The sequence below is a fragment of the Balaenoptera physalus genome, assembly GCF_965194825.1.
Source record: "Balaenoptera physalus genome assembly, chromosome: 5".
Classification (NCBI taxonomy): Eukaryota; Metazoa; Chordata; class Mammalia; order Artiodactyla; family Balaenopteridae; genus Balaenoptera; species Balaenoptera physalus.
The window spans coordinates 109,525,124-109,669,302 of NC_138884.1; the positions used below are offsets into that span (position 1 = coordinate 109,525,124).

General features: G+C 36.5%; 1 protein-coding gene across 8 annotated transcripts; it reads left to right on the plus strand.

Annotated features, from left to right (window-relative positions):
* The first annotated feature begins 25,376 nt into the window (after positions 1-25,376).
* Positions 25,377-116,667, plus strand: RAB28 (RAB28, member RAS oncogene family). Of its 8 annotated transcripts, none has more exons than XM_082462007.1 (8): positions 25,377-25,684; positions 30,513-30,609; positions 35,742-35,830; positions 46,991-47,120; positions 99,673-99,776; positions 104,516-104,593; positions 114,366-114,460; positions 115,720-116,667. In XM_082462007.1, exons 1-7 carry the CDS (start codon positions 25,610-25,612, stop codon positions 114,453-114,455), a joined length of 663 nt encoding a protein of 220 aa, XP_082318133.1. In that variant the 5' UTR covers positions 25,377-25,609; the 3' UTR covers positions 114,456-114,460; positions 115,720-116,667. The 8 variants fall into 8 exon arrangements, with proteins under 8 accessions (XP_082318133.1, XP_082318136.1, XP_082318132.1 ...); XM_082462010.1 differs by lacking the exon at positions 99,673-99,776 and adding an exon at positions 99,835-99,899; XM_082462006.1 differs by lacking the exon at positions 114,366-114,460.
* Positions 116,668-144,179: the final 27,512 nt, after the last annotated feature.

A 144,179-nucleotide genomic window follows, 5' to 3' on the forward strand; every position in this document is an offset into this window, starting at 1 on the left:
AGTTTTACTGGATTAAAGGCTCATGACAATGACCTCACCTTAACTCTATCACATCTGCAAAGACCCTATTTCTAAGTAAGATCACATCCACAGGTGCTGGGGGTTAGGACCTCAACATATCTTTCTGGAGGGGGATAATTCAACACAAAACAGACTGTGTATATATATATATTTACTTATTCAGTAGACAAATGTTTTTCAATCTGGGGTTATTGTAGATCATATCTTCAAAAAGAGGGTTGCAACAATGTCTCCCATCCTAGGTATCCTTCTGTAGTGTTCTTTACCACTCTCCCATTGGTAATTCCCCTCCCCTGGATTCCAGCTGGCCTTGGTGACTTGCTGTAACCAGGAGAATGCAGCAGAAGTGTCATCATACATCTTGTGAGGCTCCGTCAGAAAAAAATTTGCAACTTCTACGTAGGTCTTGAGAATGCATGCTTTCTGTCACACCTTCTTAGGATGCTCCCTCTGGGAACACAGCCACTATCCTGTGGGAAGCCCAAGACACATTGAGAAGCCACATGTAGATACTCCCGTTGACAGTCTGAGCTGAGCCAAGTCTTCAAGCCATCCTAGCACAGGATCCAGACATTGAGCAAAGAGTGCTCCAGATTACTCCAGACCCAAGGCATTTGTGCCATTCCCAGTCATCTTGAGTCTTCCCAGCTGTAGCCCCAGACAATGCAAAACACAGACAAGCCACCGCTGCTGTGCTCTGCCCAAATTCCTGATAAACAGAATCCCTGAACATAATAAAACAGTGGTTGTTTTACACCCCTAGTTTGTGGTGATTTGTTATGCTGCGACAATAATTGGAATAGTGGGTCATAACTCATTAATGGTTTGTAAGATGAATTTAGTGGGGCACTAAAATTAAACTAAAAATTAAAATTTTTGTATTCTATATCTTGACATTTTTATTTAAAAATATAAACAACATAAATTTGCTATTAAAAGTGATCATTTTGTCGCTGTGATTTGGAAGGCTCTGTTTGAAAGACATAGTTATTCAAATGCAATAGCCAGCAGAAAGATGTGCAGAGAAATCCACAAACTCAAGGATAAATGTGTGAAAGAGAACTTTTGACAGTGGAAAAAAGGGAAAGAAAGTAAGTGTTTGTTATGGGAACAAACCCATAACTCCAGTTTGCATGACCAGCTAGAGGATAAGAGGAATGATTTCTTTTTTCTTGTCAAAATTTTTATTGAAGTATAGTTGATTTACAGTATTGTATAAGTTTAGGTGTACAGCACAGTGATTCAGTTATACACACACACACACACACACACACACACACACACACATACACATTTCAGATTCTTTTCCTTTATAGGTTATTACATGATACTGAGTATAGTTCCCTGTGCTATAGAGTAGGTCCTTGTTGGTTATCTATTTTTTACATAGTAGTGTGTATACATAATCCCAGCCTCCTAATTTATCCCTTCCCCCACCCCCTTTCCCCTTTGGTAACCATAAATATGTTTTCTGTGTCTGTGAGTAAGAGGAATGCTTTCTTGATAGACTACAAATATGAATACTGGCACAAAGCGACAGTTTAGCACAGGTGTTAAAAAGGACTCTGACAGTAGACTGGGCTTTGTTTTAATCTCTCCTCCACTATCTACATCTGGGTAACTCTAGAAAAATTATATCATGAATCTAAAATTCAGTATTTTCGTCTGTAAAATGGCAATTATGATAGTACCTACTTCACAGAGTTGTTAAGAAATTACATAAGTTACTGTGCATTGCCTAGCAGAGGGTCTAGTCCATATAATGAGCTCAAGTAGATAAATAAGAAGTAGAAAACTCAATACATTAGCTTGGTTCTAAATAACTGAGGAAAGTTAGTTGGTATGGTGGGCAGAATTCTAAATGGTCCTCAAGAACCCTACCCCTGATGGATACAGCCTGTATGTGACTACGATGGGAAAGTCACGCCCATGACTAGGTTAGGTTATGTGGCACAGATGATTTAAAGAATAGGAGATTATCGTGGGTAGGTCTGACCTAATCAGGTGAACCCTGAAAAGGGCTCTTCCTAAAGCAAGAAATTTGAAGCAAGACGGATTTGATGCAGGGAAGGTTCTTGGTTGCTGGCTTTGGAGTGGAGGGAACCAAACAAGAAGGAATGCAGATGGGCTCTGGGAACTAACAACTTATCTGTGATTATATCAATGCCAGATAATGACAGTGTTGTTTCTTCATTTCTGATCGTTATAATTACTTCTTTTTCTTGAGTTATGGTGCTAGCTAGGTTTGCCAGTACATCAATAAATAATATCAATGATAGTAGGAATCTTCTTCCCAAGCTCATATGGAAACTTTGAATTATTTAACACAAAGTGTAATATTTGCTATAGGCTTTCTGTAAATTTCTTTATCAAAATAAGGGAGTTCTTTTCTGTTTCCAGTTTGTTAAAATGATTTTTTTAAATCAGGAAAGAATGTTGGATTCTATTGAATTATAAGCTCTTCCTTTATCTACTGAGATGGTCATAATTTTTATCCTTTAATCCTTAAATGTAGTGTGTTACATTATTTAATTTTATAGTGTCAAACCAGCCTTGAATTCCTCGAATAAGCCCTACTTCATCATGACTTTAGACCATTTTACTCCATTTATGCCTTCCTCTTCCAGACCTATTTGCTATTATTGTCGTGTTTTTTTAGTTCTACCCTTTTAAACACTATAGGATATTATTATTATTGTTATTAGTTTATAAACTCAGTGTTCCTTTGTTTACCCACATATTGATCACTTTCTTTGTTCTTCTTACATATTAGTCCATATGGAATCATTTTCCTGCCTAAAGTGAATCCTTTAAAATTTTCTTTAGAGTGGCTCTAATGGTGGTAAATCATTTTTGTTAGCTTAATTTATCTCCTTCTTTGTACAATATTATTTCTGTGTATAGAAATCTAGTCTGACAGTTATTTTCTTGTAGGACATTGAAGAACCCAATTGCTAGTCTTTTGACTTCCACTATGGCTGTTGAGAAGTCAAGGGTCAATATGCCACTCTTTTAATGATAACCTAATTTTAAGACACTCTCTTTGCCTTCAAACTTCTGCATTTCCACAGGGTGTATCTGGATGTGGATTTATTTTTATTTAACTTGTTTGAGATTCGTTACAATTCTTGAAGCAGTGGATGAGTGTCTTTCAAAAGTTTTTTGGAAAACTCTCACCCCTTATCAGTAAAAACATTGCACCTGCCCTGTTTTCTCTTTCATTGTGTTCTGGAGCTCAGATTAGATATTTGATAAACCATTTCACTTTATCCTATGTTTTTCAATGTTTATTTTATATTTTTCATCTTTTTTCTTTCTGTGCTGCATTCTGGATGCTGTCATCTGGACTATCTTATTCACAAATTCTTTTTTCAATTGTGTGAAATATGTTTGTTGTGTTTTTAATGTCAATTATTTTAATTTTCATGTTAAGCAATATTACTTGATTTCTTAGTGTCTGCTGTGTTATTTTTAATAAATTCCTCTTCCCTGCAAAAATATTCAAGTTTTCAGACTTGCCTTTTATTTCTTTAAACATAGTAAGCATAATTTTTCATAATTTGTGTTAATAATTTCATTATATTAATTATTTTAGGTCTGTTTATGCTGTTATTTCAGCTGATTGTCATTTACAGTACCTTATTTCCTTGTGTTCTGAGTTACCTTTGTGAACTGCTCATTTTTTCATGGAAAATTAGTTGTGGGGATGCTTTGTAGCATAGGATAAGGGTGCCTTCCTCCAGGGATGATTTGTTTTTGTTTCTTCCATGTGTCTAGGAGCACTAAGATTGCAAACTCATTTTAAGCTAAATTCATAGTTTGAATTTTATCAATTATATAAGTTGTGTATGTTTTCCCTCATAGCTTGCCCTTTAACTTTGTTTACAGTTTTTTTTATTGAACTATAGTTTGGGTTTTTTTTTTAATCTTAAGGGGAGCATTACATTTTTTTGGTAATTTTGTTTTTATTCCTTAAGAGCCTCTTTCCTACTCCAAGTCATATGTTCTACATTTTCATCTAAAATATTAAAAAGTTTTGATTTTCATAACTGTAAATTATTTTTATTTATAGTATAATATAGAAAATTTATTTTTTTAAAATGAATATCCAGTAGTCCAAGCACGATTTACTAAATAGTTCATCCTCTCCTCTCTGATTTGAAATACTATGTTTCCATGTATGTCTGAGTCTGTTTCTGGGCTCTCCATTCTATTGCAGTAGTGCCTTTACCTCTACAATGTCTGCATGCCTCATTCTTCTTTTTCAAAATTACTTGGAAATTTAGTATTATCTTGTCAAGTCCCACATTAAAACCTGTTTGAAAATTAATTGAAATTGGGTAGTATTTATGTAGACTTGGAGCTATTTTACAGTAATAACTTTAAAAAATATTGTCTTTCATCTATGAACATAGCATATATATCTTCATATATTTCTTTGAGATGTGTTATAATTTTCTCAACAAAATTTTTGAACATCTTCTATGTCTCATTACCTTATCATTTTTTGTGATTGTGAATGGTGTCTTTTTTTTTTTCTTTATAATTTCTAGTTGATTTAGCTGGTTTAGAAATATCATTATTTTTTGTGTGTCAATTTTGTAACCAGCAATCTTAATGAACTCTTTTTAGTACTATGAGTTTATTAGAAGATTTACTTGGCTTTTCTATGCAGTAGATCATGTCATCTACAAAGATAGTTTTGTATTTACTTTTTGATATTTATTAAGATAGAAAGTGATAAAAACTCTCATCAAAGTGGGTACCGAGGGAACATATCTCAACATAATAAAGGCTTTGTGACAAACCCATAACTAACATCATACTCAATGGTGAAAAGCTGAAAGCCTTTTCTCTAAATTCAGGAAAAATATGAGGATGCCCACTCTCACCACTTCTATTTAACATCATATTGGAAGTCCTAGCCACAGCAATCAGAAAAGAAAAAGAAATAAAAGGCATCCAAATTGGAAGAGAAGAAGTAAAACTGTCACTATCTGCAGATGACATGATACTTTAAATCAAAAACCCTAAAGTCTCTACCCAAAAACTATTAGAACTAATAAATGAATTCAGCAAAGTTGCAGGATACAGGATTAATATACAGAAATCTGGTGCTTTTCTATACATATCAGAAAGAGAAAGTAAAAAAAAAAAAATCCATTTAAAATTACATCTAGGTCTTCCCTGGTGGCACAGTGGTTGAGAATCTGCCTGCTAATGCAGGGGACACGGGTTCGAGCCCTGGTCTGGGAAGATCCCACATGCCGCAGAGCAACTAGGCCCGTGAGCCACAACTACTGAGCCTGCACGTCTGGAGCCTGTGCTCTGCAACAAGAGAGGCTGCGATAGTGAGAGGCCCGTGCACTGCGATGAAGAGTGGCCCCCACTTGCCACAACTAGAGAAAGCTCTCACACAGAAACGAAGACTCAACACAGCCAAAAATAAATAAATAAATTAATTAATTTAAAAAAATCTGTAAGGTTCCATAAAAAAAAAAATTACATCTAAAAGAATGAAATACCTAGGAATAAACTTAACCAAGGATGTGAAAGACCTATACTCTGAAAACTATAAAACATTGATGAAGGAAATTGAAGATGATACAAAGAAATGGAAAGATACCTTGTGCTCTTGGATTGGAAGAATTAATATTGTTAAAATGGCCATACTGCCCAAAGCAATCTATAGATTTAATGCAACCCCTATCAAAGTACTCATAACATTTTTCACAGAACTAGAACAAATAATCCTAAAGTTCATATGGAACCACAAAATACCTCGAACTGCCAAAACAATCTTGAGAAAAAAGAACAAAGCTGGAAGTATCATGCTCCCAAACTTCAGACTATACTACAAAGTTACAGTTATCAAAACAGCATTGTACTGGCATAAAAACAGACATATAGACCAGTGGAACAGAACAGAGAGCCCAGAAATAAACCCACACACTTATAGTCATTTAATCTAAGACAAATGTGGCAAGAATATACAGTGGAGAAAAGACAGTCTCTTCAACAAATGGTACTGGGAAAACCGGACTGCTACATGTAAAACAATGAGATTAGAACATTTCCTCACACCATACACAAAATAAACTCACAGTGGATTAAAGACTTAAATGTAAGACCTGAAACCACAAAACTCCTATAAGGGAACATAGGCAAAACATTCTTTGACATAAATCATAGCAATATTTTTCTGGATCTGTCTCCTAAGGCAAAAGAAATAAAAGCAAAAATAACAGATGAGACCTAATTAAAAGCTCTTGCACAGCAAAGGAAACCAATGACAAAGTGAAAAGACAGCCTTTAGAATGGGAGAAAATATTTGCAAAGGATATAACCTATTGGGGTTAATATTCCAAAATATATAAAGAGCTCATACAACTCAATATCCAAAAAAAACCCAACCAATCAAAAATGGGTAGAAGACCTGTATAGACATTTTTCCAAAGAAGACATATGGATGGCTAACAAGCACATGAAAAGATGCTCAACAATGCAATTATCAGAGAAATACAAATCAAAACAACAGTAAAGTATCACCGCACATCTGTCAGAATGGCTATCATCAAAAAGTCTACAAATAAATGTTGGAGAGGATGTGGAGAAAAGGGAACCCTTGTGCACTGTTGGTGGGAATGTAAATTGGTGCAGCCACCATGGAAAACAGTATGGAGCTTCCTCAAAAAACTAAAAATAGAACTACCATATGATCCAGTAATACCACTCTTGAGTATATATCCAGAAAAAAACGAAAACACTAATTTGAAAAAGATCTATAATACACAAGATATGGAAGCAACCCAAGTGCCCATCAACAGACAAATGGATAAAGAAGTTGTGGTATATGTATACAATGTAATATTACTCAGCCCTACAAAGAATAAAGTCCTGCCATTGGTGGTAGCATGGATGGACCTAGAGAATGCTTAGTGAAATAAGTCAGACAGAGAAAGACAAATACTATATGATATCATTATATATGGAATTTGAAAAATAATACAAATGAAATATATGCAAAACAGAAACAGACTCATAGATATAGGAAACAAACTAGTGGTTACCAGAGGGGAGAGAGAAAGGGGCAGGAACAAATAGGGGTTATGGGATTAAGAGATACAAACCACTATGTATAAAATAGATTAGCAGCAAGAATATATTGTACAGCACAGGGAATTATAGCCATTATCTTGTAATAACTTTTAATGGAGTACATTCTGTTAAAATACTGAATCACAATGCTGTATACCTGAAACTAATATAATATTATAAATCAACTATACTTCAATAAAAATGCTTTAATGTTTAGTGTAATGTTTATTGAAAGGTTTGAGAGTAATTTTGTATCAGATTAAGGAAGTTCCCTTCTACTCCTCATTTTCTAAGAGGGATTGTTTTCTTTTTTCTAAATCATAAATGAATATGGACTCGTTGAATGTGCTTTTGTTCTCTGTAATTTTGAAAAAGTTAAATTATTTTGTCTTTTCAAGACCTGAAGTCATTTATGCCCATAGTTTCATTTCTATCTACTGCTTTAACTTTCTGATTCGCCATGATTTGTATCTTGAATTCTATTTTATACTTTATTCAATCTTATATGTACATAGTAGAGGAAATTACCTCAAATCAAAAGTTTTAATTAATTTATTTTTAATTTTTTGGCTGCGTTGGGTCTTCGTTGCTGTGTGCGGGCTTTCTCTAGTTGGGCGAGCGGGGGCTACTCTGCATTGTGGTGCGCGGGCTTCTCATTGCAGTGGCTTCTCTTGTTGGGGAGCATGGGCTCTAGGCGTGTGGGCTTCAGTAGTTGCAGCACACGGGCTCAGTAGTTGTGGCGCACAAGCTTATTTGCTCCGTGGCATGTGGGATCTTCCCGGACCAGGGCTCGAACCTGCGTCCCCTGCACTGGCAGGCAGATTCTCAACCACTGCACCACCAGGGAAGTCCCCAAAAGCTTTTAGAAGTATTTTAACTAGGAGTCTGATTGCTAGGTGTAATGAGTTGAATGGTGGCCTCTAAAAAGATATGTCCACGTCCTAACCTCTGAAACCTGCGAATGTAACCTTATTTGAAAAGGTGTCTTTACAGATGTAATTACGTTAAGGATCTCAAGACAAGATCATCCTAGATTATCTAGGTGAGCTCTCAATCCAATGACAATAGTCCTTCTAAGAGACATACAGAGGTTTTCTCCTTCTTCTCCTCCAAGAAATGCATAGAGCTACCAGAAGCTAGAAGAAGCAGGGAAGAATTCTTCACTAGCATCTTCAGAAAGAGTGTGGCTCTATGGACAACTTGATTTTGGACTTCTGACCTCCAGAACGGTGAGACAATACATTTCTGTTGGGGCAATTTTTTTATGATACCCCTAGAAAACGAATACCGTTCTGGTTATTAACTCTTTTTCTATTTTATATGTTGCAAACGTCTTCTACGAGCCTGTCTCTTGTCTTTTAGTGGAATATGGGTGATCATCATCTTTTTTCACACACTGAGTCTCATTGTCTTCCAAAATGTCTCTGAGTTTTTTCCAGAAAGATTTGAAGAGTTTTTTCTGAAATTAAGGTAAAGGTGGAGTCATAGTAGTGGTGTGGAAAGGTATGTTTCTTATTAAAGGCACTGACAGCAGGGAAATTAACATTGTCTCTTGGCAAAAACACAAATCAGCTTCGTAGTTGAGTGATATAACATTATTGATAAGTGTTAAAAGTGATGAAAGACTGTACTTTCACATGGCACACGTGGACAACTTTTTTTTTTTAATAAATTTATTTTATTTCTTTTTGGCTGCGTTGGGTCTTCGTTGCTGTGCATGGGCTTTCTCTAGTTGTGGCGAGCGGGGGTTATTCTTCGTTGCGGTGCGCAGGCTTCTCATAGCGGTGGCTTCTCTTGTTGCAGAGCACGGGCTCTAGGCGTGCGGGCTTCAGTAGTTGTGGCACTTGGGCTCAGTAGTTGTGGCAACTAAGCATGGGCTTAGTTGCTCTGCGGCATGTGGGATCTTCCCAGACCAGGGCTTGAACCCGTGTTCCCTACATTGGCAGGTGGATTCTTAACCACCATGCCACCAAGGAAGCCCATGGACAACGTTTTTATTATCCTAGAAGAATCAGAGAGGGAAAATAAATCTGTAAGAGTTAAAAGTAGCTGAAGTCTACAAATTTAGCATGTGCTCAGGTGAAAAATTCTGTGTGCATTCATGTGTGTGTGTTGTAAAGTGCCATTATTTACAGTATTCAAGAGGTAGCCTTTTGTAATTTCCTGTTTATTTTTCTTAGTCTGAGATATAACTTTTTTTCAATAAATATTTCCCTTTAGAATGACTTAAATATATCAGACAGATAATATGGTGCCACTATTAATACATGACTATTCAGTAGCTCAGAAATTAAGTGCATTATATATAAATAGAAAATTATTTTCAAGATTTCTAGGATGGTCCTACATTGTCATTACTCTCTGAAAGCATGGATCTTCCCCCACCTTGGGTCACCAGTAGAAGACCTTCATGTGGATTTTCCATCAATAAGTATTTTTGTCATTGACTAAAAAAAAATTGATATTTTGGGTGGGAGCTTTGGAGAGGAGAAGCTGGAGTCTCTTAGCTTAGCGTATCAGAGACAGGTATGGTCCCCTCAAGTACTTCAGCTTGACCTGAACTACTGGAGTTCAGCTTCAACATAATTACAGCACAGCAAGGAGTCCCTTCTGGAAACCAGCTGCTTGATCAGGGATTCATTTATCAGGAGGATTATGACTCCAAACATTTTTCTAAACTGTTGTGGCCATTTAAAAAGGAAAAAAAAAGAGGAGTCTGGGGAACTAATTAGGAAGGAGTGGCTCCCCTCCGAGTCTTGACCTTAACCCCACTGAGAAAGTATGGAATTTACTTTACCTAAGTAAGGAAAGAACATAAATAGTTGGCAAAAATGCTCTGTGGTATGAGTTCCAGCAAGTCATGAATTGGCCTGTTACAGACAGGGAGAGAAAGAGGAAACAAAACACAAGAGAAACTCCAAAAACTTTAAAAGTAACAATTAAATGTATCATTGTAACACATTATTATTTTGTACTTTCCTGATTACAAGAAAATAAACCAATGTGAGTCTGTGATTAGTATATAAAATGTAACATGAAAAAAATGTTTTTGGTCTTTGTCAGGTTATGAAGTGTTACCACAATGAGGCTGGGTATCACTTTCTATTATTCCATTTAGTAGATTGTGTTTTCTCTATCTGCATTTTAATGTCTTTCATTAGTTTTGGAAAATCCTCAGGCTTAACCTTGTAGAATATTGTTTCTTCCACATTACTTGCTCCTCTTTCTCCAACTCTAGTTGTGTTACACCTTCTTATCTTATTTTCCATGTTTCTTAAACCCTCTTTCATTTAAAAAAAATCTCCTGATATATTTTTTGTTACATTCTGGGTAATGTCATTATTTCTATCTTCCAGTTACTGAGCTGTTTCAAACGTACTACTTAATCCATTCACTAAGATTTTCATTTCAGTGATTGTAACTTTCACTTCTTAAAGTTCCATTAAAAAAAAAAAAGTGTAATTTCTTGAAAGTCTTAGTTTTATGTTGGGAGGACTTCAAATAGTTTGCAAAACTGCTAGAAGCAGAAATTTAGCCTCTTTTCAAGTCTGTCTCTGCTGTATTAAGTAAACTGTAGGATAAATGAAGATATAATAGCTAGGAAGTTCAAATGAACAAAAACAAGTACTTGTACCTCCTTGTATAGTCTACAGAGTTCTTTAAAATACTGGCATTTAATTTGATCTTCATAGTACTCTTGTGAGGTGCTTACTCTTATTTACATTGCTGAAGCTAAGAGACTTAACCGAGGCCTCCAAGCTAGTAATAAGTAGCGCTGAAATTAAACTCATGTTTTATGACTCATTTTATTCCATACTTTTCCAGTATATATTCTTAAACAATTTTTATGTTTATGCCATGGAGTAATAGAGTGTTGGGTAATTAGGGAAAGGTGTACTTTGTTCCATTATATCATAATTAAACTTTCTTTGAAAAAAGCTACTTAGGTTCAGCCCAAGATAACTCAAAATGTTTCCTGAGTAGGAGACAGTGGATTTTCAGAATAACTTTTTTCCTGCCTTATTTTTTTCATTTCCATGTTTCCTTACTTTTTCTTTCTATATTTCTACCCCCGTTTTTAGGGTCTTACGTTCTGTAAAGCAATTAATAAATTGCAGTTTATAATAATTTAAGATCTACTACTTTTTAGTTTGTTGGATCACTATGACGATGAAATTAGATCATGTATATTCACGTTCCTCATAAAGTGTCTGGTTCCCAATGGGCACTCAAAAAAAGAGGAATTCTTTTAAATGCAAAGATAGCATAAATACTAATCCAATGAAGTCATAATTCCACTTTGTATCCCTCACAACCTGTATCAGTCAGGGTTCTGCAGAGAAACAGAACCATTAGCGTGTGTGTGTGTATGTGTGTGTGTGTGTGTGTGTGCACGTGTGCACGTGCACGTGTGTGTGGAGAGAGAGACAGAGAGAGATTGACTTTATAGAATTGGTCCACGTGATTGTGGAAGACTGGCATGTCTGAAATTTTTAAGGTAGGCCAGAAGGCTGGAAACTCGGGCAGGATTTCTCTGTTGCAGTCTTGCGGTAGAGTCTCTGCACCAGGAAACCTCAGTGTTTCAAAATTAACCATCATACAGCGTGTAGTATTAATCCATGGCTTTTCACATTCAGGGACTATATCAAATGTTTTTATTGAATTCAGTTATATTTTTAGAAAAATATTTCTCACATATCACACCAAAGTTTAATTTATCCATATTTAGTCAGAAAGCTTACTCTCTGTTTACTCACCTTCCAAAAAAGATATTTTTAAAATATTAGCATCACTGGTTTAACTGTATAGCTTGCCATGGTGACTTTGTTTTATAGGCAAAACTCATTTGAATATTTATATTCTAATGTGCTTATTTGATATCAAAATGAGACACTTTAATAATAGGCTCTAACATAGATTTGTTGCTGTACTAAGCATTGTATGCATACATATATTATTGGTAAGCTTTATAACAACCTTATGAAGAAAGTATATTACTATAATCTCTATTTTATAGATGAGGAAACTGAAACTCAGAATTTAAATTACTTTTTCAAGGTCATAAACATGACTACAAATAAAAATCAGATCTCTTTGAATCTAGGCCAGTGCTTTAACCACTCTGCTTTCATAGCTCTTAATGTTCTTATGATACTAATTTATTTTAGTTATAATGACAAAAGCACTGAGAAAACTTTAAATACATTCTGAATCAAAATATTTGTGTACCAATAGATTGGATTCTCCATATACGTAAGGAGAAATTTAAGTCTTTTTCATATGAACTTTGTATAATGAAGATTTAAGTGTTGAAAGTCAGCTTCTTAACTGCTTTTCAGATTTCGTTCTCTCCTGGAATTTTTTAAAGTACAGTTTCTGAAATAATGTTTTATACAACATTAGTTCTATATGATATCAGTAAAATATTACTTTGGTCAAATAAGTTTGGGAAATTTTGAGTTAAAAAAGTCCAAAGAGAGTGCTTATTGCAATATTTCTCAGAGTATGTTATGCTCAAGTGCATTGTCACTTTCCAAAACTGGGGTAGCTATAGCTGTTTCCAAACTTTATTTGAACAGCAATTCATGGGACTAGTGTCCCAAAGAACTTGCTTTTGGGAAATGCTATCCCAAAGTTAAGATAATATTTTATAATATCATCTTACTTGTCTGAATGTCTGAAACCTAATTTTCAAAACATAGATAAACCGGAAACCCAGATGATACAGCTAAGGGGCCATCACAGGTAAAGCAGTTATGCTATAGAGGAGAGCTGTGTAAAACAAGGTTTCTGAAGGGGTCAAAGTAAAGCATAGTATGTCTTGGAGAACATTTGTACCACCGCCAGTCCATGGAATCTGGAAATGCAGAGTTTCCTTAAAACTCACTGAGTTCTGTATGCTATTTCTTGATGGTCAGGGAAATTCACATCCCCAAAGCTTCCACAATCAAGTTTCAAATAATATTTTGCATTTATACCATAACTTCTAATTTTTCAAAACATTTCCACATGTATTACCTTATTTAACCATGCCAGACTCACTGGTAAGTTGTGATAGGTCTGGTTTTCACAGCTGTGGAGGTGATTTGAGAACTCTCCTGCTTTACAAATTTTGGGTTTTGTCTGGAGCTATGCTTTAGGAATCAATGAAGCACGTCCCCAAGCAATGAGGCAGAACTGTGGACAGCTGGGAAATTGAAGCTCACACACCAGCCTGGGGTTCTTTTACAAACAAGAATTTTTTTTTTCTTTTCAAACAAAGGCTCTTAGATGATTATGAAACTAACAGGTTTTCTAAATTAGTGGAATCTTCCTATTACACAATAAAGTTCTCATCTGCTCACTGTGAAAAGGACTGTAGGTAACTATCTAGTCTTTTGCTGTTATTCATGTATTTTTTCATGGTTTTTTTTTTTCTCTGATTACAACACACATTCATGTGCACTGTAAAAAATTCTTAAAATACAGGGACTGGGCTTCCCTGGTGGCGCAGTGGTTGAGAATCTGCCTGCTGATGCAGAGGACACAGGTTCGAGCCCTGGTCTGGGAAGATCCCACATGCTGCGGAGCAACTAGGCCTGTGAGCCACAACTACTGAGCCTGCACGTCTGGAGCTTGTGCTTCGCAACAAGAGAGGCCGCGACAGTGAGAGGCCCGTGCACCACGATGAAGAGTGGCCCCCGCTCGCCGCAACTAGAGAAAGCCCTTGCACGGAAACGAAGACCCAACACAGCCATAAATAAATAAATAAATAAATAAATAAAAATACTACCTATGCAATGCCTAAACTTATTGTTAAAAAAAAAAAAAAAATACAGGGACTTCCCTGGTGGTGCAGTGGTTAAGAATCTGCCTGCCAATGCAGGGCACAGGTTCAAGCCCTGGTCCGGGAAGATCCCACATGCCGCAGAGCAACTAAGCCCGTGTGCCACAACTACTGAGCTTGCGCTTTAGAGCCTGCAAGCCATAACTACTGAGCCTGCCTGTCACAACTACTGAAGCCCACGTGCCTAGAGCCCGTGCACCGCAACAAAGAGTAGCCCCCGCTCACCGCAACTAGAGAAAGACTGCATGCAGCAATGAAGACCCAATGCAGCCAAAAATAAATGAATGAATAAATAAATTCATTTTAAAAATTCATAAAATACAGAAATATATAACATGCAAAGTGATAGTTCTCTATAATCTTGCTACTATTAATGGCTATAAATAACTTGGCTTATATTCTTCTAGATTTAATTTTACTATGCATTTACTATCAACCACATATGTGTATATTTATAATTTTAATTTAAGAATAACATATAGAAAATTGCACTAATTTTAAGGTTATATCTTAGTGCAGTATAAGAAAGTGGACAAACTCATATCTCCACCAGATAAGAAACTGGACAAAGTCATATTTCCACCAGCCAAGTAAAAAAAAAAAACAGAGTGATTCCAGTACTCTGAAAGCTTCCCTTGTGCCCTGGTCTTCATCATTACCCACTTCTTCCTCCCCAGAGGTAAACATTGTTTTGACTTCTAATACCATAGGTTTTTTTTTTTTTTTCAACTTTATATAAATGGAATCATGGAGGATGTACTCATTCATGTCTGGATTCTTTCATTCTACATTGTATTGATTAGACTTCTTCCATATTGTAACATGTAGCAATTTATTCATTTTCATTGTTGCATGATACCCCATTGTGGGAATATACCACAGTTCAATGGTTGATGAATATTTGGATATGTTCCAGTTTTAGAGTATTATAAATAATGATGCTATGAACATTCTTGTGCATGTCTTTGTATGCCTCTTGCTTGGATAGACACTAAGAAATGAAATTATTGGACTATAGGACATATATATATCCAACTTTAGTAGATGATACCAAACAGGTTGCTGAAGGGGTTACAGAAATTTATACTCCGACCCGCAGTGCATGGAATGTTAATGACTCCACATCTTCAACACCTGGGCAATGTCAGTCTTTGTAATTTTATAGCCATTCTGGTGAGGGTGTAGTGGTAGTTCATTGTGGTTTTCCTTGGCATTTACCTGATTATTATTTCTTTCCCACTGTCTTTGTGCCCTTCCGTCCAGATATTATCTTCTGATTCATTTTCTACCTTATTATTTCTCTCTTCAACTGTGTCTAACCTGCTATTAAACTTACTCATTGGGATAATTTCCGTTATTATGTTGCTAATTTCCACTTGGTTCTCTTTTATATTTTCAACTTCTTGACCAAATTCTCAGTCTTGTCGTATAAACCCTTACATATACCAGCTATTTAACGACCATGTTTTATATCTCCATTATCTGGATCTCTGTGGGTTACTTCTATTGTTCACAATTTCTCTTGATTTTCAGTCACCAAGTCTTGCTGCTCATATACCAAGTTTCTGATTGAGTGCTAGATATTGATGATGAAAAACTGTAGAGATAATTTGATACTCCTGCAGAGAGAATAGAGATTTGTTTCCAGTAGTTCACCCAGGAGCACTAGCAACCCAGATCATCTTAGTTCAATGAGGAACTGAGGTAGCACAAAAATTGGCTTCAATTTCTGTGGAGGTGATGTATTTCCAGTTCACCCGCCCTAAGTCCTAAGATGTAGCTTTTCAGGAACTTCTTAACCCAAAGAATGGGGGTTGGTTTATAAAGGTTGCTCCTTTGTAATGTGCCTTGACCTTCATTGTTTGCCCTTTCTTCTCCCAGCTGTATGAGACTGTGAAAAGTGCTACTTATCCTGTCTCTCAACTCTGCTCTTGAACCAGCAGATACCTCCTGGGGAGAGTGGTCCTCAATGCTGGCTTCTGATCTTTGGGCTTCCTTCCTCTTAGCCCTATAATTACTCATGTCATAATGTGGTAATTCTCTGACAATTTCAAATAGATTAAAAAAATACTATGTGTAGCTTTTCTAGTTTTCCTCATCTAATCTATCTTTTGTGGAAGCTTATATGATCCTAATGGTGCTTTTTGCCACATGAATGTTTAAAATTTTATGTACACATATTATAAGTATTTAATTTTTTGACTGAGCTTCATGCCGTGCTTACATGAGTCATTTCCACTCCAGGCTATAAATATTTACCTATTTTTTTTCTAGTTTGTTATGGCTTCAAAAATGTTTTAATTTCATGTGGAATTCACTTTGGAGTAAGGGATGAGGTAGACTTTAGTTTTAAAAATTAACACCATGAGCATCACCGTGTTTTCCCCACTGATTAGAAATAAACTTCCCCCCTTACTATCTGCTTAATTTCTTGATATATTGGAGTATTTCTAAACTTTTCTGTTGAAGGAACCCAGCTATTTATTCCAGTACCTATTCTACATAATTTTAATTATGATAGTTTAATAATATTTTAAAAATCTGGAAGTTCTAACCTCTTTCCAATACTTAAAAATTAGGCAGTTACCACTTATTTTTCTTCTAGATTTAGCTTTGGACTGAATTGTGTACAAAATCTGTTTTAGTCAGCTTGCACTGCCATAACAAAATACTGTGGACTGGGCAGCTTAAACAACAGAAATTTATTTTCTCACCATTTTGGAGGCTAGAAGTCCTAGATCAAGATTTAGCAGGGTCAGTTTCTGGTGAGGGCTCTTTTTCTGCCTTGCAGATGACTGTCTTCTTGCTATGTTCTCACATGGCCTTTTCACAGTATGTGTGGGTGTAAAGAGAGATCGCTTTCTCTCTCTCTCTTCTTGTAAGGCCACCAGTTCTGTAGGATTAGGACTCACCCTTATGATCTCATTTAACCTTAATTATCTCCTGAAAGCCCTGTCTCCAGATACAGTCACATTGGGGGTAAAGGCTTCAACATATGAATTTGGGGGAAGGAGATACAATTCATATGTTGAAGACTTAATCCCCAACGTGACGTTCTTCTCCTATTCCATCCACATTCTTATTCCCATCTTGAGGTTACCATTAACTAGAATTTTAGGTTTACTATTATCTTTTTGGATAATTTTTGCCATATATGTTCATACATGGATGTATATACATTTAGTTTTGAGCTCTTGTTTTAGAGCTTTATAAATATGGTATCATGCTCTATGTAATCTTTCACGATTAGCCTTTTTTACTCCATATTATATTTCTAAGGTTAATCCAGGTAGCTGTAATTCATTTTTCCCTGCTGCATAATATCTCCATATGTGAATATTCCAAAATCTATTCATTTTGCTGTTGAAGGACCTTTGGATGATTTCTCAAATGAAATGAGCTTATGAAAATTCTTGTACATTTCTTCTGGTGCATTTATGTATGGGATTTTTCAGGGAATATATCTAGGAGTAGAATTGCTAGACCCCAGGTTAGGGAGATCTTTAACTTTACAAAATAATGACAAATTGTTTTCTAAAGTGGTTCCATGCATTCTCCACAAGAAATGTATGAGTTCCTGTTGGTCCACATCCTCCTCAACAATTGGTGTTGTGTTGGTTGTAAAGGTTTTGTCTTTAAGCTCCAAACCCACCTTCTGTACTGACTTAACTAGTACTCTGAAAACGACATTGCTTTTTTTCTAGCTTGCTTCCTTTTAGTTTTTGCTAATGGCAAGGGGCACTAGAGGGAGTTTGGAAAGTAGGAAGAGACAGAAGGGGCTTTCTTTTCTGTTTGTGTGATATTTTCCAATCGATGTTCTTCCAACAATGGCATTTCACCTCAGTAGCAGAAGCTGGTTATAAGGGTGGTTATTTCCAGTTTCCAGCTTTTTTCTACACTCCTAGAATCAGCCTCATTGTACTCACTTAGAGGCACCAAAAGCAGTGGGACAGTTTTCTCTTCTCAGAAGTGAGTCCCAGCTCTGTGTAGCCCCTCTACTGATCTTCAGAAGCACAGCCAGTAGCAGCTAGTGGAGCTCCTTCCTCAGAATTTTGACTCTTAGTTCCTTGAGTCCTTCCTCTACATTCCTGAAGGACAACAGCAGTGAGGCAAAAGTCTGAATCCCACCTCCTCAGGCCTTCTCCTTCAAGTTTTAATGTTAGGGTAGCCCCTAACTTCTTCCCTTGGTTCTTCAGTGTTAGGGGTAGTAACTGCTTCCTATAGTAACTAACTTTGTGTTACTGCAGTGTTCCCTTTCTGTTTTTTATTTTTATTTTTATTTTTTTTCAGTCTTTTAATACCACAGAACCAATTCCCTATGTTAAATTCTCTCTGATGACATAACTATGTGGTTTCTATTTTCTTGGCTGATAAAGATATTGTTGGACTTCTTAATTTTTGCTAATGTACTGGATATAAAATGGTATCTCATTAAGCTCTTTTTTTGTGTGTGTTTCTCCAGTTATATTAAGAAGATTGAACGTTTTTTGGATAAGTTTATTGAACATACATGTTTCCTTTTCTGTGAAATGCCTTTCATGTTGTTTGTTCATTTTTCTATTGGATTTTTTCTTATTGATTTGTACTTCTCTGTATATTCAGAATATCAATTGGTTGTACATTTTATGTATTGAAAAAATCTCCTAGTTTGTGACTTACACTTTCACTTTCTTTATGGTATCTTTTGATGGGGGAGTTTTTTATTTTAATGTGAATTCCTTTATATTATTCTTTATTGTTAATTATTTGGGTCTTGTTCAAGAAATCCTCTATCCCAAGATAAGAAAGATAGTCACCTCAAATTATTTAACTTCTGTTTTTCACATTTAGATTCTTAATTCCACTGGAATTGTGTGTGTGTGTGTGTGTGATGAAATGTAGGAATTCCAATTTCAATTCTTTTCATATATGCTTTCCAACTATCTCCCCTTTTTATCTACTGTCATATATAATCTGTCATAGATCAAAGTTCCAAGTATGTGAGAGCCTATTTCATGGCTCTCCATTTTGTTATAATGGTCAGTTTGTCTATTCCTGAAAGAATAAATACACTATATCTTAATTATTATAACTTTATGTGATGTCTTAATATCTGGTAAAGCAAGTTTTTTTGTTCTTTTTCTAGAATATCTTTGCAATCTTGGATCTTTGCCTTCCAGATGCATCATTTCAAATTCCATGAAAAATTTTATTGGAATTGCATTGTCTCTGTAGATCATTTGGTAGAACTGATATAATTACAATATTGTATTTCTATGCATAGACATGCGATAGCTCTTCATGTATTTAGTATTTATTTAATTTCTTTCAATGTTTTGTAATTTCTTTCCATACAATATTTTAAGATGAATTCCTAGGTACTGCATGATACAGTTGCAATTGTAATTAGTATCTTTTAGAAAAATTATATTGTTTGTTGATGAGCTTTTCATTTCTTGCCCCTTCCCTTAATTTTCCTCACGTGTTTATTCTTTCAGATAAAATTTAACATTGTCTGTCAATGAAAAAAAGTTAGGGAGGTTTTGATTGAAAATGAGTTTAATCTGTTTGTGTGGAACTGACATCTTTATAATGCTGAACAGAACACTACGTGAAAACTGAAGTTTCAGTAGAGACCACTAGATACAATAGGTGAAACACTCCATGAGCAAATCAACAAATGTAGATGTTAAAAAGGTATATCCAATAGTCAGCTTCATGATTATTAAATGCTCCAATCATCTCAAGATTATAAAATGTAGACAGAAGAATTTGTGTGTGTGAGGAGAGTGCTATTTGTGAACTGTGATTTCCTTTGGAGGAGGGGTGCTAAAGGGCATTATTCATAACATCCCCAAACCTGAAACAATCTCAATGTCCATCAGCAGCAGAGTAAATAACTAAGTTGTGGTTAATTCATATGATGGAATAGTGTACAGCAATGAAAAAGTACAAACTACTGCTATATATAATAACATGGATGACTCTCACAGACATAATATTTAGTGAAAAGAGCCACATACCAAAGAGTACATATTGTATGGAGTCTATTTCTATAAAGTTCAAAAACAGGTAAAACTAATTTATAGTGCTAGAGGTCACAATTATAGTTACCTTTGAGGAGGTAATGACTTGAGAGGTGGCACAAGGGAGCTTGCTGGATTCTGAATTGTTCTATATCTTGATCTAGGTCATGGTTACATGCACACACACACGTATATATGTGTGTGTGTGTATATATATATATATATATATATATATATATAATCAAGGGAGAAGAGAATTTCAGGAAGCGAGGCTTATTTTTGCCCTCCAGGAGTTTAATAAATCAATAAATTTTGGGGCTCATTTCTATATTCTTCTTAGGTTTTCAGCAGAAATACAGCAATATCAAGTGTACAAGCTGGGAACATGACCATTATTTTCCCTTACTCAATATTTTTTTTCTTTTTTGTTTTTTTCTTTTTCATTGAGGTGACATTGGTTTATAACATTATACAAGTTACATGTGTACATTATATTTTGACTTCTATGTATACTACAGAATGTTCACCACTAAAAATTTAGTTTCCATCCCTTACCATACACTTGATCCCCTTTAACCATTTCACCCTCCCCCTCCCCACCACCCCCCTCGCCCTGCCCCTTCCCATCTGGTAATCACCACTCTGTTCTCTGTATTTACGTGTTTGCTTTTGTTTGGTTTGTTCATTTATTTTGTTTTGTTTGTTTCTCATATTCCACATATGAGTGAAATCATATGGTATTTGTCTTTTTCCATCTGACTTATTTCACTTAGTGTAATACCCTTAAGGTCCATTCATGTTGTCAGAAATGGAGCGATTTCATCTTTTTTTAATGACTGAGTAATATTCCACTTGTGACATTTATCTCACATCTTCTTTATCGGTTCATCCATTGATGTGATGAACACAGGAGTGCATATATCTTTTCTTAGTGTTTTTGTTTTTTTTGGATAATAGCCAGAATTGCTGCATGGGGGGTGGTGGTGGTGGTGGGATGAATTGGGAGATTGGGATTGGCATATATACACTTATATGTATAAAATAGATAACTAATAAGAACCTGCTGTATAAAAAAATTAAATTAAATTTTAAAAAAAAGATTAAAAAAAAATACCCAGAACTGGGTACTTCTAGTCTTAATTTTTTGAGGAATCTCCAAACTGTTTTTCATAGTGGCCGCACCAATTTACATTTCCATCAAAAATGTATGAGGGGGACTTCCCTGGTGGCGCAGTGGTTGAGAGTCTGCCTGCAAATGCAGGGGACACGGGTTCGAGCCCTGGTCTGGGAGGATCCCGTGTGCCGCGGAGCAACTAGGCCCGTGAGCCACAACTACTGAGCCTGCGCTCTAGAGCCCATGTGCCACAACTGCTGAAGCCCGTGCACCTAGAGCCCCGGCTCTGCAGCAGGAGAAGCCACCGCAGTGAGAGGCCCACGCACTGCAACGAAGAGTAGCCCCCACTCACTGCAACTAGAGAAAGCCCATGCACAGCAACGAACACCCAACAACGAAGACCCAATGCAGCCAAAAAAACCAAAAAGTTAACAACAAAACTGTTACCAAAAAAAGTATGAGGGTTTTCTTTTCTCCACATCCTTAACAACACTTGTTATTTCTTGCCTTTTTTGATAACAGCCATTCTAACAGGTGTGAGGTGATATCTCATTGTGGTTTTGATTTGCATTTCCCTAATAATTAGTGATCTTAATCATATTTTATCTTTATTTCCAAATCCATATTTACTTAGAATTTTAGTCCTAAGCTCTGAATCTTCAAAATTATGAAATATTGGAAAAAAGTGAGAGAAAACTGACGGATGACTATTGGATTTGTTGAGATGATAGCAGAGATCCATGGTTTTTTAAATCAGTTTACTTGCTGATCCACTTAGTATTTTCTCATATTCATTAGTGATGAATAAAAATGTTTGGATATTTTTACTCTTTATCCCAACCATTGGCTGTTTTAGTACCTTTTTTACCTCAATCTGACATTTTCCTGTTGATTTATTAAATTTTTATGTTCCTCCTTGTGTTACTTTCCTGTGGTCATTGTAATAAATGACCATAACCTTGGTGCTTAAGACAACATAAATTTATTCTCTCACAGTTTTGGAGGCTGGAAGCCCTAAATCAGTGTTCACTGGACTGAAGTCAAGGTGTTGTCAGGCCTGCACTCTCTCTGGAAGCTCCAGGGAGAGAATTAATTCCCAGCCTCTTCCAGCTGCTGGTGGTTGCCAGCATTCCTTGGCATGTGGCTCCATCACTCAAGTCTCTGCTTCTGTGGTCACACTGCCTTCTCTTTTCCTGTCTGGGTCAAACAGAAAACAGGGACTGGGACCTGATATCTTTAGTCTACTATACCTCCCCACCAAATTGCAAGTTCCATGGGAGCAGAGCCCTTGTATGTGTGTGCTCATTGCTCAGAAGAGTTGGGAGCAAGAATGCCTGGCACACAGTAGGCATTCACTTAGTATTTGTCAAATCAATCATTAATTATAGGGAATCAATTTGAAGACCTTCCTTTAGAGTCGGGAATTTCTGTTTTATTCCAGAAGTCACATCCAATACCATTAGTTGGAATTTTTAGTGAAAGACTTCAGCTCATTTCAGAAAGAATATTCTAATAATGAGGCCTATCCGTCCATAGTCCAAGTTACTTCATGAGGGAATAAACTCCTTGAATCAGGATATATTCCAACAAAGTTTGTTTTGTCACCTGTTAGGGATACTAGAAAAGATATTTTAAAGTTAGGTGGGAAGGCGGTTTTACAGATAGCAGACAGGTTTATCAGACAGGTGTAACTAATCTTACTTCTTTCTATCTAAAGAACCCCAATTTTGGGGGAAATTTCCAGAATTCTTATCTAAGGTTTTTTTTTCCCCTGCATCTCGCAGCTTGTGGGATCTTAATTCCCCGACCAGGGATTGAACCCGGACTCTCGGCAGTGAGAATGCGAAGTCCTAACCACTGGACTGCCAGAGAATTCCTTCTAAGCACTTTGTTAAGGTATTAGTTTTAAGACCACTGAAAAAGTTTCCCATTTCTCTTTAATTTATATATATATATACACATACATATATATATGGCTCCTAGTCTTCAAATCTAATTTTCAACCTGGAATCTTGTGCAAAAGAATGCAATTGGCTTTTTGTTTCTTGTAGCAATACTGTCTCAGGGATGAATCCATATCCAAATAAATGATGTCTCTCCATCAAAGCCGTTGTCCAGGAAATTGGTGATTACAAAATGCAAAGTTTGAAACCACACATGAAAGTCACTTAAATGACCTTAACTAAACCTAGTTTTTAGCCAAATATTTGTGCCAGTTGGGATGTTTTTGTCTGCAAGTAATGGAATACATCACCAAAGTACCTTAGATTTATTCCCCATAACAAGAAGCCTGGAGGTAGGGTGTTGAAGGCTGTAGCTGCTCCAAGAATTATGTCCTCACCCAAATAATCACAGCAAAGGAAGGAAGGGGGAGAGCCTTCCTTCTGAGTCTCTTTTTTTCTTTCTTTTCTTCTTTTTTTAAATCAGAGAGGAAAATCTTTCCCAGATGTCTCCCAAAGGACATCCTCCTCTGTCTCATTGGTCAAACTGGGTCACATAACCATTTCCATTAAGAGTGGAAAAGCCAATTGCTGCCACATTAACTGACCTCGTGGACAAGAAGGGGTTAAATCTGTCCTCATTAGAAACAGATTCCTCAACCTAACATTTACAATGGACTTTGCAAAGCTCTTTCACTTAACTTTTTCTTCTAATTCTCATTAACACATCCAGTGATGTAGAAAGTTGTTGTTGATGGTGGTGGTGGTGGGGAGTAGGGAAAGAACTGGGAACTGGAAGAACTGGAAACAACTGGGTGTCAACTATTGTGGATAACCTTGTCTACAGATGAAGGGACTGAAGCTCTGCATAGGAACCCTGTTTAAGATAACCTGGGTAGAAAGCAGTGATGCTCCAATATGGACCATGTCTAATGGTGACGATGAGGGTGCTTATTATATGCCAGGCATTGTGCTGTGTTACTTTACAGTGATTACTTCATTTAATTCTCAACGCTATGAAGGAGGTAGTGCCTCTATTTGATAGATAAGGAAATTGTGGCTCAAGGTCGCACATCTAATAAGCGCAGGTCTGTGATTAGAACTTCAGTGCTGCTGCCAGGGATGGGTACTTCTTTAAACTGTACTGCTTTCCCATTTGAATTCCCATATTCTGCTTTCCCATTTGAATCCCCATATTCTTTCTAGGACTACTGCCTCTGAGCTAAGCTTTTTGTGACTTAAGCTTCCTCATCTGTAAAATGAGATAGTTCTGCCTACTTTATAGGGTTCCCATGAGGAGTGAACGTGAATCCACGAAAAGTAATTAACAAGGAGACAAATATAGTAGGCCGGCATTAATATTGTGGAATTTATCTCATTATATTGAAATTTCCAATTATGTCTTTTACCTATGCTACTAGACTGCGATCATCCATCCAGGACAGTATTTCCCAAACTTTTGGGGCTCAAGGCCCCCTCTACACTCTTAAGAATTATTGTGTACCCCAAATAGTTTTTGTTTATGTAAGTTGTAGCTCTCATCACTGCATTGAAATGAATACTGAGAAATGTTTGCTCCCTTAGCTGTCAGAGTGATATACACATCATGCATCCTCTGGAAAACTTCTACATATACTTGTGAGCGCATGAACGTGAGAAAGGAAAAAATAAATGAATTATTAGGAAAATACTTTTGACTTTATCGGGACCCTCAGGGTTCCCTGGATCACACTTTGAGAACTGCTGCTCTAGCTTAACTGCTTCGTGAATGATCAGATTCCGCTGTTTGGACGAGGAAACCCAAGGTCTGAGGAGGAAACAAGGCAGCACCAGAGCTACGTTCCACGCCTCGCGCCGCCCGGCAGCCTCGCTGCACAGCAGCTACGTCCTTAGCAACCGCCCCCTCCTCCACCACGCCGCCGCTCTTCCCGGGGCGCGAACCCCGGCGCCCACACTGCTCCACAGGCCCCTCCCCTGCGCGCTCCGCCTGGCAACCGGCGTCCCCAGCGCCCTGAGGCAGGCCCTGCCCCGCCGCCTCTCCTCTGTGTCCTCGCTTCCATGGCAACCGCGGCGCGCGGCCATGGCGTCACCCCACCCCTCCACCTCCTCGTCGGGCTAAACCATTCGCTTCAGGAACCTTCACAGGGGGAGATGGAAACAAGGGAATTTAATAGAACGTCTGCGCCCTACTCTGTCCCCGTTTTTCTACCTAGCTTAAGTTATACACATACTTTTTTTCTCTTGCCAGCTGTCCCTGCGAGTGTGGCGCCGTGTCTCGCCTGCTCGGTTCGAACGCCTCCTCTTCCCAGGCCTGCGGATGGGTCGGCCCGCCAGGAAGGCTAGCGGTCGGCGCGGGTTGGCACAGATGCGGGGAAGCGCGCCCGACGTCGCGCTCAGGGGGTGGGGCCGCGCGCAGGGGGAGGGGAGGTGGGCAAGATGGCTCCCGCTGAGTGATTCTGACCGGATACCTCCGGCGGCCGCTGAGACACCGGGACGGGGGGTGCTGCCCCCACTGCCGCCCTTCTTCTTCTCCCCCGCCCCCAGAGACCCCCTCCTTCTACCTCGGTGGGGAGGGAGGGGAGGTGGGCCTGGTTCCTGGGACAGCATGTCGGACTCTGAGGAGGAGAGCCAGGACCGGCAACTGAAAATCGTCGTGCTGGGGGACGGCACCTCCGGGAAGGTCAGTCCTCGAGCGGGCCCGCCGTGCCAGGCCTGCAGGAACCCCGGCGCGGCCCTGGCGCCCCCCAGCCTCCTCCCCGCCCCTCGGCGTCGCCTTATGTCCCCGAGCCCCGGGGCGTCTGGGCTTGGGCCCGCGAGGTCGTGGCCTGGGGTTCGACACTAATAGGCGCTTGGTGAAGTCCGTCGAGAGCTGTCCAGCTCCTCTTAAATTAAAAAAAAAAAAAAAAAAAAAGTCATTGCCTAACCTCTGCCTGGATCGCGAACTCCTACTTCTTCAAGACACGAGCCAGTATCGCCTCCCTGGGAAGCTTTCCAGCTTCTCGCCTCTGAGGACTGGCAAGGATCTGCCAAGGCATCTTACCTCTTTATACTTTAGTCCAGGTCGCACTTTGCTCCTTTCCCCCCGTTTACCGTTTCTGATGGCTCCACTGTACTGGGAGCTCCCAAGAACTTGACGCTGGAATCAGATTCCCTGGGTGAGAGAATTGGGGCTCCATCACTTACTGGTCGGATCATTGGAGGGCAAATTGCTATCCTGTTTGTACTTCATCTGTAAGATGGGTATATTGATAGGGATCTCCTCGAAGGGTGAAGTGTGCAAATCCACATTAAATATGAAAATCTACATAAAGCTTTCATAACATGGTGTGCACTCAGTAAACGTTAGTTGCTGTTTTAGCGCATCATATCTGTTCATCTCTGTTCCCAGCACAGCACCTGTCAACACAAACATTCATTCAACAAATATCTATTGAACTCCTATTCTGGGCTGGATGCTGAGGGCAGAGCTGCTAGCATGACAGAGTGGATCATTGCCTTAAAGTCTGTCTTTCAGTGACAGTTGGTTGAATGAATGAGAGTGAGTGCGTGAGAATATCTGGCAGCCAGTCCCCTTACCTCGTAGGCAGAGGTCTTTAACCCAGGGTTGTGGAGCTCCTGAGATGGAATAAACATTGCCCGGTGCTTGCTCTTTGGAGATGGTCCGTAAGATCTTAAAGGGTTCTTGATCCACGCCCCAAATAAGGTGAAGAGCCTCTGCCCGGCCAACCTTCACACCTGTCGCTCCTATCAATGGCGCCAACACTGTTTCTGGGAATATTGTTAGAGTTTGTCTCCTTTCTTCCATCCGCTTTCCCAACTAGAGGCTTCAGAAACGCTGGTTATTATTGTTACCAGTTTACCGTTTTCGGCTTCACGTTTTCGTGTTCCTGGTGTAGTTTGGACCCTGGTTCCAATGGTGACGACTGCTCGATACATCTTCCCTGGCAGTTGGCACTGCACAGCTGCTCCTGTCTTTCGTTCTGAGATTTGAGTTACTAGGGCCCTAGGGAAAGGTGTCATTCATATGCAGGATTTGGAGGATTCTTGTTAATTTCTTTCTTGCCATCCCTGATATTTTGTTATTGATTTTTATTATTGGGGAAAAACAACAATATGCTTTGATTACTTTTAAACATTTTGAGGAAGAAAAGAACTTGGGATCACTTTTCTTTATAAAGTATTAATTATATGACTTTTTGTACACTTGTAACAACTTTTTGAATGGATGAGTTGTTTTAAATGAATCAACATTGTTTCTAACACCCTTATTCAGTAAAAATTTTAAGTTCATTTTTATAGTTTTTTCATCATTCGTATTTTCTTTTGAATGTCTTCTAATTTTTCATTTCCTAAATCTTTTTATGGTCAACTCATAACTGAATTTATGTCCTGTTTAAAACTATAATGACTGTCTATAACACTAATACACTTATAAAAAGACACAAAAATTGTCCATTATCCTACATTCTATCGTAATTCTTTAAATTTTTGTTAATTTTTTTTCCCAGTATTCATCCATTATCATACATGTATTTCTCTGTTGAAATTTGTTCATAATTCCTATCTAGGTTTTTCATCTAGCCTGTCATACATTTTCCTCTTGTTACTAATTTAGTGTGAATAATTATGATTTTTCATCTCTGTCAAAAATTTTATCTAGTGTACAACAAAGCATATGTTTTTCCTTCTATATTATTGAATTAGGATTATCATTCTGCTTCAAAGGATAACAGTGATACTGTTTATGGCGTTCTGATTTAGTCTTTGTCATCTTGACTAATCTATTTTAAAATTGTAAAGATTTTTTTCTGCCAGAAATTTCTGGATACCAGCATCAGAAATCTAACCTTTTTTCATTATTCATATATCAGCTTTTGTTTTTTTCCATACCCTATTCAGTTTTCAGATTATAGCCATATTATTGGCAGCTACCAACATTCCCATTCTATTTCTTTTATTGTCCTTTTCTATTATGAATTCAGCCTCTCTTTCATTCTTGCTTGTAGCCTGATTTAACTCCTGGCCATTTTTTCTAGTATCAGTTTTTCTTGCTAGTTCTAACTCAGGGCATGTTTATACACCCTTACAAAAGCAAGAGAATATTGAGATGACCACTAACAGTTTATTCAAGAGAAATTTAGCTCCTCCTGCTATTAACACGTGTTTCTATTTCTTTCCTGTTTTGAGTCATACTTAGGATTTTATTATATACTTAAGATTTTTTTTGAGGCAAAATATTCTTTTATGGTGTCTTTTCAGTATTAGTAAATGTAGTATGGTTAAAAATTGTTAGCAAAAGTTCACCAAACAAAAAAACTATAAAGAATCAGAAAAAAAAAGTTACAGATATGAAAGATGGTTGTTCTCTTCATAATTGTTTAAAAAGGGTATTTATACAATGACTTCTGAGAAATTATTGAATGAGAAAGATAGCGTAATATCTAGATAATTGAAGAGGATGTGCCTCCTTCCCACTGATTCAGTTGATTCTCTGTTTAATTTTTATAGTGAGATGTCTGGAGATGGTATAAGAACCCATTTTAATATTCTTTGTTCGCAATGACCTATACTTTTGACAGATTGTACTCTATTCCAATTGAAAATTCTAGCTTTATGTTTGCCTCAAAAGTGTGAGGCTTTCAAATTCTAGAAGTCCGATTTTTAGGAAAAGAAACACTAAGCTGAAGTTACATGTGCCTTGAGTTTCTCTTAGACTTATAAAAGTGTTTCAGCCATCCATATATTAAACATTTTGAAATATCTGTAATAGTATAAGTAGTGTTAATTATTTTTCTCTAGAACTCTGAGCCTTTTCACAGATGATTTTGTGCTCTAAGTTAAATAAGCTCAGTGGCATAAACAAGGCTAAATGAAAAAAGATTTAAAAAGGAATGCTTACTTTTTTTTTTCTAATGTCTTAGTTTTTATATTATCAAGGAAGCCAAATGAATTTTCATTTTGGTGTAGTGAGTTTATTTCTCGGAGTCTAGCAGGACATCTTTCTTATGGTGCTCAATAAATATTTGACCAAATATTTTAGTGGTTTCTTACAAATGCTGAGTATTTAAATATTAAAAGAATTGGAGTTAGTGTGTGCAAATTGCCATTTATATGAAAAATATGGTTCTTATGTCAAAGGAATTTTAGGTCTTTTTGTTTAAAGGAATTGAAGTTTGGCCAAGTTTTCTTTTGCACTACTGTACTTATGTTGTAATTAATTATAGTAAGCTATCTTGGAAATTTTATCTTAGTTTTCATTATTTAGGAGTTGACATCTAATTTTAACTTTCAAAATAAGAAAGAGCTATTTTTCCTTAACTTTAGGAATCTGTCTTGAAGAGCATAAAAGCTTCATGAAACTCCCTTTCTCTTCTTTTTGGGGAAGTTTACAAATAAATAAATAATGCATTTAAAATGTTTAAGAAGCTTTTGAGTTATTGAGTTATTTCAGTTGTTACTAGATTATTCTTTTGCTTTGGTAAGAAATGGTACCCTAAAGAAACTCTAGAGTTTTGAATGTAACTTAGAGTTGTTATTTAAAAAATGTAGATATATATTTGTTCTGGTTATAGTATTCTTTTGACTTTTAAGCTTTATGGTTCTTGGATGGAATATATTTATTTTTGTCTGCTTAATATTAATCTTAAAAATATCAACTTCTTAATTTAAAAGATAAATATTATCAGTCATTTTATAGAATCATTTTCATTTAACATTTAAAAAAAATAAATTTATTTATATTTTATTTTTGGCTGTGTTGGGTCTTTGTTGTGGTGCGGTGGCTTCTCTTGTTGCGGAGCACGGACTCTAGGCGTGTGGGCTCAGTAGTTGTGGCACGCAGGCTCTAGAGCGCAGGCTCAGTAGTTGTGGCGTACGGGCTTAGTTGCTCCATGGCATGTGGGATCTTCCCGGACCAGGGCTCGAACCCGTGTCCCCTGCACTGGCAGGCGGATTCCCAACCACTGCGCCACCAGGGAAGTACAACATTTTTAATGTAGAGAAAAATTAGACATGTTTCTTGGGGGGGAGAAAGAAAGGAAATTCTATAAACAGGCTTTCCTCTCCTTAATTAGTTCTACTTCTTATTGGCTGAGGGCACAAACTACTCAGATGTTTAACCTCAGAAATGAAACATCTCTGAAAGTTGAACTGATATATAGGGACATATAAGATTCAGATCTTTGATCATGTTGTTTTAGTTTTCTCTGTTGATAATTCTCAAATTCTAATTTCCAGCAAGGAGTAGGGAGCTTGACAATCAGGGGATTTAAAGAGATTTAGCCGATTAGTCTGTTGTTGCCACTGATAGCTGGTTGGCAAGTGAAATTTACCTGGTGGAATGTTAAGTTCCTCTTCCCCTTGTAACTGATTAGTACTGCTTAAAGTTGCTTGATGGATTAATGGGAGTATAAACATTAAGATTACTTAATAAGATTTAGTAGTGATTTTATGTTTACATTTCTAAAACAAAGACATTAATTTTGATATTCTGTGCATCAATTTTTTAGACCTCCTTAGCTACGTGTTTTGCTCAAGAAACTTTTGGGAAACAGTACAAACAAACTATAGGACTGGATTTCTTTTTGAGAAGAATAATGTTGCCAGGTAAGAGACTAAAACATCTTAACATAGAAAATTGTCCATATCTGACAATAAGAGAGATAAGCAGAAATGTGTAAAATAAATTTTGGGGCTGTTTGTATGTGAAAATATATGTAATCAGTAAATCTATCTTAGGGAGGTTAACTTTCATCAGCATCTACCATGAAGACATACTGTCCATGTGTGTAAGGAAAAAGTTCATATCCTCCCCACTCTCCCACTGTTTTTGACCACTGCACATTTTTTGAGGATAAACAATAGTTGCTTATAAAATTCTAAAGTTAAAAACAAAATCAAATGCCATATAATTATCAACAGGTATTGTATGAACTAAATGTGAGAAGACTGGAAAGGATTATTTTTTTAAATATTATTTTGATTAACCTCTGCTTCAGTTTTTTGTTTGAGAGAAAGTTGGAACAGAAGTATAATGTAGCTATGGAACTTCTGTGCTCTAATATGTGAATGCTGTTTTATGCAAGGCAGCATGAAATTGCTGGCATTTAATAGACCACTAAAATTTAGGGTCCCTAGGCACTCATAAAAATACAGTTTGAGCATTCAAGATGTTTCAGTTCACCATGCAAAGAAACTATTTAGATGCCAGTTGCAGCACATTTTGTGGGAAATACAGGGAAATAATAACAAAAAAAGAGTGGTTTCTGTTTTAAGTTAGTTTCTGAACAATTGGGGCTTTAAAATGCTCTGTCTATTCACTTGTGCTTAAATTATATGTTTAAAGTATTTTATTAAAAGCAGTTTATCTTGATTGACTTCATAAACTAGTCCATCTTTCTCCTCTCTGAGGAAACACATTTGAATAAAAACAGTTGCAAGTGTAGTGTCAGATTCATATACTGGAACGTGAGTGATACAGTGGGAAGCGGTTTAATAAATTATAATATTTTTGAAATACATTAACCTCTCAAATACTACATCTATCAGACAACTCTCTATGAATGTTTTAGAACAGCTAATAAAAACTCTTGGTAATTGAAGGTATTCTGTATACCTCACTAGTAATATACTCTCTTATATTTTGTGATGGTTGGTATTCGGCTACCAATGAAAAATAAATTAGAAGATATAGCTTAAGAGAAGAATTCCATTTTGCCATTACTAAGTTATTATTCAGAAAGAGATTTAATGAGAAACGTGTATTTTGTTTCATTTGTATTTTCTTTTAATGTATTCAAAACTGAAAATCTCATTTTTATTATTCTCACTCTTATGGATAGGTTAATACTGCTTTCAGAATATTTACAACAGTCACTAGTAGAATACATGTACAAATCACATAATATACATCCTGAAAACTTATTTTGCAACAGTTTTTTCAGAGATGCCAGTTGTACACAGAGAGCCTCAAAGTGTATTTAATTACTGACTGTTTTGTTTTCGATGCTAATTAGCAAAAGCACTAACTTTCTATATTATTAATATTATTTAATTTTTCTGATTTTTCAGTTCAAAGACTTAAGTAAAGGAGCAAGCACCTACTCAAACATTAAAAACATTTTAAGACTGGTTTTAGACATTTTATATATGTAATATATATGATGATTTCTGATTTTTTGCACAATACTACCGATTTTTAAATTTTGATGACTTTGTAAAAAATATTTGGTATTTTTGAAATCCAAATTTATAATATGATATTTTAGAGTTAGAAAGTACTTAGGTTAAAAATGACATTAGGAAATATATACTCTTAATGAATATATATTTTAATTTTCCTGATTAAGGTTTTATTTTGATGGGCAGAGTTCCAGAAAAAAATCTTTTTTTATAAAGCGGCAGTTGGTTTTATTCTATTTAATGGACTCAAAATTGTGGTAGAAGTTTCAGTAAGAAAAAATTGTTTTAATGTAACTTGATTTTATATTAATAGGTACATTAAGAAATGAGGTTAATAAATTAAAAGGTTTATAGTATACCCTTTATATACTTTAACTTTAATTTTAATTCACTGTGTCCAAGGATTAATATTTGTATCATTTGCTAAAACATTACAGAGAGCATTAATTGAATTTATGGTACAGCAGCATAGGAGGCAAATCTAATATTTGTTAGTATTCTAGTAAGTCTTCTGTCCATTCAGATTGTTAGAGGTGTAATACCTCCTGTTCATCTATTGACATTCTCTTCATGCAAGTTTTCAAGGTCATTACTCTGCAAATACTCATCCATGTTAGTATATTTCATGATCTGGTATGCTGTATAGTCTGGATGCAACCACTGTGCAGATTTTACTGCTTAAAATAGTGTATCTGTTAGTCAGAGATTCTGCTGATAGAGCTTCTTAAGAGCCTTAGTCAAAATACTTTCAGGAAGCTTGTGGGTACAGTCAGTAAACAGCGTTCTACTGTGAAAAGGATTTCTAAGTCTTTAGTACAAGAAGTGGGCAGACTTGTGTTTTTAGTTCCATCTTGACTATGCAGCACTTTAAGTAAGGTTAACCAAGGCACCAAGTGTACTTTTACAAGGTCACTGTTGAATCCTCTTGGTGGCTTTGATTCATACCAAAAGCAACTTACCTGTATTTTGTCACCTCATTTATTTATTTTTTTTCCCTAGTTAAATGTCATTGCTTACAGAAGAGCAGGAATTTTCTAGTATTTTGCATTTGGGATTAGATTGCTGACAGTTTCCTCCTTAACATTCTTTATTAGTTAGCAATTTATATTAGATGGATTCTTGGTTTTAAAAAAATTTTCAATGTTGATTATTTGAAAATTCTTATATAGCTTTATAGGCATGTCATTTTGAAAATATACTGGAAGCCTTCATATGTTTTTGCTTGCAAAAACTAAAAGGAATATTAATTTGAATTCTGTATTATTTTGTTTCCCAAATAGGGAACTCCCATTTATTTTTATTTTTATGTGTTAATAAGCCTAAAATTCAAATGTGGAAGTTAAAAATACTTTTCTAGGTACATGAAATAACTATGAAGTTAATATCATTTGTTGAAGCTATAACGATAGCAAAAGTTTGTTTATTTTTTGGCTAGCATTGTGTATTAGTGGGTTATTAGTATTGCATAGCTATTTTTATCTGAGGCACTAGAATATGTGTATTAAAGAAAAACAAGCCAAGAACAACAAACAGTGTTTATTTGGAAAAGTATGGATTTAAAAAATATCCTCAACACACAAATATAAACCTCTCAGGTGGGAGATAGTTATAAACGATTTAGAGTCAGTCTTGAAATGATGTAGTCAGAATTTGAAAACATGTAATGAAGATCATGTTTCTAAAGTTACAGATAGTATAGGATCTAAATATCATAACTAAATATCAGAACTTAAAGGAAAAAAGCTTCATATTTCTTGATATGAAGTTAAGTGATAGGATTTATTGAACTTGAAGAAAATGGGATTAAATGCCCTTTATTAAGAGTTGCCTAAAATCTTACTTAAAAAAGTTAATATTGTTGAGTACTGTTTTTTGAAGTAAACAAATAACTAAAGAATTTTGAGAGTAAAATGAACAGAGTACTGCCTGTTTATCTAGGGGCTTCTGAAACTTTTTGATATACTTACAGTGTCGACTAGCCCTTTCTCACCTGCTTAATTTGAGACAGCATTGTAGGAGAATGAATTTTGAGTATCGAAAAATTTAGATTTTTAAGATATTGGGTTTACACAAGTTGTTGGGTAAGTCTTAGTGTGTGACATTTTGGTTTTTTTATTCATAGACCTTTAAGAACATTTCTGTCATTACTCTGTGAGCGTTGAAAGTGTGTATATTTGGGAATGATGATGGGTGATGAACTTTAGTAGCTCTCATTAATGCTAATGAAAGTTGCTCATGTAAATCCTCTGCCGGTTGGCAGATGGAACAGACCTACATCCAAATAATAGAAAGATTGTAATACAGACCCAACAAGACTTAGAGTTAAGGGTAAAACTTGGCTGGTTAATCCAGTGTCGTACTTTCTTTTCAGTTGCAACATTGAATGGTGTGACTAACATTCTCCAGTTTTAGTGTTTTGCATTGGCATAAAAATTCATATCTATATAATCCTTTTCTGGTTTGTATTTGAAGTGAGACTAGTTTCTTAGTGTCTAAGTTTTTGAGTTTTCCTGATTTGCAAATCATTCAGAAAGATACATTTTTGGTGTGGGAGCTCATTTTGAAGGTACTAGTTGAGATTTTGTCTACCTTTGGAGAAAGCTGCATAATTTTATTAGGAGAAATAGTTTGAAATGTTAAACTGTAAAGCATATTGAACTTGATCTTTAAATTTTGTAATCGCATTGATAATAGAGAATAACTTATAATTTTTTTAACAAGTAAATATTTGGCAAAATGGACAAAAGAATTTTAAAGATTGCCCTTTAGTATTTTAGAATGCTTTTATAATGTTTGTATGGGGAAGAGATTTGTTAGACTATTTTATGAGGGCTTTGAAGCACGTATTATAATTTGTTTCAGTGGAACGCTTTGAACAGATATAAATGCATCATAATATTTAGTGATATACTGGGTATGTAACCTACATCAGTTCTGAAGAGGGCTGTCAAAATGTTTATATTTTATGGGTTAAATTTCAAAACATATAATTTTAAAATTATGTTCACTATTGTATATAGTAGCTGACATTCAAATTTAAAAATTCATTGAAGTTGAAACTGTGGGACCATTTTTGTAGTCTGTTAGTAATCCATGAGTTTTAGAACCTATGGAGTTTAGAACTTACAGGAAAATTCATTATGTGCAATAAGGTACATTAGTATATAAAGTTCACTTTTAATTTTTAAATTATATATCTTACTCCACATATAAGTGCTTTATTGTTTTATGCTCTGTTTAAGAAAAAAAATTCTTTAAGGTTAAAGAAGTTTGTGAATTAAAGCTTTCTTTATTTTCTTTTGTTTTGAAGGTGATTATAAATGTGGTTTCATGGAAATGGGGTAAAGTGTAAATCTAAATTTCCCACTGTTATCTCTTTTGACAACATTATTTCACAATTCCAAATATGTGACCATGTGAACATGCAGAATAAAAGACAAATTAGGTTCAGAGTTTATCACTGTGACTTAATGTTCTGTGAAACTGTATTCAATTGTTATATTGTCCCTTAACTTTTTTTGTATTCTTATTTTTATATTCATTGTTTTATATTCTAGGAAACTTGAATGTTACTCTTCAAGTTTGGGACATAGGAGGGCAGACAATAGGAGGCAAGATGTTGGATAAATATATCTATGGAGCACAGGTATGAAACGAATTGTATGATTATTCCAGTACTGAAGATACTCTCCTTACAAACACACAAGCAGGTACACACACACATACATGCTCTTTCTACCTTGATTTTTATCTGGTATGTAGGGAGACTGATTTTACATTTGTGCTAATCCTTTGATTTCATCCTCCCCCAAAATCATGTTTGGAATGATTTGGGTCAGGGAACTGGATGACTTTAATAGCTTTCATATGCTACTTATATTACTAATACTATTGTCAGCAGTTGAATACATGCAGTGATAAATGATATTTTGATATTTAGTAACTGATTTGGTTCTGTGGACTACTTACAGAATACATAAATTGAATGATAAATATTAGAGAGGAAAATTTAATTTCATTTTAAGTTGCAAGGACAAAAAGCATACATATATGCCTATATATTTTCGTGCCGTGAATTAGTCTAGTAAATATTTATAGTTCTTCAGATTTAACAAATATATCAATATATTGTATCAGAAAACTAAATATGACTAATTATATATATGAAGCACATACAGCATTTTAACATGATAGTCATGTGTGGTGTCTTTTCAGAAGAAAATCTGTGTAGAGTAAGAAAAACCACTTGAATGATTATATAACAAAAATTCTTTGGTACATTAGCTTATATAGACATAATTTATAAGTTTTAAAATTAAATTATACAAATAGAAAATTTGCATAGTAGTAATTAATATACTTAACAAATTAATTATTGACATGCTGTTTATTTTTGCTTTTTCTTCTACTTTGAGTTAGTGTGTATCTTTCATATGATCATGAGGTATTGGGGGGGATAATATTCATAATCCTCATTTAGTTTTTTATTGGAGTTCGATATTTTAAGTCGAGAATCATAACTTGGTTATGTGGAGCTGGGTTGCTCATAAGAAATGAATCTAGATGACGACAGAATATTAAGCACTCTGCTGTATGAAGTTTGATACTTAACAAATACCATTGCCTTAATTTTGGATGGAAAATAGATTCTGAATTATAAAATATTCAGAGAAGGATGAGGCTCATATGGTTCTTAATCACGTATAAAGGCCCTAGGGTTTTGTTTTTTGCGTTATCGATATATAGATTTGGCTCTGAGACCCTTCTTTGCCTCTTCTTCTACGTTGTTCTTTGTCTCCTGGAAAATATTTCTGCTCACTTAACATTTTCACTTGTGACCATATGACTTAATATTTTATGACTGTTCGTTTTTCTCTTAAAAAATATGTCTCAGATTTTTGTGTCTGGCTTTTTCATTGTTGTGTGTTTCTGTTTTAAACTGATTATGTTTAAAGTAGATATTAAGCTAAAGAGAAATTGCTGGAGAGAGATTAGTGGGAAGCCACAGTCCTTGTTTCATTCACCTAGTTGGTAAAATGGGATTTGAAAATAACAATCTCTTTCCTCTTTGCTCCATTGAAATCTATCTTCATGGACACATATTGGATTTAAAAAAAATGAAAACTAGATTAGTCAAGCTTCTAATGATATTTGACTCTGAATGTCAAATAGAATAGCTTTTTATGGTTTATAGATATACCTAAAGTTAGTGGAGAATGGGAAGTTTTTATGCATTTCAGAGTAAATAATAATATAACATTCAATTAATACATTTTTTTCACTTAAAAATTAGGGGAATGTAATGTTTATGGGTTAGACTCTTAATTTTACCTTACTTCAAATCATTAAAAAATTTTATTATTTGATTTATAGAAAATTTAAATTTATTAATATTATAAAATTATTATATAAAAATTAATGTTGATATGACATTCACATAATATAAAATTAACAATTTTTAAAGTATATAACCAGTCGTATATAGTACATTCACAATGTTGTGTGACCATCCCCTCAAATCAGTTCTTTATATGTTTTAGCTATTACATAGCTGCTTAAAGTCAGCAGACATTAATGGGCAAATTTTAAAAATTTCCATCATTTTTGAGGATACTTGAGTTTAGTGAAATGTCTGTGTTCTTTTCTAATGTACTTCACATCTTGGGAGAAAGAGAATGTCACATGAGATTTCTATTTCGAAGGTACATGTTGATTTTTTTCTCTTTTGACAGTGTCTTACATTGTTTATACTTTACAATCTCTGTAAATCATATACCCTGTTTTATTAAAAAGCAATGTAATAAAGTGTTTGTAGGAATTTCATGAACATTTTCATGAAATCGTCCCAGGAAAGTAGGAATTTTTAGATGATAAAATGAGTTGTCATAAATTTTCTCTGCTTTCCAGAGATTCTAAATTAAATGCTATGTAGAATATAATTAAGTAAATTTGCCAGTAGTTTCTTTTGTTAAAATACATGTAAATTTTTTACCCAGGCCAGAGAAGCTCAGACTACAGTTCACTACCATAAATTGGGAGAAATGTTACTTTTAAAAAAACAGTGCTTTCATAAACATTTTAATAGCATTTAATAGTTTTATATAATTACATAACTTTTCTTCAAAGTAGATCTATACTGCTTCTAGAGTTGTTGTAGATGCTGTACATTGCCCATCTCACGAATACTTTGGACTTTTGTGCACGTGCTACATGATAGAAGTCTTTCAGAAATGCTTTGACAAGCTGTTTTGAGGACATCAGTGTAATGTCTTATTTAGGATTTTGTTTTAGGTTCTCTAACTTATGTAATGTGTATGGAAAGAATTATCTTACACGTATCTGGGCTGTTAAGCTCTGTGAATCCATTTTTCTAAAGCATTTCTTATCCAGGAAGAAGCTTATTTGTAGGCTGGAATTAACTTAGATTCAGATAAAACTGATGATTTTACCCTCGTCAATTTTTCCCCACCAGTAGCATTAAATTTTAGTGATAGTGTATTGAATAGTGTTGGTTGAAACAAAATTGAATAGACACCAAAGAAAGAATTAGTGAGGTATTTTGTCAAAAACTAGTTCTAAGAATTGAAGTATGTCCCAGTTAAATTCCCAGATTTTAAATTAACTTAAAATTTTCTAGGAGTCTTCAGAAAGATGTTATAGGCTATTTTTCATAGTGGTTACAAGCAAACACACAGTACATAGTGTTTAGTGCCCTGTAACCTGTGGCTAACAGAGGCTAATAACAAACCTCAGAGAAGGACTGGATGTTTCATTTTTGTAGCTCTTTCCGTCCTGGAATCTAAGTGGTTTGCAAACACTGCTCTACTGAGTATAAACTCAATGAAGTGTACTCATTTGTGAGGTAGAACATAACTACTATTGTGTACCAGTGCCCCACACAGATGAGCCACCCTGTTAACCACCAACAAAAGGATATGGTGCCAGTATGACAACTGGGGAGAGAGCATATCTCAAAGTTGGACTCCCTGAGACCCTCTGCTGTCTTTTACCATGAATTTTTTAGTTGGATATTTGTCAACTTATAACTTACTATATTTACAGACGTCTCTTGCATTAGTGTTCCTTCTTACAGGTAGTACTTATACAGCAAAGTACAGTATATGTGGTTACGACTATTGTATAATCTATATGATTTAATTCATTTCTATATTTAATTAAAAACTAAAGTAGATTATTTGTTGTACAAATCAGGGAGAAAAAAATACCTGTATTTTGGAAATGGGTAACTTTCACTAAATTGTATGTACTGTATCTGTTAAATTTTAGAACTAAATTTTGAAATTCCTTATAATACTGTTAAGTGTTGCCACAGTGTTTGTTCCTTCAAGACTGCTGTCAGTTATTCCTTTGAAAATGGTATCCATTTGGTTTACGGACTCATCATGCTTACTAGATATGGTGATAAGTGAAATAGATGAAAACAAAGTACTATATAATATTATTTACTAAAAGTCTTAAGGTTTATAAAGAGAAGGGGTGGTAATATCTTTTGGCAATTGCGGGGGGGGTGAGGAAAGTGAAGTTAAGGCATAGAAGATGGAGGAGATTTTTGTGAGGAATTTGAAGATGTAGAAGGATTTATTAAACTTGAAGTCTCATTTCCAAAAGTCATGGCAGAAAAATTTAGAAAGAGGAGCAGGTGGAGGGTAAATTAGGAAGAGGAAGCACAGGAAAGTATGGGGATGAAGACATAGCAGAAGGATAAATGGTGGATAGGTGATAAAAGAGGGTATCAGGGACATGAGATATGGTGGTGGGTTTAGATGGCCACAAGATTGCCAAGAAACAGTTATTTCCAGCAGTTCCCCGTAGATTCTTCTTAGACTTGAGTTGTTGCCAAGATGTGTTGCATTTCCAAGGGAGTTGTACTTTCTGATAGTTTTTTGAAAGGAATCAAGAGAACTAGATTGATTGATGGGGTGAGAGACTCAGGGCTTTGAGGGTACTTATATTATAGGCTCCCAAAGAGATGAGTACTTAGAGGTCTGGCTTTGGTGTGCTGAAGCTGGTGGGTAGAGGCCCTGGGAGTCTGTGGCAGCTTGTATGAGTTTTGGTAGTTTGTGTGTTTCAAGGAAGTGGTTCATTTCACCTGTGTTTTCAAATTTTGGGCTATGGAGTTGTTCATATTATTCCTTCATTATTTTTTTAATGTCTGTGGAAACCAGTAGTCATGACCCCTCGTTAATTTGTGCCTTCTCTTTCTTTACCTTTCTGTCTCTCTGACTCTGTCTCTGTCTTTCTTTTTGGTTAGTCTGGCTAGAGGTTACCAACTTTTGGTTTTTATTAATTTTCTCTGTTGTTTTCCTCTTTCCAGTTTCATTGATCTCTGCTCTAATTTTTATTATTACTATTTTTTCTGCTTGCACTAAGTTTAAATGGCTCTTCTTCAGTTTTCTAAAGTGGAAGCTTAGATTTTTGATGTTTCTTCTCTTCTGATATATACATTCAGTGCTCTACATTTTCCTCGAAGTACTGTTTTTGCTGTATCTCCAAGTTTTGATAGGTTGTATTTTATTTAAGATATTTTAAACTTCTCTTGAGGCTTCTTTTTCGACCCAGGTGTTATTTAGAAGTATGTTGTTTAATTTCAACATATTTTGAGTTTTTCCAGCTCTTTCTATTATTCTAATGATTCCATTGTAATCTAAGAACATGCTTGGTATGATTTCTATTCTTATAAATTTGTCAAGGTGTGTTTTATGGTCCAGAATGTAGTCTATCTGGTGAATGTTTCATATGAGATTGAGAAGAGGGTACATTTTAATGTTGTTGAATGGACTGTTTTATAAATGTCAATTAGATGAAGCTGATTGTTACTGCTGTTCAGGTCAACTTACTGATTTTCTGCTTGCTTGATATATCAATTAATGGAAAAGGGGTGTTGAAATCTCCAACTATATTAGTGGATCTGTGGATTTTGAATTCCTTACAGTTCTATCAGTTTTGGGCTCCATATTTTGATACTCTGTTATTAAGTGTATATACACAAAGGATTGTTATGTTTTCTTGGAGAATTAACCCCTTTACCATTATGCCAATCTTTATACCTCATGATTTCCCTTATTCTGAAGTCTGCTTTGTCTGAAATTAATATAGCTGCTCCAGCTTTCTTTTCACTTCTTTTAGCATGGTATTTCTTTATCCCTTAACTTTTAACCTGTGTCTTTATATTTAAAGCGTGTTTCCTGTAGGCAACATATAGTTGAGTCTTGGTTTTTCATCTACTCTGACAATGTTTTTTAATTGGTGTATTTGGACCATTCACATTTAAAGTGATTATTGATATAGTTGGATTCATATCTTTCATGTTTGTTTTCTGATCCTTGTGCTTGCTTCCCTCCCTCCCCCTCCTTTTCTCTTTCTTTCTTTTCTGGTTTTATTTGAGCATTTTATCTCTTAGTCTGTCAATTATACTAAAACTTTGTTTTTTAAGCAATTGCCCTAGAGTTTGCATCTTATACTAATCAAAGTCCACCGTCATATGATACTACATTGCTTCCTGTGTAGTTCATAAAATATTGCAAAAAAGAATATTCTCAGTTCATCCCTCCTGTCCCTGATGGCATCACTGTCATTCATTTCTCTTTTCCATATGCTATAATCACTCAATACCTTGTTACTGTTATTAAATATTTATATTTTAGTTTAATTAAGAATAAGAAAAATTAATGATTTTCTTTTACCTTTTCTTGTTCCTTCTCTGATATGCTTCCTTTCTTTATGTAGAACTGAGTTTCTGACCTGTATCATTTCCTTCTTCTTGAAGAACTTCTTTTAACGTTTCTTCCAGAGAAGGTCTTCTGGCTATGAATTCCCTCAGTTTTTGTTTATCTGAGAAAGTCTTTATTCCTCCTTACTTAGAAAAGGATTTTTTATGTCTAGAATTTTAGATTGGTCCTTTTCTTCAACACCTTAAAAATTTCACTCCATTCTTTTCTTAATTGCTTGGTTTCTGAAGAGAAATTCTCTATAATTCTTCTCCTTGTTGGTCTATAGATAGAGTATTCCCTCCCTCCCCTTGGCTTCCACCCCCTACCTTTTCTCAAGATTTTCTCTTTGTGTTTTGTTTTATGGAGTTTAAGTATATGATGCCTAGGTGTAGATGTTTTGGTATTTATCCTACTTGATGTTCTCTGAGATTCCTGGATCTGTGGATGGTGTCTTTAATTAATTTTGGCAATTTCTTGGCCATTATTACTTCAAATATTTCTTAAGTTCCATTTTCTCTTTTCCTTCTGGTATTCCAGTTCCATGTGTCATATACATTCAGAATTGTCCCATAGTTCTTTGATATTCTATTTTATTCATTCTTTTTTCTCTTTACATTTCAGTTTTGAAAGTTTCTATTATCTTATCCTAAAGCTGGCTGTTTCTTTCTTAGGTTGTGTCCAGTCTACTGATGAGCTCATCAATGGCCTTATTTCTGTTATAGTATTTTTGATATCTAGCATTTCCTTTTTATTATTCATTAATGTTTCCATCTCTTTGTGTATATTACCCACCGTTCTTTCATGTTTTCTACCTTTTCCATTAGAATCTTTAAAATGTTAATTACATTTATTTTAAATTCCTGTTCTGATCATTCCAAAATCTGTCTCAATTTTGAATCTGATTCTAATGTTTGCTTTTTCTCTTCAAACTTCCTTCTAGTGTGCCTTTTAATTTTGTGTTGAAAACTAGACATGATGTATTGAGTAATAAGAACTCAAATAAATAGGCTTTTAATGTGAGGTTTTATGTTAATTTGGCCAGGAGTTGGTCTGTGTTTAATGTTTGCTGAATCTTTAGATGGCAGAGCCATCAAATTCCTCTAATGTCCTTGTGTTTTTCCTCCCCTGTCTTTTTGGGCATCTCAAAAGAACTCTTCCTTTGTTGGAGTTTGTGTCTTGCAGCTCTTTCAAATGTAATCTACTATTATACTGCAGCCCTATTGGTGTGTGTTAAAGTATGGAAGAGGGGGAAACATTCTATACTCTTATGATTAAGTCACAGCCTTGTGTGACTTAAGCATCTGTGTCCCTGGGCTGTGACCTTCATAGATATTTCTTAGCTTTTCTCATTTAGGTGAGACAGGATGACTAGAAGGGGCGGGAGTTGGAAAATGCCATTCTCTCATGTGGTAGAAGACTCTGAGCTTTTTTCCTGGGAGGATGCCATTTTACAGATAATGCTCTGGGCATATTTTACAATGGTTACTTTCTCTCCTCTCATGCCAGAACCATGAGGGGATTTTTCTTGACTCTTCACCATGAGGATCTTGTGGGGTTCCTAGAGGTAAAACACATGGAAGTATGGGGGTATCCCAAAGACTGTGTCCCCCAGGAGTTTCTCATCCTCAAGCTAGCACACACTCAGCCTCCAACAATTCATCAAAATTACCATTTAAATGTTTCTACTATTTACTGGCTCTAGTGGCTTTTGCTCCAGGTAAGCAGATTTTGGCTGTGACTCTCTGGATTCACCCATCACTCTGATTTCAGGGTGGCAATTTGCCCTGCAAACTCAGCTCTCTGTTGTGTCCAAGAAAAGTCATGGATTTTCAGTTTGTCCAGCTTTTTTCTTATTGTAAGAACAGTGATGACTTCCAAGCTCTTTACATGTCTGAGCTGAAACTGAAAGTCCTAGAACTTCTTTTCTATGTTAATGTCTTTGGTTTTCTCATTTCTCCTTCTCAGTTTTTAACCACATGGGTGTTGGTCAAAACTGGTACAAAATTGTCATATTAGGAGCAAAGATAAAAATCATAATTTTTGCATTAAATGGTATTGAGAAATGGATATATGAGCCGATAGATGTTTGGGTTGGTAGATAGCTAGATTAATGAAAAGGTGTTTATCCTTCTGTCTTTCTTATGAGTCCTGGACAATTCATAGGTATTGCTGACTGAAGAATATTGGGATATATTGGTTTAGATGAGAAATTGGCAAACTTCCTTGAAAAGCCAGATAGAAAATATTTTAGGTTTTGCAGGTCAGACTGTCTCTGCTGCAGCTACTCAACTCTGCCATTATAGTGCAAAAGCAGCCATTGATAATACTTAAGTGAGTGTGACTATGTTTCAATAAAAGTTTATTTACAAATATAGGCTATGAGCTGGATTTGACCTGGGGGCCATAGTTTACCAACTCCTGGTCTAGATCAGTGATAGTTAATTTTTATTCTATAGCTCTGGTCTAGTACTGATTATCAAGAGATGCTGGCCATGTTTTATTTGCATATATTCTATTATGTTCAGATATTGAACCATGTTGTGATGAATATTTTAATATATTAGTTAGAAGGGTTCTAAAAATTTTAAGGTTTAAGAGGCACCATAGGTCAAGGCTCAGTTTATGAGAGTGAAAACAATCTCACATTTGCCCTGAAAATGTGATTCATATTCATTCAGAATAATAATAAAAAAATTCCCAGTAAGTGTGTAGTTTGTTGTTTTTAAATTGTCTATTTTTATTACTTTACATAATCAGTTAGGCATGACAGGTATTATGAAGGTGGATGACAGAAGCATTGCCCAAGATCAATAGATGGTAGGGCCAGGACTACAATCCAAAGGCAATCTGACTTCTAGGGCAGAGCTCTTTCAACATAATATATTGTATCACTCATGTCAACTGGAGGTGGAGTCAATAGATTGAATATTAGCTTTGTTCAGAGGCTAATTCTGGGGCATTATTCTTAATAAGAAAAGTAGGATGTTCATTATTTCAAATAATTCTGTGCTGGGCATTATTTCAAAGCATTTGGGAGGGCACAAATAGATTTATAAGTTACTAAAATAAATCAGACAAACAATTTTGCATAAAAATTATGGAATAATTAAGTTGAAAGGGATATAGAGTGTCTAATTCAATGATCTAACTTTAGAGGCAAATAACTTGAGACCCAGAGAAGCTAAGCGACTTGGGGGCCAGTGTAGTTTAATAAAAGAGCATGCAATATATGTAAATTAAGCCATCATGCTGTATGCCTTAAACTTGTACAGTGATGCATGTCAACTATTTCTTAATAAAACTGGAAAAAAAGAGCATCGTACTGGAAGTTCATAATAGTAGTAAGCTAAGAGCCACATTGGGAGAGTTAGTTGTTAAATTTTCAGGAATTTTTGTGAGCCGGTTATTGAGTATATTCATGATTAAAAATATATAAAAACTCATAAATTATATTAAAAACAAAGATTTATATGATCAAAATGCATCACTTACTGATTATTTTACTATATATTTCTGTTGTCTACGCTCTTGAGGTTATTTATATCTAGTGTATCTGTATGGTGGAAGTGCTGTGTAGTGGTGTCCTACCCAACTCTGTTCAGTGAAGTGACATTGATAGCTTTAAAATGACCACAGGGGAGTATTTACACTACAGAAATTGGCAGATGCTGTAAATAATACTCTCTCATCCCTTCCCCACGGCTGCCATGCCTCAAGCTGGTTAATTAATATTTACCAGCATATCATTGGCCATGACTTGTGTGTTATATACTTGTCTGCTTATGTGCCTGGCTTTGCTGCAAGACTGTGAGTTCCTTGAGGTTGGAATTTATATCCCTGGTACCCAGCACAATGCTTAGCATATATAGGTGGCAGACAAATTTTTGTAGACTGAATGGGTGGACTTTATATTCATTCAGTCCTCGATTCAAATCCTGGCTCCATGTGACTTTGTGTTTATTAGTAAAATGAGGATAATAATACCAGTCTTGCATGATTTTTGTGAGGATTAATGAAAACATCCAGATATCTGTCTGGTACATAGTAGGTGTAAAAAAGTAGTCAACATTTATGATTATAACTTAAGAAGAAGGAGACATAAATGCCATTAGGGTCCAGACTTAAATATGCAGAGAGCTTTGTATTAAGTATTTGACCACAAATTGGATGAGAATCAAGAATGTGGCAGTGTTATTTTTGTGAGTGTACATACTTCTTCTCCTTCCCACACAAAATAATGGGATATATTAAAAGGAATATGATATATAAGAGGCAGGAAGCAATCGCTCTGTTGTATTTGGCTTTGTTCAGGCTCTTATTACAGTATCATGTCCAGTTTTACATTGCTCATTTTAAAGAGGATGTCAAAAAACTATATGTAGCATGTCCTGGGAAGAACCAACAACTATGATTAAAGGGATAGAAAATAGGTCCTTTGAGGCAAGTTTAAGGAATTGAGTTTGTTTATTCTGGAAAGGAGATGGTGAAGGAGTTACTTAACTATCTTCAAGTACATGAAGGGTTATTATAAGGAGGACACTCTCATGTTGTTCTCCAAATGCACACAGGACCGAAAGAGGAAATCGACTTATTTCATTTAAAGAAAATTGTGTTAAACACTGAAATTGACTGTCAGGGGATGTCATGGAATCTCAATTTTTGAAAATATTTAAAAAGAGCAGCAGCAGATGGTTATTTATTGAAAGGTTTAAATGTTTGACCTCATGAAAGTGACAGGCAGAATTGTAGACCTTGAAGCTTTTTTCACCTCTATGATATGATTTTCTTATATTTTATTGAAACTTACCAAGCATATCCCAGTTATCTCATTGGAAAACCACTTACAGTTTGATAAAATTATTCTTTAGCTTGCATTGTATCTTAATTGCTGGATTTATCTTGAATGAAGACATTCAGTATTATCTGTCTGCTAATACCTAAATTGAAGTCAGATACAAACAGTCCACGTTTGTACTTTTTATACTCTATTCAACATATCTATTACTTAACAGTGTTCGGTATTAATATTTTTTAAAGTAGCATATTATAAATATTCTGTAACTCTTTTGCGACAGGGAATCCTCTTGGTATATGACATTACAAATTATCAAAGCTTTGAGAATTTAGAAGATTGGTATTCTGTGGTGAAGAAAGTGAGTGAGGAGTCTGAAACTCAGCCACTGGTTGCCTTGGTGGGCAATAAAAGTAAGTTATTAATGTTTATTTATATATAGTAAACTTTATTTGTCTATCCTGTAGTTTTTATTCCTAAAAAAAATTGATGTTTGGAAACATAAATAGATACTGTTTTCCTGGAGTGAGCAAGTTGAGGAGAAAATTCCTAAAGATGTGTACAGTCTTTACAATAACAGTTTGATGCTTGATCTATCGTAACTGCTCTGCCGCTTTGGCCAATTCCTTGTTAAGGTAAGTTCTGTTCTGCAGTGTGTGTGTGTTTTGTCTTCCTGTTGTCTAAGGAAGCAGCGTGGACTATTAAGAACAGCCACACAGCTGCAGATTTTATGATATTACACTGCAGCTTCAGCTCTGCCCCAGAGATTTTGAGAGATACATTTCATTAAATGATACCCTGTTCTAGGGAAGGAAGCAGTGTCTGCATGGAATTTTGTGTGCATTGTTCCTTGCTCTCATCGCTCATAAACTTCCTTTTCTAAATTTTTGAGGTTTGTTCTTAAATATAGATTTTTTTTTTTGAGAAAGAGTATATTGGGAGAGGAGTGGTGCTTGGTAAAAATGATGGATAAGTAATTTTTGAGATCTGTCTCTTGGGCTATGATATACAGCATATAAAAATTATAAGACTGAATTCAGTACAGGATTATTATTTGGTTCATAGTCCTGCAATGCATTTATCCTGGTAAAGGGGACCTTAATAAGAGTTTTCAAATATATAAGATATGATATTACCTAATCTTCTACAACTTATTTGAGGTCAGAAAAAGAGAAAATGAATTTAAATTATACCATGGAGGATTCAGGTCAGGAACTGTTTCCTGACTATAAGCTTTGTTAAATCAATACCCAAGTATACTACCAAGAGAATTATCTTCTCCAAAAGTCTTTAAAAATACAGTGCATTTTTTTTGTCTATAATTGTTTAGGAAATAGTACTTCCTGAAGGACCAAACCACAATTTCTTCATTATGTGGTTTTGCACACTTAGATGAACATTTAATAAATCCAAGCCTTACTTTAAAACCATTACAAAACAGGTGTGAATATCATTTCTCTGAAGAGTTAAAAATATAAATTTTATAATACTTTCTAGAAAACAGTATCACATATCACAAAATGGATGGCTTGGGTAAAAGAAACATTTTTTTTTTTAAAGCTTTAGTTAAATTTTGCTCATCTATTTTTTAGATCTAATTGAGTGAATCAGATGCTTTTCAATTCATTGAAATCCCCCTTTATAAATCATAAGTTTTGATGAGCTTAGGTTCTGTTTCTGAGTGCAGCTTTTCATTTTAGGAGATCCTTTGTTAGTCATTCGTCATGTCACCAAAGCATTGGTTTATGTTATAGTTAAATTTGTGCTTTATTGGAGGTTTCCCGTCACCTTTTGGGAAATTATAGAGTAAGGGAGTGATGGGGGTTGGGATTTGTTTTCATTTCTTTCAGGATATAATCTAACTACATCTGGAGTAATGGTGTAGTGGTGCACAATTATATACATTATGTTATGTGTTTACGCTATCCTGTGAGGCCTCCGCCATTGGTCACTGTCTAAGACAGGATGTCAGACTAGATGGGCTATTGGACTGTGCTGGTGATGCCATTCCTGGGTTTCAAAAACAAACATTTATATAATTATATGAATTTATGCAAAAAACTGTTACAGTGTTATGTTTGAGATTTAATTGCATGAAAGTCAAAAGAATTTTTTCACTTTTGGTTTAGCTCTAACCCCTTTCTTGTATTTATAATACTTTCTTTCAGAATGTGATCATATAATAGAGTATGCAGTCACACAGAATGTTACATGTGTAAAATTAAGTGATTAGAGACAAACATTTTCCTGGATATTATTTACTGCTATCTGTCACCGGCCCAGTTTCATATGATCAATATTATCATGTAGTGAATGATCTTACAATTTGTGTTTACAAGTTGATGTTACATTATAGTAGTATACACTCATTTTCTTTTTTGGGGATATAATTATATTAAAGAGCAAAGACTTTTTTTTTTTTGAGCAACACCAAACTAATTAAAGAGATTTTATTAAGAGTTTCTATATCAAGGGCCTCATGAAACATTGGAACGTTTTCCAAGTCAAGGAAGCAGCTCCCAGATTCAGAGAATGTTCCAGATGGCAAGGCTTTCACAGTTGTTTCATCTGACTTTTTTCATTCATCAGATGAGTGTTATATTTGTTCAATCTGTTCTTTTCTTTTTTTTCCTCTTTTTCTGCTTTCTCTTGAGTTAATTGATCATTTATTATTACATTTTATTTCACCTATTAACTTACACATATTATATGTTTATATGTTATATTTTTAGTTGTTTCCTTAAGATGTTCACTATACATCCTTAATTAGTCTACCTACCTTCAAATGATAGTATGTCTCTTCATGTGTAGTATAAGGAGCTTAAACATTAGTGTTTAATTCCCTCCCACCCCAATCCTTTGTGTTATTATTGTCAGATATATTTTTACATATTCTATAAATAATTTTTGCTTTAAACAGTCATTTAGCTTTTAAGAGCAGTTAAAAATAAGAAAAAAGGTACATTTTATTTTACATTTACTTATTACATTGCCAGCACTCTTTATTTATCTGTTTAGATCCAAGAGTCTGTTTGATAGCAGATTCTGTTTGAAGAACTTCCTTTAACATTTCTTTTAGAGTAGATCTATTGACAATGAATTTCCTCAATTAAAAGCAAAGACTTTAGATACTAGTTAAAGGCAAAGCAAAAGAAGCATGATGGGAAGACGTTTGAATTATTATGATCATTATCTACACAGTCATCGTCTGCCTAAATGTGCTTTTAAAAATTCGTTATTCTGTCCTATTATTTGCTTGAATAGAAAGCATATGTTGAAAAGAAGTATGTGTAGGCTATGAAAATATTGGCAGCAGTAGCCAACTTTTAGCCAAAGTTTAGCAAAAAGATGGGATACAGAGAAAATTTCCATACAAAGAGTGTGTGTGTGTGAATTTGTTCCATAGTAAGAGCTTATAATTAGTAAGTTATAAAATCATGTGCTTTTTATTAAAATATGGTAAACTCTCAGAAATTTGGGCTGAGGATTGAGAATAGTTTTAGGTAAAGATGAATTACAGGTTTAGTTTTGTAAAAATTGCATTTTATTATGGTTTAACTAGTATAGGTTAATGATATAGCCAGCAGAGGAAGGGACTTGCTTTAATGAAGTAGAATTGATAATTAGTAAGTTAATTATTTCAGTATATAATACTTAAAAGTATATAATATATTTGACCCTTGAACAACACAGGGGTTAGGGGCATAGTTCCTCCCTGCAGTCAAAAATCCACGTTTAACTTATAGTCAGCCCTCTGTAAACTCTGTTCCTCCTTATTCACGGTTCTGCATCCATGGATTGAACCAACTTTGGATCATGTAGTACTGTAGTATTTACTATTGAAAAAAAAATCTGCATGTAAGTGGACCTGCACAGTTCAAACCAGCGTTGTTCAAGGGTCAACTGTACTTAAAACAAATTAATTAATTTTATTTTATATTCAATTCTAAAAGGATATAAAACAGTAGTGTTATTTCTTTGTACTGTTTAAGATTTTAAGTGAAGTATTGAGACGTGGTTAAGATCAGAGGGTTTTAAGTTTAGACAGACTTTGCTTACAAGCCCAGTTTCTTCACTTATCAGCAGTGTAACATCAGACAAGTTACTTTATGTCTTTAAGTCTCAATTTCTTCATCTGGAAATAAGGATAATGGTTTCTGTCTGATAAAGTCGGTTTAAGGATTAAATGAGCTATTACATAAAAACACTTAGAACACATTTCCTGTACACTGTAAGTGCCCAATAACTATTAGTTATTATTATTAATCATAATAGCCTTTTAAAAGCATGGACTATAGCTTCAGTTAGAAAGATCACAAGTTACAAATTAGTACAGCTGACATAGATATTTTACAAAAGTAGCCTGAAGAAAATGGTTCCTAGAGAATTCCTTTGTCACCATCTTATTCCTTGTTTTTTACCATGATAGTTCTCATGCTGTGTGTTGGGTAGGGCAATTAATTCAGCAAACATTCTCGAGTGCCAGCTACGTGTATTCAGCTAGCCATTGTTAATTTGTGCAAAGGTTGAACCACAGAGAGTGCTTAAGGAGTGATTGGGAACTGCTAATCTGGGTCTTAATTTTATTCTTTTTCTCTACCATCTTCAAGTTTTCTAGGAATTTGACTTTCTTTTGCTTTGTCTGGTTGTTGGGATTAATAAATAAAATTATGTTCAAATTTCCATGGAAGGCCCTACTTTTCCCTAGTGAGGTAAAAAAATATTCCTGGTAGTAACTTTCAAAATGGGAAAGAGGGAGGACTTCCCTGGTGGTGCAGTGGTTAAGAATCCGCCTGCCAATGCAGGGGACACGGGTTCGAGCCCTGGTCCGGGAAGATCCCACATGCCACGGAGCAACTAAGCCCATGTGCCACAACTACTGAGCCTGCGCTCTAGAGCCTGTGAGCCACAGCTACTGAGCCCGTGTGCCACAGCTACTGAAGCCCGTGCACCTAGAGCCCATGCTCCACAACAAAGAGTAGCCCCCGCTCACCGCAACTAGAGAAAGCCTGTGCGCAGCAACAAAGACCCAATGCAGCCAAAAAATTAAAAATAAATAAATAAATAAATTTATTAAAAAAAAAAAATGGGAACGGGGTAAGTCATCTACTTATTCTGTGTGTTTTGTGGAAGTTCCATTGGAGTTTGATGATGTCTGTGGCTCCAAGTACAGTGCGTTGTCTGATCGGCTATGAATATAGCCACATAAGCACCTGGAAACAATTATATTACCATCTAAGGCAGCTTCTGCACCAGGCTTAATACCTGATTTCCTGGCCTTGAAGGTCTTGCTCTCCAAGCATCGGGGCACTCTCACTTGATCAGAGCCTGCACTGCAGAACCTAGGGATTTTCGATATATGACCACTTATTACAGGCTTATTACAGGTGGATCTGACCATGCCCCAACACACAATCATCAACTCTCATGGGAACTATGGCACTAGCTTCCTAACTCTTCCTCCTGCTCTTAGCTTTGATCTCCTAAATCCAGTTCCCAAATGGCAAATCATACTGTATGACTTCTCTCCTTAAAACACTCTAGTGCTTTCTCATCACAATAGAATGAAATCCAAACTCCTTATCCAATTTCATCAAGCACAGGGTTATCTGGCTCCTACCTACATCTCAGACCGAATTTTCTACTAAATGCTCCCTTGTCCACTATATGTGTAAGGCACATTTGTCTTGGCTGGCTCCATTTTGTCATTTGGATCTCATCTTAAATGTCATCTCCTCAGAGCTGCCTTCTTTGACCACTCAAATCTAAGCGAGTCATCAAGTCCCTTTTTGTCAGGACGTTCTGTTTCAGTTATTTGCATAGTCTCATTGTCATCTGATATCATTTCTTGTTTGTTTCTTGTCTGTCTAAGCTCTGTGAAAGCTAGGGACCTCATCACTTAGAACAATGTCTGAATGAATGAATACCAAATGAATGAATAAAAGCCTTTTCAGGAAGACTCTGTTGAAATTAAGAGTGTATATGGCCTGGGATACGTTATTCAGGGAAAATTGTTTTCTTAATAAGGAAAAATACATAGTAGGTAACAGGGAACTTATTAGATGGCCTTCAGGCCCAACTGGCCTAGTGAATTCCACTCTGGTGAATAATGTCAGAGTTTCTTAAGAAACACATTGAAGTTATATTATGCTGGATCATGTTAGAGATAAAATGTCATAGATTTTATATCATGATTTTAGGTTAAATAAATCTAAAAAAAATTAAGAATTTTGCTTCATTTTCTTGTGACTTTTACATACTGGTAGAAACTTACACTTTCAACTTTTTATTTACAAATTTTAAATTTTTGTGTTTAATTTAAAAATCAGAGTCTTCACTCAAATACACTTTTAGTTTTTCTTTTAGTGTTTCAGGGAAAGTTCAAATTAAAATGAAATGAACACTCAGGAATATTAATTTTTTAAAGATTAATTTTATATTCAATCCATGTTTTATAACCACATGGCATTTTAATTTGTCATTTTGTTATTTTCTATCTTTAAGCTGTTATGTTTTCCTACTATCTGATCCATCACCTAGTTTCTCCCCTGACTAGCTAACATTCTCAGTTGGATAGATTGTAAACAGAAATTAACAGGGTTGCATAGGAGCTGCCCCCTTCCTGATTTATAGCTTCTTAGTTAGTGGAGGGGTGGTGGTTATCAGTAACTTGTATTGGGAGTAGGAATTATCATGCTCCAGTATAGAGTGGATGGATGAATGATTTCTACTCTTAAAGATATTAAACAGATCCTTTCCCAAATAAAGACTAATAACTCAGATTTTTAAACAATCTCCATGACAGATGAGGGCATAGAGAAGAGTGCATCAACACTAATTAACAATGTTGAGTGTATATTCTTCTTAACAGTGATTGATTGTTCTTGGAGTACTATCTCTGCCCAGGAAGTGATGTTTTACACTGTGAGGTTCAAAGGTTACATTTTAATGTACCCTGTAAGTTGTGTTCCCTGAACTCCATGGAAATGTATTAGTAAAACAAGTAAATTTTAAGTTGAAAATTTTACTGATGCTCTCAGTAAAGTTATCACAAGGCTTTTAAAGACTATTCTTTATTCTTAGTAATAGATGAGTATAAGAGATGGCTTTATGTCCAGCTTTAAGAACTTCATGGGAAATTACATGAAAGTACTTGCCTATACTGCGACTCTTGAGTTTTCAAAAATTCTTATTGTATCTGGAGAGTGGAAATGTGAAACTATGAAGTAAGTCACATTTACTTTGATTCCTGTTTTGAAGGATTCATATCAACTTCTATAAAATTTATCATCTACAATATTTTAGCAAAGTGAACAAGTGAGTCATTATTACCAGTTTGTTTAAAAGAGTTTACAATTTATAAGGCATAAACAAAAACTCTTTTGAGGATTTGAAAAGTTCATTCTGTTTATACAGTCTAAATTATAACATTCTGCCCCTTACCCATTTACTTTAATATGGTTCTTTTTTTTCTGGTGATAGTTATCCCAAAAGTATCAGATCCAAGTGTCTTTTTCAGATGGACCTAATGTTTCTGTTGCTTCATTTTTTTTTTCTTTTTTCTTTTTCCTCTCTTTACATGTAAATTTGTCAAATAGAGCTATGATTATTTACATACTGGAGGATGCTGGTAGCATCTTATTCTGATACTGATAGCATCAGTGTTCTGTATACTGAGTGAGAGAGTATTTTAATACATACACTTACAGCTGTTCTCTTATATGGTATTTCACACTCCTACTGTACTTTAAGAACACTTTGATAGTATTTCAAGTTTAATTGGTTGAGTAGTTTTATCAAATTAAACGCATAAGCTTGCATTCACACTGGTGTTGTAACTGATATATTGGGTAAGAAAATGTCAAATAAGTGCTTTTTCATAATACTAATCAGAAACCATTTTTCACCTGACAGTTGTTGCAGTGATGTTATTATGTCATTTCATAGTTAACTTTTTTTTAGTTGGCCTACTTTAAACCATTTTGACAGTATTACAGTTTATTTAGCTTGAGAAGTTTAAGGATTTTGTGGTTTTGTTTTGTTTGTTTTGGGGGAATTGTGTAAGCATTTCGGTCATAGCAATCTGTTCATATGATTTCTGTCTGTCTTTCATTGTCATGATAGAGAAAGTTTATTAAATGCTAAAGAAAGCATAATCCACCTGTTGTTTCTTTTATGATGACTCTGATTTTAAATTTTAGAAGAAATTATTAAATATTAAATTAATACTAAATAAAATTAAAGAATACAGCTATAAAAACTTTTTGTGAAAAGATTTGAGATTTTTATTAATGTAATTTAAGCCCCTTTAATGATTTATTTTACTTTATATTTGCTGTGATTGTTTAATAAATCCAATATAGATTAAAAGAACACTAGAGTAGTGATCAAAAAACTTTGTCCTGCTACTGTCATTTTATCTAGCTACATTACCTTGGCAATTTATTTAATCACTTAAGATGATTCTCATGTATAAAATGAGGGGATTGTACTAGGCAATCATGAGCACCTTCTATTCCTAAAATATGATGACCCAAACTCTGTTTAGTTGTAAGTCTGATTAATTGAACATATTTGTTGCCATACAATTTTAAGAGAGTTTAACTTTTCATGTGATTGAAATCCTGTCTTCTTATCTTTGCAGAGATGATTTCTTAGGCTCATTTTATCATTCAGTTATTAGATTATTAAGTGTCCATTTTCTATATACATGAATAGGTGCATATACCTAATAACAATAAATATAACCAAGATTTATTGAATTCTTAGTATTTGCCAGGCACACCCTGGAAATGTGACCAACTTTCAAGTGCTTTTTGGGGCTCTAAAAACAGCATTTCTTTTTTTTCTTTGAAGTATAGTTGATTTACAATATTATGTTAGTTTAGGGTAAACAACATCATGATTCAATATTTTTATAGATTATACTCCATTTAAAGTTATAAAGTATTGGCTATATTCCCTGTGCTGTACAATATATCCGTGTAGCTTATTTCTTTTATACATAGTAGTTTGTACCTCTTAAGCCCCTACCCTATCTTGCCCCTCTTCCCTTCCTTCTCTCTACTGGTAATGACTAGTTTGGTCTCTATAATGTTCTGAAAAAGTCACCTTTTTTAGAGCAGAGTTTTTTATTTTATTTTTTTACCGTTTGGAATTATGTAGGTGTTCTGTAACTAAAGCTCCATGAAGGCAGAGACTGTCTACCTTGTTCACTGCTGTGTCTCTAGTATCAAGCTCAGTCCTTGGCACACAGAAAATGCTCAATAAATACTTGTTATGAATGACTAGAAAATTATTAATTCTCTACCTTAGTAAAAGATGGAACTATGGAAATTTTGAGATGATAAAGAGAAAATAATACTGTTTTTTTCCCTAGCTTTTGTAAAACTCTGAGGCTAGGTTTTTCATCTGGAAGAGGCATATAATAACAGCCTCACTTGGTGCTTATGAGTTACTACTACATAAGATCATGCAAAATGCCTCTTACATTACACACATAGTTCATTTGAAAACTAAACTCTTAGCTCTCATCGCTTAATTTTCATTCAAAATTTTAATTTTAAAAAGATGAGAAGTGGTATTTTCCCTTATGGGTATTTATTTTATAGTGTGTTCTAGCACCTTAATATCTTTAATATAGAGACAGTATAGAGTAGTGGTCAAGGACACAGACTTCTAAGTAAGACCACTTAGGTTCAGATATGGGCTCACTTATTTAAATGTGTGATCATGGTAAGGTACTCACCCTCTTTGTACCTTAGTTTTGTCATCTGTAAAATGGAAATAACAATAGCACCTACCTTATAAGGAGGTCGTAATAAAAATTAAATATATATAAAGCTCCTAAAACCATGCCTGGTATATATAGGTGCTATATATGTTAGTTGTTATTACTGTATTTCCCACTCTTTCTCCAAAGCCTCTCTTCTAGTTATGGGTAATGGGAGGAGGTATTGCTAAGTCTCGTATTTTTTTAATTTAAGGATTTAAAAATCAAAAACATTAAAAATTTTGTGAAATGTCTTTGAAATACATAAAAAATGATTAAAATTTTGGTTATAATTATTGTTTGGAAGCCACCCTTCACTTAACTTGTAGTTTAGAAGTATATTTTTCTGAAAAAAATATTTAAATTCAGTTAATGGCGGTGATATAATTTTGATATTCAATCTGAATGGTGAAAGCTGGTGTACAGTTGCCATGAATTTTTATCTCAAGTTTATTTTGCTTTGTAGACATGTGTCTAATAAAAAAAAAGATGCTGCATAAACCATCGTTGGAGTTTGAATGTACTTCTGTTTTTGGTTGAGGTATAAATGTTATTTCTGGCTGTGTCCTTCATACTTAGCTCTTCTTACAACAAATGGAAAGGCCTTAATTGTACCTAAGGGAATAGTTAATCCACAGTGGACATATGGTGGACAAAAGCCGAGTCTAGTAAGTGAAATAAAATTATAAATGGTAAAGATTTGAATGCTTACAAAGTCTGGCAGCTATAAAAGATAGTATATTGTTTGAGATTAGCAAATTTTCTCTGAAGCATGATAGTAATAATTCTTTTCTTGGTGTGTTTTTGTTGTATATTTATATGTAAATTCGACTGAAAGATACTGAAAGATACATACTCTCAACTTATGTAGAAAGCATATTTGTCTTTTTTTTATTGTTCATTAAGCTTTGTGATGTGACTTTGACGTCAATAATAAAAGCTGATGATATCACATTTTTGGAAAGTTACTGCTCTTTTGATTGGAGGCAGTTAATTAGCATTAACCCAGAACAGCTCTTGGGCTTTATGGATTTGAGCATTATATGTGGTTGCACTGCTCCAGCAAAAGGTTAAGTATTAATGGAAAATGGTCACAGCCCTTTTACTTAAAGAAAACATGTTACTTGTAAGTTTTCTTTTGATTTTACTTTTACAGTTACATTGAATGTCTTCATTCATTTAGCCATCCATAAAGCAAATATTGTTGCACATGCGGTGGATAATAAGTCTTTTTAGGACTACTTGTGTGGCATGTCACAGGTCATTAACTGCAAGTAACCACCTGACTTGAGGGAAGCCTGGAAGCATCATTATAGTGAAATAAGCTTTTATTTAGGTATCACTGCAGCACATTGATTTATTGAAATGTCACCAATTGCTACTGTGAAAATATATTCTCATTATCATTCAGGGAATGGTAAAGAGTAACCACTGTATACTGTAAAAGATATATATTGCTAACAGTGGAAAAAATAAGAATAAATATTGTGGTCTGTATTTTTCTAATAATTAAAGAATTAATTAGATGATTAATTAGGCTAAATTAGGTAATTCTTGTAGGATGTTTTCAAATCTATGTGTGATTCTATACATGTGTTAAAGGCATGTTCTCAGTTCTTTCTCATTTGAAATACCTTAAAATTAAGCAGCATAGAAAGATAATAGCAAACTTAATATAACTATTATATTTAAGACAGTCAATCCATAAAGTAATAAGTTCTTTCTGTGAGCATGTGGCTGCTTCCTAGGCACATATATCATGAATCTAGCCTTCAGGAAACTTGTCTTTTTGTGGAAGTAAGATTAACATAATGGACAAAAAGTACAAAAGAAAAACAACGTATAGTTTAGCACTACTGTATCAATGAGAGGGAAAGGATTAAGAGGAATGTAGACCTCAAACTGAGTTTTTGCAAAACTGGTAGGGTTTGGATACATCATGTTATAAGTAAGTCTTGAGCCAGTTCAAGGGTATCTCTGCATTTGGAATTTAATGTTGGCTTTAAAAAATTTTGTTTAATTTATTTTTTATTGGAATATAGTTGATGTACATTGTTGTGTTAGTTTCAGGTGTATAGCAAAGTGAATCAGTTTTATATATATCCACTTTTTTTAAGATTCTTTTCCCATATAGGTCATTACAGGGATTGAGTAGAGTTCCCTGTGCTACACAGTAGGTCCTTATTAGTTATCTATTTTATATATAGTAGTGTGTATATGTCAATCCCAATCTCCCAATTTATCCCTACCCTCCTTTCCCCCCTGGTAACCGTAGGTTTGTTTTTTACATCTGTGACTCCATTTCTGTTTTGTAAATAAGTTCATTTGTCCCATTTTTTTTGGATTCCACATATAAGTGATATCATATGATATCTGTCTTTCTCTGTCTGACTTCATTCAGTATGGCAGTCTCTGGGTCCATCTGTGTTGCTGCAAATGGCATTATTTTGCTCTTTTTTTATGGCTGAGTAATATTCCATAGTATATATATACCACATATTTATCCATTCCTCTGTCGATGGACATGTAGGTTGCTTCCATGTCTCGGCTATTGTAAATAGTGCTGCAATGAAAATTGGGGTGCATGTATCTTTTCAAATTATGGTTTTCATCAGATATATGCCCAGGAGTGGGATTGCTAGATCATATGGTAGTTCTATTTTTAGTTTTTAAGGAACTAAAAACTGTACCAATTTACATTGGTACATTGGTAATTGGCTGTACCAATTTACATTCCCACCAACAGTATAGGAGGGTTCCCTTTTCTCCACACCATCTCCAGCATTTGTTGTTTATAGATTTTTTGATGATGCATTGCTCTAATAATTAGTGATGTTGAGCATCTTTTCATGTGCTTTTAGGCCAACTGTGTGTCTTTTTTGGAGACCTCCTAGAGTAATGAAAATAAAAACAAAAATAAACGGGACCTAATTAAACTTAAAAGCGTTTGCACAGCAAAGGAAATCATAAACAAAACAAAAAGACAACCCACAGAATGGGAGGAAATATTTGCAAATGAACTGACCAACAAGGAATTAATCTCCAAAAAGAGCTCACGCAGTTCAGTATCAAAAAACAAACAACCCAATCAGAAAATGGGCGGAAGGAGCAATCCCACTACTGAGCATATAACCTGAGAAAACCATAACTCAAAAAGATACATGTACCACAGTGTTCATTGCAGCTCTGTTTACAAGAGCCAGAACATGGAAGCAACCTAAATGTCCATCGACAGATGAATGGATAAAGAAGATGTGGCACATATATACAATGGAATATTACTCAAACATAAAAAGGAACGAAATTGAGTTATTTGTAATGAGGTGGATGAACCTAGAGTCTGTCATACAGAGTGAAGTAAGTCAGAAAGAGAAAAACAAATACCGTATGTTAATGCATATGTATATGGAATCTAAAAAAATGGTACTGATGAACCTGGTGGCAGGGTAGGAATAGAGACACAGACATAGAGAACAGATTTGAGGACATGGGGGAAAGGGGAAGCTGGGATGAAATGAGAGAGGAGCATTGACATATATACACTACCAAATGTAAAATGGATGGCTAGTGGGAAGCTGCTGCATAGCACAGGGAGATCAGCTCGATGCTTTGTGACCACCTAGAGGGGTGGGATACGGAGGGTGGGAGGGAGGCTCAAGAGGGAGGGGATATGGGGATGTATGTATACATGTAGCTGATTCACTTTGTTGTACAGTGGAAACTAACACAACATTGTAATGCAATTATACTCCAATAAAGATGTAAAAAAGAAAAAAAAGAAAAAAAGAAAATGGGCAGAAGATCTAAATGTTGGCTTTTTTACAAAAAAAAAAAAAAAATCCTAAGAACTCATTTTAGAGTTTCTTAAAATATGAGTTCCACTTCCATATTTTGGTGTTTGTTTCCATGCTAGGAGGATCTAAATAACAAAAAATATTAGAGCCTGTATTAGTTTGCCAGGGCTGCCATAACAAAGTACCTCAAACTGGGTGGTTTAAACAACAGAAATTTATTTTCTAACAATTCTAGTGGCTAGAAGTCTGAGATCAAGGTGTCTGCAGGGTTGGTTTGTAGATGGCTGTCTTCTCCCTTTATCTTCACATGGTGTTTCCTTCATGCGTGTCTATGTACGAATCTCCTCTTTTAAGGACCGCAGTCATGCTGGATTAGGGCCCATCCATATGACCTCAATTTTACCTTAATTACTTCTTTAAAGGCCCTATATTGAAATAAAGTCACATTCTAAGGGTCTGGGGGTTAGAACTTCAACATATGAATTTGAGGGAGGTCAGGGTTGACATAGTTCAGCCCAAAGTAGAGCCATTATGGTTTAATATGTTAGAAGTAAATCTCAAAGAATCATAGAAGTTGAAGCTAGAATAATACAGAAGTCTTCTGATGTTATTATTTTATTTACTAATGAGGAAACCAAAATAAGAGCTCTTTTGAAAACGTTATGGAAATCAATGGACGTTAAATTTGTAGACCACCTTTGAATATTTAATATATGAAACTGTGAATTAGTCAGATTATTTGAATAACTTTTTGTTTGTTATCAGAATCAAATGCACATACTATGCAAATTATTGGAAGAATGCTTCTAAAAGCAAATGGTGCCCTCCTCCTTTTTGTTCTGTTCCGGTACTTCTAAAATTATAATGGAAGCCAAAGGAAGGGAAAGTGAGTTGATTTACAGAAATAGAATATCACATATGACTTTTAGAACCACGTAGGCATACGTTGAAGATACTGTGGGTTCAGGTCCAGACTACCGTAGTAAAGCGAATATCACAACAAAGTGAGTCACACAAATTTTTTGGTTTCCCAGGGCATATAAATGTTATATTTACACTATACTGTAGTCTGTTAAGTAGCATTATGTCTAAAAAAAAAACGTACATACCTTAATTAAAAATACTTTATTGCTAAAAAAATACTAATCATCATCTGAGCCTTTAGCAAGTTGTCGTCTTTTTGCTGGTGTACGGTCTTGCCTCATTGATGATGGCTGCTAAATGATCAGGGTGGTAGTTGCCGAAGGTTGGGCTGGCTGTGGCAATTTCTTAAAATAAGACAATGAAGTTTGCCTCATTGATTGATTCTTCCCTTCACAAACGCTTTCTCTTCTGCATGCAATGCTGTTTGATAGCATTTTACCCACAGTAGAACTTTCCTCAGATATAAAGAAGAATGAAATACTGTTATTTGCAGCAACGTGGATGGACCTAGATAATATTATGTTTAGTGAAATAAGCCTGACAGAGAAAGATAAATACTATATGATATCACTTATATATGGAATGTAAAAAATAACACAAAGGAATGTATATGTATACATGAAACAGAATCACAGATACAGAAAACTTGTGGTTACCAAAGAGGAGAGGGAAGGGAGGAGGGACAAATTAGAAGTATGGAATCAACAGATACAAAATACTATATATAAAATAGATAAACAATAAGGATTTACTGTATAGCACAGGGAATTATACCAGTTATCTTGTAATAACCTATAATGGGATATAATCTGCAAAAATACTGAATTACTATGCTGTAAACCTAAAACTAACACAATATTATAAATCAACTATACTTCAATAAAAAATCAACAACAAAAAAGTCACCTGACAAAGAAAAAAAAATTGGAGTCAATCCCCTTAAACCCTGCCGCTGCTTTATCAACTCAGTTTATGTAATATTCTAAATCCTTTGTTGTCATTTCAACAGTCTTCACATCATCTTTACCGGAAGTTGATTACCTCTCAAGCAACCACTTTTTTTAGTTATCTGTAAAAAGCGACTCCTCATTCATTAAAGTTTTATCATAAGATTGCAGCAATTCAGTCACATCTTCAGGCTCCACTTCTAATTCTAGTTCTGTTGCTGTTTCTGCTACATCTGCAGTTACTTCCTCTAATGAAGTTTTAAACCCTTCAAAGTCATCCAAGAGGGTTGGAATTAACTTCCATACTTCTGTTAATGTTGATATTTTGACTTCTTCCCAAGAATCACTAATGTTATTTAATGGTGTCTAGAATGGTGAATCTTTCCAGAATGTTTTCAATTACTTTGCCCTGATCCACCAGAGGAATCACTATCTTTGGCAATTATAGCCTTACAAAATTTATTTCTTAGGTAATAAGACTTGAAACTTAAAATTACTCCTTGATCTATGGGCTATGGAAAGGATGTTGTATTAGTAGGCATGAAAACATTAATCTCATTGTGCATCTCCATCAGAGCTCTTTGGTGACCAGGTGCATTGTCAGTGAGCAATAATATTTTGAAAGGAATCCTTTTTTTCTGAGCACTAGCTCTCAACTGTGGGCTTAAAATATTCAGTAAACCATGTTATAAATAGATGTACTGTCATCTAGACTTTGTTGTTCCATCTAGGAGCACAGGCACAGAAGATATAGCATAATTCTTAAGGGCCCTAGGATTTTCAGAATGGTAAATGACCATTGGCTTCAACTTAAAGTCACGAGCTGCATTAGCCCCTAACAAGAGAGTCAACCTGTCCTTTGAAGGCAGGCATTGACTTCTCCTCTCCAGTTGTGAAAGTCCTAGATGGCATCTTCTTCCAATATAAGGCTGTTTTATCTACATTGAAAATCTGTTGTTTAGTGTAGCCACCTTCATCAGTTAACTTAGCTAGATCTTCTGGATAACTTGCTGCAGCTTCTCTATGAGCACTTGCTGCTTCACCTTGCACATTTATGTTATGGAGATGGCTTCTTTCCCTACACCTCATTAATCAACTTCTGTTAGCTGCAAAGTTTTCTTCTGCAGCTTCCTTACCTCTCTAAGCCTTCGTTAGTTAAAGACAGTGCTTTGCTTTGGATTAGGCTTTGACTTATGGGACTGTTTTGGCTGGATCATCTTCTATCCAGACCACTAAAACTTTCTCCATATCAAGAAAAAGTTTGCAAATGATGCAACCAACAAGGGCTTAATTTCCAAAATACACAAACAGCTCCTACAATTCAATAACAATAAAACAAAAACAACCCAATCAAAAAATTGGCAGAAGACCTAAATAGACATTTTTCCAAAGAAGGCATACAGATGGCCAATAGGCACATGAGAAGATGCTCATCATTGCTAATTACTAGAGAAATGCAAATCAAAACTACAATGAGGTACATATATACAATGGAATATTACTCAGCCATAAAAAAAGAATGAAATAATGCCATTTGCAGCAACATGGATGGACCTAGAGATTATACTAAGTGAAGTAAGACAGAGAAAGGCAAATATCATATGATATCACTTATATATGGAATCTAAAAAAATGATACAAATGAACTTATTTAGAAAACAGAAATAGACTCACAGACTTAGGAAACAAACTTATGGTTACCAAAGAAGAAAGGTGGGGGGGGGCGTGATAAATTAGGAGTTTGGGGTTAACATATACATACTACTATATATAAAATAGGTAAACAACAAGGACATACTATATAGCGCAGGGGACTCTGCTCAGTATTCTGTAATAACCTAAATGGGAAAAGAATCTGAAAAAGAATAGATACATGTATATGTATAACTGAATCACTTTGCTGTACACCGGAGGCTAACACAACATTGTAAATCAACTGTAATCCAATATAAAATAAAAATTTTAGAAAGTAGTAGAAAAGTTATTAAAAAAAAACTACAATGAGTTACCACCTCTCACCAGTTAGAATGACCATCATTGAAAAGTCTACAAATAATAAATGCTGGAGAGGGTGTGGAGAAAAGGGAACCCTCTTACCCTGTTGGTGGGAATGTAAATTGATACAGCCACTACGGAGAACAGTATGGAGCTTCCTTAAAAAACTAAATATAGAACTACCATATGACCCAGCAATCCCACTACTGGGCATATACCTAGACAAAACTATAGTTTGAAAAGATACATGCACCGCTATGTTCATAGCAGCACTGTTTACAGTAGCCAAGACATGGAAACAGTCTAAATGTCCATTGACAGATGAATGGATAAAGAAGATGTGGTACATATATACAATGGAATATTACTCAGCCATTAAAAAGAATGAAATAACGCTGTTTGCAGCAACATGGATGGACCTAGAGATTATCATACTAACTGAAGTAAATCAGAAAGAGAAAGACAAATACCATATGATATCACTTATATGTGGAATCTAAAATATGGCACAGATGAACATATCTGTGAAACAAAAACAGACTTACAGATATGGAGAACAGACTTGTGGTTGCCAAGGGGGAGAGGCGGTGGGGGAGGGAAGGACGTGGAGTTTTGGATTAACAGATGCAAACTATTATATATAGGGTAGATAAACAACAAGCTCCTACTGTATAGCACAGGGAACTATATTCAATATCCTATGCTAAACCATAATGGAAAAGAATATGAAAGAGAATATATATATATATATATATATATGTATAACTGAGTCACTTTGCTGTACAGCAGAAATGAAACACAACATTGTAAATCAACTATAATAAAAACTTTTCTCCATATCAGCAGTAAGGCTGTTTTGCTTTCTTATCATTTGTGGGTTCACTGGAGTAGCACTTTTAATTTCCTTTAAGAACTTTTCCTTTGCGTTCACAACTTGGCTAACTGTTTGGCACAAGAGGCCTAGCTTTTGGCCTGTCTCAGCTATTGACATGCCTTCCTCACTAAGCTTAATCATTCTAGATTTGCATTTAAAGTGAGAGATGTGTGACTCTTTCACTTGAACACTTAGAGGTCATTGTAGGGTTACTAACTGGCCTAATTTGAATATTGTTGTGTCTCAGGGAATAGGGAGGCATGAAGAGAGAAAGAGAGACGGTGGAATGGCCCGTCGATGGAGCAGTTAGAACACACACAATATTTATCGATTAAGTTTGCAGTCTTATATGGGTTCAGTTTGTGACGCCCCCAAACAATTACAACAGTAACATCAAAGGTCGCTGATGATAAATCATCTTAACAAATATAATAATAATGGAAAAGTTTGAAACATCATGAAAATTGCCAAAATGTGGCACAAAAACACAGAGTGAGCAAATGCTGTTGGAAAAATGGTACCAATAGACTTGCTCAATGCAGTGTCGCCACAAACCTTCAATTTTTAGAAAATGCAATACCTGCAAAGCACAATAAAGTGAAATGCAATGAAATGAGGTATGCCTGTATCTAACATTCAAATGAACTCTCTTTTTTTACTGAATATGCTAGGCTTAATTCCAGAAGATGGTCTTTTTTATCTCTTTTTGAACTGCTGGTTTTCTGTTGACTTTTTTCAAATTTAAAAAATACGATGCATATGGAAATATAAATTTAAAAATTTTTGGAAGATGTTGAGCAAATGAACCATCCAAGAATCTGTTGGACATGGGACTTCCCTGGTGGTCCAGTGGTTAAGAATCCACCTTCCAATGCAGGGACGTGGGTTCGATCCCTGGTAGGGGAACTAAGATCCCACATGCCACGGGGCAACTAAGCCCGCGCGCCACAACTACTGAGCCCGCGAGCTCTAGAGCCCGCGCGCCACAACAAAAAAAGGATCCTGCATGCCGCGACCAAGACCTAAGACCTGATGCAGCCAAATAAATAAATAAATAAATATTTAAAATATAATAAATAAAAAGATTAAAAAAAAAAGAATCTGTTGGACACATATAAAAAGTAACTGAGTTTTAATAAGAAGCTCTACCTAGTATTGTTATAATCTATCATATAGTCTCCATATAATCAAAGATTTGTTATTGATAGTTTTTCAAGTGGATCATTGCAGAAAATTTTCAGGTGCAACAAGGCAGTCATGACATACTTGATGTGATCAGTTGGGCTCTGTATTATAAATACTATAAATATATATAATAATGTGATAAATATATATGATTACAGCTTATATTCTGATATGCTTTCTAAAGAGCGAGGAATGGGTGGAGATATAGTTAGTGCTTTGGGAATTGTGTATATGTAATTGTGTTTGAGGGCATTATTCATTGTGTATCATATTGGAGCAAAATTTAGGGATTAAGAGAGAGTTTAGGAGTTTTGTATGCATGATCTAAAGTTTTATTGGCTTTATTAATTCGGAGTGGTGAAATAGGAACAAAACACTTTTATCGCCTCAAGAGACTATTGACCATACTAAGAAAATTTTGTCATAGTTACGGGATGCTATAGTTATGGGATTTTTAAAGAAAATTTAGATATAATTCACCTACCATAAAATTCACCATTTTAAAGTATACCGTTTTTAGTATATTCACTGAGTTGTGCAGCCATAACCGCTATCTAATTCTAGAACGTTTTCTTTAACCCCAAAAGAAACCTTGTACCCATTAGCAGTCACTGTTGCCCTTTCTCCTTCTTCCCTCCATTTCCCCTCCCTAACTTCTGGCAAGGTACTAAACTACTTTCTGTTCCTATGGGTTTGCTTATTCTAGACATTTCATATAAATGGAATCATGAAATATGTGACCTTTTGTGTTTGGATTCTTTCACTTATAATAATGTCTTCAAGGTTCATTTATGTTATAACATGTATCAGTACTTCATTTCTTTTTATGGCTAAATAATATTCCATTGTATGGATATAACTTACCACATTTTGTTTATCCATTCATCAGTTGATGGCCATTTGGGTTGTTTTCCAGTTTTTGGCTATTATGAATAATGCTTTTACGAACATTTATGTATACGTTTTTGCATGGACATAGGTTTTTATTTCTCTTGGGAAGATACCTAGGAATGGAATTGCTGTGTCATATGGTAACTTACTTTTTGAGGAACTACCAAGCTGTTTTCCACAGCAGTTGCACCATTTCACATTCCTACCAGTGATGTATGAGGGCTGCAGTTTCTCTAGATCCTCACCAGCACTTGTTATTTTACTTCTTTAAAAAAAAATTATAGCCATCCTAGTGTGTGTGAAGTGATATCTCATTGTGATTTTGATCTTCATTTCCCTAACAATCATGTTGAGTATCTTTTCAGGTTCTTAATGTCTATTTGTATATCTTCTTTGGAGAAATACATATTCAAATCATTTGCCCGTTTTTAAGTTTTGTTGTCTTTAATTGTTGTGTTGTGTTCTTTAGAGGATATTATACCCTTATCAGATATACAATTTATAAATATTTTATTTGATTCTGCAGGTTGGCTTTTCATTTTCTTAGTTAGGTCATTTGATACACAAAAGTTTTTGACTTTGATGAAATCCAATTTATTTTTTTTCTTTGGTTGCTTATGCTTTAGGTGTTATATCTAAGAAACTATTGCCTTATCCAAGGTCATGACGTTTTAATTTAATTTAATGTAATGTAATTTAATTTAATTTAATTTTATTTTATTTTTGGCTGCGTTGGGTCTTCATTGTTACATGCGGGCTTTCTCTAGTTGCGGAGAGCAGGGGCTACCCTTTTTTTTTTTTTAGCATCTTTATTGGAGTATAATTGCTTTACAACGGTGTGTTAGTTTCTGCTTTATAACAAAGTGAATCAGTTATACATATACATATATCCCCATATCTCTTCCCTCTTGCGTCTCCCTCCCTCGCACTCTCCCTATCCCACCCCTCTAGGTGGTCACAAAGCACGGAGCTGATCTCCCTGTGCTGTGCGGCTGCTTCCCACTAGCTATCTATTTTACATTTGGTAGTGTATATATGTCCATGCCACTCTCTCACTTCGTCCCAGCTTACCCTTCTCTTCGTTGCGGTGTGCGTGCTTCTCATTGCGGTGGCTTCTCGTTGCAGAGCACGGGCTCTAGGCGTGCGGGCTTCAGTAGTTGTGGTGCACGGGCTTAGTTGCTCTGTGGCATGTGGGATATTCCCAGACCAGGGATTGAACCCATGTCCCCTGCATTGGCAGGCAGATTCTTAACCACTGCACCACCAGGGAAGTCCCAAGGTCATGAAGATTTATACTAATGTATTTTTTTAAGAGTTTTATGGTTTTAGCTCTTAAGTTTAGGTCTTCAATTCATTTTGAGTAAATTTTTTAAAAATATATTTATTTATTCATTTGGCTGCGCCGGGTCTCAGTTGTGACACACAGAATCTTTGTTGCCGCATGTGGGATCTTTGCTGTGGCATGTGAACTCTTAGTTGTGGCATGTAGGATCTAGTTCCCTGACCAGGGCTGGAACCTGGGCCCCCTGTATTGGGAGTGCAGCATCTTAGCCACTGGACCACTAGGGAAGTCCCTTGAGTAAATTTTTAAATGGTGTGAGTAGGAGTCCAAATTCATTTTGCATGTAGATATCCTATTGTCTCAGCATAATTTGTTGAAAAGACTGTTCTTTTCCCATTGAATGGTTTTGGCACTCTTGTCAAAAATCAATTGACTATAGATATATGGATTTACTTCTGGATTCTCGCTTGTATTTCATTGATATGTATTTCTATCCTTATGCCATTACCACACTGTCTTATTACTGTAGCTTTGTGGTAAGTTTTGAAATCAGGAAGTGTCTAATACTCCTGCTTTATTCTTCTTTTTCCAGATTGTTTTGACTATTCTGTGTCCCTTGCATTTCCGTATGAATTTTAAGATCAGCTTGTCATTTCTGCAAAGACATCAGCTGGGAATTTGTATTGAATCTCTAGATCAATTTGGGGAGTATTGCCATCTTAACAATATTAAGTCTTCCAATCCAGGAACATGGGAAGTCTGTTCATTTATTTACTTTTTCTTTAATTTAACAACGTTGTAGCTTTCAGGGTATAAAATTCACCCGTCTATAAAGTATTTTGTACTTTTCATGCTGTTGTACTATTATAAATAGAAATGTTTTTCTGATTTCGTTTTCATATTGTTCATTGCTAGTGTATAGAAATGCATGTGTTTCTGTATATATATTCTACAACCTTGCTGAAAAAGTTTATTAGCTCTAATAGTTTCTTTTTTTTTTGCGTGTGTAGATTCCTTAAGACTTTCAACATACAAGATTATGCCATCTGCAAGTAGAGATGACTTTTTCCTTTTCAGTATGGATACTTTTTAATTCATTTTCTTGCCTAATTGCCCCAGCTTGAACTTACATTGAACAGAAGTGATGAGAACAGATATCTTTGTCATGTTTTTATCGTGAAGAGTGTTGGATTTTGTCAAATGCTTTTTCATTATCTATTGAGATAATCATTTGCTTTTTTCCCTCTACTCCAGTTTGATTGGGAATAATCTCAATTGACCTACCTTCAGGTTCACTGATTATTTCTTTTGTCTGCTTGGATCTGCTACTGAGCCCCTCTAGTGAATTTTTCATTTAAAAAGTGCTTGATAAATTCCATGATTTTTGTTATTTCCAAATCTGTTTCTCTGATTTTTTATCCTGGTTATTACTTGTATTTTAGTTTCTTCATATATCTAACACTCTTTTATTGGGCTTTGGATATTTTACATTCTTGAGTCCTGGATTTTGTTATCTTATTTTGTACTTTGGTAGGCACTTAAATTATTTGTAACTTGATAGTTTATAAGCTTTGTTAGAGTGACCATACTCTAGGGCTAGTTTAGCCCTATTCCTAAGGTGTTACCCTTTTGTGTTCTTCCACTGAATGCCCTGGTATTTAATGAGTTCTTTCCTCGTTAGTGGTTGGAAGTTGAGTATCTCCCAGTTCTGTTTGCATTCTGGGAATTTTTCTAGTTGCAGCTTTCTCATTCTTCTTTGCCCAGTCTCATGGAGTTTTGCCTGTACATGTGTAGTTTAGTAGTCAAGAACAGACTCAAGAATACTCATAAAGATTTCTGGACCTTTTCCTCTTTGTAGCTGTCTTCTTTGTGATACTCCGCTTCACAAAATCCCAAATCCTTCAGTTTATTTGAACTGCAATCTCAGTTTCCTCTAGTCTACAGGCTGATTGTTTTCAATACTTTCCTTGTGTTCTTCTTCTCCTTTATATAGTTTAGAAAGTTCTTCCAGGTAGAAAGTCACAGTGATTATAAAGCTCAATTTATTTGTTTCTCATCTCTCAGGGATCATCCTCCCTGATATTCATTGTCTGCTTTATATATTTTGTTTGGTTTTCTAGTTATTTATGGCAGGAGGAAAATCCTGTTCCAGCTGTTCTGACAGAGTTTGAAGCAGTAGTAGTTTAAGAAGGTTTTTAGTCTTCAGATATTTTATATCTCCATAGTGTTTTGTATCTTCATATTTGTATACTAAATAAGATAAAGATTATACTTACCAGTGTTTTAGGTTAGCTGTTTTTATGAAGAGAGTTTTAAAATTTAGAAATAATCCGAAAAACTCAGTAGTGGATCAGTTCATTTCAGAATATCAGATCTATGGGGAATTCTGATTGTTTGGATCATGAGACTGAACCATTTTCTTACACCGTACATATCTTGATTCATGCAAAGCAAGGAGGAAAAGGACAATGTTGATGATTAAAAAACACATAAACTGAAATTTTCTTTTTAGGGATTGGTCTTGAAAATCCAAATGTCTAAAGTACGTGTTGTGCCCATAGGGTGAAAATATTCTCCTTAGTCATAATCTTGAGAGTAAAGGTTAGCAAGACTAAAACTAATACTAAAATATTTTAAAAGTCAGCCAAATATTTTGATTAATGCTGTTGAGTAGCAGGAGAATAATCTCATCAATACAAGTAAGGTAATATGTGTATTTAGTGAACATCTGTTAAGGGCCTGTTTTGCCCAGGAATCATGCTAAATACTGGGAATACAAAAAGAATAAGATATGGTCCCTACCCTTAAAGACCTGATAGTTTTCAAGATATAGCCATAAAATTATGAGGAAGGTTGGACTATAAGATTAAAAATGGATAGTGACCAGTTTATGCACAGTCATGGGAAGGTGGGATATTAAATGGAGATCAAGGTAAAGGATCAGTACCATGTGCAGATTGTGGAATAAAAGTCAAAGTCATAGATGTGGATGAAGCATCATTTAGGATCTTATAAAAGCATTTCATTTTCTTCCTCATGGTTCTCATTGTATCAAGGTCTCAATTCTTGTTCTTCTCCTCAGAGATTCTTTTTCAAAGTTGCATCCTCTTTTGTGCACAAATCTTACCAGGTTGGATGAAGCTAGGTGATAACCTGAGGTTAAGAAGAGGATGATTTCTTTTCTGCACTGTCTTTCCCAATAAGGCTTTTTTCATTGAATCTTTATGAAAGTCTCACTGGAATTTTTTTTCCCAAAAGATGAGACTGTCAAAAGGGATTCTTTAGGTTGAACTAAGCAATCAGGTACACTTTTTGTACTCTTCAGTTTGAACATTATCTCAAGTTTAAAACACCAGAGATAATAAATTTGATAATATGATAGTCATAAAACTTAAAGTTGTCAATGTGACATTTTAAATCACATCTTGCCTTTAACCTAAGCTTTTTTTTTTTTTTATATTTCACTGCTGTAATACAAGCAGGTGTTGAGAGGGAATGGAAAGGGAGAGTAGTACCTCAAAGTGATAATCCTACTAGGATAATCACTTTTGTGTTGTTTAGAATTGATGCTGCTCCAAAGTATGACTACTATACTGTCAAATTTTTCTTACCACAGAACTTTGTGCACATGTATTAAATTAAAAAAAAAAATTAAACAAAATCCCCCAAACTGCCACAACCTATAAAAGCCAAGAACTTTGTCAGATGTTAAAAGTTTCTTAAAAAAAAAAAGTTTCTATTAATTCTCCTATGATGCCAAATTCATCAAGATCTTAAAAAAAATGTATATGGACCAAATTTGGCTTTCTCTAAGAATTCCTCCTGCTCATTTGTATACACACACACACACACACACACACACACACACACACACACACACACACACACAGAGCGCTCTAAAGTAGGATCTTGAGTGCTTTTCATGATGCTAGAGATTTGCTAATGTTAGAGTTTCTGAAGTAGAAAACTCTTTGCTAAATTACTGTGAAGGATTGAAGGATTTGAGGAAAACAACATTTCTTGACATAGTTTTATACGGGATTCAGTCCTTAATTTTAGTAATAGCCAAGGGAGCTTAATTCCAGAACCAATCAGCCTGCTTACTGATATTCTTTAAAAAGATTTTTTTTATTAGGACTTTTATTTTTTAGAGCAGTTGAAGGTTCACAACAAAATTGAGGGGAGGGTACAGAGATTTCCCATATTCCGCCTGCCCCCACATATGCATAGCCCTACCCCCATTATTAATAACCCCCGGGAGTGGTACTTTTGTTACAATTGATGAACTTAGAGTGGTACATTGTAATCACCCAGAGTCTATAGTTTACATTATGATTCATTCTTGTTGTTATACATTCTGAAGGTTTGAGCAAATATGTGATGGAATGTATCCATCATTATGATATCATACAGAGTATTTTTACTGCCCTAGAAACCCTGTGTGCTCCCCACCTATCCCCTCCTCCTGACTCCTGGCAACCACTGGTCTTTTTACTGTCTCCATAGTTTGCCTTTTCCATAGTGTCATATAGTTTGAATCATGTAGTACGTAGCCTTTTCAGATTGTCTTCTTCCACTTAGTATGTGCACTTAAAGCTCCTCCATGGCTTTTCATGGTTTGATAGCTCATTTCTTTTTAGTGCAGTTTATTTGTCCATTCACCTACTGAAGGACATCTTGGTTGCTTCTAAGTTTTGGCAGTTATAAATAAAGGTGCTGTAAACATCGGTGTGCAGGTTTTTGTGTGGTCATGTTTTCAAATCATTTAGGTAATTACCAAGGAGTGCGATTGCTGGATCGAATGGTAAGCGTATATTTAGTTTTGTAAGAGACTGCCAAACTGTCTTCTAAAAGGGCTGTACCAGATTGCACTCTCACCAGCATTGTATGAGAGTTCCTTGTACTCTTCATCCTCACCAGCATTTGGTGTTGTCAGTGTTCTGGATTTTGGCCATTCCAGTAGGTTATAGTGCTATGTTATTGGCATTTTCATTTCCATTTCCCTGATTGACAGTATGATGTGAAACATCTTTTCATATGTTATTTGCCATTTGTGTGTCTTCTTTGGTGAGGTCTGTCTTGTCTTCTCATTCTCTTGACGTTGTTTTTCCCAGAGTAGTTCTTAATTTTAATAACAAAGTCCAGCTTATCAATTTTTTCTCTCATGGATTGTGCCTTTGCTGTTATATCTAAAAAGATATTGCCATATCCAAAGTCATCTAGGTTTTCTGCTATGTTATCTTCTAGGAGTTTTATAGTTTTACATTTTACAAATAGTTCCGTGATCCGTTTTGGGTTAATTTTTGTGAAAGGTGTAAGGTCTGTGTTTAGATTAATTTTTTTTTCTTTTTTTTTGCACATGTGTGTCCAGTTTTTCTAGCACCAATTGAAAAACTTATCTTTGCTCCATTGTATTATCTTTACTTCTTTGTCAAAGATCAGTTGACTATATGTATTTGGGTCTATTTCTGGTCTCTCTGTTTTGTTCCATTGATCTATTTGTCTGTTCTTTTGCAGTACCACATGATCTTGATTATTGAAGCTTTTTAGTAAGTCTTGAGGTTGGGTAGTGTCAGTACTCTGTTTTTCTCTTTCAATACTGTTTTGGCTACTCGGGTCTCTTGCCTCTCCATATAAAGTTTAGAATGAGTTTGTCAGTATCCATAAAATAACTTGTTGGGATTTTGATTGGGATTGCATTGAATCTATAGATCAGGTTGGATAGAACTGAAATCCTAACAATATTGGGTCTTCCTACCCATGAACATGGAATATATCACCATTTCTTTAGTTCTCTCCATTTATTTAGTTCTTCTTTGCTTTTGTTTATCAGAGTTTTGTAGTTTTTCTCTATATGTACATTTCCTTTACAAGATATAGATCTTGTACATATTTTGTTAGATTTACACCAAGGTATTTTATTTTGGGGGGATATTAACGTAAATGGCATAATGTTTTTAATTTCACATTTTACTTGTTCATTGCTGGTATATAGGAATGTGGTTGCCTTTTATATATTAATCTTGTATCCTGTGGTCTTGCTGATATTCTTGATGAAATTGATATAATTTCAAAGAATGTGTTAAAAGTCCTATATCTCAATGTACCTATAGGACATTTCATGGAATGTTACTTGTCTGTGTTTAGTATTGAGTATGATATTCTGGAAGCTAGTTAAAGAGAATGTTCCAAGGAAGGAGGAATCAACTATGTCAGATGCTGCTGATAGGTAAGTAAGAAGAGGATCAATAATTGACTATTGGCTTTAGCAACCATTCATTGTTTATTTTTATAAGATCAATTTTGGTGAAGTGGTGAGGACAAAAGTGAGATTAGAATTAATAAGTATAGATGATTCTTCTGAGGAGTATGCTGTAAAGAAAGCAGAGAAATGGAAGAGGGGAGTGGGGTCAGGAGTTTTAGAATTGTTTTTGCTTTCGTTTTTCAGGATGGGAAAAATATGTTTGTATGCTGATAGAAATGAAATAGAGTGAGTAAAATTGATGATATAGGAGAGGGATGTTAGAATTGCTGGAGTGATGTCATTATGTAGTTGAGGGGGGTAGGATTTAGTGTACAAATAAATGGTTTGACTTTGGGTAGGAGCATGGATCATTTATTGATTCATGCTAACAGGAGTATAGACGACTGCCTATACTATATTTGATGTGTAGATCTGGTGACATGTAGGAGGACTCTTGACTGTTTCTAGTTTCTCAGTGAAATGGGAAGCACAGTCCTTGCTGTGGGTTAAATTGTTTTCCCCTAAAACAGCGGTCCCCAACCTTTTTCGCACCAGGGACCGGTTTCTTGGAAGACAATTTTTCCACGGACGGGGGCTGTGGGGGGAGATGGTTCAGGCGGTAATGCGAGCAATGGGGGGGGATGGTTCAGGCAGTAACGTGAGTACTGGGGAGCGGCAGATGAAGCTTCGCTCGCTCGCCTGCCCGCCGCTCACCAGCTGCTGTGTGGCCCAGTTCCTAACAGGCCATGGACCAGTAGTGGTCCACGGCCCGGCAGATTGGGGACCCCTGCCCTAAAAGATATGTTGAAATCCTGACCTCCGGTACCTGTGAATGTGACCTTATTTGGAAATACGGTCTTCGTGGATGTAAGCAAGTTAAGATGAGTCGTACTTGATTAAGGTTATCTGTAAATCCAATGACTGGTTTCTTTTTAAGGGCAGAGAAATTTGGACAGAGATACAGACACTTAAGGAGGAAAGCCATGTAAAGATGGAGGCAGAGATTGGAGTGATGGAGCTACAAGCCAAGGAATGCCAAGGTTTGCTAGTAACCACAAGAAGCTAAGGAGAGGCAAGAAAGGATTCTTCCCAAAAGCCTTCAGAGGGAGCATGGCTCTGCCAACAATTTGATTTCTGACTTCTAGCTTCCAGAACTCTGAGAGAATACATTACTACTGTTTTAAGCCACCTATTTTATGGTACTTTGTTTCAGAACCCTTGGAAACTGATACCAGTCTTCAACTGAGAGTGAGAATGGGGGAAGGCTTGATGTTTTGATTTCTCATGGATGTTTTTAAAATTTTTCTTTCTTTGACCTAGACTTCATATAACATCAAGCTTCCTTGACACTTTCATTGGCTGGTGGGTAGAATGTTACTAGGCTGATTTTTAAGGGACAGAGCATCTCTTCAAGACTACAAACTTGGTTGTGTAGTTTTCTCATCTTTTTGCAATTCCAAGCACATGGCTTCTTGCAGGTAGGATTTAGAAAAGCTGGTTGCAGCACTCAGGACTGTTGGACCCTCTCTTCCCCTCCTCATGAGCCACTGTAGAGTCAGTTTATGATTATTGTTCTGTTTTTTTTTTTTTAACATTCTTATAAAAATTTTAACATTCAGGAAAGTTGAAAGAATTTTACAGTAAATACCTGTATACTCACTGTCTAGAGCAGAAGTTTGGCAAACTTTTTCTGAAAAGAGCCAGATAGTAAATATTTTAGGCTTGGCAAGACATACAGCATCTGTTGTAACTATTCAACTATCCCGTTGTAGTACCAATCCAGGCATGGACAATATGTAAATGAATGGGTGTGGCTGTGTTCCAATAAAATGTTATTTATAGACACTAAAATTTGAATTTCATATTTCTTATGTCATGAATTATTCTTTTCATTTATTTTCAACTTTGTAACAATGTAAAAACTGTTCTTAGCTCATGAGCCATAAGAACAGGTGGCAGACCAGGTTGGCCTACATGCTATATAATTTGCTGACCCCTGATCTAGAATTTACAATGAACATTCTGTTCTGTTTGCTTTATCGCATATCTATCCATCCCTCTATCAGTCTAAGCAGTTCATCTATATTTTGATATATTTCAAAATTAGTTGTAGGCAGTACACTTTACACCTAAACACTTCATTGTACATTACTTAGAGATCTTTTTTTTTTTTTTCGGTGTGGTAAAATTTACTTACAGTGAAATGAAAAAATTTTAAGTGTACCATTTGTTGATTTTGACAAATTATGCACCTGTATAACCTTTATCCTCATCAAAATATTGAACATTACCATCCCAGATGTGCCCCAGCCTTCCTCATTGCCCTCCAATTCCTGCTGAAGCCATTGCTACAACCACAAAGCTGAAATGAAAGAAACAGAATCAGCAGCATCTGTTGCCACTGCTGTAGCCTCCACTGCCAGAGTGGGAAGAGATTGGAGATGATAAGAATGGGATGTTTGCTTTGTTTTTTTCATTGTCCTTCATTTTCTTTATTGACTGTTTTCTTGAGGGTTATTAATAGCTCTGTGTCCTCCCATTCATGTTTTTGATTTCTTAAGCTCTGTAGACTCTTGCTTATTCCTATTTAAATATGAAGATATAATTGAGTAGTATTAGTAGCTGATCTGGGTTTTAAAATTTATGATGCAGGTCATTATTGGATTTTCTTAGTAGTTCTTACCTGGAACGTGAGGACAACCTTCAGGGTTTGCAATATATTTCACCCTTACTATAGAGTATATATATTGACAGTCAGGCTTCTAACATGGGTATATAGACAAGCAATAACTGAGACCCCTGTCCATTGTAGAAGTTAGAAAGGAATTACTTTGGACTGATTTAGAGTTTACCACTCTGTACAGCTGTCGTTCCTTTCTCTCTTTATACCTTTGTGACAGCTTGAGGTTATGTGGGTGCACTGCTGTTTCTCTGTGTGGTGACAGTGTACTAGGTTAGCTTGGCTAAACTGGAAATACGTTTCCCAAAATTTCCCTCCCTGTATTGGTCAGTTAGCATTGGTTACAAAAGACATTTTGTGGAAGATTTGTAAGAGGGAAGCGAAGCAGCAGGCATGCTTTTTGACTCTCTGAGGGTCAGTGCCAAGTACTAGGCACTGCGGCAGCTCTCACACTGTATCACTGATTTGCTGGCTCACCTTGTATGCGTGGGATAGCATGTGGACCTGCAGTTCCTTCAGCTCCTGTCAGATTTCCCCCTCCAGCATCTCTGAATACTTGCCCTGCATGTACAGCTCTCTAGTGAAGGGTGCATGCTTCTCCTATAGTCACCCTTGGCGTCAGGGTTGGGTTGGTGAGAGACAGATGCGAGTTTCAGTTTGTCATTGCCGGTTCCTGTCATCCCCTCAGGTTCCAGTTTGTTCTTGCAGATTTCATTTGTCTTTATCAGTTCCAGCTTATCCTTACAGGTTCCAATTTGTCCTTGCTCTTCTTATCCAGTTCCCTTCCTGACTGTTGGTCTGGCTGACCTATAGTGACTTCAGGCTCAAGATTAGATGCAGTGGCATCTAATGTAGGTAGCCTACATCTACTGCTTCAGTAACTCCCACAGTTATGTAAAGTCTAACCATTGTAATAAATCTTTCTTCTTTATCACCCATACTGGTTCTGCCTCATTGATTGAACCCTAATTGAGACACCCTACCTATTCCAGGGTTCATAGTAGAAATTTTAATATTAGATCTCGTATTTAGAGAGTTATTTCTACCAGCTCATTTTATCTTCCAGAAATTTTTCTTTCTTTTCTACTCTTGGCACCTTTTCCTTAGTTTTTTTTTTTTTTTCCTAGTGCTGCTGTGTATTCTCATTTTTAATATTTCTTCAGCATATCAATGGTATTTTAAACCTTTAATAGTTTGGATTAAAAAATCCTTATTGTGCTTAAATATTAGTTTTAAAAACATTTAAACAAATGTTACAATCTCTTAAAAACAGTTGAAGTCGGGCATCCCTGGTGGCGCAGTGGTTAAGGATCTGCCTGCCAGTGCAGGAGACACGGGTTTGAGCCCTGGTCTGGGAAGATCCCACATGCCGCGAAGCAACTAAGCCCGTGTGCCACAACTACTGAGCCTGTGCTCTAGGGCCCGTGAGCCACAACTACTGAGCCTGCGTGCCACAACTGCTGAAGCCCGTGTGCCTAGAGCCCGTGCTCCACAACAAGAGAAGCCACTGCAATGAGAAGCCTGCGCACTGCAATGAAGAGTAGCCCCCGCTCACTGCAACTAGAGAAAGCCTGTGCGCAGCAACAAAGACCCAATGCAGCCAAAAATAAATAAAAATAAAAATAAATAGATTAAAAAGAAAACAACAGTTGAAGTCTTTTCACCATAAAGACCCACTTAGTTTTTACATTTAAATGGCCTAGATTGAGACAGAAGTGTCGTTTTAAATCAGCACTATGGCAAAGGCATAGTGAGAGGTGTTTGACAACCAATGTTGAGACATATTTTTGTTCTCGGTGAATTTGATACTCTTGATGTTTCATCGCAAAAAAAATTCAGTGAGAGACAAAGTGATAGGTAAGAAGTGGATTTATTTAGAGAGAAACACACTCCACAGACAGAGTGTGGGCCGTCTCAGAAGGCAAGAGAGCTTTGAAATGTGGTGTGGTTAGTTTTTATGGGCTGGGTAATTTCATAGGCTAATGAGCGGGAGGATTATTCCAACTATTTCAGGGGCAAAGGGCGGGAATTTCCATGAATTGGGCCACCGCCCACTTTTTGGCCTTTTATAGTTAGCCTCAGAGCTGTCATGGTGCTGGTGTGTGTGTCATTTAGCAAGCTAATGTATTACAATGAGCATATAATGAGGCTCAAGGTCCGCTGGAAGTTGAATATTCTGCCATCGTGGACCCAGTTGGTTCTAACCAGTCTTTGTCATGTCTTATGGCTATATCATTCTTTTAAAGGTTGTGCCCTACCCCCTTCCCTCCTCTTTCATTTTCATATTATGCTCTAGATGTGTAATGTAATATGATGTGATCAATTAAGAAGTAAGGTCTTAAACATTTCTTTTTGTCAGCTTTAAAGTTTGATCACCTGTTTCAGTGACATGTGATTCTTCATTGGAATTGGATTGTGGATCTTTTGTTTTCAACATGTTTATTTAATATCAGAGATAGTATATTTTTGATTTTTGAGGTTGACTTTTTTTGTTGGCAATAGACAGAATTATTTAACCATTCAGGTTAATTGACCCACTTTTGGCCCCAAATGAGGTTTTATTATAATGCTTTATTTTCTTCCAAGACACTTATATATAAAAGACAATGAAATAAATAATTGTTGAATGAGTTATGCCAAATGGAGAGGTCCAAAAGTATTATTACATTTTAATAAAATATATTATTAAATATTGGTAAAATAATTTTATAACTTTTTAAAGTAAAATTACCATTGATATGGTTTTTAAAAACCACTTTTATTTCCATGTATTTATATCACATATTGAAGTATTAGCATAGTGAGTTATTTAAAATATATCACTTGTGTTATGCAGTGTAAGACATTGGTTTAAAACTGAAGACCAAAGATGGGTGTATAATTTTGTTTCCTTCTTTATTCCATCTTCTTCCCTACCCCTGCCATTTATATATAGAGTTTTAATTTGATTTGCTAATATATTGAAACTATGAATTGAATTCTTTATTAGTGGAGATGAATGTTTTCAGGTTTGCAGTTAAGCTCACAATTAAGCTCACTCTTTCCTTAGGATCTCTTTTTGAACCATTAAAGATTACTGATTGGTATTCTATACTTTAATAAGAATTGGTGAAAATTGATTAAATTTTATGTTTAGTCTTAGGTTCAGGAATGAAGTTTTCCTCTTTCAGAAAAAGGTTTTTGTTAGGAATTATCTGTACTCGTGCCTTTTCCTTAAGTAGTTCCATTATTTTTTTTAGATGAAGCTTTTTTTTTGGTCAGTTGTCTTATTTATTTATTTCTTGGCTTATTGACATATTGGGCTAGCACCATCTTCTGAGAGTTTGTTATATTACATTTAATATTAAAATCTAATAGATATTTTATAATTAAGAAAATGCTTTCAGTTTTTATGAGAATTTAAAAAAATTTTTCTATAATCAATTTAGTTAAAATGTTTTGATGACCATAAAAACATAGCTACCTCTTAGAATTTGACTTTGTTCTTACTATTGCAAACATTTGCACACATTCAGTTTCCTCTTATATTTTAAAGTATTCATTCAATCAGTCATTCCTTCATGAGTGCCTTTGATGTACTAAGCACAATGGTAGGGGAGATGGTATGATAGTGTTGTCCTAGAGTAAAGTACTTGGTGTACTGGAGGACTTTACAGCAGAAGTACATACTTAACAGGAATCTTAAGGGATATGCAGGAATGTGCCATACAGAGAAGGACAAGAATAACAGTTCAGGAAGAAGTAGAAGAATGAATAAAGCCTCAGGAGCTAGGAAATAGTCTGAAGTGTAAGGGAAATTTACAGCATTTTGTCATGCTAGAGCATAGGGTGCAAGGCAGGAAGAGTTGAGAAGCAGAGACAATATTTTAAGGAGTTTGAATTTTCTCCTAAGAGCTATAGAAAGTCACTAAGGGATTGTAAGCTGAAGAATGATTTGAGCAGTGGTGTAGAGCGAGGGTCAGCAAACTACAGCCCATGCTGCTTTTTTGTATGTCCAACTACCTGAGAATGGTTTTTACATTTTTAAATGGTTGGAAGAAAATCAAAAGAAGGATAACATTTTCTGACACCTGAAAATTACATGAAACTCAAATTTTAGTGTCTATAAACAGTTTTATTGGAACAGAGCCACACTCATCTGTTTACATCTTGTCTGTGCCTGCTTTTTCACTACAACAGCAGAGTTGAGTAGCTGCTATGAAGAACATAGGACCTGTAAAGCCTGAAATATTTACTGTCTGGCCCTTTACAGAGAATGTTTACTAACACCTGGTCTAAATACACCAATTAAAATACAGAGATAGAATGGATAGAAAAGCAAGACCCAGCTATATACTGTCTATAAGAAATCCACTTTAAATATGAAGATACAGTTAGGTTAAAAGTAAAAGGATGGGAAAAGATAAATTCTGTAAACACTAATCAAAAGAAAGTTGAAGTAGCTACATTAATACCAGGAACAAGGAATTTAGCAGGGATAAAGAAGGACATTACATAATGATCAAAGGGTCAGTTTACAAAAAAGACATCACAATCCTAAATGTATATAAATCTGCCAACAGAACTTCAAAATACTTAAAGCAGAAACTGACAGAACAGAGGAGAGAAATAGACAAATCCACCATTGCAGTTGAGGTTTCAACACTCCTCTCAATACTGATAGGACAGGTAGAAAATAATTAGTAAGGATATAGAGACATGAACAGCATCAACCAGCTGGACCTAACTGACATTTACAGTACATTTAATCTGACAAGGGCAGAATACACATTGCTTTCAGGTGCACATGGAACAAGAGAGACCATATTCTGGCCTATAAAAACAAATTTAAAAGAATTGAATATGTTCTCTGACAGTAGTGGAATTAAACTAGAAATCAATAGCATAAAGATATTTGTAATATCCCTATTATTTGGAAATTAAACAACCCGCTTTTAAATAACCTACAAATCAATGAGGAAGTCACAAAAAATTAAATATTTTGAATTGAATAAAAATGAAAGCACTGCATATCAAAGTTTATGGGATGCAGCTAAAATAGTTGTTTAGAGAGAAATGTTTAGCGTTACTAAATGCTTATATTTGAAAAGAAAAAAATTCCCAAACTCAGTGACCTAAGTCTTCACCTCAAGAAAATAGAAGATGAAGAGCAAATTAAACCTAATGCAAGCAGAAGAAAGGAAAAAGTAAAGCTAAAAGTAGAAATAAAAGGTAATAGAGAAATCAATGAAATCAGAAGCTGGTTCTTTGAAACGATCAATCAAATTGATAAACTTCTAGCCAAACTGACCATGAAAAAAGAGAGAAGATACAAACTACAATATCAGGAATAAAAGGGGAATTTACCACAAATCCTGTGGGTAGTTAAAAGGAGAATGGGGAATATAATGAAAAGTTTTACTTCCATAAGTTTGACAATTTAGATTAAATGAACAAATTCCTTTAAAAATACAAACTACCAGAGTTTACTCAAGAAGAAATAGATAACCTAAATATTGCTGTATTTATGAAAAAGACCCCCTAAATCCATAATTTAAAATGTTCCCACAAAGAAAACTACAGGCCCAGATGGTTTTATTGGTGAATTCTACCAAACACATATGGAAGAAATAATACCAATTGTATGTAAACTCTTTCAGAATACCAAAGAGGATGGAACACTTCTTAATTCATTTTATAACATCAACATTAATCTGATACTAAACCCAGGAAAAGACAATGTAAGAAAACTACAGACTAATATCCCTCATGAACATAGACACAAAAAAAATCCTTAACAAAATATTAACAAATTGAATTTAGCAATATATAAAAAGGATACTATGTCATGACCGAGTGAGGTTTATCCTAGAAATGCAAGGCTGGTTCAAGTATTCAAAATCAGTTAATATAATTTAGTATATAAATAGGCTAAAGAAGAAAAGCCATATGATGATCTCAATAAATGCATAAAAAGCATTTGATAAAATTTAACATCCATTCATGGTATTAAAAAAACAAACTCCATACAAACTAGGAATGAGAAGTAACTTCTTCAACCTGATAAATGGCATCTATGAAAAACCTACAGTTAACATCATACTTGATAGCAAATGAGTGAATGCTTTCCTCCTGAGATCAGGTACAAGGCAAGGATGTCCACTCTAACCACTCCTATTCAACATCATTCTTGAAGTCCTAGCTGTTGTAAAACAGTAAGAAAAAAGATATATAAGACATACAGATTAAAAAGGAAGAGATAAAACTATCAAATTCTCAGATGATATGAATAGCTATATCAAAAATCCCCATGTTGAGAAAAGTATACAATTCTAATATAAGCTATAAATACAAGACCCAAATAAAAGAAGACAACTCCCATGTTCAAGGATGCAGAGTCAATATTATAAAGAGCAGTTCATCTCAAATTGATTTATTGTTTCAGCATAATTTCAAAACGCAGTGCTATCTGTGTGTGGTATTTAAGCAAACTGAGTCTAATATGTATATGGATAGATAAAAGGGCCAAGGATAGTTAATATGTTCCTGAATTACAAGGTCAGGAGCATTTGCTATGCCAGGGATCAAAAGTTTTTATAAATAGCTTGTAATAAAGACAATGAGGAATTCACTCAAGGAAATAGAATAGAGATGCTAGAAACAAACCCTCACGTAAAGGGAGCTCTGTTGTTATAATGGCAGTGGTATTGAAGGTCTTCAAGAAAGAAGAGAATGTTTAATAAGTAGTCCTGGAATAGTTGTTTATTTTTATGGAGAAAAAGAAAATGGTGCCGATAATACTCCCATACACAGAAATCAGTTCCAAACGGATTAAAGGCTGAAATGTAAATGGCACAACTTTTTTAGAAGAAAAAAAATGAAAGAATATCTTTCCTACCTTGGAATATGGAAGGATTTTTTAAACAAGATGTAACTGCTAAATTTAAATGTTGAATATATCAACCACGTAAGATAAGCACATTTGTTTCTATCAAGTGACACATTAAATAATTCAAAAAGATAAACCACAAACTGGGAGAAGGTGTGTGTAACCCAACTAACTGACAAAAGATTAGTATACTTTTACAAATCTACAAGAAAGACAACTTAGTAGAAAAAGGGACATAAAACATGAACAGAAATTTCACAGAAGAAGGATAGACTTCCCAAAGACGTATGAAAGTAAGTGCAGTCTCATCACTAATCAAGGAAATGCAAAATAAGACCACAGGTAAGTAGCAGGATACAAAATTAATGCACAGAAATATCTTGCATTCCTATACACTAACGACAAAAAATCTGAAAGAGAAATTAAGGAAACACTCCCATTTACCATTGCAGCAAAAAGAATAAAATACCTAGGAATAAACCTATCCAAGGAGAGAAAAGACCTGTATGCAGAAAACTATAAGACACTGATGAAAGAAAACAAAGATGACAAAAACAGATGGAGAGATACACCATGTTCTTGGATTGGAAGAATCAATATTGTGAAAATGACTATTCTACCCAAAGCAATCTGCAGATTCAGTGCAATCCCTATCAAATTACCAATGGCATTTTTCACAGAACTAGAACAAAAAATTGCACAATTTGTATGGAAACACAAAGGACCCCAAATAGCCAAAGCAATCTTGAGAAAGAAAAACGGAGCTGGAGGAATCAGGCTCCCGGACTTCCTGCTATACTACAAAGCTACAGTAATCAAGACAATATGGTACTGGCACAAAAACAGAAATATAGATCAGTGGAACAGGATAGAAAGCCCAGAGATAAAGCCATGCACCTAAGGTCACCTTATCTTTGATAAAGGAGGGGAGAATATACAATGGAGAAAAGACAGCCTCTTCAATAAGTGGTGCTGGGAAAACTGGACAGCTACATGTAAAATAATGAAACTAGAACACTCCCTAACACCATACACAAAAATAAACTCAAAATGGATTAAAGGCCTAAATTGTAAGGCCAGACACTATAGAACTCTTAGAGGAAAACATGGGCAGAACACTCTGTGGCATAAATCACAGCAAGATCCTTTCTGACCCATCTCTTAGAGAAATGGACATAAAAACAAAAATAAACAAATGGGACCCAATGAAACTTAAAAGCTTTTGCACAGCAAAGGAAACCATAACCAAGACGAAAAGACAACCCTCAGAATGGGAGAAAAGATTTGCAAAGGAAGCAACTGACAAAGGATTAATCTGCAGAATACACAAGCAGCTCATGCAGCTCAATATCAGAAAAAAAAACCAAAAAAAAAAACCCCAATGCAGAAATGGGCAGAAGAACTAATTACACATTTCTTCAAAGAAGATATACAGTCACCAACAGACATATGAAAGGATGCTCAACATCACTAATCATTAGAGAAATGAAAATCAAAACCACAGTGAGGTATCACCTCACACAGGTCAGAGTGGCCATCATCAAAAAATCTACAAACAATAATTGCTGGAGAGAGTATGGAGAAAAGGGAATGCTCTTGTACTTTTGGTGGGAATGTAAATTAATACAACCACTATGGAGAACAGTATGGAGGTTCCTTAAAGAACTAAAAATAGAACTACCATACGACCAGCAATCCCACTACTGGGCATATACCCTGAGAAAACTATACTTCAAAAAGAGACATGTACCACAGTGTTCACTGCAGCACTGTTTACAATTAGCCAGTACATGGAAGCAACCTAAGTGTCCATCAACAGATGAATGGATAAGGAAGATGTGGCACATATATACAATGGAATATTACTCAGCCATAAAAAGAAACGAAATCGTTATTTATAGTGAGGTGGATGGACCTAGAGTCTGTCATACAGCGTGAAGTTAAGTCAGAAAGAGAAAAACATGCGCTTCCCTGGTGGTACAGTGGTTGAGAATCCGCCTGCCAACACAGGACAAGGATTTGAGCCCTGGCCCGGGAAGATCCCACATGCTGCAGAGCAACTAAGCCCGTGCGCCACAGCTACTGAGCCTGCGCCTGCAAGCCACAACTACTGAGCCCGCATGCCACAACTACTGAAGCCTGCGTGCCTAGAGCCCATGCTCTGCAACAAGAGAAGCCACCGCAATGAGAAGCCCGCACACTGCAACGAAGAGTAGCCCCCGCTTGCTGCAACTAGAAAAGCCTGTGTACAGTAACGGAGACCCAACGCAGCCAAAAATAAATAAATAAAAGAAATAAATTAAAAAAAAAAACAAATACTGTTTGCTAACACATATATATGGAATCTAGAAAAAACAATGGTTCTGATGAACCTAGGGGCAGGACAGGAATAAAGATGCAGACGTAGAGAATGGACTTGAGGACATGGGGAGGGAGAACAGGAAGCAGGGAGGGAGAACAGGAAGCTGGGACGAAGTGAGAGAGTAGCATTGACATATATATACTACCAAATGTAAAATGCATAGCTAGTGGGAAGCATCCGCGTAGCACAGGGGGATCAGCTCTGTGCTTTGTGACCACCTAGAGGAGTGGGGTAGGGAGGATGGGAGGGAGGCATAAGAGGGAGGGGATATGTGGATATATGTATACATATAGCTGATTCACTTTTTTATACAGCAGAAACTAACACACCATTGTAAAGCAATTATACTCCAATAAAGACGTTTAAAAAAAAATAGACCACAGGTAAGTAATAAGGTATAAATCAGAAAAGCTAAGAAGTTACAGAGACATAATGTGAATCTACAGGAATTTATATTCACTGCTGGATGGATTATAAATTGATAAACTACTTTGAAAATAATTTGGCATTCTGTAAGGTTGAACATTCATAGACCCTACAATTCAACAGTTTTATATCTTAAACAGATTGCTATACATATGTATCAGGTGGCATATACTAAGAGTAGTCATGGTGCTTCATTGTTGATAATAACAATTGGAAACAATTTGAGCGTCTGTCAGTTGGAGAAAAGTTGTATGAATTGTGGTGTGTTCATACAAAGATATTTTATATGGCAGTGAAAGTGAATGATATTTTCCATTTGGGATGACATGAATGAAACAATGTCATGTGTGTCAGAGTTGAGAATGCAGACTCTGGAGCTGGACTGCCTGGGGTTTGAGTTCTGGCTCCACCCCTTGCTAGATGTGTATCCTTACAAAAGTCATTTATCCTCTCTATGCTTTAGTTTGTTCATCTGTCAAATGATGGTTGTTGTGAGGATTAAACGATTTAATATGTGTAAAGTGCCTATAAAACAGTGTGGTGCTGTATAAATGTTAGCTATTCTTGTTACTCTGAATTCTATCGTTATTGGGCAGTTTTGTCTTTAATATTATTTACTTTTTGTTGTTATTTAAAATCATGTTTTATCATTCCCCCTCTCCCAATGGATCTAGTGTATGGTCATTGAGGGCAATTAGAAAAGAGAGGAAAATATAAAAAATAATAAATAACCATAATATAATTGCCAATTGAAGCCGTTCTTACTATAGCTTCTGTTCCTTCTACAATCCCAGGGTATACTGGTGTCTAGGGAAGACAAATACACTTCTTTTTTTCATACAAATCTTTGTATGAAAGGCATAAGTGAACTGGGACCTTATTATACTATTTACTCATCTATCGTGCAGACTTTGCAAATAAACCTATGTTGTACTGAGCCAGTATGAAATTCTCTAGTAAGAATTCCTGTGGAGACTGCCCAAAACATGAATCAAAATAAGAAACGTCAGTAAGCAATAAAAGTTACAGATAGTCACAAATATAGAAAGGTTTACCTACCCCATGGTGTTATGTCCTCATTTCGATCTATTATTACATTTTATCCTGAAGTTCGAGGAGAGATAGTTAGTCATTTTCTACCACCAGAGGGAATTTAGGTAATTAATGGTACTAAATAAGTTGAAATAATATGAATTTTTACATACTCTTCTTCTTGCCCTTTTGACACTGGCTGCTGTTGGTGTTGTTCTGGTGACTCTACAGAGTTAATGGTACTCATCATTATCCCCTAAGAATCCTTAAAGGTCTGTTTGTAGATATGTATATAACTATACAATAGAAATACAATGAAAAGTGATTAGGTAAATCTTATAGCAATATAGAGAATATAAAAGTGTTGGAGAATTACTAGAAGCAAAAGTAATTAACCAATGAGGATCTGTTAGAGTCAGGTGATAGATAATTAAAGAGACAATCCACAAGATTCATGACATATAGGTAGGTTGAAGGAGTATGATTTGATAATAAGGGGTTATTAGAGGTCCTTGGGAAAGATTATGAAAACCATGAATATTTTTGTAACAGTGACCCTTCTTTATGATTATATGAAAAATTTGGTTTAAAGAGAAGATTGTCATATTATTATTATTATTTTATTAGTAATTTTTAATATAGTGAGATATACACACAGAAAAGTATGTAAAATTTATATATAAAGAATAGCTATTTCTAGGTCAGGAAATAGAGCATTGGCAAGCATGCCAGAGGCCAACCAGGCACCTTTATCAACCCTCTCTCTACCTTTAGAGTTAACTACTATCCTTTGTCCTGATCTTTTCCTTGCTGTTCTTTTTAGTTTATCATCTGTGTATGCTTTACTGAGTAATAGTAAATTTTGTCATTTTTAAATTTCCTATGGGGACTTCCCTGGTGGCACAGTGGTTTAGAATCTGCCTGCCAATGCAGGGGACACGGGTTCGATCCCTAGTCCGGGAAGATCCCACATGCCACAGAACAACTAAGCCCGTGCACCACAACTACTGAGCCTGTGCTCTAGAGCCCACGAGCCACAACTACTGAGCCTGTGTACCACAGCTACTGAAGCCTGCATGCCCTAGAGCCCGTGAGCCACAGCTGCTGAGCCCACGCACTGCAACTACTGAGCCCACATGCTGCAACTACTGAAGCCTGTACACATAGAGCCCGTGCTCTGCAACAAGAGAGGCCACCACAATGAGAAGCCCACGTGCCACAACTGGAGAAACCCTGTGTGCAGCAACGAAGACCCAATGCAGCCAAAAATTAAAAATAAATAAACAAACAAAATTTCCTATTAATGCTATCATTTATGTGTATTCCTTAATGTCTTTCTTTGTTTGCTCAAAACATTTGTGATATTCATTCTTATTGTGGTGTGAGACTCTAACTCATTAATTTTTCAGTCCTGTATAGTGTTCCTGTAAAATGAAGGATGTATATTTTTTAGACCCCTTTGATATTTTGTATTTCTTTTAAGAGCCTAAAACTGTTTTTCTTTATTCAACAAGTACTTTTGAGTGGCTATTGTGTTATGTGCTTTTTCGTTCATTTGTTTTTGTTTTTAGCTGCCTATAACACAAGAACCAAGTAAGTGCAGTTTAAATAATAATTAGCTTATTTTCTCAGTGTGTTTGATTTCATAAAATCTTAATTTCTATCTAAAGCATCATGAAAAGGAAAATCCTAACCTGAGGGAAACATGTTGGAACAAATATGGCAAATGTCCTTCTTATAGAAAACACTTAAACACATTAACAAGATAAACACTAAAAACAGAAAATGGGAAAAGGAGGGAAGAAGCATTTCACAAAGAAATATAAAAAGTAGTATAGGAAAAATGTTAAACTGCATTGAGGTTTTTAGATTTATAATAGAAATTAGTTTCTTTGATGACACCTTTTTTCTTTATGTGTTTGTGGAACCCAGTGATTTTCAGGCAGTTGTATTTTTTTAAGAAGTTTGGTTTAAGAATCTACAAAGTCGAAGTCAAGTTCTGGTAATTTTTTATTTTTTTGCATTAGCAATTCTTCTAATACAGTATGATTTACTATGTCATCATAGAAAGACAGCATTAGAGAGTGTACATGGCGGGGTAAAATTAAACATATGCTCACAATCAAATTAATGTATTTCATCTGTCTTCAACTAATAACAATCTGTCATGTTATCTATCTGAGTAGGGGCATAAACAGTTTATTTTGTGTTTGGAGTAACTTCCTGGAGGTAGTTAATGTGACAAGTAGTTTGTTTGAATTGAGTATAACCAGATCAACACTCTAGATGTTTCCTTGATAACCTAAAAATTACTGTGAAAATCTGTACAAGTGCTATATTTGTATTTTGCTTCTTTAAGTTAGGCAGCAACGTATTTTACAGTAATTTCACAGAGAATATTCTGTTTTTGCCATATATATGGACTAAGAAGCCTAAATAGTTTATACTTTTAATGCTTTCCATTGACAGGGCATAGACAATAATATAATAAGTTAGCATCATAGAATACTTTCCTTTTTTTAAAAAACATGAAGTAATACATTCTAGTTTGAATGAAAAAGTCATATTCATTATAGAATATGTTCTTATAGCATGTTGAAAAGTGAATATTTAGGAAAACAGGAATATTGTAAACTCTTAGGCCAATATAAAAATAATATAGAAACTATCATAATGTTTTTCAGAATTTAAAAATTTTACTTAACTTAAAATTTTCTGTTTAGTTTGATCAGTAGCTCTGATTATTATACATTTGATATATAGTTTTTAAGCTATTTATTACATTTGATACTGTATATTGGAAGACTATTCTGTTCATTATACCAGTAATCCTATAAGTAGATAGAGTGGAGATCCTGAATATGGATGCCTGGATGCCAGTAAACAAATAGGACTTATAAAAAAATAGTACTTAAAAAGAGATGTTGTCATGTACTTGGCTTATTAGCATTAGTGTGTGTATTTTAGAAGTCAAAATATATACATAATTTTAAGCACATGTAAATCAAATTTAATAAATTATTAAGGGTATTTTACTTGTCATGTGTCGGCTAATCATGATGGATCATTTTTAAACATTATGTAATTTCACAATTTGTATGTACAGCTGCAAGTGCTTTGTAAAGGACTATGTAATCAAGTGCTAAGGCAGAGTATCATATTTTATAATGCTGATGGGCTCAGTTTTATGATTTACTGTTATTAATAAATACTTTTAAAGTACCAGTAAGCAATAACCAGGTATATAATAGTTCACTCTTTTATAATAATGAGCATTTAAAGTTTGTATGTCTTTATTCTTTTAATTAAAACTCTAAATAAAAGACTGTTAAGTGGTCATCCCCAAAGCTGATGTTCCTTCTTTGTGAGACACTAACTGGATTTGGAACCAGATGGCTTGGTTCTAATTCCGGTGCTACAGGTGACTAGCAATGGGACTTTGGTTAAGTCACTCTGAGCCTCAGGTTTTTAGTGTGTGAAGTTAGATTAATGCCTTACCTATTTGTCAAGATTGTTATGAGGACCCAAAGTGTTATGTAAATTTTGAAACAGACTTTAAGTTGCTTCAGAAGTCTCCTAAAGTGGTTTCTTTGCATCTGTTTTACCCTTCTGGATTCTTTCTCCTCGTAGTAGCCAGAGTAATTTTTTCAAAATGCAAAGATCACATTGTGCCCTTGCTTACAAGCCTCCAGTGGCTTTGCATTGCTGTGTATCAGTGATATCCTCATGTTATTCTGCACATCCCCACTCTTGCTTATTATGTTTCTTTGTTTTCCTCAATTGCACTCAGTCATTTTCAAGTCATGACTTGATTATTGTTCAGGCATTTTATATTTTCCAGCAAAATGTATTAACAAAGGAGAATGCATTTTTGTTTTCATACTGTTTTCCATGTATTACTTGAGCCATTTAATGGCAGAAGAAAGAAAATTTCTCCAGTGGTTTGTGTTTTGTTTGTTTTTGTCTCCCTGGTAACTAAAAATGCAAATGCCTCTCAATTTATAATTGTTTAATGTAATTTTTAACTGCTTAATTGAATATGACATAACCAAAATCTCAGAGACAATTGTAATGCTTAGATTTTATTATCTTGCTAGTTACAACTTCATGTTGTCATTTTTAGTAACTCAAGACCCAGTGTATACTCAGGGAGAGGTTTATTGTTAACAAGAAAGATGAAAATCTATATTATTTTATATTAGTTAAGGCAATCTATATTAGTTAAGGTAATGCTAGATGCTATAAACAGACAGTCCCTAAAGTTTCAATATCTTAGCACAATAGAAATTTATTTCTTATTTACAGAAAGGCCAAAACCAGGTACTGCTTATCAGTGGCTCATCTCCCTTTCAGGAACCCAAACTCCTTCCATTTTCTGGAACTGCCATTTTCAACAGTTGGCTTCATGGGTTACCATGAAAAAGGAGAGTAAGGACTACCACACATGGAAGGTTTTTATGGGTCAAGCCTAGTAGTGTTGCATATCATTTATTCATTACTTTGGTCAGAAGTTAGTCTTCTGGCCACAGCTAACTGCAAGTCATGCTGGAAAATGTAGTATAGGTTATGAACAGCTATCCAGTCTGCTCATCTTATAATTATGTGTCTGTTCTACTCTTCTTTTTGTCAAAAACAGTGAAGGATCTTAGATTTTACCCTACTTAGAAGCTAACAAGTTAGCCTGCTACTGCCATGGTTACTGGCAGAAGGCATGAGGCTCCTGGATCAGAGATAAGGGAATTTATTACTCCCAGCATAGCAAGTAGGATGAGCCCCATGTTTGTGTCGGTTCCGCTAGGATAGCGTGAGGGGACCCACACAGATGATCTATATCTAGTGGTTTGTCTCACAGCTGAGGAATCCTGAACTTAGGAAACCTATCTCTTTTATAATGGTCTCCAAGTAAATCTCTGAACTTTACTCTGGAGAGAGAGATTATCTTTATTATACCAGATGACGAACAAACTTACACTTTATTCCTGAGGGAGACACTCTCTCTTTGTAAGTTGCCATACAAACATCCTTGAAAGAATAGTCCAAAACAAAAGCTGTCATTCAAAAATTTTATTTTTCTCAACTTTAATTTTTACAAATTTATTAAAAATTTGAGTGTATTTTTCTTGCCATCTATTAATGCACATATATACATATATAGTATGTTTACAGAGTAGGAGTTTTATTATATGCAATTTTATACTCTCTAATTTAACATCCTGTACTATTGTGTATTTCACTTGATAGCCTTTTTCCGAGCTTTACTGAGATATAACTTGCATATAACATGATGTAAGTTTAAGGTATACAGTGCATTGATTTGATACACATATATTGCATAATGGTTACTACCATCATCACCTCATATAATTAACATTTTTGTGGTGAGAACATTTAAGATTTACTCTCTTAGTAACTTTCAAGTATATAATACAGTATTGTTAACTATAATCACTATGTGTACATTAGAATCGTAGAACTTATTCATCCTATAATTGGAAGTTTGTACCCTTTGACTCACATCTCATTTCCCCTAACCCTCAGCCCCTGGTAACCACTATTCTACTCTCTGTTTCTGTGAGTTTGGCTTTTTTAGATTCCACATGTAAGTGATATCATACAGTACTTGTCTTTCTCTGTCTGACTTAACATAATGCCCTTAGGTTTCATGCATGTTGTCACAAATGGAAGGATTTCCTTCTTTCTCATGGCTGAATAATATTCCATTGTTACATATGTGTACGTATCACATCTTCTTTATTCATTCATCTGTTGACGGACACTTAGGTTGCTTCCATGTCTTGGCTATTGTGAATAATGATGCAATAAACATGGGAGTGCAGATATCTCATTGAGATTCTGTTTTTATTTCCTTTGGTTATATACCTAGAAGTAAGAGTGCTAGATTATATGGTAGTTCTGTTTTAAATTTTTTGAGGAACCTTCATACTGATTTCCATAGTGGCTATACCAATTTACATTCCCACCCACAGTGCAAAAGAGTTCCCTTTTCTCCACATCCTTACCAACATTTGGTATCTCTTGTATTTTTCATGATGGTCATTCTAACAGGTGTGAGGTGGTAGTTCACTGTGGTTTTGATTTGCATTTCCCTGATGATTAGTGATGTTGAGCATCTCTTCATGTACGTGTAGGCCATTTGTATGTCTTCTTTTGAAAAATATCTATTCAGTTCCTCTGCCCATTTTTAATCGGGTTGTTTGTTTCATACAACTGTTGAGTTGTATGAATTCTTTATATATTTTGGATATTAATCTCTTATCAGGTATATGATTTGCAAATATTTTCTCCCATTCCATAGGTTGCCTTTTCATTTTGTTGATGGTTTTCTTCGTTGAAAGCTTTTTAATTTGGTGTGGTCCCACTGTTTATTTTTGATTATTTGCCTTTGTCTTTGGTATCAAATACAAAAAAATCATCCCCAAGACCTCACTTACTAGTCATGATTTGTTTGTTTGTTTGTTTGTTTTTTGGCCAGACCGCGTGGCTTGCAGGATCTTAGTTCTACAACCAGGGATTGAACCCGGGCCATGGCAGTGAAAGTGCTGAGTCCTAACCACTGGACCGCCAGGGAATTCCCTTTAAGTTCATAATTTTTAATGGCCAAAGAGTATTGTATTGTGGGGTTATATCATAATTTAACTGTATTTCTATTCTGGGACATTTATATTGCTTCCAATATTTTTTATATTACAAATGACTGTGGTGAAGATCTTGATTTATCATTCTTATTATACATCCCTAATGTGTTCCTCAAGATAAACTCTTCCAAATTGTATTACTTGGTCATAGAGTAGAAATGTTTGTAAGGCTCAACACATTTTTTTGAGTCGCTTTTCAGAAAGCCAGTAGTACCAGCTCTCATCAGTACCGGGTGTCTTCTCTCTCTCTCTCTTTCTCTTTCTCTCTCTCTCTTTTTTCATTTTGAAAGGTGAACTCAGTACTTTATTTTTTTTCAGTTGCATTTCTTTACATACTGAGATTGAATAATGTTTTCACAGGTTTATGTGAAACATTATAAAAGGCCTTTTAAGGTGGTCTAACATTCTGTAAAATATCATTATTAGTTACATTTCTGAGAAAATGTTACTTCTTAGTGGATTGTTAATATTCCATGAGTCCCTGAAATGCACTTTTGTTAGTATCTCTTTCTTGCTGTAAACCTAAATTATAAACTATGAAATGCTGTAATTTGTATTTTTTAAATTTATTAAACTAAAAATTGTACATATTACTCTTTCAAACAGCTTTCCAAGTTGTTATCAAAATTATTCTTGTTAGCCAAAGTTAACTGGATTCTCTTAAGACTTCTATTTCACATACCATGTGATTTTAAGAACATGGCAGATAGACTTAGTATCTTGATAACTTATTTTCTTTCTTTCCATTTTAATTTCCAGGTCAGGGTAAGTGAGCTAAGTGATTTTTTTTTTTTTTTTTTTTTGCACAGTTGGTTTTGACAGTGAAATATTTGGATTTTCTTGTCTGTCTAACACAGTCTTAGAATTTTTTCATCTTCATGGTTTTTTATCCCCATTTATGTCAGCTACACAAGAAAGCCTTTGACATTGATGTAGTTGATTTACCTCCTGCATTCTTATCCTATACAGTTCTGTCCTTCACTTTTCAGACCCCAGTTTCTGTTCTTTCTTAACTTCTGAGATCCTTCCATTGGGCCTTCAGGAACTTACAAATAAGGTATCAATAAAATTCTTGTACGTATTCTCAACATCTTTCTTGACAAAAGTTTTAAAACTACTTCTGTCACTTAGCTCTCCCATAACGACAGTGCTGCTGTCCCCTGAAGCTCTTTCAAATGTTGACGTCCCCTTCTATATCTACTTTATCACTAGTACTGGAGTAGTGGTAACTGGTAGTTACCTTCTTGTTACATATTGCTCTTTCCAGAACATTCTCCTTCATCTTCCCTAAAAACCCTTAGATTTTAATATCAAGCCATATGATTATACCTCCTGCTACTTATATTTGTTGGAGTTATCAGCCAACCCCTGAATCACTGCCTTGAATTTCTTGAAGATTTTGGCTTTGGGTCACAGTCACTCCACTACTATTGCTATCATGATTCTTGGTAATTTTAGTACACATACAGATTATCCTTCTAATACTTTGGTCTCTCAGTTCCTTGAATTCTTCGTCTGCCATAATCTTGTCACCCACCTACACTAACATAGTTGTTCTGAAGACCTAGTCAATATTAGTTTCCATACGCTCTCCATAATATCAATTATCAGTTTCATGTATCCCAGTCTATTATTTCCTGTCTTTCCACCTCACATCCTTTGGTAACCCAATTCCAGTAATTTTTAAACCCACATACGACCTTAACATCAGTTGATCTTACCAATTTTTCGTTTTCCTGAACCCCCCTCCTACCAACTTAAATTCCATGGTCTATCAATATAATCACTCCCTTACATTTATTATCTTCAATTATTTGCCCTTCTTTTCAGTTATTGTACATGATTGAGAAAACCCCAGCTCTACTTAAATGCAAATCTTCATCTGCTCAGTATCTCCATCCATTGCAGCTGAGTGTACCTGGAACAAAACCTACAATATACTGTCTCATTTAAAATTCAAGTTAACTGTCTTCAAGTGATTTCTCTTTATCTTGTTCATCCCATGTCAAATCCATTAGCATTTCTTATTCACTTTTTATTCCAAAAATATATTGAGAATTTGCCCCACTTTTTACCATCTCTCTTGCTCCTACTCTTGTCCAAACTACCATCTTCTCTTTCCTAGATTTTTATTATAGCCTTCTCGATGGCTTCTCTGCTTTACATTTTACTACAGTTTATTCTCAGCACAGCAACCCGAACCTTTTAAAATGTAAGTCAGATTACGTCTTTTTTTTCTTTTTCCTTACAACCCCTCAATAGCTTCCCATCTCTCTCACAGTGACCTGTATGGTTCCTGGCTTTTTAAACTTCATTTCCTGCTGTTTCCCTCTCTTGCTAACTCTTTTCAGCCACTCTGGCCTCCTGGCTTTTCTTTGAATCTACTAAATGTAACCTTCCTTTAGGGCCTTTTTCACTGCAGTTCCCTCTGCTTGGAAGGCTTTTCCCCGGATTTCTTTGTTCTTAGCTTTCTTAAGGTCTTTGACCTACCTGTTTGAAATAGTAATTCCTCTCATGTACCCTTTATTTATTTTTGTCATAAGATATATCAGCATTTACCATACACAGTAATTTACTTGTTCGTCTCTTTTCTCTGCATTAAAATGTCAGTTCATTGTATCTGCAGCCCCTAGGACAGTGCCTGGCCATAGTAGGCCCTCAAATATTTGTTGAATGAATGAATGAATGATCAATAAAGTGGTTATCCATTGAAATTGTTACGCATACTTTAAGCAGGGTGTAGTATGGTTGAGCTAAAAGAAGTTGCATGTTACAATGTTAATGCCTTTGTCCTTCAGTTGCTTAGATATTGGAAGTATATACACCAAAATGTTAACAGTAGTTGTCTCTAGTTAGTGGCATTTTTTATATCGTTTTCATAATTGTCTTTCAGAATATTTGGGAAATGTTCATGTATTAATGCTATTAGGAGATTTTAATTCCATTTTCAAAAATAAAATACAAGAACTAGCAAAGTGATGTTGTTCACTGAAGGACATAAGGGAAATTAAATCATAACAGTAAGATCGTTATCACATGTATGTTAGATGAATACTGGATAATAATTTTAAGGATGCTTTTAAAAATAGAAGAAATGAAAGAATTTACCAGTATCTCACTGTAATTTCATCTTCAGAATTTACATTTCTGGATTATTTAGAGTGAAGTACTCTAGTAACTAAGTCCTCTTAAATGTTGCTCACTAAATGCTAACACAATAGAAGAAAGCTTTATACTCAAGCTCTGTGAGGGCTTTTTCTATATCTGCTGTCTAATTCTCAGAGTCTTGGTTATTTAAAATAACTTTTATGATCCTTAATGGTCTTTTATGTTCATAATACTGGTGGTGATTTTTTTAGGACCTGGATTGTATCTTTTTCATCTTTGGGTTCTCACTGCCTACCACAGTGCTTGTTTATGTTTATTGAATAATTTTTTATCAATTGATCGGTGATCGTATTAGTCTCTCATGGTTATCTTTGTTAGGAGAAAAACTTTTGCTTGGCTAGTAAATCCCCCAATGCTTATGGTAGTTTATCTATATAAGTAGTTGAGGAGTTGTGGGGCGGGGCTGGGGGGGGGGGAGAGAAGAAAAAAGGAAGAAAAGACATAGTGATAGACTCTTCCATTAGAAAAGACAAATGCACATACATGTTGAATGACAGACTTTATTTTTTTTAACTGGACAGTAATTTCATTGGGGAATTTTCCTAGTGACATGATTTGTTCTTACTCTTGTTGAATTAGGAAAGTATTTTAACTTCAATATTATGATAAACTAGATGTATAAATGTCAGAGCTAATAGCTTAGTATTTTAGTCTTCTACAAATTGATGCCTGTGGTATCTGGACATTTTTTGGCCTCTTCTTGTAAATAAAGTCTCAGTGATGTTTAAGGAATAGCAACTTGTGGCCAGAAAAGAAAAAAGCTGCATATTATCCAAGCTAAGCAATATAAATGGGGCTAAGGAATCCCCCACTAGATCAAAAATTTCCTAGAGAAAGATCTCTTGAGCTTACAAACTAAAGACCTTCAATATAATTTTAAATAAAGCCTTTTACGTAGTATGAGAGCATTTTTTAGTTGATAATCAATTGCCACTATTATGTAGGCTTACTAGATTTGCAAATTTACAAGTTTTTACAAGTTGGTTGGGTCCCTTCCTCAGGAAATCAGTTTAAGTTTTTTTTTCCTATATTGACTCAAAGAGCCTAGTTGTCCTTAAATCCTGTGAATATATTTGCCTTATAATTTGACAGCATTGAGTGAACACCCTTATAGGGTCTGTAGTGTTGTAAAAAGAGAAACTGTTCAATAAAAGATCACATTTGAAAAAATTAGACTGTGCTGGATAAAACCAGTATTGGATATGAGTACTGTGCTTTGCTTTAAAGCACCTACAACTATTCAAGAAAATATATCCTGGCCCATTACTACTTTCAAAATGGATACTTTTAGTTTTGGAAAGCAAATGAGCTGTATCTTTGTGAAATTAAACCATGGCTGTAAATAAAGTAAATATACAATGAAATATTGGTATCTTTTAGCAGAAAATTAGTAATGCATTTGTGTTAACATTAACGTTTGTAGAGATTACAGAACTATTGTAATTATTAAAGTAATTAAACCATCAAACCAGATATGTTTGAGTAAGTGCATGTTGCAATTAATCACTATGTTTAAACATATTATACTAAGTAGATCTTTTTTGAGTATCATCAATGTGCCTGAAGCTATATAGATAATAGGAATGATAGCCTTCAATTTTTTGAGCACTTATCATGTGCTGGTCCTTATGCAGTAAACATGGATTAACTCTCAGAGAACTCTATATATGATAGATACATTTGTTATTCCCAGCTTTTAGATTTAGAGACTGAGGCATAAAGAGGTTGAATAAGTTGCCCCAAATTACACAGCTCATATCTAAGCTGGGGTACAGTACTGGAAAGTAAGTCAAATTTAAACATGTTAAAAATGTATTGATTAACTAATATTGAATTTTGTTCTCTGTTTTTGTTCACTTTTCTAGTTGATTTGGAGCATATGCGAACAGTAAAACCTGAAAAACACTTAAGGTTTTGCCAGGAAAATGGTTTTAGTAGCCACTTTGTCTCAGCAAAGACAGGAGACTCTGTAAGTAAAATAATGAATACTGAATATTACAAGTGATGTTTTACTTTTATTTTCATAGGAAGTATACTTCCATTACTTAACTTTTGGAACAAATTAATTCCTGTTGAAGACATAAAATATCAGGTTAGATATAACATGTTTATTCTATTTATGTTCCTCTTATAATTCATTTAACATAATTTCATGGTTATTTTAGGGAATTAAAGAATACAAAAGTTAAAAAGGATATAAATCACTCATAATCTCAGCATCCAGAGATGACCATTCATAACCTCATATGATTCCTTCTAGTCTTATTTTTCTGATGCTCACAAATATTAGTGCTTCTGCCACTAGTGCTAGTGGATTGCATTTACTGAGTGCCCACTTTGTGATGGGCACTGTACTACTCTGATTATCTCTATTTAATTAAATTAATTTATTTTTTCATATTTGACTGGATGTTTATTGTGTAAATCACCATAACCATTTAAACAAGAAACTTAGAATGATGTTAAAATATTTTTGAAATAGTCCAAAATATCTTCACATATAATTCAGATTTATTTTCCAGCAATCCTAAGTGATTATCTCTATTTTATAGAATAGTCTTAGAGAGGTTATGTAGTGGGGGTCCAGGGTACACAGAATAAGTGGTGGAGATAGGATTTGTAAACCTAAGGATTGACATTCCAGGGTTCACCATATTAATCATGCTAAATGTTTATTAAAAAGAAAATTGAGATCATAATATAGAAATAATTTTGTTTTTTTTAATTTAATATATTTATCTGTAGAAAATTTTATGTCACTTAATATTACTAAATAGATTTAATAATCCATTAGAGTTAATAATCCATTAAATAAATGTTCAAAAATTTATCCAACCACGTCCCTATTGTTGGGCATATAGATTATTTCTAAGTTCAGTACATTGTAAAATTTTGCAAAATTTCTAATGTAAAATTTTGTCCATAAGCTGTGATGTTTTGATTATTTCCTTGGAAGGGAATTGAGACCTATTGCCAAATTACCACCAGGAAGACTACGTTAATTTATACTACCACCAGCATTGTATGAGTGCCATATCACTGTACTCTTTTTTAACATTCAGAATTTATTTATTTATTTTTAAATCTTTGTCAATTTGGTAGACAAGGAAAAAAAGGTATTGTATTTTGCTATTTAAATTTGAATTTCTTTGCTGTTGAGGTTGAAATTTTAAAAATTTCATTACTTATTAACTTTCTGCTTATTAACTGTTTATAGTTTTCTATTGCTTTTTAAAATTTCCTATGACCATTTTTATGTTAAGGATAACAGCCATTTGTCATAATTTTTGCAAATATTTTCCACTGCCCAGATTTTTGTTTGACCGTTAATTTTCTTGACATTTTCAACCAAAGGAAGTTTGAATTTTTTTCTGTGGTTTAATCTTTTTGATATTCTTCCTGTATGATTTCACTGATGGTTTTTAGGCTTAGGGTAAATATTAAATATTATAAAGGGTATTTAATCTTTTGGGGGGGTCAGACTCATCTAAAAATGTGACCTTTTGGAACCCTTTCCCCAGGATAATGCAAACATGGGCACATACCCACATGTGTCATTTAAAAAATATATAATATCAATATTCCTTGATAAATCCATCCATGGATTAGGCTTTTACCCTCATGTATCTTCCTGGGGGTCTTTTGTCATTTTAGAATTATTTTAACTTCCAGTATTTTAGCTTGTGTTTAACCACTTAGTATCTTTTGTGTACTTATGTTGAACCACCTGTAAAAATCCTCATTGTTTTCTTTTTAAATGCAACTTTGAAATAGTTTGTTCTTGTGAAGTCACTTTAAGACTTGCAGTCATCTCCAATTCCAGGTTACTTCCCTTCATTGCTTAGGGAGCTGAGCTCCTGGCTTACTGTACTTTCTCTAATAGTACCTTTGTCATAATTCTTAGTGATTTCAGTATCTTTGTTTTCCACCCCACCTCAGCCACAAACTCCCATGCATTGTCATTACAAATTACTGCAGCCCTTCTGTTATCTCATATTGCAATATCAGGAATCCTAATCACTGACCATCTTGTCTTTCTGGCTCATACCCTTGAATGCCCTAACCCAATCAGTCTGCAACCCCAGCAGGACCTACAAGACATTGATCCTAACACTTTTTCAATGTCCTCCTTTCATGTCCTCATTTTCCTTTCTTTGTAACTTAATCTCATGGCCAATCAAATCATTACCATGCAAATACTGTCAAGTCCCTTTCTGCTCATTCACTTTATCTGACTCATTTGGATAAACCTTAACCAAGCCCCTGCCTTTATATGGTTACACTCTTGTATTTGAACGTGGTCAGAGAAAAAAACCCAGAGGCATGCTGGAGGTTTCACTTACATTTCACAATAGCTAACCTCAAGTGGGCCCTTAATGCTGCTCAGTAATTATGCATGTCCTTAGGCCATTATCTCTCCCCCTCACCTATACCACTGTTTCATAGCTTCTCTTCTCTCCTCAAATCTTCAAAACTTCCTTGTCCATTCTCTCAGCTGATGCCCTTGTTCCTTATTTTATAAAATATTTGAAACAAACAGAAGACAACTTTCACATAACTCCTGCCACCACATCTACCCCAACTCTCCTTCCCACCCCGTATCCCTTCCCATATCTTCTGTCTCCTCCAAGGTTACTATGGATGAATGATCTATGCTCCTAGCTAGGGTCAACTCCTCCACTGTGCATTATTCCCATTTCTCTTTGCCTAGTAACAAACATTGCTTAGCAATTCTCACTCCTGCATCATTTTTTTTTTTCTATCTACTGGATTATTCTATCAGCACACAAAATATTATGATTTATCTTAAATACAAGAAAACTCTTGATCCCACATCTTTAGCTATTGCTTACTTCCCCCCAGTTACCAGTGGAATGTTTTGAAAGAGTTGTCTCCAGTTCTCTCCTCCCAGTTTGTCTTGAGCAGTTCCAGTCAGACTTTTGCCCCCAATATTTCACCCCAAAATGCTCTTATTAAGGTCTACCAGTGACCTCCTTTTTTCAGTGGTCAGTTCTTAGTCCTTATCTTACTTGATTTAGTTGCAGCATATAAAATAGTTGATCACTCTCTGCTCTTTGAAATACCTTCTTCACTTAGCTTCTAGAGTACTACACCTCCTGGTTTCCCTCCTACCTTGCTAACTACTCTCTTAGTCGCCTTTGCTAATTTCTTATCTCTCCAACTTCTAAATATTGAAGTGCCCTAGGCTCAATCCTTGGATATCTCTCTTTTTTAAACTTATTCTCTTAGTGACCTCATCTAGTCTCATGGCTTTGGCCAGACCTCTTCCCTGAACTCCAGACTCATATACCCCAGCACTCCTGCTTAGGTGTCTAACAGCCAGTCCCAATTTAATTCAGGTCCAGAACTGAGCTCTTGATATTCACTCTTCAGATCTCTCACAGTCTACCCCACTTAGATAAATGGCAGATCTTCTACCAGTTGCTAAGACCAAGAAAATTTTGGAGTCATCTTTGACTCCTCTCTTTCTTTGATATACCACATCTATCACCAAGTCCTGTTGGTTCTACTTTCAAAATATATCCATAATCTGGTGACTGCTTCTTACCATCTCCACTGCTACCACTTAGTTTCAAGCCTCCATCATCTCTTACGTTAGTGTCCTTGATGATTTCTCTTTTTTACCCTTGATCTTCTTCTATAATGAATACTCAATACAACAACCAGGTTGACCTTGTTAAATAGAAGTCACATCAGTCCACCCTCCATTTCACTCAGAGTGAAAGCCAAAGTTCTTCCCATAGTTTACCAGATTTTACATGATTTGTACACTCTTAATCTCTCTGCTAGTTTTCTTTTACAATCCCCTTTTTCTCTCCATTCCACCACACTAGCTTTCTTATTTCTCCTTGAACATTGACCATCAGTGAACTATAATATATAATGATCTTTGGGGTACAAATGACATAAACCTTTTGGGGATATGTATCTCTTTTTGATTAGGGATCGAAGTTAAATTAGTAAAGTTGTGATAAATATTCAATAAGTAATCATGAGATGAGTAGGGATAAGAATATGATAGGACACTTACAGAACAAAGACAAGTTATGCATTAAAGTCAGTGACTGGATTCGTGTCTGTAGATTTTTGTTTAATGATAATGGAGTATACAGCTCATTTTCTGTTTGATAAAATACAGTAAAGATTATAAGTTTTTTGCTCAAGAGATATGGAGAATTTATTAAAATTGATGAGAACCACAAAGATTATTAAAGAGTTGTAAAGTAAGACCTTTGAAGATAGGCTAACGCCAGATCAAAAGACCATTGTAGAACTGGCAGCGAGAAACTTTACCCAGGTAGTAAAGTATAGACTAATTTATTTTCATTTTCTTCAGGACTTACAGGAGTTTGTTATTATGCTACTAGTTTTTTTTTTTTTTTTAATTTGGTAGCTGTAATTAATTGTCTTATGTTAAATCTTTAAAAGCATAAGTTTTTAAGGATAAATGCATATTTAGACCAGTTCAGTGAAGTGTATGGCTTTTCAAATTATGGTTTAATCATTTAAAAAATTATTATACTTAAAATGTTGTGTATTTGACAAATAAAGCTACTTTTGGGATAACCTGGTTCATCATAGTTTTTGCAGTTTTTGCTGTTTATCACTTTTTAGAAAGTTCAATTTATTTGAAGGTAACTTAAGCACGCCTGTTTTAAATCATTTAAACCTGTTTTTGTTATGTAGGTCTTCCTGTGTTTTCAGAAAGTTGCTGCTGAAATCCTTGGAATCAAGTTAAACAAAGCAGAAATAGAACAGTCACAGGTGATTATATTGAACTGTATATTTTAAAAAATAATTTATTTCTTAAAAGACATTAATTTTCACCCTGAATCCTTTTACATTCATGCATTCTATGTACATATCCCTAAAATCCTTAAAAATAGATTGTGTGTATGAATCAGTGTTTATTGCAGAAGGTGGAGGATGTTAACTTTTTGCCAAATGATGGAACCTCATTGAAACCTCATTTTGTCCTTTTTGTTGGAAAAATGAGATTAATACAATAAAAATTTCATCAGTGGTTAAATAATGGGTTAAGGAACTGACTGTATTATTTTGTACTTCTTTATTCAAGTCCTTCTTCCATGATTACTGTACAATATCCTTTTTATATTTTATACAAAATCCCAACTATAATATTTATCAAAGTTTAGTCTTAACTAGTAAGAGTTTACCCCATTTGGCATCTTCCATGTTTGCTTTGGTAAAACATTATTTTTTCTAAAGTCTTGCTCTCTGTTCTTCTCTAAAAGGTCCTGCCTTGTAATGATATTAATTCTTCATGTTATTTTATTGTTAATTTAATAATGGTATTAATTATTGAGGATTTCTGAATTCTTTCACTGTTCGTAGACTGTTCTCTTAGACTAAGAAATAAACATGAATACCAATAGTCAAGCATTTAAAAATACCACTACAATAGCATACCAATTCACATGTTTGATTGAATGAAAAATCAGAGCAAGAGTCTGTAGTTTAAAGTCAGGCTTCGGAAGTGATTTGCTTAGAAGCAACATATAAATTGCACTTTCCCTCAATCTGCTCCACTCTGTCCCTGCTCTGTGAAGCTAAAAAGGTATAACAGTCTTTCCCCATCGTTAAATTTTTCTTTAATTCTTTTAGAGTTAGTTCTGTCATGGTCACTCTTTGTGTGTGCATGTGTGTGTGTGTTTAAACAATTTGAGCAGATATCAGTTGAAAATTGTTATGCTGATATGGCTGTTTCTAGAATTTCATTAAAATATTTGGAACTCTGGAAATCTGCTACTTTTATTTCTCATTATTCAAAAGACATTTCAGCACTTACTGTGGCCAGGCACAGTGTTCCGATATTTGTGCCATATAAATTGCTCCCAGACACAAAAATAGCTACTTCGTTTTGGCCTAGGAGGATGGATACAAGAAAGAGAAATTACCATGATTTGCTTGATAGTACTGACCTTGGCAGACCCCAGAGGTCAAGTGATTCCTCTGCTTTTTAGCTTCACTTGCTAAATGATGTTTCTCCCTGGTTAGATAGTCTATGAATGATTATCAACCAATCATAAATGATTTATTGGTCATATATTATAAGTGTGGTTTAGTGGTGGATTCAGAGGAGATTTAAAGGAGTTTAAGATGCAGTCCTTGCTTTCAGTGAAGAAAAGTAATATATTATGTGCTAGGCACTGTGTTATCTCGTTTTACCCTTATAATAACTCTGTGGGGCAGGTGGCACTTCATCATTTTATGGGTAGAAAACTGAGACTGTGGAGAGGTTAAGTAACTTGATCTACTAATCTACAGCTAGGCAGTGATGGAGCCAGGATTTGAACTCAGGCCTGTCTGATAGCAGTGCCCCTAATGTTTCCATTCTGCCATATTGGGGGAAGATTTACTGGGTAGTTTGGAGTAGGGAGTTGAAAAAAGAAGCTGGCATGAACAAGTTGAAAAGCTTAGGTTGTATTTTGGAAACAGAAGATTAGTTTGGTTAAAATAAATGACCATTTGTGTTGGAGTGTGAAGGGAATTTGAGAAAAAGATTATGGAGATTTATGAATGCCAAGTTGATAAATTTTATCTCATGTATTGACAGTGGAAAATAATTTTAAGCAGGGAAATAAATGAAAGCAGTTTTTAGATAGGATTAATCTAATGGGATTTGTGTGTGTGTGTATGGATGTGAAAGAGATTGAAAGCAAGGAGACTGGGTTACTATCCTCATGTGATAAGGACCAGAATCGGGGTGGAAGGGAAAGAATGGATGTAAGAGACATTTTACAGAAGAATCAATAGGACTTGTGGAATGACTGGATAAAAGGGAGAAGAAGTCCAAGATCACGTTGAGGTTTCTCACCTGAGGAATGGAGAAGAGGGGAGACCCAGTGATGAGCCCCCCCTCAAGAGGAGAAGGTGTACTGGTGTGGCACAGGAGGCTGCACTGAGAAGGGAGTGTACATCGCTTGAGCCCCAGAGCAGTGCTCAGGTTCAGTGACAACTCCAGAGAGATGGAGTAACTGGGATACTTTTGAAAGATAGAGTTCTAGGGAAGCTTTATTATTTGTAGCTCACTCTTAGTCACAAGAGCCAAAGAGTTACTGTTTGGACTTTAAAGATGGACTTAACATCTAGGCATATTTTAACTAAAGCAGCATCAGATGTGTTAACTACATAGTTCCCCAGCCTCCCTATACACCCCACCTTGTTTGTTAGTGTACCCCATCTTCTTTATTATGCTATGAAGTTTAATTCTATCTTCAGTTTGTTGGTGTTGACTTTGAATTCATTCATTTGAAGATGCATTCAAGCTGCTAGAGCCCTCCATTATTGTGTTTGTCAGAATCCTTTGTATAGGGAAACCTCATTCTCCATTCCTGAGATCAATGAATTTGGTGCCTTTGCCAGTTAAATTATTTATTTCACAGTGGAAACATTTTTGAAAGTTCATTATTTTTAAAAGATATTTCTAAGAGCATACTTGCAAGCTGTGTTAAGCACAGTGTTTTTTTTTATTGAAATGTATTTGACACAACATTTGACAGAACAACATCTTTCTTGTCCCCCCATCTCCTGGGAATCACCATTTTATTCTTTGTTTTTACAAGTTTGGCTTTTTAAAATTCCACATATGAGTAATATCATACAGTACTTGTCTTTCTCTGTCTGTCTTACCTCATTTTGCACAGTATGCTCAAAGTCTCTTCATGTTTTCACAAATGAGAGGATGTCCTCCTTTCTCCTGGCTGAATAATATTACATTGTATATATATATATATATATATATATATATATATATATATATATATATATATATATACCACATTTTCTTTATTCACCTATCAATGGACACTTAGGTTGTTTCCATATTTTGCTTATTATAAATAACACTATAATGAACATGGGGGTGCATATACCTTTTTGAGTTATTGTTTCATTTTCTTCGGATAAATACCCAGAGGTGGAACTGCTCGATGGTATGGTAGTTCTATTCTTAACTTTTTGAGGAAGCTCCATATTGTTTTCCAGTGGCTGCACCAATTTACATTCCCACCCACAGTGCATAAGGGTTTCCTTTTCTCCACATCCTCACTAGCACTTCTCTCTTATATTCTTGATGACAGCCATTCTAACAGGTGTGAGGTGCTATCTCATTGTAGTTTTAATTTGATGATTAGTGATATTGAGCATCTTTTCATGTACCTGTTGGCCATTTGATGTCTTCTGAAAGTTCATTTAAAACCAAAGAAGTTCAGATTTTATATCTATAGAGAGTGGGGGAGTAGGGAGGAAAGGGAGGGGGAGAGAGAGAGAGCTTATGCACCTGTTTTCTGTAGTTTTTATGTCATTTGAAAGATTCCTGAGGGAATTCGGTGTCACAAAGTGATAAAGTGTTTTGTATTATTTTATACAGAAGGAGCTAGACTATAGACTCACCAGTTACACGCAAGTTGACGCTATAGTAGTTTCATTTGTGACAAATATTTATAATAAGGTTTTAGTCTTAGTTCCATTCACTGATTATTTAAAGAGATTCTGCTATTTTAATTCTAACTGAGATTATTCCTGTTCGGGAGTCATATAAAATGAGTTATCAACACACTTTACAAGTTTTTCAAGGAAGGGAAGAGGGAGAAAAGAAAGGGAATGCAGCTTATTAATACAGCAAACATTTTTTGAGAGTCTACTTTGTGCCAGAACACTAGAATCTGGGATACAAAGATGAATAAGTTAAAGTCCTTGTCCTCAAGGACTCCCAGAATACATGAAGGCAGACAAATATGTTAAGTATGCTCTAGATACATTTTTTACGATTCCCGATTAGTGACATTTTCACTGGCCAGTTAATAAACTATGACTTTGTTTGGTTTGAACTAGGTATACATTAGTTTCTTTTCTTTTTTATTGAATTATAGTTGACTTAAAATATTATATTGATTTCAGGTGTACAACATAGTGATTTGATATTTTTACAGATTACACTCCATATAAAGTTATTTAAAAATATTGGCTATATTCCCTGTGCTGTACATTACATCCTTGTATTTTATTTATTTTATACCTAGGAGTTTGTACCTCTTAGTCCCCTTCCCCTACCCTGCCCCTTCCCTCTTCTCTCTCCCCACTGGTAACCACTAGTTTGTTCTCCATATCTGTGAGACTATTTCCATTTTGTTATATTAGTTTGTTTGTTTTATTTTTTAGATTCCACAAATAAGTGAAAGCACATAATATTTGTTTTTCTCTATCTGACTTATTTCACCAAACATAATAACCTCCAAGTCCATCCATGTTGTTGCAGATGGCAAAATTTCATTCTTTTTATGGCTGAGTAATATTCCATTGTGTGTCTGTATGTGTGTGTGTTTGTGTATGGCACATCTTCTTTATCCATTCACGTGTTGATGGACACTTGCCTGACTTCCGTATCTTGCTTATTGTAAATAATGCTGCTATGAACATTGGGGTGCATATATCTTTTCAAATAGTGTCTTCATTTTCTACAGATATATACCCAAGAATGGAATTACTGGATCATATGGTATTTCTATTTTTAGTTTTTTGGGGAACCTCCATAGTGTTTTCCATCGTGGCTGCACCAATTTACATTCCCACCAAGAGTATACTAGGGTTCTCTTTTTTACACATTCTTGCCAACTTGTTATTTCTTGTCCTTTTGACAGTAGTCATTCTGATAGGTGTGAGATGATAATCTCATTGAGGTTCTGATTTGCATTTTCTTGATTAGCATTGTTGAGCATATTTTCATGTGTCTTGGCCATCTGTATGTTTTGTGTAGAAGAATGCCTATTCAGGTCCTCTTAACATTTTTAAATCTGTTTTTTGTTTTGTTTTGTTTTTGTTTTTTTGTTTTTTTATATTGAGTTGTATGAGTTTTTTTCTGTATTTTGGATATCAACTCTTTATCAGATATATCATTTGCAAATATTTTCTCCCATTCATTAGGCGGCCTTTTCATTATTTAATGCTTATTTAATGTGGCCTTTTGTTGATGCTTTCCTTCTCTCTGCATAAGCTTTTTTTTTTTCTTTTTTTAACATCTTTATTGGAGTATAATTGCTTTACAATGTAGTGTTAGTTTCTGCTGTTCAACAAAGTGAATCAGCTATACGTATACATATATCCGCATATCCCCTCCCTCTTGCGTCTCCCTCCCACCCTCCCTATCCCACCCCTCTAGGTGGTCACAAAGCACCGAGCTGATCTCCCTGTGCTTCTCTGCATAAGCTTTTAAGTTTGATTAGGTTCCATTTATTTATTTTGCTTTTACTTCCCTTGCCTGAGGAGACAGTTCCAAAAAAATATTGCTAAGACCTACAGATCATATTCCATTTTTTTCTTTTTCTATTCACTTTTAAAATTTATTTCTTTCATATAGTTTCAAAACCAGATGGGATAAAACCATTTAGATAAACCTTGCGTTTTATAGATTAGGAGATGGTGAAGACCAAAGAGGTGAAGTAACTTGCCCAAAGTTGTGAATGTTACTGGCAGCCTATAATGGCACATTATACAGAAGAAAAGGCTCCCACTGTGTGTAAAGTGTCATGCTTTTCAAAATGTTATATCCGTGCTTTAAATGGTAACCTATAATCTTTGCACTTTGAATTTGTATCAAGCGTAGTATTCTTTAATTGATTTAATATTCTTTAATAGTTTACACATCTGTTTTCCATGCTAGACTCTTTTTTTTTTTCTTTTTTTTAACATCTTTATTGGAGTATAATTGCTTTACAATGGTGTGTTAGTTTCTGCTTTATAACAAAGTGAATCAGTTATACATATACATATGTTCCCATATCTCTTCCCTCTTGCATCTTCCTCCCTTCCACCCTCCCTATACCACCCCTCTAGGTGGTCACAAAGCACCGAGCTGATCTCCCTGTGCTATGCAGCTGCTTCCCACTAGCTGTCTATTTTACGTTTGGTAGTGTATATATGTCCATGCCACTCTCTCACTTTGTCACAGCTTACCCTTCCCCCTCCCCATATCCTCAAGTCCATTCTCTAGTAGGTCTGTGTCTTTATTCCCGTCTTGCCACTAGGTTCTTCATGACATTTTTTTTTTCCCTTAGATTCCATATATATGTGTTAGCATACTGTATTTGTTTTTCTCTTTCTGACTTACTTCGCTCTGTATGACAGACTCTAACTCCATCCACTTCACTACAAATAACCCAATTTCATTTCTTTTTATGGCTGAGTAATATTCCATTGTATATATGTGCCACATCTTCTTTTTGCATTCATCCGATGATGGACACTTAGGTTGCTTCCATGTCCTGGCTATTGTAAATAGAGCTGCAATGGACATTTTGGTACATGACTCTTTTTGAATTATGGTTTTCTCAGGGTATATGCCCAGTAGTGGGATTGCTGGGGCGTATGGTAGTTCTATTTTTAGTTTTTTAAGGAACCTCCATACTGTTCTCCATAGTGGCTGTATCAATTTACATTCCCACCAACAGTGCAAGAGTGTTCCCTTTTCTCCACACCCTCTCCAGCATTTATTGTTTCTAGATTTTTGGATGATGGCCATTCTGACTGGTATGAAATGATATCTCAGTGTAGTTTTGATTTGCATTTCTCTAATGATTAATGATGTTGAGCATTCTTTCATGTGTCTGTTGGCAATCTGTATATCTTCTTTGGAGAAATGTCTATTTAGGTCTTCTGCCCATTTTTGGATTAGGTTGTTTGTTTTTTTGTTATTGAGCTGCATGAGCTGCTTGTAAATTTTGGAGATTAATCCTTTGTCAGTTGCTTCATTTGCAAATATTTTCTCCCATTCTGAGGGTTGTCTTTTGGTCTTGTTTATGGTTTCCTTTGCTGTGCAAAAGCTTTTAAGTTTCATTAGGTCCCATTTGTTTATTTTTGTTTTTATTTCCATTTCTCTAGGAGCTGGGTCAAAAAGGATCTTACTGTGATGTATGTCATAGAGTGTTCTGCCTATGTTTTCCTCTAAGAGTTTGATACTGTCTGGCCTTACATTTAGGTCTTTAATCCATTTTGAGTTTATTTTTGTGTATGGTGTTAGGGAGTGTTCTAATTTCATACTTTTACATGTACCTGTCCAGTTTTCCCAGCACCACTTATTGAAGAGGCTGTCTTTTCTCCATTGTATATTTTTGCCTCCTTTATCAAAGATAAGGTGACCATGTGTGCGTTGGTTTATCTCTGGGCTTTCTATCCTGTTCCATTGATCTATATATCTGTTTTTGTGCCAGTACCATACTGTCTTGATTACTGTAGCTTTGTAGTATAGTCCATGCTAGACTCTTATGTGTCTCAAAAAACAGAGATCATGTATTATTTATATGAATGTTTCCAATACCTAGAATAGTGGTTTGCTTTAATGAGTGATAGTGACAGGTGTTTCAGCTGTCAAAGTATGTTTACTCCATATCCTGAGCATGATAAACTATGACTTTTGCAAAGGTAAATTTGTTACTACTATCTGGACTAAAACACAGTTGTAGAATTGACCAAATTTATCTTTAGTGTCTTCCAAAGAGTCAGTCTCTACTGCTTATACCTTACCTCAACTCCTAGGTTGCTTTCTTTCTTACCCTTATGGAGAGCTACCATTTCCAGTATCTGCTCACAACTCTTTGACAAAACAAGGGTTAAGCTGGTGTTCAACCACACAGCTCCCTTCCTCTTAGGGCCACTGCATTATTTTCACTCAACTGACTTAATAGCAGAGAGTAATTGAGTGTACTTTGTGGCTCCAAAAATAAAGGTGGGTGTTTTGTAGGAAACATTTTCTTTGAAAATGTCAATGAATGAATGACTTGTAAACAAGCTGACTACTGTGAAATCACCTATCATGAAGTTTATGACATGGAAATTATGCTTTTTTTACTCATAGAAAGCAAAGGTCTGAATATGCAGAGCTTTGGTTCTGGCTTCCAGTTCAGGAACTTTGTGCAAAGCTTTATGTCAAACAGCCAAGGCCCCCAAGAAAGATGTTGCCTTGTTAGTTCTGTATTAATTTGATGAGAATTAATGGTGAAAATCCAAGTCATTTATGTTAGTCAATAACTTTGACCAGAATGTCTTGACCACAGGTCAGTAACCTGGTTGTGTTTATAGGATAGGGTTTAAACCATCATTTTGGAGAATTAATGAGTTGCTTACTGATTATGAAAATCCCTTCTCTTTATTGTAACCCATAGTTTGGTGTGAAACAATTAGTTTTGGGGAGGCCAGATGATGGTGTTCAACGTTTCACTGATGTACCCCCCTCATACGTCATGTGGCAGTTGGTAATGCTTCTGTTGATAGCATCAGGCTGAGTGCCTAGTAAATCATGAGTCTTATCCAGAAGTTAATACTGCCTGCTAGAGAACTGAAGCAGAGCCCATCCAAGGCTAATATACCGTAGTGTCCTGTTCATTCACTCTCAGTTGTTTATCCTATCTTTATAAACATTATCACAAGCAGCAACCTGATTAACATGTTTTTTTCTGTATGTGCTAATTAATAGGTGCTATTATGAAGGAAGATATTTCTGAAATAAAATATTTGAACTCATTAAAAGTGAGGATAGTTTCAAGTCCAAAACATTGGGGGAGGGTGTTATCTCTATCATATTTGTCATATGTGGTCTTTTCATCTTAAGGGTTATAGCAATCAAAAAACCTAACTAGTTTTGATTCTTTATTTAGCAAAACTCTTAGATATTTGAAAATAACAGCTGTTGTGCTTAAATATTGTATGTCAGAATTTTTTTTTTAATGATAGAAAAGTGTGTTTTGAACTTATTTATTTCTGTATGGAATTTGGAAACATGTAGGTTAGGGTTGTGTGAGGGGTGGGGGAATGAGCTTCAAAAGAAAGTCTTTGAAAAATAATAAATATTATTAAATGTAAAAATTGTAAATAACATATAGCTTCCTCTGATTTATGCATCCTCTCCCCACCTTCAAAGAAAATGAATCACTCCTTATTCTTTGTTCCCACAACATATTTTTAAGTCCACTAGTAAAGCACTTACCTGGTATGACAATTAGCTGTGTACATGTTCTCTTTCCATTAGGTCCATAGCAACTTAGGAACAAATCCTGTGTAATTCATCATTTGTTCCTAGTATAGAGCAACTGGCACATAGTAGATCCTCAGTAATGTTTGTAAAAAGGAATTGAATTGGGACCTTGGCTGCACTTTAGCATAGAAAAGCCCCCAAATGCTTTGTTGCCCTCTGAAATATTGGGCATTATATATATTATGTGTAATTGTGATATCAAAAATAGAACCCACAGCTTCTCTGAGAGGTTCAGTAGACATGTCTGTTTCAGTAATTAAACAGAATTGTAGAGAATAATGTTTCTTGGATCTTTGTTCATTTTCTTTACTTTTATATGCATATATTTTGCTATTTCTTTTGTGACATGTTTAAATTTATGTGTGTATTTCTTATTCTACTTTGGTGTTTGTTCCCTTCTATTTTCAGTCATTGAACAAACTTTCTATTTTTTCTTTCTTTTTTTTCCTCTTTCTTCTGCATCTTGTTTATGTTGTACGGAATTGACAGCATATTGTCAGGGCAGAAATAGTGAAGTACCCGGAAGAAGATAATCAACATACCAACTCTGCTCAGAGTAGAATCTGTTCAGTACAGTAGTGCAGGTATTAATTGATAAACTTGCAATTTGGGGGAGGAGGGTGGGGAGAACTAGTGAATGCTGTCTTGTTCTTTATTCTTTATGAATAGAGAAGTTCAAATGATTATTGTACATTATTGGGAATTAATATTGCATAAGTCCTGGTTTAGAACTTTGAAAAATTGATCCTTTGCTGGGAGACTTATGATTTACACAAGGAATTGGGAAAAAATTAAAGTAATATTTCAGTTACTTTCAAACGTATTTGTCTTTATGGTTGTGTTTATTACATGTGCAGTGAAGTGGAGAATTGAGGCAGTTATTTTATTATTCATTCCTTACCATTTTTTCCTGAACTAGCCTGGTAATTGAAAGAGTATTTTTAAAATTTGCCTTGAGTTACCCTTCTTTGTCTGCTTGTGTGTGCAGTTAGTAAAAGAGTTGAAAACAGTAAAGGATTTGTTTTACTTTAAATAATTACTTAGAGATGAATGTTAGGGCATATTGCTAAATTCATTGTTTAAGATATTCCTTGAAGTGTGTGTTAGAGGGAAGGAAGGAAGAGTTAAAAGTGTCTTTTGGTTTAAATTATTTTAAAAACATGAATATGAGGTAATTTTCTAACTTTCTCATTATTCTATATTTTGTTAGAGTCATTATTCATAACCAATAGTGAGCTATTTGGAAGTAAGTTAGGGATTTGGGAGAACAGTTTTAAAAATTGGGTTGCTTAAAACATTTCTTCTTTATATGTAACTTCTCTTTGACATTTATATCTCTTTTTACTAACTCACAAATTGATAAACATTCTTTAAAAAGTTATGACTGGATATAATGATTTATGGAAATATTAATAAATAATGATATTCTTTGAAATGGTGAGGTCTTATCTATGAATTAAGATATATAAATGATTAATTTTAATTCCTTTGCTTTAAATTATAACCAGGGCTTAATTTTTCATATTGATTTGCCAATTTTTTATTAGACTTGTGGTAACCTCAAGTTATTATTGTCATAAAACCAGAGAAGACTCAGTAAAAGAAATGCTATTACATCCTTAACAGAATTACCCCTGCCCCGCTACTCCCTCACCCTCCAGCAAAGTATATCCCATCTTGACCTTAGTTGGTCCTGGCTGGTTCTTTTAATATCAGCTCCTGCTTCATTTATGATGTCTATCATCAGGAGTTCACCAAAGTTCAGAAAATAAAAATATACTTTAAGGAGCTCTTTCTAAATGTTCTGATGTCCTGATAATAACTTTGTTTTCTTTTATGACAGAGGGTGGTGAAGGCAGATATTGTAAACTACAACCAGGAACCTATGTCAAGAACTGTTAACCCTCCTAGAAGCTCTATGTGTGCAGTTCAGTGAGCGCATTTTTCTTCTGTATTGATAGTTCTGGCTGCCCTTCGCCTCTGTGTGGGCTCGAGGACCTCTAGGAACTTGTTTTATCAGTGACCATCTCTGTAGTTCAGTTAACGCTTTCCTCTCAACTCGCTTCATCATTGCGTGTTGCCTCAGCCGCAGGCAGCTCCTTGGACTGGAAAGAATTCAACTTTGGGACCACACACTTTGAATTCAAAATGGAAAGCCCGTTCTCTGGAATGAGACTGCTTCATTGAAAAAGAATAATGTTGGTTCTCTTTATGTCCTCACTTCTTTTTTCCCTGATGTAAGTTGTTTTAAACAAATATGAAAACTATCTAAGTCTTGATCATCAGCCAGGATTTTGCCACAGCACAGTTTCATACTCTTATCTGAACTCATACCTGGCAAAGTATGCTTCAGAGCGCAAACATTTAAACGAGTAATATATTTTATCTACAGATACTTAAGAAGGCATTCTTCTGCTGTCTATTGTGAGTGAAAATATATAAAGCTGTATCTAACTGAAAATGCTTGAAATAAAGCTATAATAGAAATATTTTTTTCATTTTTTAAAAAAGAGCCTAAATTCTTTATATTTTAGCTGTAGCTCACAAAGTAGTGAGTATTGGATATTGTATTTTTATTATTGTATCATGATCATTACGTGTTGTGTAATACTCAGGTTAGATGGCTTTGTGAATTCTGATGAACGTTCAGCTGATGCTCCATGTGGACTTTCTCCTGCCAGCTGTGTAAGAGTACTCCCAGAAGGAATTATGACTATTGTTGGATCATTGTGGATCAGACTGTACCTGATGTTCAGATGTTTTTCTCCTGCAAATAAATTTATTTAAATTACTTTGGGGGGAGAATTTTCTTTCAGCCATCTTCCCTTTAGTTACAGAAAAACAAGGTGTTTTTGGATACAAATCAGCGATCGTGTGAAGTTTAATAAACATTCAGTCACTTAGAGTTGTTAGGGTATTTGTTGGACTGGTTAAAATCCAGACCCCATAGCCTGGCATTTCAGGAGCTCCATGTCAGCTGCATCCTACCCCCCTACCTTTTCTCATGCTGCTCTTCTGTGTACTGCCTGCCTCTGTGCCCGTGGAGCCACGGCTCACCCCTGTGTGACTGATGCTTTCTGATGCTCTGCCTTCCTGTCTTTGCTGCACAGGTCCCTCTGCCTGGAATTCCTTCCCCCTCTCCAAATGTCTGCCTTCTGTCAGTCAGCCTTTAGACACCATGAGGGCAGGGCTCTCTCTGTCTTGGTAACAGTTGTGTTGCGCTGTTTGTGCGCAGGCACAGTGCCTGGCTGGCATATGGGTGTTGTGTATTGGCCACATCGAGACAGGATGAATGCTGCTCCTCTGCAAAACCCCTCCTGTCTCCACAGCTGCAGATGCCACGTGAGCACCTCTTGGATGGCCATTACGCCTTCCAGCCTTGGATCACAGTTATTTGTGTCCTTGTGTTATATTGTTCATAGACCATGAGCTTATTGAAGGACAGTCCTGGGTCTCTTTTTTCTCACGTCCTTCAGGAGTGCCTGTCAGAGTGCGTTCCTCATAGGAGACTTGCCAGAGGTGTGTGTAGAAATTTTGGACATTTAATTTTACAGCTGTAAGGGATTTTAGAAAACTTGTTATTTCACATCTTGTGCGGCTAAGGAAACCGAAGTCTGGAGAGAAAAAGGAACTTGCCAGAGGTGGGGAAGCCCCTGGTGGTTCTGGCACTCCCTGCTGTCCCAGGACCTGGGCAGGGGCAGGCAGGGCCGTGAGCTGCTCTGGTATAATCATATTAAAAAAGAAAAGAAAAAAAAAGGAACTTGCAAGAGGTCATGGAATCACAGAGGTAGACCCCATAGGAGATCTTCTGTCTCTCGGCCAGGGTGACACTTTTTCAAGAGTGGTTTGAAATTTAAGAAATTTAAAAATTGTGACTGCTGTACTTGTTAGACATTGAGTCCAGTCTTTCATTACTTTGATTTCTGTATTTTCATTTTATAGCAACTAAGCAGCCTTTTTAAGCCTTTCAAGGTGGCATGCCCTTCAAGATAGTTCAGTTTATCCTTCCTTTCAACATCTTTCTAATATATGCTGGTCAGTCTGCTAGGGCCTTTAGCAGAATATAAAGTTGAGTAAAAGATTTCAACCCTCAAGGGCCCTACAGTCTAGTGGGAGAGATGTTTGTTATTGTTGCTGCTGTTTTAAAGCTGTGACTGATTGAGGTCTACTACTGAACTAAACTTACCCAAGGCTTTACATTCAGTAAGGGGTGAGGCCATGCCCTTTTGATCATTTCATGTCATTTATATATGTATGTGAAAATTTGAAGAGTTTTCAGAAGTTCTTTTTTTTCAGTCCCAATTATTACAGTACTAAAAGGTATAACTTAACACATATATATGATTGTACAGGCATCTGGAGAAGGCTGAGAGAAATTATATAAGATCTATGATCAGGCCAAAATACTTTAGTTATGTGTTTATAAAGTCAGAGCACCGAATGGGCCTGAACGGGGCAGGCAAGAGAATGGCCTTTGTGGGCTTGCTCTGTCCGGGACATTTCCAGGCACTTATCACATGAGCTATTATATTTTCACACCGATCTATGAGACGGTTATCACTGTTCCTGTCATGCACATGAGGACGTTGAAGTGGGAAGTGAGTGATTACACCAAGTCCCTCTTCGAGTGAGTGGTAAAGCCAGGATCCGCACAAACCATTTCTGAGATGGGATGGACTAGGCTGGGTACCGAATTAGGTTGCCTTCCATTTGTGAAGATCACCATTGACCTTCCTGGGGGTTGACCAGGCCTGGGTGTTATGTTGTTCTTTTGAGAAGTGATGATGGCCAGCGCTGGCCATCACCACTTTCTCACACCGACCACCTAGACCAGCAAGCTGTGTGTCCAGAGAGGCTAGTGATTGTAAATTTGCCCTCTGATCACTGAGGTAAGGACAGAAAAATGCCTCCCCTGCCTTTGGTCTCATTGGTTTTATGTCTCTCCCCTCTAAGCTTGACCAGTCATGGAGAGCCTTTTGGCTCAAGGAAAGCAAGCACAGTGAACATGCAATAGAGCATATGGCCAAAGCAGATTTCTGAATTCCATATTACAATTTTCCCCATACCTCGGGTTTTATTTTTGAAACAAAAACGTAGGATTCATGCTTATTTTACTTTGACTGTTACCTCTCCTGTCTACAGTTTTTAATTTAAAAAATTACAAGTCTTTCCATCTAGTTTTAGGCACTTTGTCTCCTGAAGACGCATGCTATAAAGTTTCAAACACATTGTGGTCACTTCTGCTTATTGAACTTTTGAAAACACAAAAGTTTTCAGCCAGAACTGGTCATTGGATGCTGCCTTTCAAATGCACCCTCTATTATGTGTGGCAAACCACTCTGGAGTGGTTTTTGGAGTGTCCCAAAGAACTCCTCCTGTGACTGCTTTATTATTCCAGGAGGAGGTAAGCCAGGGCGCTTTAAAGTCGATCACTGAAACAATGTGATGGGGCATAATAATTTGTGTGCCGTTTAAAAATAGAAAAGTTTTCTGGCCATAACCCATTCTGGTGATTGCTATAATGTTGGACATCCTGAAAAACAGTCGCAAGATTCAGAGGAAATGGAAATGCAGACCTATTGAGCATTGTGGCAGACATCTGTCAGCCTCCTCTCCAACATCATGTCACCACTTCTCCCAACAACAGTTTCCTGATTTCCTGATGGAGCCCTCCTCCATTTTCAGCCACTCACGGCTCTAGGGGTAGATTCTCATTGGCTTAAACCTATTAGGATATTAATTCCTCTTGGCCTCAGTGATTGGCTCAGAAATGAGTGGTTAATTCCATCCGAGCTAATGAAGCTGGAGGGTACATTTGCTGAGGTTTCTGAAAAAGAAAAGAGGAAAGAAGAAAGCTCCCACCCCCTCAAGTTTCCAAATGACTCTTTGCCCGCTGAACTAGTATGAGAAGGCTGTAGCTCTGAGCAGCACCGGCAGCCGTCTTGAGGACACAAAGGGCGGCCCTGCCCAAGTACAGAGCTGACCCCGAGGGAGCAGAGGTGAGAAGTGGGGAGAATCCCAGTCTCCGACACTGAGCCTCAGATCACGCCATGCCACGAATCGTTTAACAGCGTGACTCAGTTTCCTTTATCATTTTGGCAAGTGTTTGTTAGTTTATTTTTTTGTTACTTCTTACATAAGCAACTGTCATGTATCAGGGCCTTTGCTTGGCATCAAAGAGATGAACATGATCTGTGTTTTATCCTTAAAATCTTAGTCTAGGTACATGTATAACTCATCAAACAGAGTTACCAGACTCTGTAATCAGACTGTTAAATGCTTCAATAAAACCCTAATATCGTATAGGAAGATGTGGCTTAGCAGTGAGTGAAAAAACAGGGATTTCAGATAACAGGAATCAGGGTCAACAATATAATTGCCTCTTAAAAGACTGACTCATGTAATCTTAGGCTATGTTAATACCAAAAGAGTCTCTGTTCTCTGAGTTGGTTTGTGTATACGAATCACCTGGAGAATCTTGATTTAGTAGATCTAGGATGGGGTTTGAGGCTCTGCATTTATAACAAGCTACCAAGTGATACTAATGCTGCTGGCTTTTGGATTACACTTTGAATTAGAAGAGATTAGACCATGCCTGCATTATTTTTCCTCTTATGGGTGCCCCTCTTTAAGAGGGCACGTTCTGATTATGGTGAGGGGATCCAGCGTCATAAGAAATAGTTGAAGGAAGACAGTATGCTTAATATGGAAAAGGGAAGGCCTGAGAGATACTCTGATGGTCATCTCCAAGTAGGTGAAAGACCACGCTTTAGAAAAAGGTTAAACTTCCAATATAGAACCTATAGGACTCCAGAAATAGGAGGAGTGGATAGAAGCTATAGAAAGAAGATTTTGATCCAGCCCAAGAAAGAACATTGCAAAGCCCTGCTTTATGCTTTATGAAGTGTTGGGTCACGTTGCAGGGTTGCAAACTCCTATGGCATCAGGGGCTAGGTAGGTAAATGAATGAATACAAAGCAGTTAAAGCGCATAAGACAGTAGGGAGTGGGCAGTGGTTTGGAGAGCATGTGCCTGTCTAAAGCCATTCCAATCCAATCTTTAAAGTTATGTTGGCCAAATAAAATCCGTATGGATAAGGCTACTGCTAAGCCATATATTAGAATCATTGTGCCAATTAGAAGAAAAAAGTTCCTTTCTCACATTGCTTTATTTCCCTCTTCTAGAAAATTGTCACACTGTTTTGTTAGAGGCGGTCACTTAATTATCCTGGAAAATGGGTAATTAAATCTACAAGACCTGTGATATGAATGGCAACCCTATTGATGGGATGAATTCAGCCCTTTGGATCAAAACCTCAAGTGTCTGGATGTAAAGCTGATGAAATTAGGAGAGAAAATTATTTGTCAAACTCTTCTGGAGAGCGGAATCATAGTGTTCAGGCTAAGCCCTCGGGACATGATGTGCCTAGGGACACAGTCTCTGCCCTCAAGTTAGCAGGGCATCCTGGCATCCTAGGTATCAGGAGAGAATCCATCCTGGTAAAATGGTGGGCAGGGTGCTGAGAGCAGCTCAGTGCCTCCAGACAGGGGTGAAGGAGTGGTCAGAACCGATTTGACAGGGGAAGTGAGGCTTGGCCTGACAGCCTTGAGTGAGACAACCCTCCCAGCACCTTCATCCCCAGGAAGTGAGCCTTTCAGTAGAGCAGGGCCTTTGGGCTGAGCTCAGACCACGTACATTCCATTCTGTCTCGCCCTTCATTTCATCAGTTTTCCACACTGGAGAGCTGGAAGTGAGAGGAAAGGCAGACTATTTGTTTTAAAGCCCTGCTTCCAAGTCATATTGAACGTTCTTAGGTCTCTTACACTGTAGATTGAAAGAGACTCAGGGCTGGTGTTCGGGCCGAGGGAGGCAAGTATCGTCAGCGCTGTACACGTACCAGCTCAGCTAGCCATTCTCATGTAAGCCTTGTGACCCGGCCTCCTTAATCCTTAGTTAACCTAGATCCGCAGGTGGCACACGGATAAGACTCCTAGCCACCGTGTCTCACGGGCCCCTCCTCCTTTTCCACTGCTGCTGCCCTCATCCCCTGATGCCTGGGTTGCTCCAACAGCCTGCTAAATTTGACGCACAGGTTTGAATTAAGTCACTCTTGTTCCAAACCCCCCATGGCTCCTCATGCCCTTTTCCTTCAAAGGAAAATGACTTCCTCAGCCTGACATTCAGAATCCTCTGACAGCTTCCCCATCCTTCCTTCTGAAACATCTGTTTATCTTCAACTCTGGTGACTACTTTGTTCTAGCAAGTGGTCCCTCACCTCTGTGTCTCCACTGGGATTTCCCGTAGGGAAAGAGGGACCCTGTAGAGACAAGTTAGAAAATGTGCTTCTTCTCCTGGCTCAAAAATCAATTGACTGTATGACTGGTCAAACTACTTAACGTCTCTGGGCTGTTTCCTGAGGCTCATTTGTGAGTAAGGTTATACGTGCTCTTTATCATCACCATGGCTTACAATGGATGCAGTGCAGATATACTGAGCCCTTTATAAACCTCTTCTCATTTGATATATGTGTTAGCCTTTAAGATGGCCCCTATGATCCTTGCCATCAATTTGCCAGCCCTCTGATGCAGCCAGCTTGGAAGCGAACCCTCTGGCTTTTCATCTGACTGCAACTTCACCAGAGACCTCCAGGTAGAAGAACCCAGGCGAGGTGCCCCCAAATTCCTGATCCACAGAAACTATGAGAGATAATAAATCATTATTATTGTTTTAAGCCACTAAATCTTGGGGTAATTTGCTTCATAGCAATAGGTGACTAATACAATGGGTACTTGTATTATCTCTGATAGGGAAACTGAGGCTCAGGGCAGTTTGATAACCTGTCTGAGGTTGTATAATTGGAGAGTGATGGAACAGGGATCCAAACCCAGGTCTGCCTGGCTCAGAATCCTGACCTCTTAGCTATCATGTTATACTTACTTATTACCATTCCTGTGACTCATTCACAGTAGGTGCTTATTAAACAATTTCAAATGAATGAACAACTGTTTTCATGACTGAATATATAAATGAATTACATGAATATATATTTACAAGGGGAGCCTGTAAAAATAAAGAATGAATGAATATTTGCAATCTCTATTAAATCAGGTTGGAATTAGCCTAGTTTCTTTAAACATTTTAATCTCCAAATGAAAATAACTCTATCATTTGTTCTGACTGTAGAAGTACTGTAAAATACTTAATACAGAGAAAAATAAAGACATTAAAATCACCCCTCCCCTGCTCATTATTGTTGACATTTTGGTGAAAAACCATCTTCCAAATATGCATAAATGCATATTTCCAGAAGCTATACTTATAATAAATTGCATTATATTAAATAACTCATTTTGAAATTTGCTTTTGTCAATAAAAGTGATGTTATAGACATTTTCCAAATCCATAAACATAAATACACATCATCATTTTTAATGGTTTCATGGTTTTCAAGTGTGTAACAGGATAATTTAGTCATTCTGCAATCTATGGACATTTGTTTTCCCCTCAAGTTTTCACTATTATTATAAAGTATGCTTTGTTGAACATCCTATGTATCTCTTTCTATGTTTTCCTTTATATATTTATCCTTGAGATAAATTCCTAAAAGTAGAATTGCTGGGTTCAAAGGGTATTTTGAAAATGTTTTATATTTTTATAAAATTTGCCAAACTGCACTTCAGAAATGTTGTACAGCTTATCCTGCTCATGGCAAATGGAAGTGTCCACCTCCCCATGACCTTGGCAGCATTAGAGACGATAAATTCCTCATGCAAATGTAGTGGGTTCCCTGACCTGTATAGTCCTCTACATGGCACTGGTGTGGACTGACTTTCACCAGCAACCGTGAGCAAAGGCAGATACGATCTCTCTGTGGTAGTGAAGACTCGTGCCTACAGGGATGTTTTCCTGGTGCCTCTATTTTGGTCTTAACATATTTCAGTAATGTCAAATTGTTTCTTATACCCAGTAAATATCCTTAGAAAGCTTTAGTTCAGAATTGTTTATTCTAACTTGAATTGTAGAAAGTCACAGCACACAAGTGGCTTATTAAAACAAAAGTTACCCACCTTCCATATAAGGAGCCTTTGTTCTCCTTATTTTTCTCTCCCTTCCTCTGAAGCCTCAGTCCTCCCTATAAGTCCGCATGCCCACCCTCCACCCCCCCAAACAGAAGTTACCAAGCTTTCTTGTGCCCTTTGCTTGTACAAGGAAGTGAATCCTCCAGCTTTTCATTTCACCACAGCCTCACCAGAGGCCCTGAGCTAGAAGCACTAGCCCTGAGCTTATGGCACCACCAGGCTACCCAGGGTTCTAAGGCCAACAACCCTATTGTTTGTATCTCCCTGGCGCCTGGAACTGAAGAAGCACTCAGTAAAGGTTTATTGAATGAATGAAACCTATCTGTATTGTAGGTTGTCATGAGCAACTAAACAGCCCAATGGGTGAGCTGGGAGGAGCTCTGTCCTGGAGACTCTCAGCTTAGAGACTGACCTTGTCTTAGCCACTAACCAGCTATGTGAATGTGGGCAAATCCCTCCACTTCTGTCAGGCTCCATTTCTTTATCTGCAGTGAGTTTGTTAGATGCTATCAGTGGTTCCCAAACCTGGTTATGATCAGAATCACCTGGGAAGCTTAAAAAAATACTGATTCTGGGGCTCCACCCCAGAGGTAGGGTCCTGGATTCTGTTTGGGAACCGCCGGACAAGCTCATTTCTCTGTGTTTCTACTTCTCCCTTATATGACAAAGAACATATTGCCAGCTTTGAAGCTTCAGTTTACAAATCTGTAAAATGGGGTGATAACTATGGTGACTGCCCTGAGAACTCCATGGGGCTGAACTGAGACTCTAATCATGGTTGGGGAGGACCTTAAAAACTTATAACAATTCTAAGCACGTACATGAACTATTGGCCTTTTCTGTCTGCTTTTCTCAGTGTGATTTGGAGTCCAGTTTTGGCTAACCAACTCTTATAGAGCAGCAATAGAGCCCCCCATGTTAGGTAATACCCTGCTGAGGCCGCATGTTTTGCTTGTCCCACTAGCAGTCCAGATTCTCTTGAAATCCCCTCATTTGTTTCTAACTTGAGAGTGGGGGACCGTCTCTTTCCAGCTTCCCCAAAACCCTTGGCTCTTGAGCCAACTTAACCATTCCCTCTCACCCCACCTCTACCCCCTGTTCTGTCCCTTATCCCAATCCTCTGACACTTTCTCAAATTTGTCTTCCAAGTTGGCAGGTGGCCCACGCACAGATTGGCTGGCTGCCCTGTGTTTGGGTGAGGTGTAGGGATGATGCTGGAAAAGCTGACAAGAAGCTGAGTGAACCAAGATGTGGGTGCTGTCTCATGACTCCTCCCACAACCAGGAACAGAGGGGACCTGGTCTAGTTTGTTTTCGGTGCTCTCTTTGAAGGCCCACCCCTGAAGACTGTTGATGATGAGGAACAAGAGAGGGAAGAGAGACGGAAGGCATCAAAGATTTCTTGAGGAGCTACTCTGCACCAGGTCCCATTCTAGGCACTTTGTACATATTTTTCATAATAGCCAAGCTTTATAGCACATCTCCTTTGCCACGCAGTTTATCTAGGGCACCTAGTTTAACCCTCATCCCAGGCTTGCCTGCAGTGGCAGTTGTGATTCTCATCTTCCAGATCAGGACACTGAGACGGAGAAGTGAAACGTCTTGTGCAATGTCACCTGGTCAGCAGGAGGCAGGACTGGGATTTGAACCCTCCTCTGATTGACTCAGGAGTCTGCCCTGCCTGACGGGAATGGTGTTTATTCACGCTCCATATTTAGCATTTAAATTTCCAGGCAAATGCTTGAACCTAGAATGGGGTTTCTTCTACGTTTTTGGAGCCAAAATTATTTTAATTTTATGGCTAGGAAAAATGTAAACTTACGTTTTCAGCAGACCAGAGATGATAAAGTGTACATTTGTCAAATAAAATTCTTTGCTGTGATAAAGTAAATTATTACTTGGCCTTGGAAAAATTAGGCCTCACTTGAACTGTTTTCACTTCAGCCTTTGCTAATATTTCTGTTATCTCCATTAGGGATTACAATGATGAATGCCTTTTATTCGCATCGTTAAGCACTTCAGTGAATGTGTGAGCACACAGAACATCATAAGTCACAGGGAAGTGAAACAACATGGTCTCCTGGAACTAAGAAAAATCTTGAGAGTTTGACAGATTGGGGTTAGTATCCTGTCTCTGCCACTCTCTAGCTATGCAAACTTGGTCAAATTCCTTAGCTTCTCTGGGTCTCTTGTTTCCTAATGTGTAAAACATAGATAACAATACTTATCTCACTGGGTAATTATAAGGATGGAATGAGATGACATACTTATAGCACTTTGCTTCACACAGTTCCTGGCATGAAGTAAGTGCATAATAAATGTCATGGTTATTATTGGAATGGCTCTCATGGTAACTAGTTGTTTAATGACACGCCCAGGGCTCACTTTAGTTATTAGTCCTTTGGGCAGCAAGACTGAGTTTAGGACTTACTGTCTGGTGGGCCCTAGCTGCTGATGTACTTCTGCCCCTGTTAGAAATCGCCCAGGCAGTAGGCAGGTGAAGCTCATTAGTGGGTGTTATCTGTTGAGATCTCTTTGGCTGCAAGCAACAGAATATCCAACTTAAAGTGTCTTAAAAATTAATATTGGTCACCTCTCACAACAGGTATTCTCAGGGTAAGGTGATTCTGGGGTTAAGCTGCTCAAAAATGCCACCAAGTTCCCAGATTCTTACCTTTCTTCTTTGCCATCCTCAGCCTATTGGCTGTTAGGTTGGCTCTCTCGTGGTTTCAAGATGGCTGCAATAACACCAGGCGTCACATCTTTACAGCACGAAATCCAAAGGTCAGAAAGAGAAAAGGGGGCCCATTCCATCCTCATGCCTCTTTTAAATAAAGAAGAATAATTTCCTCAAAACCCAGAGTTCCAGAAGACTTCTCACTCCTTTTGTTGGCCCGAATTTTTATCAGATGCTCATCCCAGACCAGTGATAAGGGAAATGATTAGGCCCAGTGATTCTCAACTCTGGCTGAGATTGAACTGGGGAGTCTTTAAAATACATACAGATGTCTAGGTTCTACCCTTAGAGATTGACTTAACTGGGCTCAGTTGGGGCCCTGTTGTGCACACACACACACACACGTGTGTGTGTGTGTGTGTGTGTACACTCCAAAGAGCTCTGATGAGCCTCTAGGGTTGAGAATCATTGGCTTAGACTCTCCAAGTTTCCCTCCTTGGGGTGGGGAGCAACCTAGTCTTCAGTGAGAAACATGGCCATAGGACATCTGAGTCAATTGAACTTCTAGAAAGGGCAGTGTAGTAGTTATCCAAATGCATCTGCCAATACAGGTACAGGAAGGGTATCTGGATTAGGCCACATGGTATTATGAAAAAAAATACGTTAAAATCTGACAGACCTGAGTGGGAACTCCAGTTCTACCACCTGTAAATTGCATCAGTTTGGTTAACCTAATCTCTCTGAGTCTTAGTTTTCTTACCCCAACAATGAAGAGAATACTACCTACCTCTTGGAGTAGTTTTGAGGTTAAATGAGATCAAGGCAGTGACAACAGCTGACACGGATTAGGGCTCAGTACATGCAAGTTAATGTCCCTAGAGGTCAGATTTTCCTGTTCGAGACCAGAAAATATAATTGGACCTGTCCTGGAGGCCTTTTGTCCTGTCAAACGTGGTTGCAACCTGATTAATTGACTAAAACAACAGCAACGTTCCTCTGTGTTGTTCGGAGCAGAGGCTTGGCACAGAGTTGGTCAGAACGTTGCCCTAGGCAGGGCTGGGTGGAAGGTTTCAGTGACCATGTAGGAAAGAGTGAGGTGTGAGTTCTGGCTGGATCCTAGGGTGTATCAGAGCCTGCAGAGCCCATGCTTAATTGCTTAATGGAAGCTCTGGGCATGGCCAACCTCTTCCCTGTCAACCTGGTGGCCTCTTTATCCGCCTACCGGCCAGGAAAAAAGTCAAATGTAAACCAGCAGTTCATGGAAATGGGTTGTCAGGTCACTGAATCAATATGTTACAGTTAATCTGTTAAAAACAGTGAGGCTCCCCATTTGTAAACATCTCCTTGATAAGCTCTTTATAGCATATACAATGTAGGAAAATGAATGGCTTCCCACCAGCCTCCCTAGAATCACTGTGCCCCTGTGCTTGTCCAGATGACCTCCCAATTCAGCTTGGCCCAGCCCAGCCCAGCCTAGCCCAACCCAATCCTACACATGTGGACCCACCTAAGCAGAGCTCTGTGCTGCCCCATCCTCGGGGCCAGGGATTTCCAAGGAGGAGAAGGTGGGGACCTCCATCTTTAAAAGGCTCGGAGAATGGGTCATGAAGTAATTCTAGCAGCCTTCCCAGTGTAAGGGTGTGATCATGGACTGAAAAGTCAGGCAACCCTGGACTTGGATCCTGGTTCTCAAACTTGTTGCTGTGTGGCTTTGGTAAGTTAATGAGTCACATCCTATGTGTGTTTAACTTCCATAGATTTAACTCCGCAAGCTTGGTAAAAGAGCACGATAAGAAGAGAGATGATTATTGACAGAGTGGGTGATTTTGCCTGCCCATCTATTCAGTAAGCAGGTACCCTGGAGTGAGAGGTGGGAGATGTGGACCTGAGTTGTCTAAGTCAGTGTTGGTTCTGCTTGTCTCTCGTGCCACGAACATCTTGTGTGGGGTGTGATTCAAGTATTTAGGGCAAATGCGTTTGACTATAGACCTCTTTTGTTTTGCTTGTTAATTTCAGAATCCAAGCCCTGTATAAGATGGAATTCCATTCTGTCTACCCAACATGGTGGGGGCAGTGCCTAGGCTGTATTACATGATTTTCTCTTCCAGGGTGGGAGGGTCCTTGAGGGGGAATCTGATTCTTCTCCAACTTTTGGTTGCCCTTGCTTCCTGTTTCCTAGAACCTAGTATAGAGCCCTACACTTAGTAAATACTAAAATTAACACTTGGTGCCTATCTATTCCCACCTCATTCTTACATGGAAGCTGAGACAGAGACACTATTGTGACTCACCTTCTCTAGCCACGTTGATCTGACCAGCGGTGAGTTCCTGACCCAAACAGGCCAGTGAGTTCCTTCTTTAGGATTCCTCAATTTAGGAAGGACACAGTGGCTCAGGAATGAAAGATGGAGACAGATTTTTTGATGGCATTCTAACCCCTGGTTCCAATATGTCCTGGAGTCCAAATACTGTCCTTGAGTGAGACCCAGCATCCTTATAAGAAACTTACACACTTATCTAAGTTAGTTCAAAGCAGGTTTCAGTCACCTGCAGCCAAAGGAGTCTTATGCAACACAATAATTTAGATCAGAAAATGACCTCATGTCACTTGGATCAGTTCAAGATAGGCTCATTGACAGAGATTCTCACAGGCAATCTGAACTTAAGAATGTATCCTGTTGAAAGACTTTGGAGTGGCCACAGAGCTGAAGCAATTAGTTGATAGTCATCAGCCTGGGCCATCACGGCTTGAGCCAAACCTGATATAAGTGTACTCTATAGATGAAAATCTCTCAAGCCAACCAGTTAGGATGCACTGGTTATGTGTCATCAGACATAACTCAGGAATCAGATGAAATGTAGAGACTTGGTTTTGCCTTTTCCATGAAGACTCTTCCCTCGAGCAATTGCACTTTGGGAAAATGGCTCAGCTTCAGTGCTTCTTTGGTTCATTCTAACCCAGAGCATGGTCGCATGGCCTTCCTATTCTGTGTTGGTTTTTTTTTTTTTTTTTTTTTTTTTGGTAAAACCATAACAAAACTATTTTGGGAGGCAGCATGGGTCTGAGAGCCAGAAGACCTGAGTTCTAGTTTGCTATGAACAATTTGTTTCATCTCTCTGGGCCTCCGTTGACTGGTTTGTAAAATGAGATTATTAGACCAGGAATGGAACAGAAGGTTTGTCTTGTTATCTCCTTCCACATTTGCCAGCTATCTCCACTACTACCTTTTCACCCAAATTACCAGGTAAGGTTCACTGCACAAACTTAGGGCTGCAAGAAATATACCTTTGTTTTTCTACAATGAACTTAATTTTTGTCTCAAGTCCCATTTACTCTTGAGTGGTCTGTCCCATCGTTCCCCAGGGTCATGAGCAAATTCTGTAAGCTTTTTAGTGGCTGATCCATTTGACCTTTACTACCATCCTCCTCCTCCATTATCCTGTCTTATTCTCAATCACTGGTAGTTAAGTAACCTGCTCACATAGTTTGTAAGTGACCACACTGAAATACAAACCCAAGCTAAGAAATTCTGAAGTTAATATAGATTTAAATATAGATACATATAGATATTGTCCTATATAGATATAATAAGACATATACATACACACACATATGTGATGCCTTTTTTATGATCCTCAAAAGTCTGTGAAGTAGGTTTCATTACCCCCATTTTACAAATGCAGAGACTGAAACTCCATTTCCATAATTGTTTTGCCCTAATAGGAAGAAGGCATGGAGATTCTAACCCAGTTCTGTCTCATTCCAAACCCTGAGTTCTCCCCCTAAATTCCCTGTCTCAATTACATTTTCAGAATTAGGTGAGACCTTAAGCAAAGTGTCAAATGAAACATATGTTAACTTCAGGGCTGGCTGGCACCCTGGCCACCTGCCCTATGGTGAGGACAGATGCTGTCCTGGGGATTGGACATAGTTCTTTGGACATTCCAACTGAAAACCTATGTCCATGACAGTGGTATTCTTCAGATTCTCCAGGGGAAGGGCTGTGAAGGAAAAGATGAAGAATAAATTATGAGGCAGCTGAGATGGAGGAAAGGTTTCTAGCAGAGGGAAATGCTATCTGGAGCTCTGATTCTTGGATTAACGCAGAAGAATGAGAATTATTGCTAATGGAAAAACTTGGCTATCATCAAGTAAGTCCTACTTTAACTCTATTTTTTTAATTTTCAAAATAAATTAAATAAATTTGTAGAAAATCAAACACAAAGTACTAAGAAGCACCCTCAAAATCTTTATAACATGATCATAGTTGGCGTTAATATTCCAGAAGTTTTTCTGAAGTTTCTTTTAAAAATAATTGTAACTCTTGAATTGGCAATCTTCCATCCTTTTCATTTAGCATCATTTATGACTCCTTTTTTCATATGACCACATGGTTTCATAACTATTGCTTTTTATAAATGTGAAATATTTCATTGGGTAGGTATATCATAATTATACAACCGTTTCCCTTTTTTTGGACACAGAGGGTTTCCCCAACATTTTAGCTACAGTAAATGATGCACTTTGCATCCTCTGTAAATGATGTAAGTAAATGATGCACTTTCAGAGGAATCTCCATGCCTAGCCTGTATCTTCTCAGTCTCAGACAAATCCACATCTCCCTTTCTCTCCACTTTTATTGCCAGTCTCCTACCTGAGCACCTCCTATGGGATCTTATAGTGTAGAAAATCCCATCTCTTTTTTATATTTTCAACCCTTTAACACTTCCAGCATGTGTAAGGCTCTCCTGTCCTAAAACATCACCCCCTTGACCTTGAGTCCTGCTATTACCCTATCTAATATTCCTTTCCTCACCCCTGTGTTACACCTCAGGGTATTCTGGCTTCCACCTCCTCCATTCCACTGGAATTGCTCTTGCAAAGGCTCCCACAGAACTCCCATGGACCTTTCTCAGGGTGTATCTTGCTTCTCCACATGACTCCTTTGGCTTCTGGGATATCTGTCTCTGTCCCCCTCCAATCTCTCTGTGCCCCCAGTCTCCATCTCCTTGCATGGTCTGTCTTGCCCATCCCTTGCTTATTGGTGCTCCCAAGGATCTCATTCTTGGCCCTCTTCTCACTTTAGAGACTCTCTCTTTCTCTGGAGTTTCATTCTTTCTCAGTTTAAACCACACTCAGTAAGTTGCTAACCTCACTCCATCAAACCTCTGTTCCTACCTTGAACCCTTCTCCTAAGTTTTATTCAGGCTTCCATCCTTCCAATTTACAAATACATGTCAAGAGCTTTGTGTGTGCCAGGATTTGCTCTAGATTGGATTCAGACATGAATAAAGCACGCTGTTCTCTGAAGACTCATATGTCCATTTGCTGTTGGACATCTCCACTTGGACGACACATGCACCACTCATATTGAACTCATTCTATAGCTCTCTCTCACCCAGACCTGTTCCAGTGCCCATGCTTAGTTCATGGTATTACCATCCGGCTAGTTGCTCCAGTCAGAAACTCAGCATTACCCTAGGTTAGCTCTAACCTCAATCTGTACCTCTTATGATTCTTCCAATGAATATTTCTGAATGTGTATGTTGACCTTCTACCCTCTAACCACAGTTCCATCCTGGATGCTCATCTCCTACCTATTCTTTTGCAAGAACTTTTTCATGGATCTCGGGGCCTTCAGGATAGTTTCTAAACAGAAACAGGGCTGTGTCAATCCCTGGTTAAAACTTCTGATGGCTTCTCATTGCATAACAGATAAACCGCAGGTACTCTACTGTGACATCCATGTTCCCTATGTGTCCGTACCTTTGCTCACTCCTGTAACTATTTCTCTGCCATTCTGTGTGTTACTTTATAACACTGAGCTGCTTGTACTTTAGCCGTCTTAATTGCTTCGTAGGTTCATGACTCCCTTTGCTTGTAATCCCCACCCCAATTTCTCACTTATCTAGTTCCATTTTTTCTTTAAACCTAACCTCACACATCATCATCTCAAAAAGCCTTTACTGATCTCTCCCTCCCCACCTCACTGGACTTAGTCACCCTGAAGTTCTGTGCAATCATAGCAGCCTGTCCATGTCTTTTTCACTACACACATCACGTTAACTGTTCACACGCCTGTCTTCCTTAGGAATGCAAACAAATGTTGAAAAAATTAAGTTAAAAATTCCATGTATGTGTCTAGCAATTCTATTAGTTGCTAGATCACTCTAGTTCAGAATAATTTGTGGGGTTTTCTGTCATAAAACCAGGGGAGGAGTGTGTCCACAGGATTGTCCAAAGTCCCCAGTTGGGCCAAGAATTGGGATTTCACCTTTGACCTCCTGACTTTCCATCCCAGGCACTGACTTTGAGACCACAGCAAAGCTCCCAGAGTTTCAAGGCACTGGACAAACTCTCTGCCCCACAGATTAATTTTAGAGTCATTGAAATTCTGCCAGCTCTGGGGGGAATGATTGGGAGCCAGGCTGACAACCAGCAAAGGAGGAAATTACTCTGTGTCTATTTCAAGATGAGAGAGTTGTAACCACGGTGCCTCCCCCAGTGATGCTTTTCAAAAAAACATAAATTTAATACTTTCATGAAACTCAATCTTCTAACCATAAGTGTTTCAGGGCTCTCTTTGATGTTCAGGAAAAGTTGCTTGGTGCCAATGTCTTTTGCACATATGGTGTGAAAGCCGCCTTGCACATGAGTCCAGCATCTTGGGTCCCCAACTATCTGGAAGGAAGAGTTAATATTTGTTTCAATAACTCAACAAATATCTATTCAGTGCCTGCTATGTTCAAAGCCCATTGTGCTGTGGAAGAATGAGCACAGATTCAGTCGAAAGGGTGTTCAAATCCTCTCTTGGCCTCTAACGGGCCACAGATCATTGGCAAATCCCTTCTTCCCTTGAGGTTTGGTCTCCTCGTGTGTGAAATGGGGTTATAATATCTATCTTTTGGGGATACGGGAAGGATTATATAAGGTAGAATATGAAAGAGCCTGCCTAGCACAGTGCCTGGTACCTAAATCTTTATTTAAGAGAAACAAGGAGAATCCAGTTCCCTACAAATATAATTTGAACTGACAAGTTGTGGCTCTTCTCTTACTATAAGTAGCATTAAAAACCATTAGGGATGCATCAATTAGAAATGTATTTGGCTGCAGAAATAAATACAAAACCAATGTCGGATAAGTAAATGATTAACAGTTGACGCTGGGAAAAAATAAAACCCTGACTTGTAGTGTTTGCTGATTTCCATAGTGGAAATACTCCCACCATGGCTGGTTTTAAGCTATGAGTGTGATGGAACTGGATATGGAATTGTGAAGATATATAGTATCTAGTATAGTATATACTATGTACATAATATAGAATTGGGAAATAAAAAACATCATTCAGATACAATAGAGGTACATAGTCTCAAGAGAATAGGTAATAGTAAAATCTGTAAAATATTTTAGAAATCAAAGAGTATGAGTATCTATTACCTTTATTTTTGACATAATTTATTTGATTGTAAGACTATATAACAAGTTTTAATAACGTTTGTACTTAATAACTGGCTCACAAAATTCCTGAAAATTTAATAATTCCCTCTCAGAGGCTTGTTGAGTCAGCTCCAGCACACCACTGTACAAAGTCCTACAATAGTGACTTAAACATATCACATTTTATTTGTCTCATGTGACATGAAGTTCAGGGATGGGCAGCCCAGGGCTGGTGGCTTGGTGAAGGCTTTGGAGACCCAGACTCTGCTCTGCTATCCTGAGCATGAGTCCTTCATCCTCATGGGTATTGCTGCAAGATTGCAAGAAAACTGCTATCCCTCCAGACCCTGTATCTACATCCCACTCAGCAAGAAGGGGGAAGGAGAAAAAGAGTGAAGCACGTTTATTTGGGAAGAGACACTGTATAGTTCCTAATTATTGCTGTAACAAACTGCCACCAACTTCACACCAAAGCAGCAGTGGCTAAAAACAACACAAGTTTAGAGGTCAAAAGTCCAAAAGGATTCGAAGTGGGCTGAGGTTAAAGTGTGGGCAGGGCTGCGGTTTTTTGTTGTTGTTGTTTGCTTGTTTGTTTGTTTGTTTCTGGAAACTCTCAGGAGAGAATCCGTTTCCTGGATTTTTCCAGCTTCTAGAGGCTACCCGCATTCCTTGGCTTGTGAACCCCTCCTAGCTTCAAAGCCAGCGGTGGCCAGTTGACTCTCTCATCATATCACTCTCACTCTGCTCTGTGTCACATCTCCTTTGACTCTCCTGTCTCCCTCTTTCACTTATAAGGACCCTTGGGGTAACATTAGGCCCACCTGAATAATCCAGAATAATCTCCCCATCTCAAGATCCTTGTCTTAATCCCATCTGCAAAGTCTTTTTTTTGCCAGAGAAGGAAACATTCACAAGTTCCAGTGTTTAGGATACGAACAACTTTGGGGACCATTATTCTGCCTACCACAGACACCTTCCCCAAGGGGCTATTTCCTGTCTCTCACTGCCACCACTGGACTCTCACAAGGCCATCCCTAGTTCAGGGCAGGCCAGGAGATCAAGTTTTAGCTTTTAGAACAATATAAAAAATATGGATAATGTAGTAGGGTCTGGAAATGGCCACTGAGACATGACAGCCAACCAACAGTGTCTGCCACACTGGGAAATAATTAACAAATAGCCAAGCAGGTCTATCCAGTGGGTAATACAACTTACAGTCTCACTTGACTCAATGGAATTACTTTTTTTAAAATAGACTACTGTCCTAAATTAGTAATTGGTGTGTTTACCATATTAAAGGTCATTGTTCAAGCATCCTTCTTGCTTGCCCTCTCCTATCCTCTCTCTTTTCCTCTGTGGGTTAATCTCAGGTGTCCTGGCCTGTTTTCTGTCCTGTAGTAAGTAAAGGAGATGAGTTTGGATGTTTGCTTTTTTGTCTTACACAGGGTGGATGAGAGGTTGACCTCTATTCCCTTCACATCAAGGAGGAGGGGATAAGATGCAGCATTGTGACCAGTTGCTGTCACTGATCCACCATTAATCATGTTGGAAAATTTACACCACAAAGCTCTTCTGTCCACTTTTCAACTGTTTAGACACAGTAATGGGACGGGGCAGTGGGTAAGGGGTTAGGTAGTCAAAGGCATCTGATGGTCAGATATGCTGACTTAGAGAGTAAGCTATAGGGGAGGAAGGACTTCCTGGTGCAGACTGACACCATAGCTCCTCATTGGCTTTGCCATAGGACCTGAGTTTTCCCACATAATAGGAAATATGGCATAGAAAAGTTTGTAACTTGAAGAACTCTTGATCTCCAAGTTGGCCACTGAAAAGAGAATAGAACCCAAGAGAAAACGGTCTAACCAATTCGGAAGCAGTAAAAATGGGAACACTACAAAGCCATATGAAATTTTTCATATCCCATGAAAGTGTTGACAATGTCTCCCTGTCAATGTCCCTTTTATAAAGTAAGAAGTTTCAGAATTTACTATCCTCAAAAGCACTGTTTCCCTTAGAAACTTCTAGGCGTCTTCGTTTTGGCATGGAGAGCTGGTGTAACAATGCATCTCTCTGAAGCTACAGTAGCTACGCTAAATTTTACAGCTTAAGTATTTTCTTTCTCCTTTTCTTCTTCAATCCTGATTGTGTCATTTTGCTAATCTTTATGTATATATGTGCTTCACCAGTCCTTTGCACAAGCAAGTGAAGTAAAAATCAATTTGAAAACCAGAAGAATGGGTGAGCAAGAGGAAAGCTAGAAAATCAGCTACGGGAATCCAAGGGGAGCCAGAATATTCAGAGGGGCAGGGAACAGAGAAGCCACATTCTTTCTGAATAGGCTGAGCCACAGAAAGCAGGAGGCAACTTGGATAAACACTTGACATCTCTATATAGTGCTGAGGTCGGAGGAGGCCCGGAAGGAATTTTCAGGGAAGAGATATTATAGACTAAGAACTTCCCTTTTGAGCCTCTCTAAACAAGGGCTTCATATGCATATGGAGTGGTGTGGTTTTGGTGCTGCTGCTTCTCTTTTCTGTAAACCACATGCGCTGCATAAATGAAGCCAGCCTCTCTGAGATGGGGCTGAGCGGACTGAGGACACACAGCCCCCCTGCAGTGGGCTTGGTGCCTCTAAGGGCTCCTCCAGACACTTGAGACAGCAGGAGCTTGACATTCTGACACTGATGTCCAATTTTTCTTTGTCCCTTCCTGTTCTCTGCCACACGGTGGTAGCCTGGGTTGCACAGGATCTTGTGAAATCACTTAGTCACATCAGCAAATGGGAGTGTTCGGAGTGTAAACTTTGTTCATCAGAGTACTTGAAGCCACCTCTTGGTGACAGGGCATCCAACTTAGCAAATGGTGTGGTGCCAGCAAGAGCCAGAGACACTCAACCTGAACACGTGATCATTGCTCAAAGGCACGTGGAAAGGGTGGCAAGTACAGATTCTTTTTTAAAAATTGCGGTAAAACATACATAACATAAAATTGACCATTTTAATCATTTTTTAAGTGTACAGTTCATTGGCATTGAGTATATTCATATTGTTGTTCAGCCATCACCACCATCCATCTTCAGAGCTTTCCCAGCTTCCCAAATGCAAACTCTGTTCCCATTAAACAATAGTTCTCCATTTTCCTGCCCTCCTAGCCTCTGGCAACCACCTCTCTACTTTGCTCTTTATGAATTTGACTACTCTAGGGACCTCATAGAAGTGGAATCATGCAATATTTGTCCTTCTGTATCTGATTTATTTCACTAAGCATAATGTCTTCAAGGTTCATCCTGTTACGTGTCAGAATTTCATTCCTTTTTCTGGCCAAATGATATTCCCTTGATATACCCTATTTTGTTTATTCATCCATCTGTTATAAAGTGGTATCTCATTGCAGTTTTGATTTGCATTTCCATAATGATTAATGATGTTAAACATCTTTTCATGTGCTTTTTGGCCATTTGTGTGTCTTCTTTGGAGAAATATCAATTCATATCTTTGCCCCTTTTTAAACCATGTTGTTTGGATTTTGTTGTTGAGTTGTATACAGTATAGATTCTTGGATAAAGACCAGGGAACAGTGAACTGTGACTTTTAGAGTCAGTCACCATTAAACAGGCCTGCCCACTCTTTCCTCATTTCAGGCCCTAGATTTCCAAGTGTCATTTATACAGATTTGTTTCTGGAATATTCCAATCTCATTTCATCACCTTGACAATCACTGGATATTTCCGTTCAAAGGTATCCAAATGGTGTAACATTGTTTTACAAATAGGGAATGCAGAGAAAGGAGAACTTGAAATCTGGCAGCTGGTCTCAGTTTGAATCTATAATGTCGACTTGGGCAGAGGGCCTGAAATGGTAGAACCCAGCCCAGAATTTCCATGTTCTAATTATCTTCTGACCACTGTAGGGCAAAGCTCCATTTGGCCTACCTCATTGGTACTTCTGCTGCCCAGGCCATATCATCTTGAGGGGAGATAGGGTGGTTTTCTGCATAGAATGCAGAACATAAAAAATAAAGAAACTCTGCCTTACTGCAGGGGTCAGGGGGGAGGGTGGGAGTGGAATGAAGAGAAACTCCAGCCTCCAAGTATCCTCCAAAGCGTTCCATATGGTTCTGAGAATCCCAAGAAGTGGGTCCATCTTCTCTCCTCTAGGAACCTGTCCTTTTCGAGTTGTGTGGCTTTAGCTTCGTTCCTCTCCCAGTCTTGATTTCTAGCTCAATATGTTTTCTGAACAATGATTGTCAAAGCTTTCAGCAGGACTGCTGGTGTCTACCAGTGCCTGCTCAAGGCCACTGAAACTGGCCTCAAACACACCTTTTCCAACTGGTGCCTCAGCTGCTGGCTTCAAGGTTGCGGGTACCTTACACGTAACTTGTCTCATTCTTCTAACCTGTATTTGCTTTTGTATGGCAGTCCCCTTATCACAAATCAGGCTCGGATCCTGTGTAGAGGACCTCAGGGATCTCTAACTGACAGTGTGAGCTGTACCCAGACTCACCCCACAGGTGCAGACACATTGCTCTCTGGTCAAACCTGTATAAAGGCACTCATAAGCTTTTCCCTACCAGGGTACTCTTCTCTCTCTCCCTTATTGAAATAAATCTCATTGGGGCCTCACTGTGCATCCATCATTGCAGGCTGTGAATAAACCTCAGGGTGGGCACAGATGAGGCTCAGACTGGGACCCCCATTACATTATTTCAAAGAGAAAAACACTATATTTCGGCTATAGTTATTCGTTCACACATTCTCCTCTGGAGATGATTCTAGCACAAAGGTGTTTCCATGTTTCAAATTGCAAGATCTAAATTTTATCCCTCCAATGAGAATAGTCCCATGTATTTGGGCATTGTATCTTAAAATGTTTTGCTCTGTTCATATATGTATGTATATATATATATATGAACTTATTTTTAAATATATATTTATATATAATATGTATATAATTACAATATATATTAATTATACATATATATCTGTTTTAAAATTTTATGAATAAATATAACTATTAACACATTCATTTCCCAGCCTTCCCAAGGGGATTGCGAACATAGAGAATTTAATTGAGTTTGGAGTCTTTCTGGAATAACTAAAAGAACAGACATTAAAGGGTAATGGGATGTCTTTATTAATCTGTAGCCTCCTCTGCATACTATTCTGATAAACAACTCTGGTAGAGAGGAAACCAAAGCTAGTCTGTATAACATCAGGACTCACAGATGGGGGAAAGCAAAGCGCTGTGCTCACTGAAGAAATATTTCCTTTTTTGACTTGGCTTTAGATGATATTATAATCGAAAATGGAAGAAGCACTTGTGGTTAATTTAACAGATCCGGTAGTGAAAGGACCTTTGGAAACATGTCCAAAGTTTTCATTATACAAATAGGAAAACTGTACAAATGGGGAAAATGAGTTGCTTGAATTTAAATCCTAAGAGTAAAATGTCACTTGTCTGTCATCTGTGGCCAAATAAGTCTATGCAGGTAGTTCTGAATTATAGTTATGACCCTTGGACTGTTTGCTAATGGTTGTTACAACTGGTAATGGCTCGTGGTATTTACCTTTCCAGGGGCTAACATTTTAATGTGTAACAGAACATTGATGCGTAGGAAGAAGATGGTTTTGACTGTAAAATCAGCTCTACTCTAAGACCATCTAGAAAACTGGATGGGCAAGGCCTCTTTACCTAGGGTCCTTGGAAGGACTTCAGCCTCTGATATTATATGAATTATTTTATGCACACAGGTTGTAGGTATGTGTGTTTTCTTTAGGCAGAGGATCTGTTTATCCTGAACTCTTAGCTGGATAAGAGAGAAATTTTGAGCATCAAGGTAATTTATTGGCTTATTTTCCATGGGCTCATACCCATGACAATAATAGCTTCCAGAATGGCTGAATATGGTTGTTCTGTTTCTCACTTACTCCACCCCTCAACTCAGCTTGCCTCTCACTTCATTCTGATTCAAGGTTCTTTGCACTTGGTGAACAAAAAGGCTGCCAGCAACCCTGCACTCACACCTCCCAGATTAGTACTACCGAGTAGAAAGAGAATGACTCTCAGTCCCCTGCCTGGGCCACTCAGACATGCCTTCACCATTCACTGAGTTTAGAGCACTGAGACACTCTTGTTGATCCACCTGGGTCACATCTGTGCCCTGTGGCCCCACAGTGACACTGACAGTCTTACAGAACCACGTGGAGTGGGGGAGGAGTCCTGCACAGGCCCCAGAAGAAGGGAGATGAGAAAGCACACGGAGCAGGTAAAACTATAGCAAACATAGGCCACCATTCACCAGACTTTAAAAGGGTCTGTGATCGAAAAGATTAAGAACCTTAGGTATTCTTAGGGCCAAAGGCCATATCATGGACTTCGTACTAGGTCACATTAAACACTCTCCTGGCCTAACTTAAGAAGATGGAACATTTGGTTTTTATACAGGAATACATTTTTGCTTCAGCCAAACAAGTGTGCTTTGAGTACTTGTTCTGCAAACTAAGTGTGTTTGCGATTTCAGTTTCTTTTTAGGAGACATATTGCGTTTGGATTTACTTCATCTGCACAGTCTACTGAGAGAGTCATTCCAAGTTACTTGGAACAAATAAAAACAATTCTGTGCTCTGTAAAATGTAAATTTCACACCATATGATTTTATCACGGTCTGACTGTCTTTGACTGTGCATCTCTGAAAATTCGCCATAATTTCCAACAGTCAGAACCCAGGAGAGTCTTAATCTGGGGAGTTCTCAAATGCACAATTGTTGCATCCCTCACTCTCAGTGCCTGGGAACCCTATTGTAGTGCACATACCAGGGGCTCAACACCTTTACAAAATTACATGGACACTCAACTTGTTTTGTCTTCCTTTTTGGAACTGAAAGAAGTGATATTTTAGGTCATTCTACAGAGGCGGGTAATTTCTCCCGGGATTGATAGAAAACGCCTCCCCAGGAGAATGGAAATAGACAATGTTTTGTGTAGATGGGGCCCTTGAGGAGAAGGGAATGAGCTTTAATTTCTACTAATTAGAGGATCTGTTTTAATGCTCCATTGAACCTCTTTCTGATGGCCCATCAGGGTCCATGGAGAGGGATCTTAAACTCCAGGGCTTTCTGTGTGGGATGTCAAGTGGGATGGGATGGGGTGATGGAGCTACAAGGAGGAGGGGAAAAAGAGGGAGAGCACCTGAATGTAGGGTGTCCTGTTTCTGGTGCTGGTCAACTCTCCTGTCTGAGTGGGAACAGTGCTGGGTCAATAGCCCACTAGCTGACCACTCCCGCAGGGAGCTAAGTTCTGCCACTGGGAGAATTCTATCTGTTGTCTTCCCTCAGGACAACTGAAAGACTCAGGAGACCTAGGAGATAAAAGCGCTGTCACTATACTTGAGATGCTAAAGTGAGCCTCTCGGAGTGCTTAGCTGGGATAGTGGGGGAGGGATACCACTGTTGCACAAGTTACATTTATCAGTTGAAAATCACAGTGAGTTGACTGGGCAGGAGAGTCTGCTGTCAATGTAGGCACCATTCTCACCCATCTAGGGTGAAGATATCATGCTCTCCCCTAAATCACAGAGGCTGGAGCCTGGGAATGACATTTCCCAGAATTCCTTGCAGCAAGTTTCCAGATTAGATTTCATCAATGACCACAGGCACTAAGATGTGATTCACCAGGTGAACAGAGGCCAAATCAATATTATTCCTTCTCCGGCAGTGGTGGGCAGATGCATGAGTTTTGGCAAATGGGAGGCTTTGCGATGGCCTCCAGATGTTATCCTCGGATTACCTGTCTCTTTGCTGCCTGTGGTTGTCATCAGTGGTTGTTCTGTGACTGAAACTTGCTAATCCTCTAAAAACTAGTGGTGAATCTGAGATCTGGTGGAAACTTTCCCTAACTCTCTCTTCTTCAGCTCTTCCAATGATTTTGTTAGAACCTATTTCCCTTCCTGTTTGAAATACCTACAGTGTATTTTTCTGACTAATTCTTAACTGCTACTAATAAGGTATAATATGCACAAATGTCTCCGAGTAAGAGAAAATGTGAAAAATCAGATTTTTCAGAAAGACGAAAGCCCGAAGTGGGTTTTGGAAGAACGCCACCTGCTGTAAGTATTGCTTTCCATAAGGCAGTTATCTGGGGACAGAGCGTCCATCAGAATTTCTGGGCAATGGCTGTTTCATTTAAAAGAACATATTTAATATTAGAACCTAATTTTATATTTGGAGTGCTTAAAAAAAACCCCAAACAACCCAGGGTATTGTTTTGTTAATGCAAATTCCTGGAAGTTCAACAAAACTGGGTTGGTGGTACTTGGAAGACAGAAGTGATTCATGAGGATTTGAAGGAGAGAGGGCTGAGGCCCCACAAGGAGGAATTTCAGAATCTGCACTGGGCTTGGGTTACTCCCTTCCCTTTTTCTATGCTTAAATGGTACCTTGTCAGTGGACCCCTTGTTGAATGAACACTGTCAAACAGCACTTACCTCCACCTTCCGAGCCTTACCTGTCTCTCACCTCTGCTTCACTTTTCTTCATGGCACTCATCACCATCTGATAGACTATATCTCACTTGTTTTGCTTTTACTGTTTGTCTCTCCACTAGAGTCCATGAAGGTAGATATTTGTTGTGTTCACTGCTATATCCTTGGTGCCTGAACTGTGCTTGGCACCTAGAAGGCATCCAATAGGTAGCTGTGGAACAAGTGAGTCCCACTACCCAAACCTGACCACAGGAAATACTTTTTCTTTCCTTCTTTTTCCAAATGTATTTAACATAGTTCTACATGGAGGACCTTTAAATTTTTTAATTAAAAAATTTTTAATTGTTTTTACTTTTGTCATCATGAATTTTATTTATTTATTAAAAATTTATTTTATATTGGAGCATAGTTGATTAACGATGTTGTATTAGATTCAGGTGTACAGCAAAGTGATTCACTTATACATGTACCTAATCTTTTTCAAATTCTTTTCCCATTTAGGTTAGTACAGAATATTGAGCAGCATTCCCTGTGCTATACAGTAGGTTCTGGTTAGCTATTTATTTTAAATATAGCAGTGTGAAAAAATTTTAATTTTAAATTAAAAAAAATTTCCACTTAGCCCGGAGGAGGGCACTTCAATGGGAAAGAAAATGAAGATGCACATTTCCCCCCCCCCACCCCAAACCTTTAGGTATGGAGGGATGGGTGAGTAAAGCATGGTATGTAGCACTTGGCTAGCCTTCTGGCCCTGCCTCCTGCTTGGGACTCAGGCCGGTGCCTGAAAAGAGGAAGATGCACCAATAAAAAACTAACCAAGGCTGCAACATCACTGAAATGTCTGAAAGATGCCACTTAGTAAGACAAAGGCATACAGGTGGTAGATATTTCTTCTGCATGAAGCTTCCCCAGGTTGGGAGGAGGCCACAGGGGTCTCCTGTCTCTGGAGCAGGAAGTGGCAGACGTATCACCTGGCCAGGCGTGGCAAGAAAAGACAAAATGGCAGGCTGTGTCCCACGGCCCAGAGGACTGCATTTCCAAACAACAGTCTGTGTGTTCGCAGGCACACAGCGGACACACTGTGGAGACTTTCTGAACGGGTTGGGAGGAATTAGGAGGCAGGGGCTCCTTTAGAGCCTGACAATTCTGTTTTCTCGCTATGACCGTGGACTCTAAGCCACAGATTAAACCTCTGCTGCTTGGACTCCTGCGATTGCACATACCAGTAGAGTGACCCCTCCTGCTGTCACCCACCTGTTCTCCTCTCTGTTAATATGACAACTTTGAGTACTGCTACTGCTACTACTGGGACTGTGTCATACCAATTATGTTCTTGGTCCTTTTTAGTATCAGCCTTCAACAAAGTGGTATTGTTTGGCTCTTATTCAGTGGTAAAGGCAAATCATAATTGGAGGTCTTAAATCTTACGGCAATACTCATGGATGAAATAGTGATCTAGAATATCAATGTCTAATAGAACTTTCTGTGCTGTCCAATATGTAGCCATGAGCACTTGGAATGTGGCCGGTGTGACTGAAGAACTGAATTTTAAAATTTATTTAATTTTTATTAATTTGAATTTAAAATTTTGGTAACCACATATGGTAGTTCAGATCCAGAATGTGGTTACAT

What these genes read in the sequence shown, in the direction of transcription:
- RAB28 (XM_082462006.1), top strand. Translation starts at nt 25,610, where the DNA reads ATGTCGGACTCTGAGGAGGAGAGCCAGGACCGGCAACTGAAAATCGTC. An exon ending in GGGACGGCACCTCCGGGAAG is followed by an intron (nt 25,685 to 30,512) that starts GTCAGTCCTCGA and finishes TCAATTTTTTAG; the next exon opens with ACCTCCTTAGCTACGTGTTT. An exon ending in CAGAAATAGAACAGTCACAG is followed by an intron (nt 104,594 to 115,719) that starts GTGATTATATTG and finishes CTTTTATGACAG; the next exon opens with AGGGTGGTGAAGGCAGATAT.